Below are 143,862 nucleotides of genomic sequence, written 5' to 3'. Positions count from 1 at the left end.
ATAACACACACAGACGCTCACACACTTTTTCTGAAAGTCTTCAGCAACTTGTGAAGAGGGAGTTGAGGGCGTTGTTTGGCCCCGCTCCCTCGCTGCAAATGGCCCCTGAACCAGTAATGAGGCAGCTTGGTGAATTCAGAGGGAGTTAGCATGTCAAACAGTTAAGTGGTGAGATAACCCCCCCCACCTCCCCCCCTTGCTCCCCTCACGGACTGTAGCTATAACCCCTCCACAGCGTGCTCTTTTGATGTTTTGACTCTTTGAACAGCAGGTTGAGCGATAGCACGGCGGAGCCAGCCACATGTTTAGCGTGAGGTGGTTTTGTGAAGGACAAACAAAATGTCGCAACAGGTCACTACTTTTCCTGTGGTGTGACTGCCCCAGATTCCCTGTCACCAAACACCCTGACCTTGTCACCCTGGCAGAGACGATGGTACACACACACACACACACACACACACACACACACACACACACACACACACACACACTCCTTCACCATGTGTCACAGGGCTAATTGTCAGGAGTCTGGCTGCTGGAGGATACAGCGATTCAAATTTCCATTCCTGAGCCACCATTTGGGTCTAGAATTAGACGCCAGAAAACACAGAGGGCTGCTGGTCACACGGCAGACAACAACACACATCACTGCAGTGCGAAGGAAGATGAGTGCAGGCTAGTGTTGTTTTTTTTTTTTGTTTGGTTTTTTTTTTCTGACGACGACAGGCACCGTCAAGCCGTGGCTGATTTGATTGTGGGAAAGAGGCTTAGGTGGCAGTAATTCCTCAGAGAGAGGGAGGAGGAAAATCTAATTGTTTTTAATTGCACTTGCCGTTCAGTCTCATTAAGGAGTTGTTTTCGTTGGAGGAGGCTGCCAATGTAAGTTTCACTCGTCTTTGTGATATTTCCAAGTTCTTTCTGTCATGTATTCTGGTGTGTTTGTTGTAGCCTGTGTTAGGTGCTTGTAACTGACGTGTGTGTTTTTGCATGAAAGTTTAATCAGTCCCTTGGGAGAATTCTTAGTGTTGTAGTCACAGAGATGACAAACCTCAACTCCCTGTTATAAAATACAGGCAGTCGGGCTCCAGCAGATAGTCGTCAGACGGCTGCAAGCTGGGTTTGGAATTCTGTTATTTCTCCAGCCAACATACGCCTTCTCTTTGCTCCATCTCCTCTCTCTCTCACTCTTTTTCTCTCCGTCACTCCTTATAGGAAACAATTACAGATCTGTTGCAGGGCTTGTGTGGGCGGTTTCTTATTAGCCCTGCACTAAGGATCTTCCCCTCAGTTAGAAGTCCACTTTCCAGCCTTAACAAACTGCCCTCTTTCTTCACTGACTTTGTTCATTTCTTTTTGCTTTCTCTAGATAACTCCCAGCTCAGCCAGGATCAGGGAGCAGGTGTCCCCGAGCAGTTCACTGGCCTCCTGCACGGATCCTCTCCCGTCTTCGACTGCCGTGAGGAGCCCTTCAGGCTTCCAGGTGTTCCGCCACCCAACCAGAGCCAGTCAGAGTCAAAAAAACCTGCCAAAGTAAAAGAGGAAGTATCAGCAGCTGCACCACCGCCTAGCCGTCCCAGTATGGCTGCCATCCTGACAGACTGTGACCCAAAGGCAATTTATGCGACTGTGAACAAGGAGCACAGGGACTCCGGGGCTGGGGCAGTGCCTGGCGTTAGGATGCGCCCTCCAGGGGACCTGAAACTGGCACGCAGCCTCTCCAAGTCTGACTCAGACTTGCTCGTATCGCCTCCTAGTGAGGAGGAGGGAGGACTGGGAAACCGCAGCGAGTCTGTTTCTAACTGTAGCACTGGAAAGAAGAGGCTTGAGAAATCTCCCTCTTTCACCTCAGAATGGGACGAGGTAAGTGTGTGGTCTCACTCTCTCTGGGACATAAAGCACTTTGTTTGTGCGTGTACCTAGTCTTTCACTAAAACCATTTCTTTATTAATTTAGCTACAAGATGTTTCATCCAAATAGCGGGAAAAAAAGGGGATAAAACTTTTGTTACAAACTAAAAAAAACTTGACACTAGGTAGGATCCAAATATACAAAAAAAATGAACCTGAGACACAATCACAAAACATAATGTGAAAATATGTTGAAAGTGTATTTAGTGAGTGTTGTTTCTAAAAGCCATAGGAAGCAAACCATTAATATTCTTTGGAACACACGCACTACAGACCCCTGCAACAATAACACACTAATACACGGACACAGACTGTACCCGAGTACAAATGTTAAATCTCTTATTTTAATAATAGATTAACAGCATGAATCCAAATAGTATATTGTGTAAAATTTCTCCCGTGCGCTTTTTATTTTCTCTAAGCTTCTCCTGTTAGGCCTGAGTCAGCTTGTGTTTATGCTGCAGCGGCGTGAAATTTGTCCACAGCTCCAGCAGCGATGAAAGAAAATGTCAGTGTCACCTGTAAACAGCTCTGTTGACTGTAGTGAGCTTCAGCAACGACTCTGCTCTCGTTCTGTCAACACAAAGCTCACCTGTTGTCCTGAGGGGGACGCCGGGCAATTTGAGCTCTAATTTGTCTTGAACACAGACCCTCAGCAAACATGACGACTGTGTTAGAAGATGTTGTGTTTGCACATGTTGACGAAAGCATTGAGGCTGCTACAGTTCATTAGTTAGGAAATTTATCTGTGTTTCAAAGCCTTCTTTTATAATTCTGTATCGAAAATTTTACTTGGCCTTAAATTGGTGTATTTTTATTTATTCAATCCTGCCTTGTGTTTGTGATCACTGTGGAAATTCATAACTAAATATATATCCCCCACCCCCCTCCATTCAGCACTTTAATGCTTTGTCTGGGACGTAGATAAAGAGCTGAGTAGAGCCGCAGTGAGAGGAGATTAGAGAAGACAAGACGATGGGGATAAAACAGCCGAGAAGCCGAGAGTGTGAGACAAGAGACGGAGATTTGGAAATTGAGATTCAGAGAGAACATACAAGCTGCAGATCTGTCTCACTTCAGCTCCTGCCTCCCTACTCCACTTCCAAAGGCTTCAGCCTCCAACCGGAGTCTCTGCAGGGATGGGCAACGCATCATGCGAACACAACACACAATTCACACCACCTAACAAATATACGATCGTTTCAAGGTGAAAAAAAGTTTGTCTGAAATGATCCCCCTTTCTAGTTTGTTAGATTGTGCTGCTAGAGCCACTTTTTAAACACAATATTAACCTGAATAGACCGTGAATGGACTGTATGTAACAATGAGTGAGCAGGGCTATGTACATTACAAGCCTGAGCAATTAACATAGTTTCCACTTCAGGCTCTTTCACCATTTCCCTACAACAATCCTCTTACTGTTGGCTAGATTAATGATATCCTCTAAGCTTCTCAATTAAGTTTTGACGTAAGCTACAGAGTCTACAGAGTGTATCCACTAGTTGCTCAGTAATTTTCCCCTGTATTGTTTGTATTCCGCTCTATTTCTGTTGTAGATAGCATACATCTTTTTTTCTTTTTTCTTTTTTCACAACTCTCCTACACTGCTGCACTCCACTCCCGGTGCAGTGTAGTCCATGAGAGATAACCTGCAGGCTGTGGCTGTGAGAGAAAACCAGGGGCTCAGATAGCCCTAATGCTTCTCCCTCCACAGTGAGGAGATCGTATTGCCGCCTGGTGTTCCTTTACATGACCCTGTCACTACAGCCTCAGTGACCAGAGTTAATAGGGACTCTGAGGTCAGTATCTTTGCTGCCGTGGATCGTTGTTTGTTATCAGGTGGTCGGAGAGCTGTCCAATTTTCCTCGATCACCTCGCTCACCTTCCCAGTATTAAGAGGTGAGCAGATGAGGGCTGAATTTTAGATGTGATTCTGTGTAGGATGGAATACAAAATATCTCTATAAAGCTGTGATATGTTGTTGACTCGCATCACATCATTATTAGACTTTAATGTGACAGATTTTTTGTGTGTTGTGTTTGGGACAACACAACACACAACTAAACCTGAATATGTGTTATTATTGCAGTGTTTTTCACTGCCATATACTATTTATGGCCTCCTCAGCAGACATTGTCACGTGATTGCTTCTTTAATTGGCTCATTTACTCATCCCTATTGTGAGCCTGTGACGTGTATGTGCTACCATAAACTGAGCCAGATGTTGATGTTGCTGCAGTTGTGTGCTCAGTGATAGAGGTTGTTACCAGTCATACTCCAGCCTACAGCAAGGAGGCTGCAGTTGAAGGGAAGGTCTTAGACTAGCTTTTGTAAGAGGCCCTGCACACCCTCCCCTCTCCATCCGAGTGTTGACAGGACTTTTTCCAGACAGAACAAACATCAGGTCAATTTGTTGTCATGCATAAATGCACCGCAAAGTTCAAAACACTCTTCCAGCCTGGAGGCCAAGCGCAACACCTTGGCAGCATGACTCATTCATTCCTGTGTATAGTCAGTGCAGCCTTGTCTTTGAGATTTTATATCTGTGTGAATCATGAGGAAGATTGTTTGTCCTGCAAACTTCAACGACATAACTTTAGTTTATAGTTTTGTCCAAGTCTGCCAAGGACACATTACCTAGTAGTATCTGAGTAAAGTTCATATCAGATGCTGACCTTCCATAATTCTCTGTATGCAGTCAGTGAATGTCATGGTAAACAATCTAGCTCCATTATATTGTGCAGTACAAAAGCAAACCAGGCTTTGACCCATCTGCTCGATTGGCTTGTAAGAATTTGTCAAACCTACTAAACCAATCTTAATGACATGTCTGCATACAGTAGTGATGTACTTTTATTAAGTATTATGCACAGGTATATATATGTTTTTAAATTGTTGATTGATAAATTGATCTTCAATTTAGTGATTAATTGTTTAGACAAGTCTCACAAATTTATACCCTGAGCAATTCTGGATTTTTGAGGCTGATATTTTGAGTTTAACATCATAATCTTAAAAAAACTCAATTTTTGATACTATTTGTTGTCGCCATTTTTCTGCAATAACCATTCAATCTATTTACATTCTGTAATTGGCTTTCTGTATAGTAGTTTTCTTTGTGTCACCGTGGTCTCCCATTAGCAGCCAGTAGTAATTTTTTCGCATACACACATAACTTCAAACAAACTGTTGATAGGGATCCCATAGATTCGTTTTTGAAAGAGCTGAGACCAAAATACAAAGTAAACAGAACATTTACAGTTAAAAATGTCAGTGTCAGTGCTCTCTGGTGGACAAACTATGGAACACTGTCTTTGTTTCTAAATTACCTCAAACCTAGTTTGTCTATTCTATACTTCAGTTTCTTGTTACTTATTGACAGATATATATGCACAACACCATCCACTATAAGCTGGTGTTGGCTTGATTGATTTCAGCTCTACCACAAGTAGTGACAGATTCCAGTCACCAGTGTGGTCTTACTTAAATATTATTCATTACTAACATCCAAAGGTATTCACAAGGCATCATCCTCCCTCTGCAGAACATTGTGGGTTAATAAAGTCAAAACAAGGGAACATCTTGTGCGCTTGAATCTTTTAATTCCCCTTTCAAACTTTGTAGTCGCAGACAGGGCTGTGTACAGTCTAATTATCCAGTTTAACGAACACCTCACCTCCTCAGACAGCACCTGAGGGCTGCGGCCTCTGAGAGCGTGACAGGATTAAGGCAGCCATGACATTACTTGGTTATTGGAGACTGCTGCTCTTCCCTGTTGCCCGAAGCAACCAGTAATAATCCTGGAGCTCTTCTGTTGTCCTCTCCCCGGTGTTTCTGCGAAGATGAGCTGAATAGGCCGAGCATGAGAATTGATCTGGTTTGTGAAAGAAAAAGGCTGCAGAGGAGGAGACACAACAGAAGGCATCAGTGTCCTCTCGCACAGGCGCGCCCCGGAGAACCAGTTATTGGCTTGGAACTGAAGAGGAGATCATATCAGGGGAAAAGGAGACGCTTCAGTCAGTGGCGTCATTTACTGTATGCACCACACTGGTGTATGTTACTGGTCAGCTTTAAGTTCATCAGAATGCCCGAAGGCGTCTTCGAAATCTTAAAGTAGGCTGCTGGCAAAGAGCACCACAGTCCAACTTTAATTATTCATTCATCCCGTGGAAGTGAATTCTATTTACTCTCCACTCTGCTGGCCACAAAATGATATTGTTTTGTGATTATAATAACAATGCAGCTGACCTTGAAAATGCTACTACAGCATAAAAAGTGAAACACAACTTCTGCTTCTGACGGATCTCAGTTCGGTGCAGGTTGTTGTCCTGCTCCCTGTCACACTGTCTGTACATTGTAATTGTGTGTGAAGCAGCCTGTCAGCTACACCAATAGGTCTCACATTCCAGTAAGGCAGCTTGAATGAGCTTGATATGTATCAGCCCTGAGCTGCAGTATCCAAAATTCAAAACACTGCTGCCTCGAAAAGGATGTTACGAAGAAGCAGGTTGCAGCAGTTAACTCCATCTTTTCTAATGGCAACGGTTGCGTGATTTCCCAAATGAGATTTGACGTTTTTGACAAGGCAATTTCTTTTGTCCAATTTAGGAGCTGTGTTTAATGTTAATGAACCCGGATGCCTACTTCCTCTCACTTGAATAGTGATTCAGATGCCTGGGAGCTTTGTGCTGAAACCAGAAGGCACAAGCCCCCGAATCTTTCTCTCTGTCCTTTCAGGGAAGAAACCTGCATTTGCTTGGAATGGAAATATTCGCAGTGCCGTTGTAAAGTGCATAGCAAATGAGAGGAGTGTGTGGGGAAAGCAGTTAAAGTTTGATTGGGTGTAACCCAGCCTGCACTCTCTTTAATGATGTTGGGAGTGTCCTCTGAAAGTTGAAAACTCCCTGCTCTCCTCGCTCTCTCCGACTTCTCCTCGGCCCGTATGGCTCCATCCACAGTTGTTTGTCTGTGTGGCAGCCATCTTTTTCCGGTCACAACCGACTGCTCTGGACCACTCTACTGAGCTGTGTGACAGCATTTGGCTGAGGGGTCCCAGGACGTTACCAACCACACACACACACACACACACACACACACACACCCCTTTAAGAAACATCTTTTTCTTCTTTTAATCTGGTTTGCTAAATATTCCAGTTCTCACACCCTCCTCCCTTTTCTTCCTAGATGTGTCTTCCTCCACCCCCCTCCCCTCTTTTCTTCGCATGAGCCATACACACCCTCAGATACACTGCCTCTGGTTTCAAGACAAGGAAATTTGACTTGCATGAGGTCTTGGCCTATGCATCTCTCCATTTAAGGAGCTCTGAGTGTGTGTGCATGTGTGTTTTGTGCGGGTGTGTGCTGGTGTGTAAAGCGCATGCTAATGCGGGTTGGTCTTGGTCCTTGGGATCAGACCGAAGATGACAATCCAGGGGGCACATTGTGTGGGCCAGCAAACTGAGCTTCACAGATGGGAGGAGAGAAAGGGAGGCAGAGGGCTGTAGACAGAGACAGAGGGAGAGGGCCGACATCCACAGCCCCACTTCACTTTTTACTTCATTTTCGATTTGCACTCCACGGATCCAGTGGCCACTATGAAACCAGCTTTTGTGAGTATTGATTCCCTTACAGGCAGTACCTCCACTGGAGGCTCATTAATCTTGTCTACCTGCCATGAATGAACTGAATGAGAAAATAATTGATGCTTTCTAGCGTTTTTGTGTGTGTATTATATTTCTCATAAAGCCTGTTGGATTGTTATCTGCGGATTGAAGCTCATTGCTTTATTTGCTGAATACAGCACTATAGAAATGAGGGGGAAAAGTCTGAGTCTCTCCCTGATGTTGTCTTTCTACTTCTGAGTGCGTTCTTTAAAAAGTTAATCCTCTGTGGCATTTTCTGCCACAATTCATGTAGCATTTCTTTGTTCCTTTTTCGCCTTCTTGTGTTGCCATGTTCAGAAACTCATTGTGGATTTGGGGTAGCTTTTACAGAGAAGGCTCACGTAGTATTTGACCTGCTGAGATCAAACTAAACTGTGGGTGTGTGTCACGGCCTGGTGCAGCCAGCAGGGGAAATCTATTCTCTAATCCCCACCAGGGGGAGAACACAGGACAGCCACAGGGGGCTGAGACATGCAGCCACTACTGAAGACTTCCCCGGTTTAGTCACTGGAGAAGAGATGCCCTTTCTATTCTGAGTTGTGCAAAGCATTTCAACTGATTTCACCTCGTTGGAAGATACATATTTCTGCATCCTTTAGGGATGAGCTGACAAAGTTCTGGAGTTGTTTGGAAGAGACGTTGTCCCTAAAAGCACAGCATGACATTGGGCTATTTCAGGAGGATGTTGATGGGACTGCTGACAGTGCTTTGTCCCATCCTGCCACTGAGGTGTTGGCACCCCCTTTAGATGGTGGTGTGTTTGTGTTCCCCTTGATGCCATTCACTAGTCCACAGTTTTAATTCCAACCCTTGTTTTGGTGCCAGCTTGCCAATTTGAAGCGGGTGGTCTGGGCACACTCTCTCTGCAGCAGCCTTTTGTTTCACCCTGCACAGGCTCTGCCAGGCGTGCTTTAGCTCTCCCACTACCCTCCTTTCTGAGCCTCAGTTGTGTATTGTTCAAGATTCTCAAGGCTGTTAATGAAAAAAAATACTCTATGCTTTCAAATGCCAGTAAAACAGCAGTGGGGTAATTCTCCTCCGTGGTCCTGGTGCAGCAGGCCTGCTGTGAGACGCATGATAAATTGGTTCCTGTGTCTTTAATCTCACCCTGACCATCTCTCATCACTGCTAGCTCTTCAGCTGTTGACCTCCACCCTGCTGCTGACTTCTGACCCTCTTCATTGTATTTCCTTGTTCATAGTGAGCCCCTCTCACAATGGATGCTTCTCCATTTCAGGTCTCTGTATTGATTCGATCCTGCAGCACAAAAAAAACATTCCTCCCTCTCTCCTCCATTATTTCTCATGGCACCGAGCTTCTTAGTCCTCGACCATGAAATTCAGAGGCTTTTTCTTGTTGTGGATGTGTTTTACCTTGAGGAAATCACTGGGCCATGTCTCCTGATAAGGATATATTTACCCAGCTCCAACACAATATCACACCTGCCTTTCGCGCTAGCTGCTGCTGAATCTCACTGGACCTAGTTTTCTTTTTTCCGTTCTACTGGACAAGTGAAGCCAACACACAATACAGAGTGCAGCTCTGTGTTTATTGTTATTGCATCCGTGCATATATTTGCATGATGGAGCTCGGTACATGGACCATACCTGCAGTGTGAGCATGTTTAAAATGCAACCAAGTCATTTCTTTCTTCTTCTACGCTGCAGCTCCAGTCATTCAGAAAGGCACCCTGAAGTTTTTGCTGATACAGCAAATTGGGGGACAGATAAAGTACAACCTCTGCTTCAATATTTAAGAGTATGTTGGCATGTCTTATCCTCTGAGAGCCAAAGAAGAGCGAGATCACAGCTCCTTGTTGGTCCCCTTCTGCTCATTGACAGGGGTGTTATCCTCCCTCCAGTACAGACCTCGCTCACTTTATGAGACGAGCCCTGCCCTCGTTACCACAGGAGTTACAACAGCTCTGTGAGTGAGTGTGATTTCACATATTGGACCCCTGATTATTGCCAATGTTCGTCGGCAGCTTTGTAAATGGCTTTGTCCTGCTGAAACCTAGTAATTTATGCTATAATGAGTGCAACGCAGTTTATTATTTATTACAAAAGACATAGCCATGCCTTGCTGGACACACTCACAATAGCCAATGAACACAAAGGAGATTTTTATCTTTCACATCTCTGTTAAAGAAATTTCAGCTCCCCTGTTGCAGTCACTTCAGAGAGATGTCTTTTTATTTGTGCTATTCATCTTGTTTAGGCTGTTAGCACTCTTAAAAGAAAAGACATTACAGAGAAGAAAGAAATGCGCTTACTTGCTCTTTTGCCAAGAGTCAGATGAGATGATCAATGCCACTCTCATACAGTGTATGGTAAATATGAAGCCACAGCCAACAGCTAATTAGCTTAGCGTAGCATAAAGACGGGAAACGGGCAAACAGCTAGACTGGATTTGTCCAAAGCTCACTGATTAACACATTTGATCTCATGTTTTTAATTTGTAGAAAAACGGAAGTGTGGAGATGACAGGGTACTTTTACAGAGGGTTATGTTACCAGACTGTTTCTTGGCCAGTAGCAGTGACTTTCTGGAGTCAACAGTGGTTTCCTTGCAGCCAAGGCACATAACCCCCAGTTAAATTCATGTGTGGTTTTTATACCTCTGTTTTTCTACAGATAAACCAAACGACGTGTAATACCCCCCCCCCTATCTCCAGTCTTTGTGCTAAGATAATCAGCTTCTGGCTGTAGCCTTATTTTTAACGGTTGTGTTGTCAATCTTCTCAACTGTCTTTAAAAAGAAAATTAAAACACGTAGTGCCATAATATTGAATTATTCCTTCAGGGTGAAAAGTCCTACGCCTGCGCAACGAACATTAGCAAACTATTTTTGCTGAATCATCTGGGTCTTTGCTCAGGTAGGGGAAATGCTGCCAGTTCGCCATCAACATTCCTGTTTAATGACTGATGTAGTGAACATTTGGCGCTGATAGATGGAGGTTATTTGTCAAGTCTGTGTGACTAATCTACCATCTGGTTAATATGCAGGATTCTAATCAACAGTATGGAGATGTAACACAGTGCAGATGGACAATGTGATCCTCCTTCTGCCCTTCGTCTCACAACTCTCCCTTCCTCCCTTTCTTTGACAGAAATGAGGTGTTTTTAGGGCTGAGGCTTCATGTTGAATGTGAAAATAACAGAGACACGAGTATAAAAAAAATAATGTGTTGTACTGTTCACTGCAGCTCAGAGTGTGATCTTCAGGTTCCCTGCATGTCTCAGTTTCATTTTTGTCTAATTCTGTGACACTTTAATCATTAAAAACACATTGTCTCTGCACTAGACCCCTGCAGTTCTCCATTTGAAGTAGTGTTCCAGTTACATTTCGTTGAATGTTGTCGGTATCAACTGTGTAGAGGATCTGTGTATAAAACAAAGCCCTGCCAGAGGATAGCTGGCACAGTGTCGGTACAGTAGTTGAACAGAAGGAAGGCAAAACAAAACCCTGGATTCTCTCTCAGCAGACACAGACGACCTCTCCCTCCGCAAAACAACGAAGATCTAATTCCTTTGACAGAGTAAGACGTCTATCTTCATAAAAAAATATCTCCTGGTCCTTCTGGGGGTTTGGTTCTGTCCTCTTCTGGGGCATTCTTTGTAGAGGTAGACGGGATTCTTTCAAGGCTCAGTGAACCTCTTTGGAATGACATAATCTCAGTGATTATTCATTTCTTCTTCTATGCAAGTCTAGAAGCTTTAAAGTACTAATAACTATGCAGTCTGACGGCAGCACATTTAAATAGATGCATCATTCTTCAGAGTGAGATTCCTCTCTCTCTGCTCCTCTGACGGACATTTGTGTTCTAATTACAAACCATTTCACTACTAAACATCCACGTACGGATTGATGATGGGAACCTAACGAATGTAGACTTAGGTCTCCTGATTATATAATCATGCTAATGGGGACTGATAACCTGTCTGGGGGCTTTTAGAGCAGCAGACAGGATTTGGACTCAGTAGCCAGTGGCAAGCCCTTCGCTTTCAGATAAAACATTTCCAAAAAAAGGCACCGAACAGACAAGCTATTCACTCCACTTTATAAAACATGCCCTTATTCACAAAAAGAGTTGGAGTGACAGCACCTGACAGGTGTGACAGCAGCCCTGTCAGTTTCCACCTTTTCATTTTCTGCACTCCCAAAGTCTATGCATGCTCAAGCCTGGACTGGTTGAAAGGCGGGAGCCATGTTTCTGTGCTGTGACAGGTGCAATATCGACTCAATGACCCACTGCTGCTTCAGTGCCCTTATGAATGCGTTATTCTGATTGGGTATGTCCGCATGTGTGCATGTGTATGATGCGTCGATATCAGTGACTGCGCCTGGAGACAACACCCTAGCAATGTTCACATCCATTCTGGAGCGATGCATGAAATTATTGTAAGATAACGTGGGACCTGGGGGCATCTTTTCATATCTTGTCTTGGTTATCGCTCTGCCTTTCTCAGTGTCTGTGTGTTTCACTCTGTGTGCTATGAGCCTCAGTTGCCTTGAAACAATAAGCTAATTGTTACAAGTGTTATTGGAGCAGACATCATGACACAGATAGTTTAACCTGACATGATTTCTGTTTCTTTTTATTTTCGACTGTCACACTTCCTCTCTCAGCTCCCTCTGATTGCCCTGACAAAACTTGTGCTTTGTGATCATTTATGCCAGATTGTGAGACTGGGATGTCTGAGTAAATCAGTATTGTTTTGGCTGCAGGCAGCAGATGAGATGCTGCCGCCTGCAGCCCTGTGCCAGTAACTCGTCCAATATGAGACAATGGAAATGACTGCAATGCTATGGCCATAAATGAGATATAAAGGCAATCAACCATGGTGCAGCTGCTTAAGATGCCCTTCAACATTTTTATTTATGTCCCTTCATAAAACCACTCTGACTGGCTTTTCTTCTGCTGAAGGTACCCTCAACTGTCATTTGCCTTTGCAGAGTGTAGCATTTAATGGTTTATTGTTTGAGGCATGGGGGGGATTTGCTGGTGAGAGGTGGAGGGTAAACTGCGACGGCATCTCCAGGTTCTCATCTCTCTCTCTTCTGTTCCCGTCCTCAGATCGAGAAGATCATGACCCTGATTGGTGCCGGCATCGATTTCTCCAGGGATCAGCAATATGCTACACCAGGTAGAGTATAATCATTATTGCCTTTTCATGCAGTTGAATGTTAATTAGAATTCAACACCTGGAAATTGAGTGTTAATAATCATTATTGAGAATTAATAATCATTATCATGAAAGCTTGAGGTTTGAGGGGGAAACATTTAACTGCTGTTGCATTATCAATCTCTGGGGAATCTTACTGTGAGCCCACCAGGCCTGAACATAAAAAAACCCAAATTGGCTGAACGGTTTCCTCAAAACCTTTAAACAGCCTTTTTTAAGTACATGATAAATGTGGGTTTATTGTCACAGGAACTGCTTTGACAATGGCTGCCTTACTCGTCCTGTTATGGAGCCATAGCTCATGCTTTCATACCAAACCTGCTCAGGTTTTCTTTGTAATCGTCCTCCAAGTTCTTTTATCCATATCAGTGCCCACAAGGGAAATCACACAGGTGCCACTAAAGGATGCATCTGGAAACAAATTGCATTTCAGTTAACAACAGAGAATTGAGGTCAAACGTATAATGCAGGCGGACAGTTGGTCTGTTTTAATAGAGTAGATGAGGAGAGCAGTTGGTATCAACAGCTGCAGAGAAAGGTACACTACCAGTCAAAAGTTTGACAACACCTCAATTTCTGCAGCTGTTACTAAATTTACAGAACTCAGCCTCTCACTGTTTCTGAAACTAAAGCTTAGATAAAATAAGGAATTGCATTTTAAAAACAAAGAATCATGGAACCTTCTTGTTGAACCAGTTGTTGCAGAAGTTCCCATGAATGTGTTGCACTTGTAGGTTGCACTAGGCTGTGCTTTCTCCTCCTGTCCAGTTCAACCAGCTCCATGCGGTTCTAGCTTGTATGACGCTCTGGGTGAACCCCTCCTTCAGTGCCCTCAGGCTATTCACTAGAACTGGTCAAATTTCAATAAAAACTGGAAAAATGGGGGGGGGGGGGGGCTTCTAAAACTTTTGAAAGGTAGTATAAGTTATGCTTTTAAACACCTTTTCTTGCTCTGTGCTTAGAGACAAGAAAACCATGACGTTCGTTTTGTTTGTCTTCATTTTGAGGCACTGGTTGAGGCTGAGCTGTATGACAGGAAACCAGAAGTGCTTTTAAGCCACAGGAGCCAGGTCAGGTCAAGTACTGGTCTCCAAACCTACCTTAAAAGGTACCAAGTGTATTTTTAGTTTTAAGACCAATGTTCCTAAGAGACATAATATAAGATCTAGCCCCTGCAATTTGTATTGTAATGTCGCTGTGTTATGGATTCTGTACCTGCTCTCCCCTTAGTCTTTGGGCCTTTGAAAAGCCTGTCATCAGGGTTGATTGATGGTACCAGGGGACGCTAGCTGTAACCCGAACAATCGACTCCTTCCCTTCAGATTTCCTCTCTCACATTATTCAACATTCCCCTCCAGTTTACACTTTGCCTCAGCCACATTATAATATATTTAAGCAATGCCGCAGATCCACAAGTTGTCCGTCTTCTTATTCTAGCCCTCTTGTTTCTCATGCCCTGCACCGGAGTGAGCTGTTTAAATATTAACCACTACGTATGTCAGGGGATGAGCTCATTTGGCTTTGTAGACTTGAGGAAAGCAGAGACCACTGCAGTAAAGTAGTTAGCGCTCCATCCCTGGCTGTATCTGTCTCCTCTCCTCTGCATATGTGATCCTCAACCTTTTAACCGCCATGCTCACAGCTCCGTCTCCATGAAGACGCTGTCAGGAGGCCGTTCAGGGACTCACTGGAGAAGAGGCTCTCTGTTTGACACACATGTGAGAACCCCCCCACATCCCCCCACCCCCCACCACCCCTGATTCAGTCCAGTGTTTGCCTCTTGTCAGTGTTGACTGGAGAGCTGTGTTGTCACTGGCTGATTGGCTCCGTGCCTGCAGTCCCTTTTACTTTTCTCCCTTTCTCTACTGAGCTACTTCCACATCAGAGGGGAAGAGATGGTGGATGAGCGTGAAGGAACGAGTGTGAGAAAAGAAAAGGCTGGGACACAGAAGATGCAGAAACTCAAGAGCAAATGCGAGTAATGAGGGATGGGGGGGGTTGGGGGGTGAAGGGGCTTTGTGACTGAAACGGTAGCTCACACTGACAAAGAGCACCCACCTGCAGTGTTAGAGAGAGAGAGAGAGAGAGAGAGAGAGAGAGAGAGAGAGAGAGAGGGAGGAGTGGGGAAGCGCATGCAATGAGGAGAGAGAGTACAGGAGGAGAGAGGGATTGCAGGCAGCAGTATTGTGAACAACCAGGACAATAGAAGGACGCCACCTCGGCATCTGTAGGATAAGATGGTCCATTCTTCAGCCCAGGGATGACTCCAGGAGCATTTTGCTTTTCGCTGGACTCACAAACTGTGAGAGAGACACAGTTTTAGCACTCTCTCTCTCTCTTGTCTGTGGAGGAGTTCAATTACTATAGTGCTCTTTGAAGTAGCTGATTGGATCCTAGAGTGGAGTTTTTTTCTTGACACATTTCCGAGCTTCTGGAGTGACCAGAATGGGATTCTTGACATGGAAATCCTCTCAGCAGCAGGACTGGTTTTGTAGCAGGTTGAAGAGATGAGAACACCAACTGCTTTAAAATATGCATTTTACACATTCATTTTATTTTAGGTTCTGATTTCTGCTTGTTATTGTAAGGTGGCAGCTTGGTGATATGTAACTCTTCCCATGGACAGAAAAACTATTTATTCTCTTAACTGTGCTCGAGATTCATCCCTCAAATCAAGAGTTAAAGACAACTGCACCTAACTGAAGTGTTTAATATCTGATTCTTACCATTGTTTTAAAAGTGAGTTAAAACATACAGTAATATGTTCAAACGAGTAGAGGCAACCATCTGTCCCTGTGCAGGTTAGGCTCCGGCTGCTGACAGCCGTCAGGACAGCTTTTATTCATGATCAATCTCAGCTCACTGCAGTCGTGTTAGCCCCTGTGCATTTTCTGCCTGTCCACTGTCATGTTCTCTGGTAGATTCTTGTCCTGTGGATTATAATCTGAGTAGGTTGGGTCTGTGAATCAGGGATGAGACTGTTTGTTAATTAACTGCTTCTGTCCACAAGTTTTCAAAGAACTTTCCACTCAGCTGAAACAAATCCCTTCCCCTGGAAAACCTGTTATGAACTGCTGCTCTGACTCCTGTGAGTTTCTCTTCATGACCAAGCTGGAGCTTAATTAAATCAGCAGCAAGCTTTTATTTTTGGACAGAATATGTTACCTCCTGACGCGAGGTAGCATCGTGTTGATTGTGTGTTTTTTGCCATGTTCCTGGCTGAATATCACAGCTGAGAATTTTGCTGATATTAGCTGGTTGTCAACCAGCTCACATCCCTTTATCATCTCCTTCACCCCTGAGATCAGGGGTCTGTTAATCCATCTTGGGTGACTGTGGTTCGGCCCCCGCTTCCCTGCGGGAGCTGACGCCCTGTCCACAGAGGACACTGTCTCCTCCGCCTTCCTGTTGCTGGTGCGCTCGGCTCTGCTGGCCGAGAATGATGTGGCAATGCCACGTCTCCTCCTCAGAGTGCCGCTGCTACCGGCTGAAAGGTTTCTCCCTCCTGAAGCGCTTTCCCCTGTCGGCAGGTGCTGCAGGCCGGCTGCTGGACCAGCCCGTGGGAGACTGGCTGGAGCACGTGGGGCTGCCGCAGTACGAGAGCAAGCTTCTCCTCAACGGCTTCGACGACCTGCACTACATGGTGAGTTCCTCCCTTCCTTTATATATTGTCTAAATTGATGTTAACTCTCTTGACAGTTGTATCACTTTCTTTTTTGACTTCTCTTCTCACTTTTTTTGGTCTTTTTTTCTCTGGTCTCTTCCACTGCCTCCGCCTACTTAACTCCAGTTTGTGTCTTTGTGCATTAATCCAATTGATGCCATCCTCCATTAGCTGTTACTTGATCCCATTAGCTTCATCTGATGTTCAGCAAGCTTCCACCGCATCATGAGTCTGGCTTGAGTTTCAGTACAGGAACATTTATATCTGGGTGGATAATCTAATATCACACATTACATTACGTTTTTATTAAATTCACAATATTCACTACTTGATTCAGTTACAGAATCTTTCTCATTCTTGTAAGAGGCTTTACGCAGACATGTACTAGATTTACATGTGCATTCAACTAGACAGTTTGCAGTTTGTTAAATGTTTTATTCACAGGAAGTTTGATATCCTTACACATGGCTGTGTGTTGAATCAGGTTTATCCTGCATTCTCAGACTTCCACACAGTCTGTCCTCACTCATGAGGCCGCTGTCGTGGCCTCTCACTCAGTCTGTGAGCCGTCTGCCTGAGCAGCAGCTGATGCTCGGCCAGAATCAAGGAGTGTCTCAGTGAGCAATGGGGTGCTGTTGCCAAGCCGACAACTTTATAGAGCTCACGGTGTGCAACGCCACTATGAGTTGGCTATGTTGCCTTTGTCAGTAATAAGGACTGATGGAGGAGAGAAGGAGGGACCCAGCTGGTCGGCTGAGCCAGTGGCCATGTTGGAAATCTGACAGCCAACTTATGTGTCTAGATGAAAACTCTTCCCTCCTCCATCGAGCCTGTCATACCCCTCTTTAACACATGTCAGGTTTTTATCCTATTCAAACGCCACATTTCATTTGATTTGGTCACGTTTGGTGAGAAAAAGGAAATGAACTCGGCTCTCAGCATTGTAAACAAGTGTCTTCACATGTGCAATAGCATGATTACATGAATCATGAATTACATGAAAGAATTCGATTTTTTTATTATTGTGTTATGTATATATCTACACTCACCCCACGTGGGATTACAAGACACCACATGTTCACATAAGACAGATTCAGGGAGCTTCACGTACTCTACATTGACAAAACTAAGGAAAACCAACTAACAACTTTCTTCACTGTCTTCACAATGAAATTGTCCATCTTACCTTTTCTACCTTTTTGAGACAAAGCTAGAAAACCTCAACAGCCAGTCCAGTTTTTGTCCATCTGTCCACCAGAATATTTCAGGTTCATTACAAAAGAAAAGATCTTTTTAAAAAAAATTGCACCTGTGTTTGCTGCTGTAGCTCTGTTCTGGCTACAGAGCTTAAGGTGGAGATGCTGTGCAACACACAGCAATCTCAGTATTCATCTGGATCGCCTTTTGTCACTGAACCATGACTCCTCTGAAGACGGGATCTAAATACATGAGGACGTACCAAAATACTGATTCAGCTGTCCGTGTATGTTGTCATCCTCCTCTCTTTTTCACAAGCAGTGCTGCTGGAAAGCCAGACATCACACACTTGGCCTCATGACAACATCTGAAACTCTTGCGGTCAAATGTTGATAACTGCAAATTAGCATTCAGTGTAATGACTTGCCTTTGATTGACAAGGCGAACACAGCCCCATTCATGACCTCAGCACTTGGTATGTTACTCCCTGATTGTACAGATGATCAGAAGCAACGTTTCCATCCAGTGTTTGCACATTTGACTTCGCAGGCTGTGGAATCATTAAATCAAAAGCAGCTGCCTCAAAAATGACGACTGACAGCGGCAGTCATAAGATAAACCCAACCCACAGTGAAATTAAATGAATATAGTGTACAGTATATACAGGTGGGTGACAAATACCACTGTTAATCTTCATTCAAACTAATATGAGCTTCCTTTCTCTCTTTCTCTCATTATTATAATGATGGATGATAACAAAGCTAATTTTGTACACCAGAGTGCCACAGGTGACACATGCTTATGTCAGAGTAAAAACTGTAAATTAGGACCTCTTGGTCTCCACAGAGCAGGTCTTTGTCTAACCAAGCTTTAGTTGTTTGCAGGGACCACAGTGTTTCAGCCTGTCATCAATAACAGAAGTAGAAGCCAGAAACATTAATGAACAGTAAAACGTGTGAAGCGAACATTACATGCTCTTGTGTAGCTGTAGGTGCCAAATATGTCTGACTAATTTCAGTGCACAATGATACTTGGATGAATAGTCTTTAATCTACTTTACATAACCTCAGAATTGCCTCTCTCCTTCTCACCCTGGTGTCAACACACATGTTTAAGTCTGTGGTGAAGCCTCTGAAGTTACTCTCTGTGGTTTAATCTCCCGACTGTCTTTTTTAGTCTTTCACACTCTCCTTCCTCAGCCCTGAGTCCTCTTTTCTTTTCTTTTCTTTTTTTTTTTTTTTTTTTTCTCCGAGGCCTTGAGCTGGCGATATTTCTATCTTTAAACACAGCTTACAAACCACCTGGCTTCCTGAAATCGCTGGAGGATTTAGAAAAGTAGCTGTAACCTTTAAACAACGTGTACTTCCCACAGCAAATGTTGACCTTTTAATAATCACAAGTTGGTCTCAGCTAGAAATGAGAATTAGAGTCAATGAAATGAGTCACCCTGTCGTTAAACACAATTTTTCTAATTGTGTTTAATGTGCACTTGTGCATTGGAGTAAATACAGCAGGAACAGGCCATATTTCATTGTTGGCTGTGTGACCAGACAGATATTATTGTCTGATTTTATTAGTAGCCAGCATTAGGTCTGGGTATGTCTGCAACAAATCCACACTCATAATCGCCAGAGTGATGCAGTGCATCAACTCAGAGCCATCTAAAGACATATCACGCTAGCTCATACACACACCTGGATATCGTAGATGTACACCATTTGCAGAGAGTCACGGCTGACTGAAACCTAATTAGGACTCTAATACGACCATTGCATCTCCTCTGTAGCTGAGCTGCTACGTTAGACAAGAAGTTAAATTCATTTGATGGTCGTATCATTTTCATCACCAAATGTAAAAAGTCAGCCTCAATTGAGCAGCACAAATCTGGCCTGCACTGAATTAGTCTTTGAGGAATTGTCTGGTTCCTGTGGGTATAAAAAAACATTGAAAAACATTAGTTGAGAAATGACACGTCTACCATAGCCAGCATGCAGTGAGATCACTAATTAAACAGTGTTTACTTTGCCGGTCAGACTGCTGTGATCTCTGTCTACCCTGCAGGTTCGCTCTAGAAGTGGATCAATAACAGCAGAGATTGTATTGTGTTCAAGCACCGAGGCAGAGACGAGCCTCTTCTGAAACCAATTAGATGCTTTTTATCGACTCATGGAGCAAATGTCCTGATGAAACAAGCTCTTGCGCAGCCACGTTGTTCTCCAGTCCCCGCCGCTCCTGACAGGTAGCGCTTGTTGAGACGAAAACGGCTCCACTCTTCTTCTGAGCACGGCGCCTGGAGGATGTAGAGTCAGCTGTGACATGGGCAGCCAACAGAGCTCCAAGTTAGTTAGTATTCGAGGCAACAGTGTCTCCCAACGCGTCACTTTGTCTGAAGCTGGTGTTCATGGAACCATACAGAGAGGAACAGATTCACTTTAAAGTTCGGGGTCGGTGCAGATGATTCGGTGCATAATAGAAGTAAGAAAGCTGCGCAAAGGTTAGAGAAACCTCAGAACACACGGTATCACAATTCAACTGTGGCTCCCTCCTCATAACTCACCACTTTTTTCTGCCCTCGTTGTTATTTTCTGCCATTAAATAAATGCAAAGTGGTTTATGCTGGAACGAGTCAATGCCACCCAAGCCTGCAGACAAATTGGAGATTCAGTAATGGCTTCATGCATTAGAAGCTCAAAGATTGGGAATGGATTAATTGATTTGTCTGTTGTGCAGATGGTGGTGACATATTGTCATCCACTTGAAAAACATTTGTGCAAGGATTAGATTGAACACACGGTGATTTATTTATTTATTTTTATTGTCTTTGGACATTCTGTCACAGTTTTCTGTGAGTCTCTCCTTACAGGCTTGTGTGTTCTTATGACAGCCTGTTTAGGAGGACAAACTATGACTGTAAGTGCTGCTGGTTAGCTGTCCTTTAGACGGTCAGAATGAGTGAGCCGTGCCCCCGAGCCCCTGGCCTGCATTCAGAGTGCTTTTAAACCAGAGGGACCGCCATGGCTGTTCTCTAGATCCGCCAGGGAGAGTGAGAGAGTGAGAGAGAGCAGTGGCATTTTAATGAGAGGACAGGGGAAGGCAGAGATGGATGGGCCACACAAGCACAGTCACAAACCCACCCAGCTTACACTACTCTAATGTATTATTTTCACCCATGTTGTGCTGAGGTCAGCTCTCTCTACACAAATGTATTCTCACTTTTAGACCTGAGGAAAAAGCAGAACTGCATTAGTCAGAATTTACCCGACAGAGTTGTCAACACCACGTCACACTGTTTGTGTTTTCAGTGTCTTTGTGTGGGGATAAAAGGCTTATCAAGATGTACCAGAGGTGAATGTAATATTTATGTTGTGGGAAATTAGAATTTTATCAACACAGCTGCCTGAATAATCCCTTTCAAACAGCTTTCCCCTCACAAGGGTTCACATCTGAAGTCCATACATTCAGTAGGGTTTGGTTCAGACAGCAAGATGTGAACTGAAACTAACAGTTATTGTCATTATCAATTAATCTGCCTATTATTTTTTCATTTGTTTAATGAATCGTTCATTTTAACTTCCCAGAGCCCACATCATCAGATTATCTGTTTTGCCTGACCAACAGTCCAAAAACAAAAGACGCTAACTAATGGATAAATCTTTGTGATAGTTTCACACAAATCAGCTCAGCTTTCTCAGTTTTTTGTTCTTTGGTTAAATGATTAATATTAATGGTTCATTCTTTGAAATGACAAAAAAAAAAGCCCAAGTTGATGTCTGTAAATTGCTTGTTTTGTCCCAAAAATGTTTAATATCCAAAGTTATTTAAGGAAAAAAAAATGCAAATGTTTTGAATTTATTGCTCGATAAAGGCCAGTTAATCAGTCAATTAATTAAAATTGTTGGTGATTGATTGTTTGTGACTAGTTGATAAATAGACCAATCATTTCAGCACTAATGCACTGATTAATGCACTAATAAAAAACCCCACACCCACGTAGCTTCATTTATTCTGACTGGCTTTTTTCACAAGAAACATTTTGACAAATTACAATATCTGCTGTGAAAAAGAAATATGAGCCATATCTGGTGTTTCCTGGCAACATAAGCCCCATCTTAAATTTCAATTAAGCTCAATAAACACGAAATCTTGGGCGCAACAAAGTGTAAAATATGCACGTACAACAGTCAAAATACATTGGAAACACATTAAAAAAAAGAAATCTGAAATAGCTGCATTAAAACACGTTTTCTTAACCATAAACAGGCAGGAAATGGGAGCAAAGACAGTGCAGCCAGTCTGTTGCAGCTCTGTTTCCCCCCACAGAGTCATTTATCAGTTAATCTCCAGTGGGACAGTAATGCAATGATCCATGCACTGTGAAAGTGCTATTATCCATCCAGCTCCCCAAATAGTTTCAATCCTCAGCTGGAGAGGCAGCAATCAGCATGTTGCTGCTCAGAGATATCAGACTTTAAGTTGTCAGTTTAGCGCGAGGCATTAAAAAGCAAAAGAGGTGCGTCATGATGTCTGTGCTCAAACCTCAGCGCCAACCAATGTGGGTCACCAGCACTTAAGACCGACATAACTTACTCAGAGAGTTCAGGCCCTTTCTTTCTTTCTTTCTTTCTTTCTTTCTTTCTCTTTCTTTCTTTCTTTCTTTCACTTTTTCTTTCTTTTCCTCTCTCTTTCTCTTTCACTCTTTCACTCTTTCTTCTGCTTTCTTTCTTTATCTCTTTCTTAATCTCTTTCTTTCGCTCTTTCTTTCATGCCTTCTTTGATGCTAACTCCTAATCACCCTGAATATTCTCATAGTAAATACTTACACATTACAATATTGTATGAATGGGATGTCAGTGTAAAACTGTATTACTCAGCAAAATTGTGATTAACATTGTGATTCCACAGGCAGCATCACACTGATTAGTCTGCAGCTTTTACTGTTACTGACAGGCTTGTTTACATCTACAGCTTCTGCATGAGAAACAGGCTGTCAGGTGTGTGTGTGTGTGTGTGTGTGTGTGTGTGTGTGTGTGTGTGTGTGTGTGTGTGTGTGTCTGTATGTGTGCAGAGGTGAGCACCACAGGATTGACTTGAGATTCATATTGAAGAGTCAGCCACACGTGGCCTGACCTGTCACAATTTGTTCCTGAGGCAGCAGCTCCCATGTAGCATCACGATACTGTAACAGATGAGATTTAGTTGCTGACCCCCTGTGTAGAAGTAACACAATGAGGATTTATGGCTCCCTGCCCTACAGTCGACAACACACACACTTCATCTGAGGAGTAATGCTTTGTAATAACTCATTTATTTTGACTGTTGGGTCTTAAGGTCAGCTAACAGGACACTGCTAATTAATTACAGTCATTGCAGAAATTGAGACTTTTTTTTACATGTCAGCAGTAGCCTGCAGCTATAGCCAGCTATTGGAGCGCTGGTATTCTACCCCTCCAGCTCATATGGCTGACCACTCTGCAGATCTGACATTGATTTATGGCTGCTGTCTCCATTATCCATTACCTGCCACATAGTCTCAAAGGTGGTGCCTTGCCTAACCAAAGATGGGTCCGACCATCATTCATATGTCCCTCTTGGTCCCCTCCCCCACACACTTACATCTCACTTAAGGGGTTATCGACATGGCTCCCTCACTCCAGTCAGTAGGATGGACCCCAGGAAGAAGGAGTTTGAACATGTCACTCAGGAATAATTGACCTTTTTTTCTGCAATGGTTGCATTGCTTGTGATCAATACTTAGCCTGCAGCATAGGCTCTTCTCTTGGAGGGTTTGTCCAACCTAGATTGACTTGTATTTTAGATTTTCATAGATTATTTGAACATAACATATGTAGAGATTTATCGTTATGACCTGATCCTGTACTGCTGCCTGACTCTCATGCAGTATTTAACATTTTTTACTGTGTTGCAGAAAGGCTTCATCTTTCACAGACACAAGTTCGCAAGTTAATTCACTTCTACTTTAACAAGGATGCTGTTTTTATATATTTTGTTCAACAGGGGAGCAATGTCATGGAGGACCAGGACTTGAGAGAGATTGGGATCACAGACCCAAGCCACAGAAAGAAGATCCTGCATGCAGCACGTTCGTTACCTAAGGTGACAAATCATTGATCACTACTGCAGTGCTTATCTCAGCAGAGTAAGCCCTGATTTGATTTCATGCGTTGCCTCTGATGTTAGATCACAAGATGCTAATCTCCCCTAAATACCAAGGCAGTGATGGAAAGTGACGAAGTACATTTACTCTAGTACTATACTTAAATACAATTTTAAGGTGCTTGTGTTTTAGTATTTGTATTTTTCACTAATTTACACTTTACACTTTGCTTCAAATTTTGTACTTTTTACTCTCCTATATTTATCTAGTAAATATAGTTACAGGTTGCTTTTAAAATTAAGATCTAATATATATTATGTGCTCATAAAATGATATGCATTGGTAAAAGATTAAACCATTAATGTCTTTGTCTTGTAACCCCTTACAAATAACATTGGTATTTGGGCCATATGTCGCATTTCAGATGTACATTAAAGTGGTTTCTCCTTTTAACTTTCCACATGGCCCAAAGAAGTACAATTATACAAAAAAGGAAAACATTAGAGGAAAATACAAAAAAAGAACTTAGTTCTTTCATCAACCCCCTTCTTCTCATGAGGATTAATTGAGGGCATCTGAACGCTGGTTTGGGAGCAACAGGACCTGTATGTAAAGAAGGTGAAACAACCTCTACCTCCAACAGCTACAACAATAAAAAGCTCTTTATGCTGTAACAGATATAACAGATTTGTACTGTTTAGGATTTTGAATGTCGGACTTTTACTTGTAATGGCGTATTTTTCATTATGGTATTAGTGCTTTTACTTATGTAAAAGATCAAACTACTTCTTCACTTTTACTACTACCCACTGCTGCTTCTTCCTCATTGTAGCCAGTTCCTTAATAGTAAGGCAGGAAAATTGGTTAAAAACGCAGCATGTGCAGTGGCACAGCTCTTGGAGCATCAGTGAATGATTTCTTCTCCTGCAGGTGAAAGCGCTGGGCTGTGACGGCAGCAGCTCCCTGTCCTCCTGGCTGGAGAATCTGGGACTGCATGAGTACTTACACAACTTCCTGGCCAGCGGCTACCGCACTCTGGACTGCGTCAAGAACCTGTGGGAACTGGAGATTGTCAACGTGAGTCTTGGTGACGTACAGGGACTGAGGGGAGTATCAGAGGGTGAAATTAGTTTCCCAGAAAATTTGGGATAAGGGACAAGTTTGACAGGTTACTTCAGCTGCACTTTGGGAACCAGGAGACTCAAACAGACGCATTCCAGAGCCTAATCTAAATAAGCCTTCAGGCTTTGTTGTGTTTTCATCCTCTTTGATTTTTAATGTATGTAATGACTGCGGCGCAGAGTTATGTGTATTTTTGTAACCGTCAAATAAATTAATCCATCCACCCATTCATTCATTCAAACTCTGAGGGGGAAAACACAAGACTTTTGTTTTGAATATTGGGGACATGGGTTTCAGTGCTTCAGCTGGTTAAAGGTTTACAGGCCAGAAAACAAACCAGTTACCAGTCATTTAAGGCACTGACACTTTAAAAAGAAATGAACACGTCACTTTTGAACACGTCTTGAGACTTGTACATAATGACAAGATTCTCTAATGGAAACAAAACAAGCTGCTAAAACAAAGATACTTAAGTCAGAGCTCTTCCAAGATGAGACATTTAGAGTCTCATTTATGGTTAAAAGCTTGAATACCTATGTGAAAGTTGTTATGATAAGTTTAGTTGCAATGTCTGGTTTCTCTTGGTTGGCCTCCACTTTTCCAGAACTCCTGCCTCTTCAAGTCCTGCCAACTCCACATTTTCCTCTTTTTTTTTTTTCCAGGTGCTAAAGATCACCCTACTTGGTCACAGGAAACGCATCATTGCTTCTTTAGCAGAGAGACCCTATGAGGAGCCTCCAGTCAAGCCTCCTCGTTTGTCTCAGATCAGGGTGAGAACCTACAGACTCATTTATAACACTCAGTTCGCCCTCCTGTCAGGCTTGGCTCCATTTGTTTTCTACAAAGCATGGTGTTCGTGAAAGATGAAGCACAATCACGGTTATAACGATTATGGGATAACTAACCGTCTTTCTCTCTGCAGTGCCAAGACCTGCCTGGATCCCAGACTTCATCTCCCCTCAGTCAGATGGAGTCCTACACAGGACGCTCAATGGACCCGCTGCTGCCCGTAGGAGAGCCGGGGAGGAAAAAAGTGGCAAATACCGACTACGACGTTACCCAACGACATCGCAGTGAACGACACAGAACTCATGTATGTGTAGATTTGTCTTTATCTCTCACCTCAGCAGTGCATCATGTCCAGGATCTCTATGTAGTGTAGTGATGGTATTGTGCACCTGCCAGACACCTTTGATAATACTACTCTCTATAATAATTCCAGGAACGGTATGAAGAGCGGCATCGAGAGCCTCGTCTGACCTTGCGGCCGCCCAGTCTGGCAGCACCGTACACCCCGGTTCAGAACTGGCATCACCAACCTGAGAAACTCATCTTTGAATCCTGTGCTTACGAAGCCAATGTACATTTCCTCTTTTCTGCTTCTTAAATGATGTTGCTTTCATTCAATATGTACAGCAACACTGAGACTTTCTCTTTCCTTCTCCTGTGTAGTACCTCGGTTCCATGCTCATTAAGGACCTACGGGGTACCGAGTCCACGCAGGATGCTTGTGCCAAAATGCGGGTGTGTAACGAGAGTCTCTTCTCCAGTTTCAGTGAACAAAAACATGACGTTATGTGTACGAATGAGCGGTAAATCACTGTGATCACTCTCTGCCTGCACTGTTCTCTTCTCCTCCAGAGGTCGACAGAACAAATGAGAAAAGTCCCGACCATCGTTCTCTCAATCACCTACAAGGGTGTGAAGTTCATCGATGCAGCCAATAAGGTTAGCCACTGCATCCACACACTGCCCTGCTTGGTTTAACCCTGCACATCTCTCGTGTCATGTTATACATAATTCTGAAACCAGTGCAGATTTACTTCAGTAATACTTAAAGATCATGTTTATGAAAGTGTTAGAGTCTTGTTTTTTGTTTTTTTTTGGATGCGTAGTAGCATCAGGCAAAGGGACTGCTAATGAAAACTAATGAAAAGGTACATGTTGACTGTTGATAAATGAATACTGTCCCTCTTACGCTAAAAACGCTGTTTCCTCTCTGTGATTGTAAACATCAGACTCGTCCATGTTGTTATTTATTTGACATGGATAAAAAAAAAAAGACTTTGAGAATTTGCCTTGGACGCTCAGCCTGCTTTTCCTTTGTATGGCTGCACCTGCCTGCGATTTATGCCCCCAATCTCTCCTCTTTACTGGCGATCTCCTCTGTCAGCTCATATTTCCATGATGCATAGTTGCTGTGACAAAGCTTGATAATCCTTTTGTGTTGTGATAAATTGGTCATTTTCAGTCTGTACAGTCTTGTTACTGAGTCGTACGCTGCCTCTCTTCTCCGTGCAGAACATCATCGCCGAGCACGAGATCCGAAATATCTCATGTGCAGCCCAGGACCCGGAGGACTTGTGTACGTTTGCCTACATCACCAAGGACCTGCAGACCAGCCACCACTACTGCCACGTGTTCAGCACAGTGGACGTGGTAAGGACACACTCACTGCCCTGTCTCCTGTGGTCAGGTGGAAACACACAGCCATGTGAGCTCATTCCGACATGATGTGATGATCGTTGGTGTTAAATTGGGTTTCAACACAAACGAGAAAGATGAAAGTACTGTTGGAGAACTTCTTGAAAACTTTCCGTACAGGTACATTTGGATTCCGCCAGCATCATCATCTGTACTTACACTGAGCAGATGTGACTGGCTGCACAGTCAACACTGTTATCTCCAGACTGCCCTATCTCTTCAAAGTGTCACGCTTCAGTTGGGGTTGATTGCCTCCACGTAGACACAGTGCGACTCCAGCCATGATAACTAGACCTCACTTATCTACCGTGTCCCCCCCACCCCCCAAGAGATGTGATGATAATCCTGCTAATCTGCTTCATAATGCAGCCAGGGTCATTCCAGTCAGTCCTCAGTGTTTCCTCTGGATTACTGTAGTTCTCTGAGCTTTGTGAATTCCTCTGTGGGAGGTTTGAACAAAGCCGTTTGATAACCATCAAAGGCCACAATCAGTTATTTTAAACTGTACTGAGAATACCGCTGCTGTGAGCGTCTGCCAGACACAATCCTCACCTCACAAAGAGCTGGTGTCGTCTGCCTGACACATCAGGGCAGATGACGTGTTTGTGTCGGGGCAGATTCCTGATCGGAGGGTATGCAGATGATTTCAGAGCTCTGTGTTCTGTGTCTGATGAAATGATGCAACATTCCCACCGATATATGGTGGGAGTGCTGCTTTTTTAACTCCCCAAGTAGTGTGAAGTAGTGTGAAGCTTGAATCCTCTGTCTTTAGTCTGTGGTGCTTGTTCATATTTGGAAGCTGTCAGGAAATAACAAAAGGATGCAGCAGTGGATTTAATACTAAACTACAGCAGCTGAATCCAGTTCAGGTACTGAGGGGAACAATACTCCACCGAGATTACTGCCACCTCTCCATGTTACGCAATTTTGTTTTGAAGAAGTTTTAGGGAAGAGAAACTTTGCTCTGATTTTTATTTTTTTTGCTGTCTCACTGCAAACTGAGTGTAGTGTTGTTCCCCTGACAGAAAACAAAACTGTGAGAATCACAGTCCAGACTATTTATGAGGTCTGCCTGCTCTTTCTCTTTCTCCCTCTCTGTGCAGAACTTGACCTATGAGATTATACTAACGCTGGGCCAGGCGTTTGAGGTGGCCTATCAGCTGGCTCTGCAGGCCCAAAGGACCAAACAGCACCAGAACCTCCCAGCGGGACCTTCTTCAGAGGTCACTGAGGGCAAGTCCAGCCGACCTGTACCCAAACCACGAGGCAGCGTGCGGAAGTCGGCGGTGAGTTGGACATCGCACATACTGTAGCACAAGACACCATATGTATACACTACACAACAGGAGGCTTGTTGTCGTAATTTCCCTGCTGATGGGAACTTGGAACTGCAGTAGTGGATGTGACACACAGATCATTGAGGCAATTAAGGTACTTTTAAACTGTTAGCCCCTGATTGCTGCAATTTGCATTAAAATTCATTCATTCTCTTAGTCATAACTCTTCTGAACATGCATAGTTTCTCATTCAGTGGGATTTATACTTTCCAACAAAGTAATTTAGCGATCGTTTTTGTATATACATACATCTATGGTTATACTGCAAATAGGATTTGGTAATAGTTGAGTCAGCATACTTTTAATAGTGCCAATTTACAAAAATGTGAACTATGTGAGCTAAACTGTACTCCTCAGCTAACCAAGGAGGGGTTAAGTGGCAGGGTGCAGTTGTCTCAGTTTGGTCTGAGGGGGGAGACTCAGAACACACCTGAGCTAGTGCTGTTAAAAAAAAACTCCAGCAACACTTCTGATGTAACAACTTTATTGTGAGACTAGTTTTCAGCTCTGTCGGGGAGCATAATCTATCAAATTGTTCATTATACTTTGACCCTTTCAGACTTCTTTCCCTTCTACATGCACCTTGGAAGCACTGAAGGTGAAGCTGTGGCCAGAAAGACTTAATCATATCATGTACCACAGAGTAAAACCTGTGATAATTACGTTTTCATTAAAACATGTATCTAACTTTTTGGAATCAAACCTTCAAAACAAATTAGACAAGTCTTAGGACATTTGTATCAGTTCACAGTGTTTCACATCATTATGATCACAGTGCTGATGTTCATCTGGCCATTAGCATTAGACCATTAAGAAGCGAGCGTGTGCTGAATATGAATGAGGTAACTACACCTCAGGGACCCGTCGCACGTGTCCGTCTGCAGCTTGATGAATTCAGCAGGACCTTATAAGAATGTGATGTTTACTGTCACTGCTTCAGTGTCTGCCTTTGTTTCCCTCCCCTTGGTATTTTAATATGTTCATTTTCAGCCTTTATTTAATAACTAGTAGTTTTGCTGAATACAAAATACACTTTGCCCACTTCACACTTTCACGCCTGTAAGATGCACTCTACAACCAGAGTCTAATCTGCGTTGGCTACAACAGGTCCGACTCCTCCCGTCTCACGCTGCTCAAATCTGTGTCGATTTCTCTCCCTTTAATTCTCTCTCTGCCCCTCCTCCTGTCTGTTTTGTTTGTGCTCTTTCCCTTCTTCTTCTTCTTCTCTCTCTCTCTCTCTCTCTGTCTGACTCTCCTCTCTCCTCCTGGCGGTGTTTATCTCTCCCAGGACTCTCCTCCTCTCGACAGTCGTTGCTGTTACTGTTACACCTGCACCACCCACCGTCCCTCCTTCCTACCGCTGCACTCTGCCAGCCCTGCTGCCCAGGTGCTGCCCTCTCATCCTGTCACATCTCCATCCTCTCACACTTGGCTTCCTGTTTCTGCCTTCCTATTTGTTTCCCCTCTCACTGCCATGAAAACCCCATAATCCTCTGTGTGCCTTTAACCCATTTTTTTTTCTTTGTAAATTCTATTTTATTTTTGCCGTTCATGTATGTTTTACTGTTGTGTGAAAATACAGACACAGGCTACACTACAACTACTGATAAATGCTTTGAATGTTACCTTGACTTGAGGGCCCTCTATTGACAGTTTGGTAGTAAGACAAAAATACACAAAGAAGTTCCTCCAGTGCCTGGTTTTTATTAGTAGAACTATAGATAGAATAACTACAACCTCCTGAAATACTCATGTATAAAAATCCATTCTAAAATTTTATGAGTGTAAATTAAGTCCTAGACAAGGACTAAATTAAAAGTGAGCAGGCTGCTTTCTGCTGATGAGGACCATGTGATATGGCTGAAAGCTCCAGAACAAAGTATTTAATGGAACTTGGGATGTGCATGAGACTGTGATGACATCAAAAGAAAAAGAATATGAGTTCAAACTAGATTTTATGTGAAAATATTTCAAATTGCAAAATGAATTTAATGAACAAATTAACCTGTGTGTACATGTGTAACAAATATGGTTTGAAGTGTAGTGAAGAAAAGTGTACTACTTCACAAACTCAAAAAAAAAACACACCAGTGTGTTTATTAACCAGTGTGTTTATTATATTATTCATATCTTCAATGGAGATTTATATTATTACACCTGTGTTTTACGTAATTGTCATTGTTGACAAAAACATAATGTCACACTTACATCTGTTTAAATGTTTATAAATTGCTGATAAATGCTGTTTGTACTCACAGGGGGACATTGTGGACCAGGAGGGGGATGCTCAGTCCCAGGGCAGCGCTACATGGCTCATGGACCCCAAGGATTCCAAGCGCACTATCAGCACTAAGTATGAGACCACCATATTCTGAGCGGACCCCCCTCTTCCTCCTGACCTCTCAACCTGGGCCTGGTCTCACCCCCTTCCTTCCCCATCCCTCTGTGTGCCTTTCACTGTGATTCTGCCTGCCTCTCTCTCTCTCTCTCTCTCTCTCTCTCTCTCTCTCTCTCTCTCTCTCTCTCTCTCCCTCTCTCTCCCTCTCTCTCTCTCTCTCTCTCTGGGATGGACCCCAGCCCTCCCCCTGTCTCCCTTCAGCCGTCACCAACACAACAACACCCTGCTAGTGCAACCCTTCCACTTTATCTCCCCTCCTCTTGCTGGTATCACTCACACAACCAGCCCGCCACTCACCTTCACTGTTACACTCCTCCTGTGTATGCTTCCTGAACTCTGTGCACAATTTTTCCTTCTTTTTTTTTCCCCAGTCGACATCCTGGTATTTACTCTCTGTGATAAGCTGTTTTTTTCTTGGTGCTTTTCCCGCTCTATTAGGCGATGGCCACTCTGAGGCTTTTCACTCTGATCTTTCAACTCCTGACTCCTCCGAGTGCTGAGAAAATCTCATTTACCACAGCCAGAAGTGACCCACTGCACACATCCTTGTACCTGGCTGGACATGTTTCCTGAGGAAACTGAGAAACTGCTTCTGTAATTCTATGCATCAGTTGGGACTTTAGCAGACTGTTTATGTTCAGTGGGAGACAGGTTGTGGTGTTAAAGAGGTTACACAGGATGAAGTGAGGGGGAGATTTTTCACTGTCAGCGTCTGCTCGAAGCCAAACGAGGCTAAGATCCTAGCACTGTGATAAGGTCCTTTTGGAGTTAATGACGTAAGCATTTCGGGGATTTTTTGGGGAAAACGGGGAACACAACGGGGCACGGAGGCTGACATGGACCTGCATGTTAGTGGTCCTCGCCGCTCCAGAAAATACACAGTCCGGACTGTCTTAAGACCGGCATGCCCTCCTTTGTCTATCAATCAGAGCAGCAGGATTTAAACCTGACGCCTCCTCCGGAGTGAACTAACTATAACTAAGCACTTTTACCAAATCCCCAAGTGTGTAAGAATAAGTGAATCTTCCTCTGTCCTCTTGTCTTTTTTTTCTCTTCTTTTCACAACAAATGCCTTCTGTGTTCATCCTGTCAGCATTGCCTTTTGTTTTGCCAGTCACACCATGTTAATATTTCACTGTTGCCACTGAAAAGAGTTAATCATTGTAAGGAGGGTAATCCGTCACCATTGTGATGTTTGTGTCCATTAGTTCAGTGTTATTTTTCCTTTATTTTAACTTCCCTGCTTTGTGTTCATGTGTCTGTGTCCCCTCCCTATAGCTGAACACTGTGGCCACTCCCAGCCAGTAAGAAAGGACAGGAATGAGCCCCGTTGCATGGTGGGTAGGATGGGTTTTTTTGGGGTTTTTTGGGGTTTTTTTATTGGAAAAGTGACCCACTTCCCATGCAGCAGCAGATCACATCGCCAGTTGGATCGTGCTCGCAGCTCGCCACAGTAAAACACGGGCCCGGAGACAAACAGATGTAAAGCTTTCAACACCACACACTCCATCGGTTCATCTGACCCCACCAACTTCATCACACATACACACACACACACACGCACACACACACACACACACACACACACACACACACACACACACACACAGGCCTCTGTTTAGCTTCCTGTCCATCAGAAAACGATGCTCGTCCCAGCCAGATGTTTTTGTTATGCTCTGTGCATTTTCCTCAGAAATGAATCGTTGGCTCCTAAACAGCCTCCCTCACAGAGAGCACGTGTTTACTCTGTCAGAAGATGTACCTGCAGGTTTCAAATACAGAACCTGTAGGTAAAGTGGAAGAGGCTGAGATGAGGAACATAAATGTTTGGGTTTTTTTTTTTTTTGTTATGATACAAAGGTACAAACTGTCAGTAAGAGACCTCACACTGTAGGTACACACTCCTTCTTGGATGATTTGTCCTGTATCCAAACATTGTAGCGTCTCATGATGACCATCAGCTTCTCATTCACAGTTTACATGTATAGCTGCGATAAATGATGTCATCTAGCATGGGACGAACTCTCTAACCAAACTCAAAGGGCAGAGGAACTGACACTAAAAAGACTGTTTAATAGTGATGTTAACAGGGGGTGGCTTTTATTTGATTTGAAAGTTCTCTCTCTCTCTTTTTTTTTTTTTTTTTTTTTTTTTTTTTGGTATGTTTTAAATGTTTTATAGGGCAATGACGTGTCCTAGTGCAGGAACTGGATCAGGTGTGGTTCTCTGCAGTTCTCTCTCCTTCCCTACTTCTTTGTTCAGTTAATCTAGACAAGATTATTCACCAAACCTGCCATGCAGGCTGGTACGTCTTTAGATTTTAGCTGCAGAACAGAACAATAGGGCGCAGCATGTCTCTCCTAGCTAACTCCCAGTATGTTGACTGTTAATGGTACTTTTTGGTCAGCTGATGTGTATATGGGTACGTAGTTAGGTCATTTTTGATTTAACTGTTGTATATGTGGTACGTTGTCAGGCCAGTACGAAAACTCTATGGTACACTGTCTTCAGCTCGCTGGTGTCGGCACCTTCAGCCATCAGCCTGGTCCCGTTCTGCTTTTGCACATTGCTAAGGATCAGGAGAGATATTCTGGGACTAATCTGATGACAACAATGATGAGAATGATATTGTACATGAATCTAGCGGTCTGTATTTTGATACTTGAATGATTTTTGCTTTTATAGATATCTATATATATATATATATATATATGTATATGTATGTATGTACGTATAATTTTTGACGTTTGTCAAAAGAGAGAAAAGGACTATGTCTTATAAAGTTAAACATATCGTGAATAAATACCCTGTGATTTAAAAGAAAAAAAAAAAGGCTGAGAAAACAATGACTCAGAAGAGGGACCTCACTTCAGAAAAAAAAAAGATTGTAAATAATCTTGGGCTTCCAGTCTTTTTTATGATTATTTTTCATAATTGTACAACTAATAAATGGCGCAATTAGAAATGCTGTCTCTGTCGACTCATTATTTGTCTATTCACTCATATTGTTTAATTTCACCATGGAACTTTTTTGGGAGGGTTTTCCAGCTCTGCCAGAATTGCCCGTCACACTTTGACAACCTACAGTTCTACTGCAGGTGTCACAGCCGAAGCCAGACTGTGCTTAGACGCCTTCAGAGTGGCTCCATTTGTCAGAGGGCAGCCAAGGTCAGTGGATGTGCCAGGATGAAATGTTTGGTCTCCACCCTTCATGTCCATTTCATAAACATGTCGCTGCTGAAGGATGGACGGCTGCTTCTCAGAGCCGGTGCAGGTGCAATGTTTCACAGGAGATAAGAGCACAGAGGTGCAGGCACACAAGCTGACAGTGAAGTATCATCATAGCTTCTCCTGTCAGTCTAAACAAGACACTGCAGTAGGTACAGGCTGCAGTGACGGCAACATTTTAACACAGCAAACCTGATTCTACAGTATATCTCATATTCCAGCACAAACCAAATTACCCAAATGTATTCCTCTGAAGACTTTTAATACAGTTGTGTTTTTACAAACTTAGGTTTTAGCCAAAACTTTGTGTTCAAACCAGCTGTGTTGTATTGACTTTTGTGCTTGTTTACTTGTTTCAGCTGAGAACATTAATTTAGATATTTAACATTTTTCAGATAGTGCACTGACATTGAATTTCATCTTTGTCGGAAGGGAAATGAGTCAACAGGGGAAAAGGAATGCAGCTGTAATTTAAATGCCAATCTAAATCTGTGAAATATGTCGGCGATAACAACTCATCTAATCTCAAAACAATTCTGAAGTTTGGGAATGTATAAATAGATGATAAAATCTTATTTATTTATGACCAACTCCAGTTAACAATTACATATTTTCCTGCTGTCTAATTCTAGAGAGCCTTGGTGATTTGTTTGTGCTGATTTGTTTTATTAAGTGTTTTGATAGTAATACAGTCATGTGGGTAATAGCCAAAAAGTATATTTTACACACTACTGTTATACTGTAAAGGCTTTTTGAAATGTGATGTCACTGGCCAACATTAATAAAACAGTAACTGAGTGACAGATCAGATTATGGAGGTTCCTGTGTAAGAAGTAAACATGAATATACACATCTGCTCATTTTCATAGATATGCAACAGACGTCACAGATGTATGCTGCTGTTCCTGGAAAACAAATTGGCTTGTTGCATACTGATTGTGAGAGTGATATCTGCAGACAGACCTGCTTTGTTCGTAAACTCCAGCATGTACAACCTGACACTGACTCTTCACAGCGTCCAGCCTGTAGACAATGGAAATAATTAAAAAAAACAAGCCCTGTAATATTTCTCTTTAGGCTACACGAGTATAAGCAATGCAATTTTGTGATACCACACTCTAATGAGACAATCCATAATGATTTATAGATTGTAATACATGCTACCATCAACAAGATACTTTTTTGGGTTACTGGGTTGTGGAAATCTCTTCTTATCTTCTGTTTGGTAATAATGCAGATACAATAATATAATGTAATACATTCATAAATATTCATGGGTTTTTCAGTGTCTTTTAAGCCAACAAGTCTGCAGCTTAGTCAACCAGCGTGCAACCAGTGTTCTTACTTTGCAGGTCCGTCAAAGTCACCAGCACAGAGGGACAGAAGTGCTTGGATGGCCCTAATTTCACTAAATACCAACTGATGGGGTTGGCTATAACACTGCTGAAGGGCAGCCAGAGTAAGGATATGGTCTGTTGGCATGGGAGAGAGCAAGGCAGGGAGCAGTATTCAGCTTCAGGTGGTCAAGTCAGAGATGATATTTGAACTGAACCTGGGGATATGAGGTGATGAAAGGCGATTTTGAGCATGGCAGAGAATTTAGGGAATGAAGGGCCTTAACGGCAGGACTTGAAAACCACAATCTGGTAAAGACACCAGGTGGTTGGTGTTGCAGATAAGGAGGCAGGGGAGGAGGCTGACACTGTGGAGGGGCATCAGCCGCAGCTGGTACCTGCTGAAGAAGGGGGAACCCTACCAGCAGCTTGTGGTGGAGGGAAAGGATGGACCACGGCTGGAGTTTGAGTGTGCTAAGAAAGAGGAACTGCACCAATGGCTTCGGGTGAGGAAACGGAAGGGACACCTGCAGGAGATGCTATACTTTGTACTGGAGGATCTGGGCCCTCAGGGAAGGAAGCTGCAGGTTGGAGTGTTTCACCACAGGAGGCTGCGCTGTCAGTTGAGTCACAGCAGGGGTTTTTTTTTCTTACTTCTCCATATATGTACCATAAAAGAATAAACAGATTCCTTTTAGGGCTGTGTCTAAACTATAGACGACACACACTCCCTTTATAGTCTGAGGGTTGCGCCCCTTTGATTGCTGTTATATCATTGGCTCCTCCTTGAAAACGTCACGGTCAGGTGTTGACTGATTGGCCACACACCAACCTGTCCGGAAGCTAATTGGCTCACCTGGCTGCAGTTGTTTCCCACCTGTGGGGACTGTCACTTCTCGTCGTGTAGTTTTACTTTCAAGAGCAGTGCAGCCGCCGGAGGGGAGTGAGAATCTTTTTATTTATTTATTTATTGGGTTTTTTTTTTGTTTGTTTTTTCTTTTAATCCGAGCAGCTGTAACGTTTAGCCGAGACTTCGTTTCTGCGACATCTCCGGGTGAGTTATCAGGAAATCATTCTGCTGGAAGCGAGCGCTTGTTTTTCTCAGTTCATCTCGTGTATACAGAGGAGTGGCAAGTTGTGAGGAAAAAGTTGTTTAGGAACTTACAACCCACAAATCAGTGCTTTTCTGAAAAATATAATCCTTGTTTATACTGGTGTGTGTGTGTGTGTGTGTGTGTGTGTGTGTGTGTGTGTGTGTGTGTGGGTTGAGAGGAGCTGAAAAGAAATGGAGGAACAGGTGATATACTCAGCAAAAGCCTCCTGCCTTTGGTAGAAACATTCCTACAGCGTTATTAATCACTTTTCATGTTGTATGGAGGCCAGTGATTCTTTTCAGAGATGACACACTGATCACAAGTGTTTAATTTCTCCATGTTGGGTGGCCTAGTGAGGAGACAATGAGGCAGGAAAAGGTACAAATATTTGCACGTAACTGTCAATAATATTCATTTCAGTGGGAGAAGCTGCCAAGGTAAACATTAATGAAATATCTCTATTCACTGCAGCAGGTTGAGAGTTGCTCAACCTGGTGTTCAACATGAACTTTTGTTTACTGTTAATCATTAAACCAGTTCTCTGACTGGCTGCCCTTGAACACATACCTCACATTTTTTGGACCCCCTCTTTACTAACACACTGTAATTTGTCACTATAGGCTGTAAATGACGGCCCCTGGGTTCGTAATGACGCTGGCTCACAAACTGTGCAGCTGTTCTCACAGTAAACACATTAAAGACATGGAGTGGACCCTTCCCTTAACAGTTAATACAATTTATCTGCTGAGTTACAATTCAAGTGGAACGCCCAATCACATCAGGGCGCCCAGCTGAATTTATGGGTTGTCTTTAAAGACATGGAAGCAAGCAAAGTGACATTCCTGTCACTATTAAATCCTCCTGACTCAGCTGTGGGTGTAGTGAGATTTCCCGCTGCTGCCCTGCTGGTTTGTTGTCTTGTTCAGGTTTGAGAGGTGTTGGCTGCTGAAGTTTGGACATTTCTCTCGCGCTCTGCTGATCTGAGCGGCCTAATGGGAGGTAACAGTAATTAGCAGCTATCAAAGCTTTGTATGAGAGGCCCATAGTTGCTTTGTCAAACAGCTTTTGTTGCCAGAAAACACATATGAATGCGGGTGTTGGAGATCAGGTTTTTCCCCAATTGTCCTTGCCATGTCTTCATGTCAACAGGCCAGAATATCAGTGCTCCTCACCACTTCGCTAGATTCACCAGCGTATGGATCAGACCCCAACATATATCTGAGGAAAACTGCAAAAAATCTCCTTACTAACTTGAGTCTTTAAACTCCTATTGTCTTAAAAATCTGCCAATGAAATGAATCTTTCATAATCCACCAATCACTCTGCATTCAGTTTATTTCAAGAATTTCTAAGATCAGGTTTTATTCTTCTTCATTCTTGAGCAGCTTCAACCTTTCATCTTCTTCCTTGCTTCAACACACATGCGCTTTTATTTAGGAAATTCAAGTTGAAATTCTCCCTGCGTCTGTTGCTTGTTTTAAGAAAATGAGGATTTCAGGGATTGACTGCAGACAGAAATGACTTGATAACACAAATAAGCACTTGATTTTTTTTTTTTTTTTTTCCCAGATTTTGATTTTTTTTTCCCCTTGACAAACACTGGACCTCTTCAGGACTCTAGAAATCTGTCTAATGAAACAATCTGTTCATAACTTACACATCTCTAAACTTAAACATTTGATAACTACTAGAATGGATCAACAAAACAAAGGAAAGTCGGATTTTTGTCAAGTTTATCCATGATTATGATGGCAGTAAGGTGGGGGATGTCCTCTTCATGCAAAGCGCATGTTTGATAAAATCAAGACCATCAGCAGGATTTCACATCTTGAATTAAAAGCTTTAAAGTGCATGAATTATTTGAATTTTTTCATACTTTATTTATCCAGTGAACTTATTTCCAAAAGCCTTTTTCAAAGTCCCCTCTCCATTCTGCCAGGAATAGATTATGTACAACATTATGAACATTATGTATTGATTCATTTTTGGCCTAAAAGCAGCTATATTTAGTCTACAAATATTTGAATCAGCCTCTAAAATGTCCACCATATGCTATTGTTTTTAAGCTGTGGAGTGTAAATTCCTCGGGTCAGTCAACCCCCGAAATTTCCAGAGAAAAATATTGCCGATGTGACCTCAGTGGTCGCTACAGCTCTGAATAACACTTGTGTTTTGTATTTTGTTTTGTCCTCTTTATGTTGCATTTTTAAAATGACTGATTGAACTCTCACCCTCTTTAAGCTGCTGTCCATGCAGTTCATTGCAAGAAACATCAGAGGCTGCTCCCATTTTTATAGAAACACTTACTGTTTCACACATACTTGAAGTCCGAACTGTGCGGTGCTGCCAGAGAGAGACTTTATGGGGACTGAGTGTCTGTGCCTGGGTCATCCTCAGAGGAACCTCATGCACCAGTAATTATTACAAGGACTCACAGCTTTTGTGCAGTATCAGGGCTTAGCAACCTCGTGTCATTTTGGCGGCTAATTCTCAGACAGGGACACTGACTCATAGAGGGAAAGTTAAATTCTGTTGCTTTTATATGTTTCATCAAACGTTCTCTGAGATAAGAGAACAATAAAGTTAGCTCTGCTCTGCTACCACGAACACACCTGAACCTGACTGTGCAGCTGCGTCTACGTGATGAATAGATGTGTAACAGGCTGCAAAGCTTTTGTATTTGAATACAGTGGCTTGCATTCGTGTGACCTAGTTAACCAAAATCCACAACAGAGTTTGAACTCGAGTTGATCAAGTATTATCCCCCCATGCTTCAAACATTGTTTGTTGGTGGTATTTGCTTCTGGCACGTACTAATACACTGTAAGTTCTTGAAAGGGAAAGTAAGGAGGTAAGAACTTTGCTTTAAGTGGCCTTTTTTAAAAGGTCTTGTGAATTCATTTCCTGCCCTATTTGTTTCTAAATCGTCCTTCTTTTAGTGAGGATTTTGAAAATCCCCATCCTTCTATCCCTTTAGCAGATGAGGAGCCAGTAATAATCCCTTCAGTTTTTTTGGCTTGCATGCTTTCCTCAGGCCTAACACAAGATAATAGGTAGGAAACACAAGTAAGCAGTGTAGTGCTGCAACAAAACACGGCGCAGGAGCTCTCTGGGACTATGTCGTGCATTTTTTTTCCTGAATCAGTGTGACTGGAATACTGTCTAATATAATCTACTATAATTAATGCTTAAAGCTTCATTATGTAGCTTCTGATTGTATGTAGAGCAATACCTAAGAAATGTGATGCAACATATTCTTCTCTTGTGTAATAATTCAAAAAGCAGCCATTGATGTAATAAGCCATTAACCCAATATCAATAATATTGTAATTTAGTTCATGTCCTGGTAGGAAAATATATTAGGGCTGCAACTAATGATTATTTTTATTACCCATTAACCTGCTGATTACTTTCTCAGTTAATCACTTTGCTAAATACTTCATCTACTATCACAAAGGAGAAGGAAAAGCAATAGTTTTGAGTCTGTTTTTGGTTAATTGATTATCAAAATAGTTGTTTAACTTATAGTTTCAGCTAAAATGTTACATATTATAATATATTAGTTTTCTAGAAACAGATGAAGGTAGGATATTAAATATTCAGCTGATAATCCTTCATTCCGGTCATGAACTGATGTGTAGCACCTAAGAAAGGGATCAATATGTATGACATTACAATACAATACAATTACATTGTATGAGATATTATAATTGTATTCACAAACATCCATCTTCATGTTGATCTATGAATTTATTTGAATCCAGGCCACGTTTAATGTGTAAATAAAATGTTCACTAATTCATCCATTCATTAATTTAATGATGCAATTATCATAACTGGTTATATTCAATAGATCACAGGGACTGACATTTGGCATCTCAAACGCCTCTTGTTGCGTTAATAGGAGAGTTATTACATTATGAGGGTCATTTAACTGTGAGCTTTAATTTATGGCATTAATTTGTCACACTAATGGAAAGATTTGACACTAATAGTTTTTGCTGTTTTGTTTATTGACTAATTTTGTGACCTGTTTTTGCCTCAGACTACGGCTTCATCTCCTCTTTACCTGTTGTAAGAAGTTTGTCTTTGTATCATCATTTGATAAATTGTGCAAAGTGAAATAAATAAAATTTGTAGTAACTATGCCACATGTGAAAATTTCACCTGATTCCAGTTTGGTCTTTTCACCCAGTTCTTACATTTTCTCCTTGACCTTTCAGAATCTTCCTCACAGTGACTCTTGGTGAGATTTACACAGTTAAAAGAGGACCGTGAGGCCCAAGTCCTGCTCTCATCCTCTTCCTCATGCAATGCCGAAGAGTGACACGTGGCCAGGCGGCGTTGCCATGGAATCCTTGAGCAATATGGACAGTGCTGGGAGCTGCGACAGTGTAATCAGCATGAACTCTGGCTGTGTGAGTGCTGCCGGGGTTCTCCTCATTTCAGTTATCTGTCCCACTGTTGTATTACACAACGATTTGACACACTTTACCATCACACTACTTCCCTCTGGCCATTATTATTAAACTTGACATTTGACAGAGCTTCTCTCCTTGGTTGGAACGGGGAAAACAAAGAACTGAGATTTGTGCATCAGGTTATAATGACGTGCGCGTGGGCATTTACAATCGCTATGAAACGGTTAAATGGGAGATGATTTGAGGAAGTGAATCTGTTTGAGGTGAATTGCTCTCATGTTTGTTTAGAGGGAGGCCTTCAAGGGGTTCCAGCGAGAGTTGAGTGCTTTTTTAGAGATGACCAGAGGGGACAAGAGCTCAAGCTGTTCACAGGCACCTGTAGTCATCTGAAATCAGTTCTTCTGACAGGCCAATTTAGAACAAAGGAGTCAGGACCAGGATGGGACAGGTGTAATTAGTCATTCCTTTCCAGTTGTTTGAACACTAAACAGTGTTGACCTATCGCTCCTGTTGTCTCTCATGGCCATGTTTAGGGTTGGATGGAGGACAGAGGTTGCTGAAGAGCTGAGAAATTCTGTCAAAATGCACTTGTTTTTAAATATGTAATATATTTCCGAGTGTCTTATTTTGTGTGCAGAGTGAAGACAGTATGGAGCACTTATCTGCGGAAGAGAGGGCTTGTCTCATGTATCTGGAGGAAACCATTGAGGCGCTGGAGGTGCAGGAGGACAGCGGCTTATCCAATGATGAACCAGATACTGGCTTAGAGACAGAAAAAATGGGTCAGCCTAAAGTAGAAGGTATGCTCATTTATTATTCTGTTCTTCATGTTCTCTTAGTTGGTTGTCTCATGCCTGCATACTTACTTTAATTACTGTGCTTTCCTTTTTGTTTGTTTGTTTTTTTTTTTGTTTTTTAGACATTTCCAGTTTCAAGTTGGATGAGTTTGGGAGAGCTGAGCATCATGATCTGAATGAAACCTCTGAACCACAGTCCTTTCCTGTTTCACCAGCCAACACGAAAGGTCTCATCTCACCATCACTGAATCCCATGACTCAACCCAAACCTCCTGAATCGGAGTCAGTCATTGATTGTAAAATCCCTCCATCAGCCACTCAGACTCGGGTGCTGTGTATATCTACGGATGGAGATGGTAAGCCTAAGATTGTCACGAGTACCGGGCTTTGCCCAGGTCAGTCCACTAAGGCCTCTGAAATAGATCTGGGTGTGATCCCCCCTCCCTCAGACTTCATGGACAAACCATACCCTCATGCACATCCAAAAGAAGTCCAAACCAATCCTCCAGCTGCAGGGGTGTCCCGTAATAAGCCAGGAGCAACTATTGACTTGGAGCAGCTACGTCAGAGAGCCTCGAAAAGATCTTCAGTGAGCTCCTCTATCACCCAGGAAACTCCAAACATGCCCCCACCTGAAGTGTCCCCCATTCTGAGTCCACCAGCCATCGCCTCTGGCCACCAGATGAACCCTCCTCCCGAGGCTGCTGCGCCCAGAAGTCCACCCGCTGTGGCCCCTAAGCCCAAGAAGCTTCCTCCCAACATTATTCTGAAGTCACACAAGGCATCAACGGATGGCAACTCGGGACATTCAGTCTCCACTAGCAGTGACCGGGTGTTGTTGGACCCTCAGAGGGTCCGCATTGAGGCTCTCCGAAAGCTTGGCCTGCTAAAAAGCGATGAGGCAGATTCAGGTCCTGTGAGCCCAAAACTTTCTCCCAAAACTAGAAGATCATGGGGAGCTCCTCCTTCTCCAGTCAGCCCAGCAGCTCCACATACACCTCCCTTGACACCATCCAACACATGTGTCAGCAGCCCACCTCCTGCCTCTGTCCCTCTACAGTCTCCTGCTGCTGTGACACCATCAGCTGATTCTCCAGTTACTGATATTCTCCCAGCACCTGCTGCTTTCAGTGACTTTGTGGAGCCCCTTCCGTCAGATAATGAACTGTCAGCTGTCAGAGATCTTTCAGAGGCCAAAGTCAGTGCACAGGTGAATACGCGTCCTCTTACCCCTCCTACCCTGACCAAGAAGTTAACCCCACCCAAGATGGTAGGTATCAAATCAGCCACCCTGGAGCGCTCTGGACTGGGCCTAAGCAGCTATATGGCAAGTCAAGACTCCAGTGAGGCCGGTCAGGGTGTTGGTGGCGAGCAGAGCCCCAGCCAGCTGCGTAACAATCGGCCACGCCCCGCCTCTCTGGGGAGCAGGAAGGAGTTTTCAAGTGCTCAGGGAGAGGGTTTGCAGCCGGGACGTGCCAAGAGCCAGGTGCCGAACTCAAGGAGGTCCATGCCTGCCCACACCGCACTCCAGCACTCTGGAGACTCTCAGAAGCTGCCTCGATCACAAGGCATCAGTGTGCTGATCTGCCCTCGTGCAGAAAATGAAGAGGACCGCCGCGAGGCCCTGAAGAAGCTGGGGCTGCTGAGGGACTAATGCATCGCCACCACATCTTACATTGCACCTAACTGCTACAGACTCCCTTCAGACGCTATATTTGATTCACAATTGATGAAGGCCTTACCAAACCTTTCGGGAAGCAGCTTAACCACATATTTATGCATGTTCCATTTTACTGATTTAAGCTATTATAACCAGAGACTGCCTCACATGATTTGAATAGTGTCACGCCCACACTTTCATCTACTTGTTACTGATATTGTACAGTCATATGTACAGTGTTTTTTTTTTTCCTCATTCAACTGCTAATCAAGGACTTTTTGGATATTCCTGACTCTCTCGCTGTTGCTCTGTTTTTTGTAAATTAAATACTGTTACTTGTAAGAGGCAATGACGAGTTATTTTGTCACTATAAGGGTATGATATAGGTATGAACCTTCTACCATGACTGTCCGCTTTCACAGGTTGTTCTGTATTACAGTCACACTATTGTGAGACTGGTTCCCCTCTTACTTCTCCTTTTATAAACTATGAAAGGTTACTGGTTATACTTTCACTTCCTAAAATCCCCTGGAATGTTTAGTCTGGCTTTGTTGACCACAAGAATTTTTTTTTTTTTTTTTTTTGAGCAAACAGGCAACTATTCAAATGTATTAAGAACTGCACTGAACCTATTTGTTCAGGGGAGTTTGGTTCATAATGTAAGGCTGTTGATTTAATGCATTAAAATGTAGACAGCATGTGGCACATTGCTAGAACATACCATCCTGACACTCAAAGCAAATAGTCGGTTGCCACTAGGTGATAAGAATCTGAAACATGTGGATTGCATGGCTGAACAGTGACACACGTCAAAACACACAAGTTTGTTGCATAGCAGCAATGTGTAGTGTCTGTATAGGTCTGTCAGTTGTACATGAGCTGATCAACAAGTGTTATTATGAGAATTGTTATAATTTTTGGAGCATATACTGTCCCGATTTTTTTGCCCAGAAGTCATAAATGTCCTTTATGTGCATTTGTAATACGTTGCATGCCTCATGTATCATGTCAAATCGCATATTGAGGCACCAGTTTTCTGGCTCCGCTTCAGCTTCACCCTTTATCTGATGTGATGGTGAGAGAACTGGTGCAACCTGTTTTCTCACCTACTGGTTGAACCTTTATGGAACACCTTTGTTGCTCATGATGGCACATTTATGAGCTGACGGGCTGTCTGAAAAAAATGATCACTACTGCAGGCATTTAGAGACAAATAGGTTTGCTCTTTCCTGTAATTTGCTGTTAAGGTCACCTACTGCTGTGAAAATGAAGCTCGATTTGAAAGATATTTCTCTGAGGTATTTACACCAGGTTGCTGAACTCTAGAGCTTGAAGAGAACACAGCACACATTTTCCATTTTTTGACTAAAGCTTAATTTTCTAGACAATATTTGGAAGACTGCCACATTCAAAAGTTATAAGAATTTAGCTGGTAGAGCAGCATATTAACCATTACTCTTTTATTGTTCAGTTAGATCTACTCATAGGTGTGTCGTTTCAAAATGACTACTTCAGTGCCAGGCACTACATCATGTGTCACCATTGTGATTCTGCCCTGCCCTGCACACCTTTTTTAATTTCGCCTTTTTGTTGTCTAGATCACAGCTAAGATTTCCTCTCAGGATGCATTTTCATCCATTATCTAATTTGCATCTAAGTTTATATTTAAGAGTATTTTCATATGCTTTTGTGGATATTTGTACACATACTTTTCCTATGAAATTAAACCCCTGAGGGCTATCTGTCAGAGGCAAAAACAAGAGCCAAGTGGAAAAAAGAATTTGAATGTTTTGAATACTTCAGTTAAAAGACAAAGCACATGTATACGTTTTGATAAAGACTAATTAGATCACTGTACTCTCAAGACAACAAAAGCTATTATCAGAATAAGAATCACTGGTGTGTTGCATTATTATGAGTTTATCTTATAGTGAAAACACTTTTTACAGTAAAGCCAGGAAAAGAGGAAGCAGCTTCGTGGTGTCAAATCAACATAGGCTGCTTTGTGCTGTTCTCTGGCATGTTGGTATGTGAGCTATCTTTTCTTTCCACCTGCTCTGTCTGTTGTTCTGGTGCCAGAAGACCTGAATGACAAGGACTCAGTGACAGCTCCTGCCACTTTCACTGTTAATCCTGGTAGGCATTGTAGATCAGCTGCTATGAATAACATACCATAGCAGTCTGCATACTCTCCCCAGTTCCCTGCATTCATTTCCCTGCAAGACGTAAGATGGGATCTAAGATGAAGAAAGCCTTAAAATAATCAACTTTATGACAAATGAGGTTTATTAAGTAGAGAATTTGGCTTGTTCATAGCTTTATAAAAAAATTGTAGATGCAGTGTGCCCCCGTTTATCACTCTACAGCAGAGATATGTGCTGTAGAGATATTCACCCTGAGAAGCGTGTCCCCAGGGGGCGCAGGAGAGTGGAAGTGGGGAGGCAAAGATGTCTGCTCAGGTGAGGCCAGAGGAACAGGACAAGGGGAAGTTATGTTAATTTGGCGCGTTGTTTTGGCCTGTTTAGCATCAATCTGGTCAGCAGCTGAAGCAGCAGCAGCAGTGGCTGTGCTGCACAACTAATGGAGACAATTAAGGTTTTTTTTTTGTGTGTGTTTGTTTTGTTTTTTTAACCGAGTTCACCTCTTTCTCAGAGTTATAACTCGGTCCAGTCACAGACGTGATATTTACATACACATATTTTAGAGTCAGTTGGATTTACACTTCCCAACGATATCTTTAACTGCGTTGCCCAATAAACGTCCATAAATCTGCTCAGAAACCAAAGAAAAACAAGCAAACTCCCGAACTCGCCTGAGAATCATCACGTTTTAAAGTTTGCTTCAGTATCAGAATAATCCAGTAATATTTTACTGAACGTATATTGATACATTGTAAACACGATATGCTAATATTTAATTCGGCATACTTCTAATGGTGTCAATTTACCAAAATGTAAACAAATACAGGGAAAAAAAAAAAAAAAAAAAACAGGGCTCAAATTGTAGTACAAATTGTCTAGTTAAGTTCCTGTTTACGACCCTGATATTATGGGAACTATAGTTCTACAACTTTTTATCAAAGAAATAGAAGTAAAACAAAGAATGATAATTAGTTACATACTACCTAAGTTACCTAAATTGTGTTTTTACTATCAATATTTTTTTGAGTTTACTCAGGCTTGTGCTGACTTCCATAGTTTCATTCATGCACTTAACATGTTGAAAACCTCTGCTCCACAGAAACAGCTCTGCCACTAGAGGGCAGTCCAGATTGATGTTTGTGTACCACTGCTCCCACTAATGCTGAGAGCAGACTGTGACTGATGTGCAGGGTTTAAGATTGTGCATACAAATGCACATTTTTCGCATCACATGTTTTACACAGAGAAAAGTGATGAATTTAAACACACTTCTACTGCATATTACAACTCACTTGAATCCAAAAATAGCAGAACGTGGTTATGATACATTTTTCTGCGTGCCAGAGAGCTAGTGTTGTAACTAACAGATGTCTTTTGTTTGCATATTCTTTATGTTTTTTTGATGAGTTCTAATCCTTTAAAGATGATTCATTCTGAAACTCTTATTTTTTATCACTCTCATTTATGAATCATATGAGGTCATAACAGTTGTTTTTAAAAGGCATAAATGAGGATTAGGCTGCCATTTGCTGTAGATTTTCTGAGGTTTACATCCACTAATTCATAATAAACAGTAATAGTAATAAATAATAATAGTAACAGTAATATAATAATTTTTATTATCATCCACACAAAAGCTGGGGAAGAGCATCAAGACAGTTTGCTTTAAATTCAGCCAAAGGGAAATGAGTTTGCATCAGTGAGTCCTTTACTGCCAAAAATGCTAAACAAAAGAATCCAAATCAATGACTTTAACTCAGTTTCCATTTTATTTGCCTGATATTTCCAAATGTTTTTGAAGCTCGGCCATTCAAAATGTGGAAAGATTTTGGGGATTTTGCCTTTGTAATAATGAAATAAAGAAATTTGGTTGACTAATTAAAATGAATTTGGTTCAGCTGTTGATCCATGAAATGTCTCATAAAATTGACGTTTGTATGGGAAACAGGACTTGCTGCTTTCAGAGTGAATAAGTAATAATTTAGAGGTTTTTTTGTACTTCTTATGAGGTCAGAATAGGCTTGAACCAGCATGACTCTGAGAACTCAGCTTGGTCCTGAGCTACAGTTTTTATCTTTCCAAACAAAATCGCTTTGTCTTGTTCCTTCCAGAGGAAATGATTCAGGTCAGAGTATTAGCAAAGAATGTAAGAACTCAATGTGGGCGATTTGCTGGAAGGTTTTACTCATAACAGCGTCACAATGACCCTTAAGCATAATCGTCATTGGTTTGAATGTGATCTGAAATTTGGTTTTTCAGTCCCAAAATATTTCAGGTTTTGTCATATTTGGTATTTGAAAACACACATATATATGAACCTTGACAAAGCTCCTGGGAGACACTCCCTAGGGTTAGCAGTAAGAGCAGGTAGGCGTTGCTGCTGCACTATCAGGCTAGACAGTGAGCTCATGGGACTTCCCCACCGTCCCGGTCCTGTCCTGTGCTTACCTACTTACATACTGTCTGTCTGAAAGAGGCCGCCGAAAGCCTCGTCCCTTTCTCCAGATATGAGTTGATCATAGAGGATTAGTGGAGACAAAGTGGCACAGAGCCACTGCTGAGTGTGCTGGGGTTTAAGCATGCCCGGCCCAGTTCTGAGTCATCAAAAAGGTTTATTTAAAATATACGGGTATTATCTCTCTCCTCTGTGTGGGTGTGTGTGCTGGCGTGTGTGCGCACAAGTACTGTTATACAATTTTTGTTGTATGATGGTGATTGATACTTTGAATGATACAGGCTCATCAGAAAGGATTAAACTTAGGATCTTAACAGGACAATGTCTGACTCTCTGTCTTAGTTGATCTTGATGGGTCCATTTGATTGCAGGTGTGCACACACGCTCACACACACACACACACACACACACACACACACACACCCACCAGATGCGGTATGTGCACAGGCCTGTATCCCCTCCAGCACCCGCACGCTCACTCATGCAGCTAACAAGCTTGTCGGTATCTTGTCTACCTCCCTGGCTGCAGCATAAAGACTCAGGTAATATGACTAGGACTCAATGAAAACAGTCCCTCATAACCCAGAGCCTGACGGTGCTTTGGTCATAACACTCATGGGAAGGTTTCATCTCATGTGACATTTCCAGTGGTGCGATGTTACAAATGCAACACAACTTAAATGTGCTTGTTCTACAGGAGTTGTTTTCATCCATGATGCTGCAAAAGTCATCTTTGACAGGCATGAATGAGTCTTTAAGTTAGAGAGAGTGGCTGTGTGTGACACCTCTGTTTCGTCCGACCTGATAACTGTAATTCCTTTTTCCCTCTCCCTCTCCTGCTTTCTGTTAGTGCCAGTGACTGAGGCTGTGGTCAGGAGGCATTCCTGGGGCAAACCCACAGTGTTCGCTGGGATGCCTGTACTAAAGTGTGGAACTCGGAAAGCCACTCTGCTCCCCTGTGGTGCTGGCATGGTGAGTACCAAGAGATCCTGCTGGGCCTGCGGTGGTGTTGGTAACCTCGCATAGGAAGCCCCTGCAGAGAGGAGAAAGAAGGGAAGAAAGGGGAAAAGGTTCTGAGCTGTAAGTCTTGGCATTTTCACACATAAATCTTTCAGACAATTGGGGAGCATAAAAGTCAAACTGGAAGAAAGTAAATGAGGAGCTGAGGTGATGTGTCCCTGTGTATGACCATCTGGAAGAGAACATTAGGCTCTCTCCAGGGCTTCTAACTCTTCACTTCATTAGCATGCAGTATAGTACAGTGCTGGCTCTCGCAGACACCTCCCAACATGCATCCATCTTGCATTTATCTTACTGCAACAGCTGTTGGGGCATTGTCTGACTTTGATTTTTCAGAGTCAAAATTGCAAGCAGGTAGTGACAACACTGTCTGAAACAATGGTCTGAAAAGATTTGTTGCCTTCTGATTTCTCAGAAGTGGAAAATTTTGAGTTTCCAAACAACCATTGGTGGAGATAGAACAGTTATAGCAGTTGTTAAATGTGGTGTATTTCTGACGTGCATCGTACATTTTTCATAAAGGTCCAGATGGTGCCGTGTTTCGACTCCTTAAAAAGAAAAAGCTACAAACTGATATTGCCTTCAAATTCAGAAAAATCCAAAATCCATTCATTCTATGCAGATCAAGTAACGGCAGCTAGTGGTCAGCGACTCTGCAGCAAATCTCACCAACACATTGCCTCACTCTCCGTGTGAAGGGGCATAATACAGTTTCATTTGACTTATGGTCTGTGAAAGATCCTCGCTGCTCTGTCGACACCTTCCATACTCTCCCGCTCCTCTTTGTGTAGCCCAAGTCCTTTTTCATGACGAGCATCATAAATTAAACATAGCCTAGGCTTCCCCTGTGTGTCTGTCGGTGAAAAAATAGCTTGGTTTGGTGCACGGTGTGATGCCCGTGCAAAGCCCTTTGTCGTTAACGACGTGTTGCCATGAAAAGTGCACTCATCCTCCAGTGTGACTTGTACTCAGGCTCTGTGGCAACCGTGTTCTGACTTTCTCAAACTCCCCGAGTGACTCTGAGCTCATTTGGTTATACAAGTGCTCACAATTACCCAGAGATTTGGACACAGGGACATGGGATATTTCCATATCCCTGACGGATGTTGTTTTAATTACACTGAACTGCTTGACTTAGTACTGTGGATTTACATGTTTTTTCTTCTTCCGTGGATGCAAAGGGGGATTCTCGGAAGGTTATTCTTTTGTACTGAATCTTTTATTTATTGAAGCCCCTGGTCTCTGGCAAAACATGTGGTAGCATGGGAAACCATATTGAATAACACAGTGTATGAGATATTTGCCTTTGGATCTAAGGCAGTTAGAATTTGACACATAATCTTAAAACCACAGGTAATGACAAAACTCTGATAAGGTGCAAGATAATGAAAAATAATCCTCTCCCCTCCCTCTGTCATCAGCCAATTCATGTTGTGTGTGTGTGGTTCACATTCTGTGCATCGTCTGAAGAAAGACGAGTTGTTATCTCCAATCAGCCTCATTGTGAGACCCTAATTATATTTGATTGAGAAAAAAAATTACACATGGGAGCAGGCGTGATAATTATAGTGCGGAATCTGCCCGTACGTTGAAATAGAAACATAAATGCATCAACAGAGCTGATTAAGTTAGGTGATAATACAGGAGATAGCAGGTGTGGGACTACAGATGCTATTCCTCTGCTGGGTGCTCCCTGAAAAACAAATGCCAGTGATGGTGAAATGTGGCGCGGTACCTCAGTGGGTTGCGCTCCTGGTAATGTTAGAGAGGTTTGCTTTGATTCATGTAACTCCCCAAGTCTCATTCCTCTTCAGGTCTTGGGGGTAATGGTGTGCACACAGGGCCTCGTGATCGGTGATTTTCAGGAATGGCTGATGGTGCCAGAGTGAAAACTTTAACCCTATTCATCTTCAAAACTGTTTGCATGCTTTATTTGGTTTAAGGAAATATTAGCATGAATTTTTTTTTTACAACATGCTTAAAAAAATATGGGAGTGAATCTTATTATGACTGATTTCTGACACCAAGCAAGGTTTTAGTTATTCAACGCCAGGAGCAAAAATCAGTGAGGGAAATGTGTCAGTTGAGCTGAATCTCCTGCAGGGATGTTGGTCATAGTTTTGGAACCAGATGACACAAATGATCATTTGCATTGTTTTTGCTTCTGCCAGATGATTATTATATAAAGCTTTCATCAGTGTTCCTGTAAACAATTACTGATTGTTCGTTATCATACCTGAGGAACTGTTTCATTTTTGAACAGCTGGTGTAGTTTATTCATCCAACATAATAACTTAGACTTTTAATAAGAAAGAAGATTCCTTCATATGCATAGGCTATTTTTATACAAGTCACACGTTCATTAGGATTTCAGTTCTTCATGCAGAGCCAGCTCCAGTTAGAACAGGAATATGAAATTGCTCAGGGCCCTCAATTGACCTTGGAATAGGAACGATATGCAGGGAAATCATTTGATGTATAAAATTAAAAAACTGTAGGTTTTCATTTTCCATTTTCAAATACGTTTTGCAATTTAGTTCTTAACTGAACTTTTAACTTCACCCGGTGAGCTGGTATTGGGCAGGTGGGATGAAGGTTATTTCATCTCATTTTTCCACCAAATTAAATAGTTTAGTACAAAAAAAAAGGTCTGTGTCTTGATTTGACTTTTTTATTGTTGACTAACTGCTTTATTGACAACATTAATCATCCATCCGTGAGATGTAGTGACATCAGTGCTGCATCCATGACCCCATGAAAACAGGCGTTTATTGGTCTGTTAGTTGGACGATGAGCTTTTACACAGTCTGCTGGAGTAAGAGCAAAATGCAATCTCAAAGCGATTACTCTTCCCATCTGAGACATTTATAAATCCATCCGCCCTCTTGCCCCCCTCCCAGCCATTGCTTTTACCCACGCCGACGTGAAGGGCCACTTTTTAAAAAAATAAAATTTGGCCGCAGGTGGCACCGGCCAGGTGAGCGCATGAGCCGGGCCCGGTGGTTTCCCGGTGGCACCTTTAGTCCCAGCGGCACCTGTGTGTGTGTGTGTGAATTCCTGCACAACAACGACAACAAAAGAAGAAGAAGAAGAAGAAGAAGAAGAAGAAGAAGGTCGCGGGAGCCAGTGAGAGCAGAGAGGGAGCCGCGGAGGAGTCCGGAGCGCAGCGCGGACGCTGCTTCCTCTTCTCTCCTCCCCCTTCAGACCCCGCCGCTCCACACCATCTCTCTCTCTCTCTCTCTCTCTCTCTCTCTCATCCCCCCCCCCCCCTCTCTCCCTTTCTTAAATTGACATTGGTCTGGCTCGAAACATGATAACAAAAACGCCTGCCTCCGCTCCGCGTTGTCGGGCTATCCTCAACCCCGATCACTTGAATCTCAAATAAGCAGGAGGCAAAGAGGAAAAGGGATCGCACAGGATCCTGTCAGCGGGTGCTCAGAGGGAATAACAAGAGAGCTTTATACCACACACACACACACCCTTGTATGTGCTCTTGCGCATCGCAGATCTTAGAAAGTGCTGGTGTTCAACTACAGTGAAAGTTAACATGTATATGCACGCTTTGATACGCGCAAGCCTTGGATTTGTAGGTTTCTGCTTGGTCGTCTTTGTCCAACAGTCAGCTTCAGGAAGTAAAACCACTCAAGGTAAGTTTTCACCTCCAAATAGCTTTGATTTTACTCATCGTGGCTGGGAATGTGCCGGTTTTTGCTTGACTGCTCGGTGCCTCATTAATAGATTTAATGGAGGCGTTTGTAAAGGATACAGTTAGCCTATAAAGACTGAGATCAGTTGGTCAATGGGTGGATTTGAATTCATGTGTTTTACAAGAAGTTATGAGCAGAGTATTTTTGAAATGTAGAAGGTAAGGGTGAAGTTTTTAGCGACTTGGTCCATCAATTATTCTTTGTTTAATTCAATCAGACGCCTTCTCTTGATTCAGTGCCTAATTTTGCTATCTTTTAATTGCTGTTTCCTCAAGTCAGTGTGCTCAGTTCCTTTATATTTCCTCAGACTTGCCAAGACAGAAGAGAAAGGAAACGTAATGAGGCTTAAATTAAGTTTCACTGAGAGCTTGCTGTTGTCAGAAAAAAAAGCAGTTGTCTTTGATCTTCAAACAGCATCTGCAGTGTGAACAGTTATGTTTCATAGCTAATCCTGCAGGTAATTGTAGTGAGACTACCGGGAGGCATTTGTTACAGTCCAGACAAGTATTTGACACCAGCCTGTAACACACACACGGAGGAGTCTGTGTCTGTCAGACACTGCAGCTACAGTACCGTCCAGCCCTGCTGGCTGCCCTCTTGCTCCCTTGTCTTGTGAGAAATTATTCAGACCAGACAAGGGCAGCCTGAATCAAAAACTGAGGCACCTTACAGGAACAAGACAGACACGGTGTGTTATGCACTCCATTTCTGATCCACTCATTCTTCTCCTCCAGGTTTTCATCACTTAATTTTCCCACAATACAAAATGCCAAGCCAGAGCTGCCAGAAGTATTTGCATGCAAAGACACATCATGGTTTCTGTGCGAGTGTTGATTGTGGTTGGTGATGTTTTGCACACACAAAAAGACATCTCTCGGGCGGTCGACAAGGCAAAAAGAGAAAGGGGGTGGGTGACTATTTTGCATCCTGGGTGGTCTGCCCCCACTTGTGGGAAAACTCAATATTTACATTTTGCAATTAGAACTACTTTTTTCTCACTTTATTTTCCACAACATCGATTACACACTTCCTTGTAGTGTGGAATGCTTCTGTATGAGAGTCGCTCTGCAGTGGCATGCACCTGTTTGTTGGTCACACAGTCAAACGCTGGACGGCCACCACTTGATAGGCTTCTCCTCCAGTTCCTGTTTATCAGTGCAAGACAAGCAGCCTTGCAGTGACATATTATCTGTGTTTGGTTCCGATGTTATTTGTGAGCATATTTTGTGCCTAACTGAAAATAAATATAGTGTTTGATGTCGGTGGCAAGTCTGTGGCACTGACAAGTCTGCAAGCTGGGAACAATTTTGAAAAATGCAGAAACAGAGCGATGAACAGCGACTAGAAAAAAAAAAAAAAAAGCTGCACAATTTGTCAGCTCAATATTTATTCAACGCAGATGTTGCAGACAAGAGTCTTTGTCTTTCATCAATGTCAGTCTAATCATGGCACTGAGTTTCAGGCATCAGTCATTACTATAGAAAAAAAAAAGTGAAAGAGCAGTGGAATGAGGGAGGGAAGGTTTTAGGATGTGGTGGAGAGAATGACAAAGAAGGGAAAAATGAGAGCGGGGAAACAGCAGAGATTAAGGGTGCAGAGACAGACAGTGAGAGAGGAGGTTTCTTAGCGAGCGAGCAGCAACAAGCGAGAAAAAGAGAAGGAAAGGAAAGAGGGGAGCCGTAGACGTCATGGCAAATCACTCTCCCTCGAACACAGTCAGGAGCTCTTCGCTAATGCAGTGGCACCAAGGCAACGGTTGGTGTGGGGCTGACATGCTGCCGTGGCTGGCTGTGTTGGTGTAACCTCTGCTCCGGGGCCTGGGGGTCTAAAGACGGAGGGCTGCCTGAGCAGGGAGGAAGGCCAGATCCAGGCCTGGGCACACTGTGGGAACCAAGCAGCCCTGGCAATATGAGGCCCAAGTGACGGGGAGGCTTACCTAGAGATGCTGCCTGCGTCTCCACTGTGAGCGAGATGGAAGGGAAGAAGAAATCCCCCTTCCACCCACCCCCAACACCCACTCACCCCTTTCCTTTTTCACCCAACTCTTGCTTTGTTTGCTTTGTCCCCGCTTCCTTTCCTTTGCACTTAATGAAGTAGCTCTGCTATTTCTCTGTCAGCCATAACCAACGACTGCATTACACCCACTGTGTCAGAAAGCTCCCTGTCAGCCAATGTGCTATTTATATTTTTGCGACATTAAAGATGTGCACAGCTCCCCTCTGCCCCCTTCACCACTTTCTGCAGTCCTCTCCAGCCCACTTTTGTTACTTGATAGAAGACTGGATATGCTGCAGGTCTGTGTGAGCACACAAAGGTCAGTGTATGTGTGCGCATAATTGGGACAATGAGAGAATGTATAGGCTGTGTCGGTGGTAATTTGGACAGTCCTTTGAAACTGTATGTGAAGCCGCATAAAAGAACCATTTAAATGGGTCTTTTTATTTCTGTCTATCCCTTTGGCCTTGAACTTATGAGTGCTTGCTGTTTAGCAGAAAGAAGAAGGGGGAAAAAAAAAAAGACTGACAGGCACTATCCTCTGTGAAAATGGCCAGTCATCTCACTTTAACATTTTGACACCACTTTCATCACCTTCACTCTCATCTCTCAGGCTGTGTGGTTTCAGCGTTGCCCCTGAGTCCTGACAAGCTCCTGCATTGGTATTTGTCAAGCTGCTGTACTTAACCCCTCAGAGGCTGGATGTACTTCAACACAAGCAGACGCAAAAGCCCCTATTTATCTGCCAAGGTTACAAATCCCAATTTTTGTCCCACGAATGGAAGATGTATTCAGGTCAACCAGGAAAAAAGACAACTTCTGTCTTCCTCATCGGGATGTTCGGTGACTTTGAGAAGTTAAGGACATTGTGGATCAGGATATGAGCTCTTAACCTGCAAATGTTTTTTTTTTCCTTTAACAAAAGTACCCTCTGTGATAAGAGCCGAGCTTGTCTCAGTTTGTCTTTTCCGTCTCTGCGGCAGGCATGCAGTGTCAGCTAGTTGTGTACTCGTCATGATCAGAGTGTCTGAGGCAGGTCGCGCCTCGGGCTAGCCCTCGGTCACCAGTTGATGAGTGGGTGGAGGGGATCAATCCGGCTTCACTTTACCACTCAGCAGACGCACTCAGAAAGCATCTGCCTGACAAGTGCTGCTCCACAACCACTGTACATGTTGTTACAGAGCAGCCGAGAGGGCAGAGAGATTATTATCTTGGCATTACTTGAGTGGTGAAAACACTTGATAACAATTCTGTCCAAGAGCAATGTGGTATGAATCACGAAAATGACTTTGATCTGTGGGTGTGTTGTGAGGACAAATGAATGTGGATGACTGCGATGAGTGATTTTAGACTGGATATTAATGACTGCACTTAGCTCCATTATAGATGGAGAATCCTTTAAAAACAGGATGGCTCCAGCTTATTGTGTGTGCCTATTTTTTTTTTATTATTATTTTTTTTTTATTCCATGGCTTTAGTGTGGCCAAGCTGCAGCTTTATACAAACACTTCAGTTCATTTGTAGGGCAGGCAGGCTGCAGCTACATACAGATTGAGCACCGTGTTTACAGGCGCATGTAAAGTTAAAACTGTCTGGTACAAGCTGTGACCCAAGGCGATTCAGTGGGCCTTCGTTCTGGACAGTTGCTCACTTTCATCCTGGCCTCTGGAATGTATAACCAAGACATTTTCCTCTCTGCAACAGAGTGTCAAAGATTCTGGCCTTAAAAAAAAAAATCTGACTTCCCACTCAAGGTTTCGAAAACAAGAATTTCAATAAGTGCACTTTCCAAATGATTGTTTGGAAAATTGCAAGGTTAGAGGATAAAGTTTTACTGCCACATTTCCATTTATCAGCATCACAGAAAAGGTTTCCTGCATAAATGTAAAGGAATAGGCTAGTTCAACATGTTGGAAAATAAACTTATTTACTTTCTAGTGGAGAGTTAGATGAGACTGACACCACTTTCAGTTAAACTCAAGGCTACAGATAGCAGCTGGTTAGCTTAGCTTAGCACAAAGACTGGAAAAAGGGGTTATCAGCTAGCCTGATTCTGTCAGATGGCTACAAAAACTGCCTATCAGCACCTATAAAGCTCACTAATTAAAATATAACATTTTGTTTGTTTAATACAACCAGTAATTTCCTAGGGTCTCCGCTGGTTGCCTGGCAACAGCTGGAAGCCAAGAAATAGTGAAACAAAGACCCCTGACTCATCAAAGTGTTGTTTTTACCTTTTGGTTTTTGTACAGATTAAACAAACAAGTTATAACAAGTTACCTGGTGAGTTTTAGAGGCGCTACCACTGACTTTATCCATGTGTCATGGCAGAAAGGTGCCTGTACTGGACAAAGTGCTGTTTCAGATGCTTTTATATCCTGCCAGCAATAAAATTCCAAGTGGAAAAAAGTAATGTCTTGGCATGAAAGTGGTCAAATTTTAGGATTTTAAATGTGGCATAAAATGTTGGCTAGCAGTATTATGCTTTAAAAACAAAACAAAAACATAAGTGAAACTCTGACATATGCCCAAGCTACATCAGTAAGAGGTGAACCTATTAATTACTGCAGCCGTTGTCGGAGCCCTGTTTATCTCCTAAGTGCTCTTAAGTAAGTAGAGATAGAACAAAAGATTTACTGTAATTTCTCTAAAACGGGACCAAATGGCTAAACTATGCCCAGATCTTAATGGAATAGTTCGACAGATAGTTAGATGAGAAGATCAGTACCAATCTCAAGACGTTTGTTTGGTAAGTATGAAACTACAGGAAATATCTGGTTAGCTTAGCTTAGCATCAAGACTGAACACTGGGGGAAACAGTGAGCCAACAATTCACCTACCAGCATCTCTAAAGCTCTGTTATATCTTCTTTGTTGAATCTGTAAAAAAAAACATGCAAGACCGTAAAAGCAACAGCTTGTGGTTTTAGTGGGGTTTCTGTGTGGTTCTATTTTTCTGCTGGCCAAGACACAGTCTTGCACTTAATTAACCCCTTGTAAAACCACAAAACTTTGTTTTTACACATTGGTTTTTGTACAGATTAAACACACAAGATATCACGTGTTAATTTGTGAGCTTTAGAGATGCTTGTAAGTGGATTTTGTTACATTCAGATTCCAGGTACCTGTTTCCCCCTATTTCCAGTATTCATGCTAAGCTAAGCCTTTTTCATCCAACTCTCCAACAGAAAATGGATAAGTGTATTAACCAAAATGTCAAACTTTTCTTTTAATAGCTCCTGGAAAAGGTCCGTGTTTCAGTATATACTGTGTGTGTACGTTTGTGTGTTTGCGGTCGGAGTTTGATCATTTCTTCTTTTCCTTCATCACCTGTATGCATATCCTGAATTTGGACCATTACACTGGCTTACATTTTTAAGCTTTTTATTTTTAGGATTTTTAATACAGTATGAATGTTAGGTCCCAGCCAAACAAGACCTTAACCTGTGGGCATTGCAGATTCCCTGTCGCTCCTCCGGGGACCACATCAGCTGCTGCGATCCCTGTGTCATGGTACCTTTTTTCTTCTTTCCTCGAGCAGAAATTCACTTTATCAGCAGCAAGCGAGGCCCTTGTGACCACCATTTGTCACCTCATTTAGTATGGTTGCAGGGCTGACAAAGCTGTAGATTTCAGTGTAACAGAGGATGGGGAAAAATGTAATTTAAATCACCCAACTTTCCTGAGAACACCAGGACAGCTGCTTTGTATGCTGCACCAGTGTCCAGTAAAGAGCATTCGAACGCTCACACTCAGGAGAAAGGACTGCAGAGCTTGTATGCAGTTTGTTTATTTATCAAGGCTTTAATCTGAACAATATGTTCCAAATGAGGCCTGTGATGCTTCTCTCAACTGTGGCATTGTGGTTAAAATTAGAAAACTCTCTCTCCGGGTTCCATCTTTTCCTTCTCTTTCCCTCTCACCCTGTCAGTGGCCTTTGTTCTCTGTGCAGATGCGGCGCTGTGCTGACAACATCCCTGTTGGTTTCGGGGGAGGATGGAGTCAGTGTCGACGGCACTCTGACCCCACAGTCTTGTGCTCACCTCTAGAGCCCCCCTCACAAGCACTGATGGCTGGCTGAGGAACCAAAGTGCTGTCCCACAGCTGGCTGCAGTGGCTCTTAGATCATTAATCCTCTAACCCCCCACCACAGAGCCTACATTTGTTTTTCTGTTCCATTACTCACTGATTGGGGAGAGTGTGATTCAGGAGAAGATATCAGTGGGACTGTCACCTCAGTCTCTGTATTTTTTTAGGCCCATGACTAACTCTACACTATCGTTCCTCCTCTTTCACCCTCTTCCCTGCTCCCTCCTGTGACCCCTTGGCTGAATAATGGAGCTGCGTCTCTCTTTGAGAGTTTGGGGGGGTCAGCGAGGGACATCATTAGGCTGGTCTGCGGTGGTCAGCGTTGTCGGAGGGGGGTTGGGGGTCAGAGAGAGCCTTGTTTACAGACTGCGTGTGTTTACATTCCTGATGGTGAGCGCCAGCTTTAGAGACTGCTGGAAGTGAAAGGAAATGCTCTTATTCTGCTTAGTAATGGAAAAATCCAACCCAATACATCAAGGAATCCAGATGAAAAAAAGGCAAGTTATTTATGTGGTGGGCTCTGGCCAATGCATTCTGGGTAGAAAGAGGGATGACTTCACTGATGAATTTTAGACTTCCTCAATGGACAGAGGCATGGGGAAAACCATATGACCCTCTGCAGTGTTTAATCACCTCTGGTGAACTCCAGACATTTATATTTATTGCAGACTGTGATAGCTTATTGTGCTGATTAATGGCAAGTACTGTTCATGTCTCTTTTGTATTAAATCGTTACAACTATCCATCATCCGGGCATTTATGGGCTGCAACTAACAATAATTTTCATTATCGATTACTCCACGGATTATTTTCTTATTTCCTATAAAATGGCAGCAAATAGAAAGAGAGCCCACATCCTGAAATATCTTGTTTTGTTTGACCACCAGTCCAAAAACCCAAAGATATTCATTTTACAATCATAGATTCTGGTATTTTTCCCAAGAAAATGACTCAAAATGATGGTATAATCATCTGATTAATTTTGTTGATTGACTAATCAATTATTCAACTAATCATTGCAACTTTACAGGCATTCGGTCCTTTTAGTGTTATTTTCTGTAATGATCACAACACCTGATATACTGTAGTATTATATGGTTGGCATGTCATTCACAGGTTTGCATTGGGTACTTCCATTGCCCAGGTGTGTGAAACATTGCAAGGATTTTGCAGATTGCATTTTTTTCATGTTGCTTTATACTGATGAGAGCATGGAAAATGGAATTTCAAATGTAATAGGATCCATCCACTGGTGGAAATGTGAGAATAAGAACATTTGCCTGAGCCTTTTAACTTTTATGATAAAAAATGTCAACACAATTATTTTTTTGTAATTATATAAGCCTATTTGGAGCTGGCAGACATGACACTGATTAACTGCAGGGCACACTTTGAATTCAAATCTTGGCTGTGATGATACAAAACCAAGTTTTTGGGGAAAATACGCAGCAGGTAGACCAAGGAGTGAATATGGCAGAGTGTAATGTCCACTGTGACTGCATAACATTTATTGTAGTTTTCAGTAATAATAATAATAAAAATAATCATAATCACAATAATTGTAATGGCATAGCTGAAACAACAACTATTTATTTGGCATCAAAAACATTGTGAGGCTTTTGCTAGTTGGATAAAACAGGAAGTATAATGGCTCTTATTTTTACCATTTTAGTTTTTATATATTATGTTTTATTTCATAGATGAAAGGACTCATTGAGAAAATTATAGATACATTATTCAATAATGAAGACAATCATTAGTTGCAGCACTGTATCCAACAGTTAACAGCTGATTCACTCTCATCATTCCGTCTCACATTGTCTGCTATGACAATATTTGTAAATCTTTCAGCTGAGTGCAGGTCACCTGGCACAATCTTGATAATTTTGTGTTTACTGTGGAAAATCAATTGAACCAATTTGACCTTTGCCTCCATATTTGAAGGCAAACCTTTCCAGATTTGATATTTTCTGCTGCGGTTGTCCCCTTACTTAGTCCGGTTGAAATACAGTACAAACAATACTTGACACAGCGTTTAACACTTGTTATGTCAGTTTCAATGAAATGTTTGTGTGAAGTGATTGTGCTGTCTCTCAGCATTTAAATGAAGCGTATGTCCAGTCACTTCCAGCCCACTGCACTTCACTTTTTTGAGCTTTAGTAGTTAATGCCTGCTTCACTGCTTACACAGAGAACCATTCACTTTATACCTCAGTTTGACAGGAAACATCCAAAAATATCACACTTGTGCTGTAATTGCTACGTTGCCATCTTTATAGTTGGTACTGTATCTGGCTAAAGCAACCACCAATGAATGTAATTGCTGTGTGCAGAGGGGAGAGTGTCATGTCAGTTAGCTCTGGTTGTATAAATATAAGGTACACAGCTGGACTAAGTGCCACCCTTCCCACATATAAAATATGCAGCACGAGGCCAAGAAGTCATTAACAGTGAAGGACACATGCCAAGAAGGATGAAAACTGCTTTGAAAGGTACAAACGAATCGCTTGTCACTTTGGCTCCTAATGGGAAATGGTTACACGTTATCCTCAATTATTCAGAGTGGTATGAATTAGACCTCCGACACTTAAGAGTGTGTCAGCCTCCCTGTGCTCTCTTAGTATTACTCTATGATTCAGTTAATTACTGTAATAAGTGTTTTCCTTCTGGAGGTGGTCCGGAGGTCTGAGTCATAGTCTATTAAGGCCACACATGCTAAAGGAAAGGCACAGAACCAGATGCTTGGTCTATGATCAAAATCACGGAGAATGGCCATTATTTATTTATTCGCAGAGCTTGAGCCTGAGCTACCTCTAGAGATGTTTTATAAATGACATGTGGTGAGTCCACTTGCTCTTTACTCTGCAGTCTCCGGGCTCATCACTGTCACTGTTGATGGGAAGCACACACATTATAAGAGGCTCACGCAGGAGTTAACAGATTGATGAAGTGGATACCAAGATCTTGTATGTGTTGGCTCGAGTTAGTCGAGCTCTTGTAATAAGGATATCCCAAATACACATCCATTATATATCAGTTTTGGCGTAATACAGAAGCAGACAGTTGTAGAATAAAAGATTGAAGGAGTGCATTATTATTTTGGACTGAAGAAGCTCAGCAAAATCTTGGAAGCTTTAGAAAACAGTACAGTAGGTAAATATTTTGTGATTGCCTGTTTAATTTACCCTTAATAGTTAACAATTTCCCCTTTTGATCGACAGAAAATCAAAAAGGTAAATAATAAATATTTAGATTATATAACTTTATTGATCCTCAGAGGAGAAACGAGTTCAGTGACCCTTTGTGTGGACCAAAACATAAAGTTTGGTTGAATATAGACAGGGCTTTGGCACTGGTTTTAATTAAAATGAAGTGGTGAATGACTGAACAAATGAAAACTTTATTGTGCCTTAGAGAATTTATTTTGCACACGGAAACTTATTATTGCAGGTTGAATCAGAGCTTTAGTAATGCAGTCTCATAATGCTGTAAGTGAGGGAAACAAAGGAATTTTAAATTCCAGTGATTTAGTGAGTTCTACAAAATTGGTGGACTCAACAGAAAACTTGCAGCACAGGTTGGATCAAACTTCTAAAACACTGAATCCTACAATACCCATAATGCAATTTAGTATCATCTTTCATTCGACCCTCCCTGCCTCCTCAGCGACTACTTCTTTCAGAACCCACAGCACCAGTTTGTAATGTAGGCCAAGCCAAGATGACCCTGATTACATCAGTATGACATCATCAGGGTTCAGTTTTTTTCACATTTTGAAAAACCTTTTTTTACAGACTGAGTAGTAATCTTTGTGAAACTGAACTTCATGTATAATAATGCACCTTTAAGTACTGTAAGAACACAACAAAGTTCAGTCATTACTGTCATTATTTCATATAACTAATAGGCATAAACTAGACAATGACATAAAGTAAAGGTAAAGTTATAGATTTGACACAGTTAATGTCTTTGGGCTTGTTCACATAATATTGCTCTCCTGAAGCTCAGCTTGCATGTTTCTGTTCATTTTCCCGTCGCCCTCAGATCTATCTGAGGCTTCATGGTTGGTGGACATAAGCAGGGAGGGACCCAGGGTTTTGAAGTTGTGATCACAGTTTTTGAAAGCACAGCATCAGTCAGTGGTCATGATTCCTAAACATTTAGAGTGTGTGAAGGATGAGTGTAAATATCCCGAATGGAAGCAGTTGATATTTTTATTCACAACTTTTTAGAGCCTTGCTGGACAGCCAACACTGTGTCCCTTCATTAGGGGATCTGGGCAGGAGAGGGGGTGAGATGCTAAATTTTGTGTTAATGTTGACGTCTGCATTTCATCAAAACCGCTTTTTTTTGGGGGGGTTGGCTGGTCTCATCTCACGCCCTGCAAAACTTCAATATCCACGACATTTTCACAGTGTGCTGTGATAATGTTGCGACACCCGGCCACAGTTCCTGTCCTCTCCACAACCTCGTCCTGGCTTCCTCTCAGACCCCTAGATTAAAGGAATGACTCACATCACATTACATTAGTTTGCACTATAAACAGCACTGGATGTACACACATGCAGTTTGCTAATTTTAATGTGACGTGTTTTATACAGCTTTAAAAAAAAATCTTTTCTGATTCAAGCATATTGTGCTTATTCATGCTTATTGTTTAAGTGTCACTGTGCACAATGATGTGCATGTGCAAAACTCTGCACTAGACAGCTGTTTTCACATTCATCTGCTGAAAGAGGGGAAGTTTCTCTGTGCCCACCTCAAATGTGACTTTGCAGTGTGCACATGCGAGTATGACTGTGTAACATCAGTATGCAACTTACAGAAATGTGACGTTGAGGTTTTGAAATCAATGATGTTCATGAGGGAGGAAGAGTAAATGCATTTCTGTGCTGTAGTTCATAGAAACACAGGAAGAGATCTTTCTTTTCACATTTCCATTATCTGTTACATTAAACAGAATTTGCGGTGCTTCCAACATCCCCAAATAATACAAAGGAAGTTTGTCACATTTCCTGACAACAAATGGAAGTTGTTTGAGTTGAACATTGTATGGACCATTTACAACAAAAATACAAAAGAAGTGTTACTGTTTGGATTCATACAGTATAGCTACTTATACTGTACTGCTCTGTACCGAAAGTAATTATCCTGACCTTAACCCCATCCTGCTCAACCGCAACCCTAAGTATAGTGTAAGTGTGGTTCTAAGATGGATAATTACAAAACTTGTTCCTTTGTAATTATACATAGTATGACAAACACTGTGATCCCGAGAACACCTTTTTATGGATTTGAACCCAGCACCCTTCCTCATCTACCACACGGGGGTCGTGAAAATGAGAGATTTCTTCTGAAAATGCTTTTGTCAAGAAAGAGCGTTTTGTCTGTAATGCGTAACCGCAAGTGTTCAAATGCTGCACCCAGTCATTCTGACAGGAAAACGCAGCTGAATATTTTACTGCTCTCACCGACTGAATGCATCACTTGGTCCATATTTTTGACAATTATTTCGGAGTTGGCTGCAGGCGGTGCGAGTAAAGCTACACCTATGGGTGTCCCAGCTCCACTCAAGTCTATTTCTGTATCTGAGGGAGAGGTGATGGGCAGGAGGGGGTGGGTTGGGGCAAAGCAAACAGCAAGGGTCTCAACACTCAAAGTAAACATTACCCTATGTTTGAACTACACACCTTCTCCCACACACTCGCGCTCTCCCCTCTGAGTCTTATTCCTGCAAACACCCCCTCGAGCTGGCCCAGCTAAATACACTGCTTATCCCAGGGCCTTCCAATAAATCAGGGAGGAAAGCACCTCTGACAAGGTCTCACCTCCACAGCCAGCAGCCCTTAGCTGGCAGCTCTGACTTACATGTGGGGACTGCTTTGGAATAAATGGACGAATGGCTTTTCAGAGTAACTTTCCTAATCACCACCTCTGAGGATATAAAGAAGTTTTATCCAGCAAATTTAATACAATTATAATAAATCCCATTTATATGTCCACTTAGGCCTGGATCCCTCCAACCTCCGGCCTCCAAAAATGAAAAGCTTGCTTTGCTAAGGCAAGAACATGCAACAACTCATTGAGGGATTTAGATGTTTGACACACTGCAGAATTGAAAGCTTTATTGAGCATACAATAGAGCATGATGGAAATGCTTCATTACTGTGCGATTTGCTTTCAACCAACAAAATCATTGACTTCAATAGTCAATATTCCAAGAATGTTAGTGGGTAGTGAGACTCAAGCTATTTGTGGCTTTAATATGATCAAGTGCATGACCAGAGGAGAGCCACAGCAGCAGAAATATTCAAAATGACACAGTCCCCACAGGACACTGTTTAAACATCTGAGCATTGCCCAACATCTTTCTTCTTTGGATTTGTTGTTTTGACTCTGTTTATTCATCCTTGTCTCAAAGCGCCGGCTTCATCCTCCACTGCCTTAACTTGTTCCCAACAACTGTGATTCCTCAGCACAAAAGAATGAAAGAAACTCTCAATGAAAAACACAATCTTTTCATCTCGGGCATGAGTCAATTACTAGGGCAGAATTACTGAAAATGCTGCATAATTTTTGTCTCGAGCTCACAGACGAGCGTCCTCTGGACTGAAGCGAAGGGTCTATTAATTCTGACATGTTTATTTCCATGGCAAAGGCAGTTTGGGTTTTCAACAAGACCAGTGCGTTTAGCTTTTGTTGTCCAAGTGTCCATTGGAACACTCCCAGTGAGTTTTATGGGTGGATTTTTTAAACAGTGCTTTGACAGACATGGATGATTATAGTTTGTGGGCAGGATTTCTCATTTATATTTATTTTATTTTGTGGCACTCACACCAAAGGCGATGGGAAAGTGGATGTCTTATGAGCTCATTTGACATTAGTGTCTATTGTTTGTCTGTTTGTGTCCCGTTAATCTCTGGATCCTGGTAAATAGGTTTCTCACTGTAGGCAAACAGTTTGCCCTGGCTGTTCATATGTTGATATTTATTGTTAGTGAAGTGTTATATAGTGAGATATATATATATATATATATATATATATATATATATATATATATATATATATAAAATATAAGTGCTATAACTGTGCGATGCTACAGACGTTAAGTTGTAAGTAATACTTGCACAAAGATGCAGTTGTAGTTAATTCAACTGCCAAAGGAAACTTTTGAGGAGGGAGCAGCTTTTGCACAGTAAGTCACATAATGTCACCGGTTTAGATGGTTTTACCAAACATAGAGGCTGTTTTGTTTGTTTTGCAAGCCGAAATGCACAGCAAGCTGCTCCCAGTCATCATTTTTACTGATGCTATTATGTATCATAGCATGGCAGTTACTAACATTAGAGACGCTTACAGCTCAATATCTAGACCTGTGCTTCTGCACTCAACAATGGCCTGAAGCAACAACAGCATCAACCTGTTTTAGATGCAAATTTGACTGAATAAAAAACTAAAAAAAAATAGATAAGTGACAATTTTTCTGCATCACACACACACACACACACACACACACACACACACACACACATACATACATACATACATACATACATACATACATACATACATACATACATACATACATACATACATACATACATACATATCACATCTATAAGATTAAACTGATGTGCTCACACAGTTGATGTGTTATGCTGTTAATCTTTGAAACGTGATTGCAGTTTCCAACTTCAGGCGTGTTTGAAAAATGGGAGAGTGTGAGCCTAAGAGTGTGTGTGTGTGTGTGTGTGTGTGTGTGTGTGTGTGTTTGTGTGGGTCTCAAAGTAAAAGTGCGAGAGTTGACAACCTTGCAGACTGGAAAGATAAAGTGAACTGATGCTCCAGATGGAAACATTAATAACAAGATGAAAAGAGGGATTCTTTGAGTTTCTGTCATAATGAATATTAATTACCACGGAGACTTGGCACAAAGAAACCTGACAATAAGACAGATATTTTGTTGTGATTAATACGTCCTCTATTGAAAAACACTTCCTCACACGGCGTGTCTTGCTCTTATTCTGGAAGACGGACTGTAAGGAGAAAGGACTCAGACTGTTCCTCAGGTGAATTCATATTGTTCTCACATAATATAAATCAATAGAAGGTTTGAGGAGCTCCTGCATCCCTGAATGGCTTTGTGATCTCCTGACTTTTCCTCTTGTGCCACCATCAATTTGACATTTTTGTTTTTTTTAATGAAATGTTTGGAAAACTATTGGATGGATTAACATGAAATGTGGGGCATACATTCAGGTTGAATTGTGATGATACTGGTCATTCCTTAACCTTTTATCTAGTGCCATCATCAGGTCAAAAAGTGTTGTTTTAATTAGCAAACGTTAGCATGCTAACATGCTAAACTAAATGGTGAACATTGTATAATGTACACATGCTGTAGATCCAGAGAGCTGAGCTGTGAGGTCACATCAGGGCTAACAGTTCTTCTACTTGCTTCTATGAATTAATGCAGTTTCCCATTCAGCATTTTTGTCATCTGTTTTTTTTGAAATAGCATCTTCCTGGTGTTTTACTTTCCATATTCTAAGAAAAACTGGCCTTTATTGGGTACTCAAATCATAATATTTACCAACACTGTATCCTGTAGTTTTTCCAGCTTTTTAGTTGTACTTCCTGCTGTCTAAAAACTTTTATTAAGAGATCTGAATACAGCCTTGCCACTCAGCCTCGCTGCCAGTTTGTCCCAGTGGCCACTCAGTGTGTTGCAACAAAAATGATTTTCACTGTAGACCACCATTATAAAAGAGACGTCAGCAAAACAGTTCACAAGATACCTCCAACTGCAAACAAGGTCAATTATTGCCCTTTGTATTCAGAATTTTTAATCTATTAAACATTTGTCTTTGTAAAACTTGCTTAGAAGCTCGAACAGTGATTTTTTATGTGCATGTAGTGGGCCACACAACACAAAGCAAACAAGCCAGAAAGTAATTTCCATTCATGTGAGTGGGCAGCACCTTTGAGTGTGTTATCCAGTTCTTATAATACATCCATGTAGTGGAACTTGGTTTACAGTATTCATTGTACTCCCTCTCCCCTCTTTTGTTAACCTGTGATGGCCAAGGGCTTATGGGAAATGATATTTGGCAGAGGCTGTTAAAAATACAGGTACTGAATTGTCAGTTTTAAGAGTTACTGCTGAGTTACGACATATTGTTTGGTAAGGCAGAACTTGATGTTCCAGTTTCACTTCAGCTCTCTGTTGTCATTGTGAGCATGTTAGCGTTCAAATGGTAAAATTTAGCTCAGAGCACCTCTGTGTCTCACAGAGCCGGTGGCATGGCTACAGGCTGTCAGTCTTATCAAACCTAACCTTGATTCAGTTTAATGGTTTTCATACAGTCATCAGGTACCACTCAAACATCTGCAAACTTTTTGTTGAACTCTCATCATAGCAGGATGAGTTTGCGTACACGTCCCTCCAACTAAAGTCTGAGCTTTGTGTTCTTCCTGGAGGAATACCAGCATTAATAAACTGCTATTGTGATGTTTCCACAATGTCTGCCTGAGGATGTTGTCATGGGTGTATTAGATTCAGTTTTGTGATACAAACTTTCCACAGAGTTTTGTCAATGCTGCACTGTCATTGTCCTCCTTTCCACAGAAGACCGCATGTCCTCCAGGAACAGGCAGATATAGGCAATATGCTAAGCTCAGGGGTTTAGGTTGCAGGTCATTTCCCAGTGGGATCAGCCGGCTCCTGCAGAGGGTTTGTGATAAGACTGGATACTGGAAGCTATGTAAACCTTGTTAAGCTGCCCTGCCCCTGTGTGCAGGGGGGTAATCCTAAACACCTGGGCTAGTTAACTGGGATTTGGTGGGATTAGGGGCTCCATGAGGCAAACCTGATCATACTTCTGGTTAAATCCATTTCCATTCTTATCTTTTCACATTCTCTCCTTTATAATTCAAACTCAGTGCAGCAGTTACACAACAGTTACATTTTTATACTGCGCTATTTTATCTCTGCCCACATCAGATATTCAGGGTGAGAAGTGCTAGCTAGGTGTAAGTCAGTTTGGTTAGTCTGGGATTTGACCTTTCTCTTTGATTGTTCATTACATTTTGAAAACTGACTTTATCCCAATGAGTGCTGCTAGTGAAGAGGCATTTTCATAGTTTTATTGGTTTGATTTGAGCCATGCTAACAACATGGCTTTAGGGATGACAATGTCAGTCTGTTAGTTGGTCCCCCACTTTGCTCCAGACTGGAATATCTCAACAAATGTTTGATGAATTACTGTACCATGAAATTTTGTGCAGATCTTCGTGATGTCGAGGATGAAACCTATTGCCTTTAGTGATCCCCTGACTTTTCCTGTAGCGCCACACTAAGATTTACAATTTTGTTTTATTGAAATGTCTCAGCAGACATTTCATGGATTGCCATGACATTCAATACTAACATTTATGTTCCCCTTAGTAAGAATTGTCTTGAATTGACTTCTAGTTCCACTATCAAAATTTCAATTTGTCCAATACATTTTGACCATATGCTTTCAAAATGAATGACTTAAAATTAATCAGCTTCAGTTGTACTTTGTGTTTAGTGCAAATTTTATTATGTTGTAATCTTGTTTTTTTCATTTTAGACCAGTGCAGACTGTGAGTCAAATGTCAGCTTTCTGTTTCAGTTTTCAGACTTGATTGTTTTTCATTATTATTATTATTTTTTGGGGGGCAGTTTTGCATTTATTCATTTAATCAAGTGGAGAGATGATGGGAAATGAAGGGACAGAGAGAAAGCATCCAACAAAGGTGCCCGAATAGACACAAACCAGACACACTGTGTTTTTTCCTTTATTGTTTTAATAATTGTTTATTTATGTGTTATTCAGCTCATAGATATTTCTTTTTTAATAAAAAAAAGTATTTTTTTAAGAGCCAGATGTTCAGTTGATCAGTTAAAGGTCATTGCAGCACAATCAGATAGTTGGTATTTACTAGTGATTACAAATAAGAGGCTGTTAATCATCTGGGAGCAAATGTTTTTGAAAATGGCACCAATTTAACTCAAATTAAACTCAAAATTATGGCAATATAAATTTTTATATGAATTATTACTTTTGTCTTTTTCTGTGTCTTTGTATTTGGTCTTTTACTCAGAGTGGTTAAATGTTAGCACAATCAGTTACATGATGTTTGACGTTCAGAAAATCAGCTATTATTTGGGGTATGAACATGACACTGGTATCAAGACATTTCAGCTCCATCAACTAACCACCCCCCTCCCTCCTCTTTCCTCCTTTCTAGATGTGGACGAGTGTGCAGAGGCGCTTGACAACTGCAGCATCGATGCCATCTGCCAGAACACCCTGAAGTCATACAAATGTATCTGCAAGTCGGGCTATAAAGGGGATGGCAAACATTGTGAAGGTAAAAGTCTGATTGGATTAATGCGCTCATTTTCACCTGTGGTTGGAGGCACAGACTTCTGTTCCCTTCTGTGGGAGCATGAGCAGGATTTTTACAGTACACTGAAGTAAAAGCCACATTTCTCATGTTGATTTGCCATATCTTGCTGAATGTAAGCCCCTGGGCCAGTGACAGGCTTGATAAGAGCTTCTGTCTCACTCAACATAACTCATTAGCTTTAAGACTCTCCTGAAGAGGGAGGAGAGATGAGAGCGAGTGGCGGACAGAGAGAGGGGAGAGCCAGGTGCAGAGTGCTCCTTTGTGACAAGATGAAATGAAGCAGTAAATTTCCTGCACATGTTAGAGGAGAGAATGAAGATAGCGGCTGAAACGGCAGTCAGAGGCCCTGCCAAGCAGTCAGGGATATTTCCACAGCCAGAGGCAGGCCTCGTAGACTGTCAGACAAAGTCTGTTTTTCTAGCCTTTTTTGCCCAAAGCCTCCGGATCATTATATCCCACAATTTTTATTAGTATTATTACAAAACCATATTTCACAATGTCATTTCTTTCCTTACTATTATTATTCTTTCATTTACTTGACTGAGTGTTTTTCATGGCCTTCTGCCTGTAGGTTATAAAAAGTTTGCTTTATTGAATCTGTTGTAAAATATGTGCAAGGTTGGGTTTCCGTTGAACTGAAGGTCAGCTGATGACTCTTCAAGGCTGATATGCTTGTTTCAAGAAAACTGATAAAATCAGAAATAAATACAAAAGTGTTTAAGTAAGTGATGGTCAGATTTGAGGAGCATGCTGTCTCACTGTCTGTTTAAATTAGCCAAGCAACAAAAAGTTCTGTGTGCACCAGGCTGACACATTTATGTGGAAAAGCAGAACACATGAAGAAAATGAAAAAAGAAAATGTTCTCATGTTACCAAGTTGTGTAGAGCTGTCATGCTTCACCAAGCTTCATGAATGTACAGTCTGTGGTTCAGATTAGAGTTTTAGGTTTTAGTGATTGATCTAATATAAAGGCTCTGTTCAGTGTAGCCTGTAGCTGTTGCCATTATCTGTGTGTATGAGTGGAAGCATGATGCTTCTTGATTTATCCTCCACTGTTCAGGTCTTGATTTGTGAAGGTAAGTTTTTCTGAGGGGCTTCAACCTGAAAAATATAATGATAAATCAAAACAGGATTTTTGAAGGTAATTTGGTTTTCTCTATATTATTTCATTTTAATGACTTCATGAATTTGATTTTGAATTTACTCCTGCCCTTTCCAATTGCCAGTATGGAAAAATACTGGAAAAATACTGGCTTTTATTATTATTGGTTTATCATTTTTAAAACATGTGTTATTTATTAATGCTTCACAAGTGAGTGATGTGATTTTTAGGGAGGGTGGGGTTACTTTCTTACTTTGGCTTCTTTACAAAAACTATTGATTCTCAACTTTTGTGATGCAGTTTAAACAACAGGAACAACAAGAATAATGATCGAAATGAGCCCATTTTGTTTTTCTTACTATTAACATCAAATACATTTCAGCTTTAGAATTAAATTCATGATTCAGTTTTTTGATGTTGACTCAAAGACAAATCTACATCTAGTCAATTTAAAGGATCAAAACTTTGGAGTTGACTCATTATGATGAGACAAGCATTGAATAAAAATGCTTTTGGAGGAGAATCACTTTTACAGTAACATGTGGTAGGGTGTTTTTCAGGTTTAGAGTGGAATAGGAAAGTGATGAGTGATTGTGTGCTGTGATCGGAGACTGACAGATATGTGTGGGAAGCAGAGAGCAGAGAGTGTTTCTTTGTTGCAGTCCCATCCCTCTGCTGTCAAGTCCAATTAAGCCCTGAGTGAGGCAGCCTCAAAGAGGAGCTGAACATCCAGGATCATCGGCCCTAAATGGGCCAGTAAGTGCTGAGTGGAAGTGCGCTGTGTTCTCAATCCACCTTGCTTAGGTCTCCTCAGTATGGGGCCCTCAACCATCATCATAACCATAACAGACAACTCCACTCAGTCTGTCATGCCAATCTGCAGTCTCTCTTCATCTTTCTGCCTCTGCTCTCTCATTCATCTGTCACCTTTCTTCAGTTTTAGCCACCAGGACTGATGAGCTTCAGGGTTAGATTGATTCATCTGTCTGATGGCCAGGGCTTGCCTTTTTATTAAGCACTGGCTGCCACTCAGTCTGTAACGTCCGTGATGTCAATAATATCAGTACTAATTTAATGGAAATTCCTTTCTGATGACATACATATGTGAAGTAGTAAAATTTTCCCCACCAAATATCTTTCCTTTTTACCTTTAATTGTCCCTGAATGTGATTTGTAAAAATGATTGTATTATTTTATTTCAACACTGACTTTATTCTCTGCGTCATGGTAGGTGCTGGACAAATAAAATGCTGTTTCAGATGCTTTTATATCCTGCCAGTAAAACTCCAAAGGCAAAAAGCAACGTATTGGCATGAAAGTGGTCAAATGTTAGGATTTTAAATGTGGCATAAAATGTTGGCTATCAGTATTATGCTTTGAACACAAAACGATATCAGTGAAGCTCTGGCTTATGCCCAAGCTACATCAGTAAGAGGTGAACCTACTAATTACCACAGCTGTTGTCAGATCCCTGTTTACCTCTAAGTGCTCTTACGGGACTATAGATGCAACAAAACGGATTTAATTTCTCTAAAAAATTGCACTAAAGGGCTTAATTATGCTCAGATTTTAATGGAATAGTTCGACACTTCAGGAAAGGCACCTATTTGCTTTATTTTTGAGAGTTAAAAGAGAAGAGCAGTACCACTCTGAAGACTGAATGGTAAATATGACATTACAGCGAGCATACTGTTAGCCTAGCTTAGTATCAAGGCTGGGAAATGGTGAAATGGTGAGCCGTAAATTCATCTAACACAAACAACACAAAAAAAACTAGTATAAAAAACAGCTAACACAAAAAAGTAGTGAAAGCGCCAACCTGTGGTTTTAGGGAGGTTTAGCTGTGGAACTTCCTGGGAGCTGTTCTCTAGCTCCCGGCCAAGACACAGTCCTGCACTTAATCCCCTGTAAAACTACAGGATCCTGTTTTTTAATTTTGGTTTTTGTATGGATAAGACGAGATATGACGTGTTAATCTGTGAACTTTCATAATTAACAGACTCATATGATAGTGTGGTATCAATCTTCACATCTGACTCTTTGCAAGAACAAATAAATGCATTTCCCAAAAATCTACAAGCTATTCCTCTAAGACTGCTCCTACTACCTAAGTCCTAAAACTGCATCTCGATGGTTACAAGTTGTTGAAGTAGCCGTTAACATCCTCGTGTATCGTCTCTGCAGATGTCGATGAGTGTGCAACTGAATACAACGGCGGCTGTGTCCACGAGTGCATTAACATCCCAGGAAATTACAGGTGCACATGCTACGATGGCTTCCGCTTGGCACATGACGGCCACAATTGTCTAGGTGAGTATGTGATGTGTGTGTGTGTGTGTGCGTGTGCATGCATCTGGGTTAATTATACAGGAAAATGTCATTTAAAGGCTTTTTGTCAGGAGAACACATACATTAAAATGCGTGTGTCAAAAACTCAAACTCAGACTGAAATAACCCATGTGGTTGCATAAATTTTTCTCTCCACATGTCTCACGTCACATCATGGATGGTAATATATGTTTCGGGGCTGAATTGAGCTCTTATTAGGCTGCTGCATCAGATATTAGCTATTTCCTCGTTTCACAGGTAGTCTCCAAATGTGTTTTCATAAAAGGAAATAGGAGAGCTTTTTTGTAATGAGTCTGAGGAAAAGGGGTGAATTTATGAAGAGCTTGACCCTGAGCTGGGAGCTCGGAGTGAGCCATCAGCCGACGGTACTTTCCCATGGTTTAATATTTCACCAGTGTGCCATTCATATTAACCTCGCAGAGAACATATTACACTTAAAAGCTTATGAAATGAAGGGAAAAAAAACAGTGCTCTTCCTGCTGTTGGGAGTTGCTAAACACAGGCATCATCCACCCCCACCCCCACCCCCACCACCCTGTTCTGTCTTCCTATCTTGCACCGTCTCCCCCATCCACCCACCTCAAATTCCTTTTGTTTTGTTATGAAACCCCCAAGTCAGAGCTCATGCTGCTCCTCAGAAATCGTCTCCCTCTTTTTACAACCCCAGCATGATGCATTTCACTTGATACTGAAATCCAGCTCACCCTGGTAGCTGTTCTGAGTTTGTCATAGAGGAAAGGAACAGGCGGCTTGCTACAGCAGGTATCACATTCATGTGAAGTGATGACAGAAAAACTTATCGCCACTTAGCAACAATTCACTTTGTAAAGACCTTTACATGCGGGCACACAAGGCAACACAGTCATATCAGTCCCACATTTACTTGATGAACTGCTTGTAATGCTGGGATTAAGGTGCAGTGGAATGGAAAACACTCCCATCTTCAGATCGATAATAAACCTGTTCTGACTTGACGATGTCCCCGTATCTCGGATTCTCTTTCTTTCACTCTTGCTGTATTTCTGTCTCCTTCCCTTCTTCCCTTTCCTTCACTCTCTGTTTCATCCTTGCTCTCACTCTCTCGCATCAGTGTAAAACAGGGCTATTTTCCGAGCCATTTAGCAACAGCGTTCACTTGTGCGTGGATCATTTGCTTTACCCTGGATCAGCTCCTGCCTTGCGTGCAGGTGTGTAATCGCAATATATATTTGTGTGGCTGCTGCTGTTGCATCCATCGATCCCTTTGATATAATCTGTCATAGTGAAACACACACAATCAAGCATGGAGAGAGCTTTTTCTTCTTCTGCCATGTTTTATTTCTGACGGCTAATGACCTGTATGCAAGAGAGCAGATCTATCTCAGAAGTTCTCTTATATTCCTGAACAGATATCCATCCAATTAATTATTAAATGAGTAAATATTTTTTTTTAAATCTCAGCACGGCAGACAGGGCATAATGACGCACTAAATGGTATATATATGCAGCTGTCAAGTACAAATCCAACTACTGCCTTGAGACCCTGCTCAGTCCTGCTAATGGAATAATCCTCAGCACAAACACAAGAGAGGAAGAGGCAGAGCCAAGGTTTCATGTTAAGGCCCCAGCTTCCTCTTCCAGGTTTAAGCTCCTTTTTGGCCCCTGAGAAAAGATTATTCCCCTTGGTCCTGGAGTAGAGAGCCAAAGAGGCTGGTTCCCAGACAAGGTCAGACCTTCAGAACCCTTATAGACCAGATGTGCCCAAGGCAGCGGAAGAGGGGAGACATTCACCTGATCCTCAGAAGTTCATGATGAGTTTAGATTCTGAGATCTTTAAGGTGCTTCTCTTTGGTTTTACCCCATGTTGTTTCTCCACAAAGCTCCAGTTCTTTTATTTTTATCTCCTCTTGCTTTCATGCTAACATTGCAGTATAAATTCCCAATGTGTGACATAACTTCCTGGTCTCCCCCCTCTTGAGGCTTTTCTTTAGCCAGTAGGAACCCATGTTGGGTGACTGTCAGCTCAGGGACTCGAGTTAGGCCAGCGCACATGCATCCCTGACGATGTCGTCTTTGTTTGCTCGCTGTTGCACGTGCCACACGCCTCCTTGTAATTGGATGCATTGGCAGCATAATGACATTGGGCGGTGGCAGAAGGCGGCAGAGCGTGAAGCAGAACGCTGCCTCGCGCGCCTCACCGGGGACGCTCTGGTTTCTGAGGTCTCCCATGTCTGCCCTAAATCCCACAATGATGTCAGGGAGTCAGCAAGGTGGAAGCAATGCAATATCACAGCACACTGCTCCTGTCTGTGCGGAGTGAGATGTCACTCACTGTTTAATTTATCTCACAGGGAGCTATTGTACCCTCACAAACCTCACGCTGAAGAGAAGAAGTGAAGCATATAAGAACTTGATTACGTCTTTTATAGCTTTCATTACTATCATCTCGTAGAGGTGAGGGAGGGATGGTACTTAATTGCCACACCTCTTTCATGGAGAGGCTGTAAAGGATTTTTCAAGTCTTAGGAAAAACAGAGGAATCAATGTCAATTTAATCCAAAGCACACATCCTCTTTACAATGAAAACCAGATGCAGGAAGGCTATTAGTTCCCCACTGTAGCACCACCGTCCCCACATTTATGACCTATGTGTTTTGGTTGAGGTCCGACAGAAACCCAAATACCCTCTTATCATTGCTAGTTTTCTTAAATTCTCTAAAGTATCTTAATATCATAAGCATCTGCACAAACATTCCCAGTCCTTATAACCACAAATCACAACATTTCACTTCTATCTGGAGCGAAAAGACACAGAAAAATATTTCTTATGCTCCCACAAAGTGGAAATGCCACAATCTTAATGTAACTCAGTGGAGGAAACAAAGGCAAGCATGAAATGGACATTACAGATGTTCCACAGAGTGCCAGCATGCTGTAGTAGATAATCTTTTGTCATGGCATTGTTTGCTTGTGTTACATCACTCATTCATCACATGTTGCTCCCTATTGCCAGAGAACTGATTTGGGGCTCCACACACTCCACACACACACAAGCTTAACAGACCATGTTCCTTTGATTTCTATTGACCAACACTGATTTAGTTTGTATTGATTCAGCAGAGCTCAATTCCCTGTGCAATTTATAGGGAAATGAATGCCCTTTTACTTTAACCTTCCCCAAAGACGTAACATGATCTATAATACGAAAGCAATGTCATTTCAGCTTTGAAATGGGCTTTTGAGGAACAGCTTTGAAGTAGCAACTAAGAAAAGGTCACATCATTTAATGCTGTTTTGTTAATGGCTGTAATTGTACAGTAATGTTTGAGAGTGTCCCTCAGAACGTCTGACAGAAAAGCTTTATCTATTATCTACCATAAAGTCTCTTAGTTGTCGCCTGTTGGAGCCTGCATCACTGCTCTTGTAGTCCTTTGGGGTCATGTTGCAAGGTTGGCTAATCAAACGGGAGGTTTCAGACTGATGTATTATTGACCAGGTTCTGATGGGAAAAAGCAGTCATCAAAGAGCGTCACGCTGATATGCTCTGCAGCCTTTTAAATGCATTCCTTTTAAGTGCATTGGCTGCTCTTCCAAGGCAGTGGTGATAACCTCCGTGCCCCTCACTTCAAGAGAAAATGTTTGATTCTAGCTTGGATGATGTGCCTTAAACTACCACCTTTTAACTCCTGAATATGTAGGATTTAGTCAGGGCAATGATGATCTGGTTAACTCCTCTCCCATTATACCCAGAGGGGTTCAGGATAGTACAGACACTGCTGGGGCTTAGCCTTAACCCTCCTCACTTCCCTGCTGCAGATGCAAATACCCGGCTCTTTCCTCGGTGAGCAGTCACCTTGCTTTTGTTGTGACACGCATGGATCGGGTTTGGGCACGAGAGAGTCTCTCCACAGTTCAGAGGAGAGGAGCTGGAGTGATGAGTTTCAAGGCGGATTTGAGATCGGTGCATTAGCTGACTCCTGAAGACTATATCAACACACCCTAGCTCTCTCTCTCGCTTCTCTCAGGATTGTTCAGTCCCATGCACCATGAAATGAACAATTCCAGCTGAGCCCACTGGCAGTGCTTTGGGGAAACTCAGGCCTGAGATTGGGTTTAGGGATGTAAGCATGCAGCATACTGGGAGCCGTCAGACGTCAGCGCAGGGCCTCTTGTCTCCTTGGCATAAGACTGTCCACCCAAACACTTATCCTGGGGTTTTGTTTTTAAAATACTTCCAGACTTGTTTTGGAGGAACCAGTAAGCATGATCTTAGCTCATAGTTTTTCATTTAGGAAAGAACTCAGCGAGAGATTGGACGTGGAGTCTAAGTCTGTGCTTATTTACCAAAATTGTTACCTGGGAGACGAGCCCAAAGGCGAGAAAGTCTGAGTTCAATCAAAGCTGTTTTCGTTTTGTTTATGTTATAGCCTAAAAATCAAACCTCACTGCTGATTTAACAGTGAAATGCTACAGTAAACACAGATTTTATTCATATTTGCTTTGCAGATATGAATCAGATAGCTGCATTAGACACAGTGGTTCAGGCAGACAGGAAACACTGGAAGTAATAAATTGTTCACAGCTAAATACTAGTATTAATGCCTCAGCTTTCAGCTTGCGACAGTCACTCACTCTCGTACACATGGTTTAAGAGAGTGTGTGTTCTGCAGATGAAAGTCCAGGACATCTTACAACATATCAATTTATACAAGCTCAGCTGATACGCTGAATGTTTGTTAACACAAAGCTGGTTTCAGCGTCCATGCACTCTGGGGCAGTTGTTCTCCCAGGCCAGGTTCAAACCTGGCACTGTGCTCACTGTTCAGTCAAGTGGCTGAAGAAATACACTGTCATTGAACTTCAGAAGCTCCAGAGAGAAAGAGGAAGTCCTGTAATCCTCTTTAAAATAAGAAAGTTTGTTTTAATTGAAGCTGGCTGTGTGTGTGCCACTCCTTCCTCAGTGATGCTCAGTAAAGCCAAGCTGCTGCCTGTTCATCTACCAGAGCAGCGTGGCCGGCCCCTGCAGTCCCCCAGCTGTTTTGCTGCCTGTCCCTGCACATGGCTCCTATTTGCTGCCTTATTAAAGAGTGTGCGCCTCCTCAACTCCTGTAAATGAAATGCCCAAAGAGGCCAGAGTCCGTCCACTCACCTCTTTGTCTCTGGTCTGTCTAGACAACAGAGACAGTTCTGTCTGATCTAGAGAGAAGTCAAGCAGTGGGATGGATGCATGGACAGCTTTGATGACAGATAGCAGGAGGTTTTCATTCCTTCCTGAAAAAAAAAACTCTGGGCCAATAAATGCACCTAAAGTTACTCAACCTTTTTTTTTTTTTTTTTTTTTTTTTTTTTTTTAAAGGAGAGCAGTTGAGCGTTTCTCCAAAATAAGTGTTCAGGAGTTTCTGTAAGGCAACCACCATGTTTACATGGCTCTAAAGCTCTGCGCAAGGCCAAATGTTATATATACAGTCAAGGCTATCTGAGAAACCAGCGGACATGGCCTCTGCAAACACAACCAATCTCTTAATCTCTCTCCGTTTGAACCTTCCTTTTTCCTTCGTCTCCTCGAGTAAAGCAGGGATAGAGCAAAGACATGTCTCATTTTTCAGAAGTGAGGCAGCCTTTTTAACTTGATTAAGACATTTTTTTTCCATCCTCTCAAGAGAATTTTTAAAAAATGTTTTAAGTCCAAATAACATGAGCACTTCTCCTGGCCATGCCAGAACCCCTTTCCGCTTGGAAATATTTGCTTTGGACGCCAGCCTTGCCCAGCACACAACACAGGCAATTATGGGAGCTATTTAAACAGGAGAGATCTACTGACAGGCGACGCCTCATTTGAAGGGATGAAGGAATCAGGAAATGAAACCTTCATTGATGCGCTGAGGGTATGGAAAGAGAATTCCCTGAGGTACTCTGAAGCGGGTTGCATATCTCATGGGTATTTTGTGCATTTGCATTGAGGACAGTTGTATTTGTGTAGTTTTTACATGTTTGAATTTTTGGGGTGTGTGTGTGAAAGAGGGGGAGAGGGAGACTTTATGCATATGTGAGGATGTTTTCCCATATATGTTGTGGAGTTTTGTTTTTTTTGGTGCCTGCTAACAGTTTATCTGCAAAGGTGCAGCTGTAGGTTGCTGGCAGCTTTCATCAGCTCAAAGGTCTCCTCTCTGTTGCTGCCACTTTCGTGATAGAGAGATGAGACCATGAGGTCAACCCAAAAGCAGCCACACAGTTGAATGAAAGCTTGACCAGCAATTTTTTTCTAAACTGTCTTTCATTTACTGTGACTTAAAGTCTAAATGCTAACTTTGACATTTTTTGTTCTATGTGCGCTGCTTCAAGTGGCTGCAGAGTGATGCCTTACCCAGTCGACCTCAACTGACACGACACATTGTTTTTCGAGGGAAGAGACAGTTTTGCAAATGGAATGTGAGAACAGGAGAGAGGACTTGGCAAGCTGACGAGGGTCATGACTGCTACCTGCCAGTGACCTACTTATCAGTCGCACAAGTTTCTGTCTAATCAGGTGCCACTTTGCAAGCCCAGTATGTGTGTATTTGGGCATTTGGTGAATCCACCTCTGTCTGAATTTCTGTGTGGAAAAAGAAGAAAGAAGAGGACAGAGCGAAGTGAAACTTCTAACTTTGCCGGGCTGAGAATTCCCCAGAAAGGAAACTTAATCTAGAGGCCTTCTCAGACTGGACAAATAGACAGTAAATTAGTTTCGCATGACAGTTTATTAAAAAAAAAAGGCTTGTGTATACAGCAGATTATTGATGCATCGAGCAGAGGGATGGATAAGGTTCCAGTGTGGTCAGTTGTGAAGGACAGAGCCCAGGTCTCCGGGGGAAGAGGGAAGGGAAGCCACAGTGCACAGTCACGCACATGGGAGGCTGGGGCCGCTAAGCTCTGCAGCATGGCATGGAAGCAGCAGAAAAATGACAAGGTCATTCATTTTGAAAATAAACACTTATATCAAAAGATTAATCAGTGTATTTGCTTCTTTTATGGAGTTGGAAAGAGAAACGTTTTGTGTCATCAGGAGAGAACACCTGGAAGTGCACAATTCATTATCAGTGCAAATGAAGTCAGCGACTGTCATATGTGGTCAGTTTCTCCTTCTTTCCCTGTGGCAGAACGAGGCCTCAGGCGACACCTTTGTAAATGCTCCGTGTTTGTATGTAGTTAAGGTGGATTCCTACGGTTACCCCAACCCGATACTCTCTCCTCTTGCCCTCTCCACTTCTCCCCTCCTTCCTTCATCCTCCTTCCTCCCTCTCCCTGCATTCCTCCCGTCATGGGGCTGACAGACACTCGTCATCAGCAGGTACTCTGACCCAGGTGGATCAGGTTTCCCACTTGCCAGGGGATTGTGCTGCATGCGCGTTTTTATGGCTTAGTGCTGCACATTTGGAGGTTTTCAGTGCAACTCTGCTGTGCTGCCATGTCTGATAACCATTAAGACAGACATGGCCAGCTTAAGACAAACTCCTCTGGCTTTTCATAATATCCAAACACTTTTCTTGTGCCTTGTGTTTTCTGGTAGTATGACTTCATCAAACCACAACCTCTATTTTATCTACTAAATGGTGGACATGAGTAGCGTGAAAATCATGTTAAAAATAATTTTACCGTGGAATTAATTTTGAAAAAAATCATAATTTTTTTTTATGCCAGGAGCGAAGTATGAGAGTTATTTCAGTTTTCAGTCAGATAGAAGAAAAATTGGTGGAGCCAATTTTTATTTATATATTAATATGAATTCAATTTCAAATAAGCTTTTTGCACAAAGTGAATAGAGCAAGTTTATAGCCATGCTAGCGACGTATCTTGGGATGGTGAGGTTTGTCAGTTGGTCCAGCACTTGTCCAGACTGAAATAGCTCCACAATAATAAGATGGAGGGCCATGAAATCCCCAAAGGATGAATCTTAATGACTTTGGTGATCCTCTGACTTTTCCTTCCAGCGCCACAATGAGGTTGACATTTGTGGTTATGAGTCAAATGTCTCAACAACTATTTGATGGATTGCTGTGAAATATAGTCATGTCCACCACAGGAGGAATTTCAGAAACTTTTATGACCCTCTCACTTCCCACATAGTGCTGTCATCAGGTCAAGATTTAAATATGTCCAATACTTTCTTGCCTGCTATGCTAACAATGTTTCCATCAGCCTCAGCTGTACTTTGCACTTAATGCTAATTAGCAAATACTAACATGGTCACACAATAAACGAGATGGTGAACATGGGAAACATTACACCTGCTAAACATCAACACATTAGCATTATTAATTGTGAGGTTATTTTAGCATATAGCTGAGAGTATCGCTGTGCAGTCTCACAGAGCTGCTAGCATGGCTTCAGACTCTGACTGTTGTTTAAGAGATATATCATCAAAAATCAATGAAAAATACCATGTTCAATTGTGTGCTATTGGTTCAGAAACTTTTACTCTAAGTTTTCTAGACCTAATCACTTTTACTGTACTTAGCAGGTTACCTGTTACTGAAGTAATTCTACTCCTAAATGTATAGAAAATACAGTAGAGAGTTTGCATTCCTATAATCCACACCTGATTCTGATGTACAGCTACTTATGCATTAAATGGGTCATGATTTGATTGCAGTCAACCCTCAGACTTCAGACTAACAGTAATCCGTGTAGCATTTTTTCTGTCTTGAAGTGATCTCATTAATTTTGAATTTGTGTGTCTATCTCCTGGCAGATGTGGATGAGTGCTCAGAGGGCAACGGCGGGTGCCAACAGATTTGTGTCAACATGATGGGCAGCTACGAGTGCCGCTGCAGAGAAGGATTCCTTCTGAGTGACAACCAGCATACCTGTATCCAAAGGCCTAAAGGTTAATAACACACACACACACACACACACACACACACACACACGCACACACACACACACACACACACACTTGCACTTATGGAACTTATGGTAAAGAGCAGGATGTTGTTAAGAGGTGGTGATTTTGACTTTAGGTTGGATTTTTTGGGATTGGGCTGAAACTCATTATTTTTTTAAATAAAATCTGGATGTTCAGGTCCAGGCATTTTTTGAATAATATGATGAGTTAGTGCAGATTTACACTCAGAGTGGGATTGGCCCTAACAGGCCTTAATGAAAGGTGACTGAAGGTAAGTGTCTCCAGACTGAAGGGAATAAAAAGAAGAACAGGGATAAATCTCTTTTTGTTTTCCACCCACCCTTTCAAATTGAACCAATCTAGAGCTTGGCAGCATTTTAAGGTATCGTGGTATGAGAGTGGCCTGCGGGGGACTATGAGCAGAGAAAACAATTAAAGGTGTAGCCTTGGGCAGACACACCTCTTGTTTTTAGAGCATTCCTGTGGGATGGGGACGTGACAAGAGAAAGTACAGAGCCAACCTGCTCTGAGCCTTACTCATCAGAGACAGGAGCACTGCAGACATACATACATTCATAACGTCATAGCTGTATTTAAATTTTGCATACTGCCTTGTAGCAATGGCTGTTTCTTACAAGTATATAAAACAGCAGCACAGTGGTTTAGGATCTGACAAATCCACTCTAGTTTTTTTTAATGGCACAGAAGGATATATTTATGTCACAAAAAAGATCAGTTTCTCATGTTCTTGTATCAGAAAATAACGGGAAGGGGAAAAGCATTTTTCTGTACATGGTTTCACAACCTACTCTGCCTCTGTGCTTTGTTCAGTAGATTTCTACGTTGGTGAAAAGCAACAACAGAGAAAATGAACAGCTGCTATCACTATCACAAAGCACATTTATTCAAGGAGTAATTATCCAGCTGTCCTCAGATTCCTCAGCTCCGACAGTTCGGACTGGGTCTGGGTTGCAGATCTTTTGGTTCCTGGGGGCCCTGACACCCAGAATCCATGTGTGTCTCTTCATCCCTTCACTGCTTGTCTCCCCTCTGTCTTTTGTAAGATAACTGCTCATGCTGGGAGTCATTAGACCATGATGTTCCTGAGTCCCCTGGATGGTGAACTGAGGATGTTGGAAGTCTGGTTTATGAGATCAGTCTGGCCTAGTGAACTGTCAATGTTTACATTTCATAAACGCAGTGTTATTTGAGTAGACTGAAAAGCTGGATCATGTGTTTCAAAGCGCCACAACTATATCAGTGGTGTCAGAGGCAGACTGTGAGCACCAGTCCAGCCTCTCACCAAACTCCCCCTGTCTCTCTCTCACGTCCTCTCTCTTCCTTTCTTGATAAATGCCCTCAGTTCCTGTTAATCTTCCATTTTCATATTAATTTAGTCTTTATTGGCTCCAGATGAGACTGATTCGCATCAAGAGATTAAAGCAGTCATCAATCTATAAACTTCCTTCACTCATCAGATGGCTGCCCTGTCATTGTATCATTATTTTTGAAAGGCTAACCGACAGAACAACCACTCATCTGCTTATTATTACTGCTCTTATTACAGCGTGTGTCGAGAGTTAAATGGAAGTGGTGAGGAAGTGGCTTTGCCAGGTTATTGGACAATAAGCCCACAGAATTGTTTGCAAACATCACTCCCCTCGCTGACTGAAAAATTATGCACAAATGGCTCAGAGGAAGAAAAAAAAAATCATTGAGAAAATTAAAACTGATCCAATCTCCCAGCCAAGTCACTTTAAATGCAACCCTCCATTCATTCTGCCAGGTCTCTTCTTAAAGAGCAAAGCCTGGGGTTCAGTTTGCTCATGAGCTTTATTGTTCTCATTAAAAAGACATCAGCTTTCCATTTCTTTCATTAATGGGTCAGGTGTTCCCTGGGCAACTTCTGTGAGTCTTCCTGGGGACAGTGGAGAGCTGGTCACTGCAGTGCCTGGCGCTACCAGTCTGTTTCCCCTGCTGGTAGGAAGCCCTTGTTAGCAGTGAGCCTGTGCCAATTAGGCAGCAGGGGTCTGCCAGCCTCTCAGCTAATGACAAGGCTGCTGCTGGCCTGTCTCTTATTAGACCTGCCCCTGCCCCCCTGAACAGGAATAACTACGGCCAAATGAAGGCTCCATCGTCTAGCTGGCCAAAATGTAACAGTTCATTTATTCTACCCAAACATTTCTTCCAGTCAAGAAATAAAGCCTTTGAAAGGCCAGCCAAGGTGCTTAGTGGTTGATAGGAATGCCATTTAGGTCAAGAAGGGTTCCACTGCTTTGCGTTTGATTTATTGTCTCTTTTATATAGGAGGATAACAGAGACGTATGTGTGTGAGACGGGATCCAGCACATTGGAATTCAGGAATTTCAGGCTCAGTCAACCCACACGTCCATAATTTTGGTCCTCTACATTTCTGAATATCCGGTAGGGCAATTACCTTAAGTGTGCACTGACGGCCTGTTACGTAAGTCACGTATACTAACTTAGGTAGTCTTCAGCTCAAACGACACCAAACGTAATTATGTAATTTGAAAGTCGAATCATGAGCTGTGTAGAATTCGTTGAGAGACAGGACAGCTGAACGCGAACGCAGCACAAGGTAAAGAAAAGATGGAACTTTTAATGAGAAGTTGAGTCACCTGGATCAGGCCTCCCGTCATATCTGCCAGTCAATATGGTACAAGTGTTGTGTGGCATTATAAGGAAAGCTGTGGATATAAGCAAGGAGTCTGAAAGTTCACACTGGTCTGTTGATTACATAACAGTCTCATTGCAGGGAAAACTTTGATTACATGAGCCCTGAGGCCTCACTATCACCTTTCACTGCTGGCATAAATCTGTTTATAGACCACTGCACTCAAGTCTCCAGAGCGCACAATCACAAACCAGCAAATGTAAATTAGGTAAAGGAGTCGAGATAGAAGCAAGTTTATCATGCAAAATACATCTTACATTATTTTATTGAATAGGATTAAAGGGGAACAAGCATCAGTGCTGGAGTGCTCAGTGTGGAGTGAAAATGATTAATCTATCAGTCAATCAAGAGAAAGTTAATCAGCAACTATGGATAATCTTGAAAATCAATCAATCACTCTGTTTTCAGCTTCTCAAATGTGAGGATTTGCAGATTTTCTTCCTCATGTATATTCATTAACTGAATATCTGTGACTTTGGGGCCGTTGGTTGAACAAAACAAGCTACCTGAATGTGTCATTGAGAAACTGGTCAATAAAAGATAATCATTAGTAGCAGTTCCAGTTGAGTGAGGGCCATTACACCACAATATGTTCAAATTGATGTTCAAATCATTTCACTTATATTTCCCATTAACTTTGCCATATTAGAAAGAATAAAGTAATGTAACATCTTCCTCTAAAAATTGGCCTTTATCAGCCACCTGGCTGAGGATGTAAGTGGAGCTCTTTTCAGTATAGTAGGCCTTGTCTTTCCAGGAAATGTTTACTTTGTCAATGAAAACCTCTTCCTGTGTTTACAACTTTCATTAGCCTCCCTTAGGGGTTGTTACCCCTTGTACAGCTAATATCTTCTCTGTCTCTTTCAATCTCGCTTTCTCAAATTCAGCTGAACACAGTGGACATGATGGACATAATCATATACACACACAGACTCGCACACACACACAACTCAATAATTTTCAACTTAATCCTGCTGGAGGCACATTCAGACACGTTCTGTTATGACATTTAGATGTGGACCGTGGCGCATCGACATCAGGATGCCGGCTAGAGCTGCAGCAGTGCAAGGAATTTTCCAATAAATGTGATCAAATCCATAATAAATGGCCGCATCACAATCTCAGTTAGTTTTGCTGTGTAGCCATGACATTCCTTCTGTATGAAATCAGGCGCAGGGTCACTGAACCCTGTTTTATTGTTGTTGTTTTTTTCCCCTTATCACGAATGGATAAAATAACCTACTTTCTTACAGTGTAATATCCATTTAGCAGACTGTTACACATTTTAGTTTCATGAAGTCATGCACTGCTCAAGGGCCAGTTTCCATCATTCCAATGATTCAGTGTTTAATATTGCAGAGTCAAATATATAACTATTTGTGTTTGTATGCATGTTCTTGTCCTGTGCTGTGTGGTTTTCCCACTGTGCAGGAGCTGACCTGGTTCTTACATGTTCCCCTTGGTGGGTCTCAGCAGGCCTGCCTGCCTGCCTGTCTGTGCATTGGCCACAGAACTGTTTTTACAAGTGCAGAAGTCGCTGCTCCATTGCTCTGCAGCCCAACCGTATAACCAGGCTCTTTTCCTATTCTAGGGAAGCAGAGCGAAAGGAACGCCTCGTGCTTCCATTGCTACCTATTAAGTCTCTCCTGCACGTCCAGCAGCAGAGACGAAGACATACAGGACACGTTCATGTCCCTCTTGTCTTTCTCTGTCCACCCCTCGTCTGTCCTCTTCTTTCTTCCTCTGTCTCTTTCCTACTTCATCTCCCCTCATCTTCCCTCTTCGTCCAGACTTTCACAGGCCCCATGCCCCCACCCCCCCACCCCCCCACTCCCACCCTTAAACAAATATACATCAGTGGCTTGGGCTTTAGCAAATGTTGGCTGCCTTGCCACTGAATTCTCCGTACCTCATTTGAGATGGGCATCCCTTTTGCTCATGGGTTTGTTGAAGGCCATCTCTAAGCTGGCCAGCCCAGCATGCTGCTGCGGACTGCCTGAGTGCCAGTGGGGTTTTTCCACTAACACTTGGCTGTTATGGCTTTAACCAGAGGGCCAGACTGACTTCTGCAGAGACAGACGCCTTCTTCAGTCGCCTCTCCCTTTTGATTTTGGAAAGAATGCGGCTCTGTAATAACATACTCTATCTCCTATCTTTTGTATCTCTATATTAAAGAAAGCTTGCAGCCTGGATGTGCTCTGCTGTTGCTGTGTTGTCTGTTCTGTTGGGAGGAGGATGCCTGCTTCCTTTGGGACTGCACAGTGAGGTGACCTTGATAGAATAAGAGGAGGAGTGAAGGGGAGAGTGGCAATGTGCCCAGCAGGTGCTGTACGACTGTCGGTGACACAGATGGGCAGATGTTTAGCAATGCGCATGCAACATGCATAATACATTATGGAAATAAACCTGTGTCAATGCAGACATTAATATATACATTAATGCAAGTATGCATACATGCCCGCACACACACAGTGTCCACAATGCACAAATTTGTATACCATTGCCACTACATAAGAGCCTTTCATGGGCATATCCACTGTATTCTTGTCAAGTGCAGACTTAAAGTGTATCACTTTAACTGTATCCCAGGTAGAGTTTGGATGGAACACGGCACATCAATGTTTGTGGCTTGTTTCAGCACAATAAACTAATAAAAGTGGTACATTAAGCACTTTTGCTGTGACATGTATCTGTCCAGATTGCTCTGTGCTGTCTTTTCCATTCTCTGGTTGTTTATGCTTTCACTGGCTCCTCTCTGAAAAAAAGGAGTGAAATGAGCAGCCTCAACAAGGCCTCCGGGAGCTGGAGAAAATCAGTGCTCACACAACAGACCAAACAGTAGCACTTGGGAGTTGGCGGGGAAGAGTTACTCCCTTGACCGGCTGGCTGCCCCGTTGCTCTGCCTGACCATCTGCGTTGCAGCTCAGCCCAACCCAATCCGGTTCAGCTCCTTTCCCATTCTCCTTTCCATGCGCTGACATTTTTATCCTCCTATTAAAACTTTTAAGGGCCCATTATCTAAGAGGAAGGAATGTTGCTTTAATAGTGTGGTGGCTCCATGCTTAGGCCCCTTCTTTTCAGTTTGTAACCAACCGGCACTAGCTAGCTGCTTAATGTTCTCCAGCCAGCGTCAAGCAAAGAGGGGACTGTCTCCCCTCCGAGACGTATGACAGCATCTCAGCCTGGACCATGAGCCCTCTTTTCACTGCCCCAAGCACTCAGAACAGACTATAAACCCTTGGCATGCCTTGCACTACTTCAGCCCCATTGTTTCAGTCTCTCCACTTCATGGTTCTCAGGTTTAAGAGAGCTCAAAGCGCTGTGGTGAAGAACTTGTGGCCTCCGTGGATCTTTTGTTTGAGGATCACAGGCGTCGGCATCTTAGCCGGAGCACCCATGTTAACTTTTCTTCTTTTGCACAGTTCCTCCTGTCATGTTAAAACCTATACCCCACTATTGAAAGTTTACTGTTTGAGGTAAAACCTGCCAACCAAAAATACAGAGTGAAGTCTTACAGCCGGTAGCTCCTGCGCACAACAGGTGGTCTAGGAGAATCATTTCTTATACAACTGTTTTACTGTGTCCGAACATAGTATGTTTTCAGGAGATTTTTGCAGTGTAGTAAGAGCTGGTCTGTTTTTTAGAGAGCTGGAGAAACAACCTGTGCATTCGTGGCTTGCAATCTTTGGGTTTGAAATTACAAGCCGCTGCCTTAAATAGTGATTTCAGCTCCAATCAGTCTCTCCATGAAGCTATCCATTTAGACTAACCTGCCCACAGGAGTTACCATCATCAGTAAATCCTTATGTTCCTTTGTTTTTTTTCTGTTGTCCTGACCTGCTGCTTTTCAGTGCAATGTGACCTGCACTTAATGCCATGTCCTGCAGGCACTGAGGCTGATCCCACATATTAAGTTGAAGTTCCACTGACTCAGAGACAGACACAACAAATTGATTCTGCTTCGAGAGATTGAGGAAACAACTTACAGCGGTCACTTTATCCCCAGAGGATCATGCTGTTGTTTCTTTAGGTAAGAATAGGAAAAGTAAGCACTGGAAGTGTATCTGCCCCTGTGCCATATTCTTAAAGGCCCAATCAGCTTCTTACTATGAGTGAAGGGGGTCCAACATGAACACACTGTTTTCTGCCAAACTTAGAACAGTTTTTGTCATTTCACATGAGATATTTCCATCATTTCTTTTCTTTTTTCTCTGTGTTCCTTTCTCTGATTTTAAATGGGCAGGGCTCAGTTAGACAAAGGTGGTGACACATACTTCCTCACACCAATCAGGATTCAGCAACATTTGAAACCTGATGATGGTGATTTGGTTGTTTGGCCACTGTCAATCAAAGCTCATTCTCCTCTGTTTCCAGTCTTCATGCCAAGCTAAGCTAACTGGCTGCTTGTTGTGGCTTCATGTTCAGTGCACAGACATCAGATTGGCATTCTTCTAATCTAACTCATCATATTTCCCCAAAATCAATCTATTCTATTATGTTAACACACATACCATTAGCTACAGTGTACAAGATTTATTGACTTCACCTTTTAGTGTTGTGCACAGAGGTCACGACCTGTCCTGGGAGGATAAAGTTGTGGCTGCTTCACAGAGGGAACACTCCCAATTGTTTTCTTGGTAAATTGCACTTTTCCCTTTTTACCACAAGTGCAGTAGTTTTGATGACGACCGTCCACGTGGAGCTGTGTGAAAACCTATATCCAGTTCATCCCTCGGTAGCTATTTGAAATGACTCCTTCTCAATCCCAAGTCTTCGGACTCTATTTCCTGTCCAGCTCTCTGCCTATAAAGTGGTCTGTGATAGTTTTTATTAGTTTCTACATATAGAGTTATGTTTTATGGGTCAGCAGATTGCTCTAGTGGATCGTGGCATATATGATCTTGTTTTTTTTTTCTCCACCTCCTTATGAATGGATGTTTTTCTTTCTGCTTCCCACCATTTAGTAATGATAAAAACTGAAGGCCTTTGGCAGCCAGTTAGAGGGAACTGCACGCAGTGGATGATAGCTGGGCTGGGCCTGGAGAAAAGGGCCATTGTGTCAACACTTGGGCTTTTATTGGTCCTCAGAGAGATGAAGGCCCAGGTTCTGGCCCCAGCTCGACATGTTATTGATGGATGGGTCTGTAGCATTCAGCTAGAGGGGCTGTATAAAAATGAAGGTGGAGTGCAGTGAGTTCTGGGATGCATAATACAACTTTCGTAAGTAATCTTTAGTCCATTGGGGTTATGTAGTTAGAAATTCAATCCTCTGTTACATTCATAGATGTCTGTTTCTTGTGCTGGCCTCAGAAAGACAAAGAAAAAAGGCACCACTGAATTCCACATCCTATTTGAATATCCACGTGGCTCGCTGTGAAATTTGCAGCACTTTAAAGCAGCTGCTCTGTTGATGCTCATTCATGGTCACTTCACTCAGCTGCGCCTTGCCTTTTTCCTTTCACCTTCAGAGCTGAAGCGCCAGCCCAGCATTTGTGTTGCAGGGAAGGCAGCTGCTGCTGCAGTTAGTGTCTGATGGCTCAGAGCGGCAACAGCTCAGGCAGGGGAAGTGAGAGAAGATTGTATGACCTTGTGACACTTGTGAAAGTGATGGAAAGTATTTAATTAACCAAGAGGTCAGAATTGTCTGTCACACTCGCATCAGCTCCTTGAAGTATAAAGACACTCAAAATAGATTCCTGACATCAGCCATGAGTGGAAATACATACAACGGCAGGTTGAGTTTTTGGCAAAACATGTGGAAAACAAGAGGGCATAATTAACGGAGATTATGGTGGCAGGAGTTAAAATACAAAAAAAAGTAATTAAGGATAGAATGATGTAAAAACTTGTTTCTGTCAAGCTGAAATTGTTTCTCAGTGTAGCCCTCGAGGCAACTACATAGAAACTGTATGACAGCACACAGTTGTCAAGACTGGTACACTACATCTGGACTTTAGAGAAGAAGCAAGCACGAGGATAGATGAGCTTTATTAGGTGCTGACACTTCCAAACACATATGCAGATTCTTAAATTTATAGCCAAAAAGTTGGCTAATTAAGAAAGTTAGACCTCCAAGCACCCTTCAGTGCGATCGCAGATTTAATGAGACATTAATGGAGATGTCTTCTTGCACATTGCCTCCCTGTTCACCAGAAGAGAAGGAAAAGAGATCTGTTTGGTTTTTAATGAGCCGGAGAGCTGGGGTTTGTCACTGCATCTGTAGCAGTGGCAGGGTTTCACAATGAATAAGTCAAATATCAGTCTCCCTCCATGGAGGCAGCAGGATTATTACAGTACAGAGCAAGGCAGAGGGAGCACTGCGTCCGTTTGTGTTATAATTCATGACACGAGGGTCTCGAGTCAAATGCATGCTGGGAGGTTGTTGTACCTCTTCATCAAGCATTTATACACCACAGGAATTATGCATCTTTCTGAGCCATGTTTAGTAAAGTTTTGAATAATTGATTTTTTTCAGCAACACCTAGAATCACATTCTTGCAGAATTTCTTGATGACTCAAGAAAAGACATCCCTCTTTCAGTGCAATCCCTCTTAACCTCAGTCTCAGCAGGGAGAATTTAAACAAGGAGTTAATTTTTTTTCAGTGTTTTCTTTTCTTTATGGGGGATTACCTCAATTAAAATCTACAGGATCAGCTCCTGCTGGGAGTTTTATCCTTTCTGCAGGCAGCCTCTTTTTTATAGGCTGAAATGAGCGAACATGTTCCAACAAGTGCTTGAATCTTTGTAAAGGGGTACCGGGCATGTCAGTCACCAGCAGTAGGCATGTATGTGACTGAGGGTCAGAATGCATGACAGGCATTTTTACTCCTCCTGCCAGCTCTGTAATATCTAATTTAAAACCCAACTCTTTACTTTACTCTTTGTGTTTTTTTTTTTCAAGAAAAGCTTCAGTAAACTTTGCGGCAGGCATGAGATAAACTCTCTCTCCTGTTCTCGCTGTTTCCTTCACAGTGCAAGGAGAGGGCACAAAGGAGGGACCCACCTGCATGGACAAGAATCATGGCTGTGCACACATCTGCAGGGAAACACAGAAGGGTGGCATCTCCTGCGAGTGCCGACCTGGATTCCAGCTCACCCGTAACATGAAGGACTGCAAATGTAAGTCACCTCAACCTCAAGGACAGTACACACACACACAAATACACAGAGGGAGGATTTATAGGTTCCTCATGAAAAGGTGATTGGGGTTGGAAACCTGCCGATGATGGATAATTACACTCATTCCATAAATGCCTTCCAACAGATTTGAAGTAGGCTACTGACATTTACGTTACATTACTAAGCCGTGACTAATCTTCTGAAAAGTCCTCTTAAAGAAAAACATGTTTATCAAATAAGAAGCGATCATTTACACAACCAGGGCAAGTGTGGAGGTTACTCGAAGGGGACTGCTCTGATGGACAGCGCACACTTCCTGTTGCTGTGCAACGGAGATCATCCTGTCAGAGCTGGGGCCAGGGCTGATGGGGGATTTGTCTGTGTTTGGATAAGGATTGGAGAAGTGTTATTCTATAGTTTTTCTGTGACAGCCCAGGAAAAGGGCAAAAGGCGCTGGGATGGTAGGGTGCAGACAGGATGGCGGTGGAAGGCTCGTGCTCTTTTTCACTCTGTCATCACAGGTGTGTTTAAAGTGCCAAGGTTAATGCTTCCCTCGCCCGCCAGCATATCAATGTATTTGCACTTAAAGGATTGCAAAGACTCACACATGAACATGCAGACTTAGACCAGAAATTGCACTCTTCAGAGTGACTTACAATGAGTGAGTAGATTCAGCCTCTTGCTCAAGGCCACCTCATCGACTGTTGGAGAGTTTAAAGATATGACCCCTCAAGTCCTCCGTAACTGCAGTATGATTCTTCATTCACAAGGATAAAAAGATTTATCATAGGGAGTAATGCATAATTAAAGCCGTGACATTGATTAATGTAACATAGATTCACTACTTGAGGTGGTTAATATCATGGCATGCCCTTCTTTATATTATGGTTCACAGATTAACCTTAATCCAAGACCTGTTGCACACAATGTTTAATAAGCAATGAAAATGTCTGGAGGTCTAATTGTTTTGAACAGTTTTTAAGTCTAAACAATAATTTCGCTGACACTGGTGTGAATCTACAGTAATCTGAGGCAGTGTTCAGCATGTCTTCTCCATATTGATTAGGTGTTGACGCAGAGTTGTGATTGGGTTAATCCAATCAATTGAGGAACTCAAATGGACACTATGTCTCATTGAAGCCCTCTGAAGGACGACTGAATTGTCTGAATTGAGCCTGCAGTGTTTACGTCACAGAGCCGACGACCCACAAAAAGAGTGTGTATTATCTTCAGATTCCAGCTGGTCACCTTTGATAGTTATCTCTCTAGCCTCTCTCTGTACCCATTTCCTGTCATCTCTCTGCTGCCCACTTTCAAATAAAAGGCATAAATGCACAAGAAGTACTCTCAAAAGTGTTATTATTTTGCTGCATGTACAGTTTATATTATTTATGTGTCCTTTGATAGTGACGTGTAACTATGGTAATGGGGGTTGCCAGCACATCTGCGAGGAGACAGATCACGGGCCCAAGTGTTCGTGCCACATGAAGTTCGTCCTCCACAGCGATGGAAAGACTTGTGTAGGTGAGTCATCTCACCCCGATACCACCAGCAAGGGCAAGAAATAAAATGGCTTTTGAATGTAGACGTGAAATGATTAACTCAGCACCAGATTTCCAACAGCAAATTTAATTAACTCTGAAATGAGGTTTGTAGTGATAAAAATGCAAGTTGAAAAACAGGCCTCGTTACAGTAGCTGTACGCCTGAGCCTTTTCTCTTGATCTGTGACATACAAGGACAAAAGGCTACCACCCACTGTGCTTTCCCCTCTGCTGCTGCTGCTGCTCCAGTAACCTCTCAGTCACTACATCTGCTTTGGCTTTTCTTCCTCCTCCTCTTGGTGCAACAGCTCTCCCTTTCCCTGTTTCTCAGTCAGCTACATGCAGTCAGATGCACACCTTCTATTAGCCCTCGGGTCAATTCCTCCACTGCTTCCCATTGGGGATTAACTCACACACCTGCCCTAACCTTCCAATGGCATTTATCAGTGTTTGCCTCAGTTGACTTAAGTTGAGTAAAAATCATTCAGCTACTCGGGCATATTGAATTGCTCTGAAGGGCAGTTTTCCATCAAATGAGACCTGGAGGCTCGGAGGGGGTCGATGCACAGGTCTCAGTAAATGTGTACGGATTGCGTTTAGCTATGCAGAATTGCAGCCCTTTAATTTATCCACCATTAATAGTGTCATTAGTAGTTTCTATTTACAGCACAAACCCATTTAAACCAATTTAGCCAGTACTGTGCAGTGTTATAAAGCTGGGTTTGCAATGCAAACTTCAGTGAGTTGGGTAGTACATATTTTCATTGTCAGGAAGACAAACATAGTAATAGAATTAGAAGCTACGCCTGCAGAGCAGACGGGTGAGGCGGTCGCTTGGTTTTGGTGGCTGTTAACTTTGAGAGTTTGGTTTGGGCAGTGGCTGATTAGCTCAGTGTTTCTGGATCCCCTTTATTACCACAGCCCTGATGAGAGCCAGACCTATGTCAAGGTCTGGTCAGCCAACCTGTCATTATTGCCGTACCCTGCTAGGCCAGGGGGACGCCACAAAGTTGACCGCATCCAAATTATATGTCTTAGCCCGTCTTATTCTCAAGGCAGAGCAAATGTACATTTGGTGTGCCAGATTAGGAAGTAGTCAGCCAGTTAAAATCTCTGATTTCCCCCACAGAGTCTGGGGTTACAGTGGTGAAGGGAGGGGGGGGGCTGCTCTGCAGTCAACATGGGGCGCTCCATCTCCCAGACACCCTATTAGCTAATAAAACCTTAATAAAACAAACAAGCTGCCAAATGAACCACTGATGGCAGCGTGAGTGACAAGAACATTGGAAGACCTTCAGTAAGGCACCACTACTGTGCACTAGGACTGTAACTCTGAGGGGTTCCCACCATTTAATTAAAAAAAAAAAAACTATTCAAAAGCAATGTCTGCGGAAAACTGTTGTTTTTATGTAGCTAACACTTCAAAAGCTGCATGGGATGATGCCCCTGTGGGGAGGGGAGGGCTGCATAGGTTTACACAGATATTTCAAGTTGCTGCACCAGAACAAGCTTAACCCTGTAGAAAAAAAATATTTCTTTTGATAGATATGACCTGTTACAAAATGAAACCACTACCTCTGCTTTGAAGTAAGAAATCTTTATTTATTCCAAGGCTTAAAACAAATACTCTCCCTTGGAGCTAAGAAATCATATTATAATCCTGAATTAAGTCTGAAATAGTCTTAAATGCCACAAACAAGATGAAAATGGCTTGCTGGGGTTGTTGTAGTTTTACGTGCTGTCTGTATAGAACGTAGTGATTATAACCCCTGAGCCACCGTAATCGGAAATAGTACCGATGTATAGAGTGTGGAGGGTATCCATAGCAACCAGACAAAGTGAAAATACCTTTCTGTTAAGCCTCACTATTGATTTAGAAACCTTTATGATTCATTGAGTCGCTGCATACCTCTTCCAAAAGGAACATAGCACATGATTACAAAACAGCTTTTGGCTTGTCAGTGGCTTTGTCATTACTCTGGCGGGCTCTTTCAGTATGCTGTAGCTTCACTGTTCAATTCATCTTGTGGGGTGTTTCATATGCATTCTGCAGCATTTTCATTCATTTTGTGGTGTCTCCTCATGCGGGCTTGTTCATGCATTTTGTAATAATACACCATACGCTGCTCTGGTTGGAAGTGTTGCTTCTTTATCCTTCCTATTTCACCTGTGTTGATACTGTGCAAACTGTAGGTGAGAATGTTAATGTCAGGATGGCACACATAGACTGGTCTCTCTCTCAAACTTACACACATTGTCTGAGATATTTGTTCAATTACCCACTCAAACTTTAAAAGTCAGATTTTTGATTTAAACAGTCCTAAAAAAATATCAGGTTCATTTTTGTATATAATGTCTGTGTATCAAGTCAGTTAAGATATCAGGAAGGAGAAGCCATCATGTGGAAGCATTCATGCTGTTAGCACAGCAAATCATAAACATTCACAAATAGCAGGCAGATGCCGACATGCTCAGGAGTTCAATCATCTGAAGAGTTGGCCACACTAGGCTAGGCACACACACACACACACACACACACACACACACACAGACAGAGAGCAAGGGATGCATTTTATAGTACAAACAGAAAGCTATACAAACAACCACACAAACATACAATACATATCCAGTATGCATGCATCACATGCATGTAAACACATGTAGTCTACATGCATATGCCCATAACATAAACACACTGCTCTCATTTCGGGTGGTCTCTGCATTCACGCTGGTGTATTCAGAGTTATCTCCCAGTGCTCCCTGTCCTCTAACTGCTGTGAATCATTGTCTCTGGATGCTGCATGCTGGGACTGGGACATGTTGGCAGTCGGTGTAAACTGTGCATGCTTTGTGGTGTTGAGTATCCACATGTACCTCCTCATCTGGCACCCCAAAAGAGCTCTGGTCTGTGGACCAGTGAGCATATGCGTGAATTTCAATGTTTGAAAGTGAATTTTATTTTGAAACTGAAATTGTGCAGGATGGACGCATAAACAAGAAAGTTCTTGCTGCAATTTTAAAGACCATCAGATTTTGTCAATGTGCTTTTATATCCAAATCCATCACCCCAGCTTCATCCTGGGTGCATGTACATGATCTACATACTAAATGTGTGCCTGTGGTAGAGTGTGAAGGTAAAGCTAGATATATATCCAGTGGGCTCACTGGGAAAATCTGGTTTGTAGAATTTTTTGAATTCAAAGCCTTTCAATTAAAAGTCACAATCTGATATAAATTACAGTTTGAAAAAACAAAAAGAAACTATTGCTTTCTGCAATAGTTTTAAGTGACACATAAATTACAAATTATAAATTAAATTACTGTCTGGGCCACAGACAGCGTGTAGATAGTTGATATAACATCCTAACAACATCAGCTCTGAAAGGATCTGACCATAAACAATATCATAAAGCACAGACATGAATCTGTCTGCCCCTGTCTCTCAGCTTGCAGCACTAACCACCGCTCACTCTGTCTGTCCAGGCTCGCAGTGCTCATACTAACTAGCGAAAGCCTCATCTCACATACAAACAACAGCACTGTACTTTGTCTGCACCGTGTGGGATCTTTGTTTGCATGGCTGCATGTCGAGAGGTAACACTTTTGCCTTGAAATGTCACCCTCTTCATTTAAGATGAGGATCTGTCATCATCAGTTTGTTGTTAGCATTTGAAAAATAATCACTGCTGTTTGCTCAGTTGTTACCAGTGAGAGGGTGTTTTTTTTTTTTGTTTTTTTTTTTTTGCAAAAACATAATGTCATTCTCTCATGTCATTATATTATCACCTCCTGTGCGCATAAATGGACGTTAATGTGTTTCATTCAGGAGAGATGATTGCCTCACATTGATGCTATCCACCTTACTCTTAGCCTCATGATACCTTGCATGAATTATGGGCTCAACTTCAAGTTATTCTTGTCACTGAGCCTGTGTCTGTGAGGGAGCAGTATACTACAGATGACTTCTTTTTTTTTCTTGAGGCTTTTTGGGAGATAAATGATGTTGGAACACAACCTGTCACACAATAAATGGGATGATGGGATCATAGCTCTGCTGTGTACTACTGAGCAATAGGAGGACAACCTGAACAAGTGGCATGGGATAGCAGTAACAAACTAAGTTAGCTTATCGTTTGTTTAAATTTTAGTTCACGGACAAGTTGTGGTGTTAGTGGCTGCACCGACAGTCAAGCTAAACTACAGTTGTGGCTTGAACAACTGAAAATGAAAAGGGATTATTCCCGTTCAATAAAATTCACTCAATAAAACGAGTCCAACTTTTTTGCTAGAGGAGTACTGATAAGCCTCTGAGCTTTTCAGATTGTTCATCGATGCACTGTCAGTTGCAACAGAATCAATAAAGTAGCGAAATATGCTACTGTATATGGTCAAAGCCACTTCTTCAGGCCGTGCTTCCAGCCCTCAGTAGTAGAAGGCAGAGGCATGATCACATTATCCCATGGAAAGACACCAGTGGTGTACAACAAACTCCCACTGACGCTGCTTCAGTGAAAGGAAAAACCAGAAGTCATGCTCATAATTCATGCAAAATATCATGGGTTGGAGCAAGGTCAGATTAGTTCTTGTCACATGCTCATGATTTACATAACATGCGAATGCTGCGTGGTTCAAGTGTATGGAGAACTAAAGTGGTGTTTTTACACTGTGTGCGTGTGTGTGGGTGTGCGCGTGCATGCAGGGGAGAGGAGTGTCCAGTCCCCGGCAGCCCCACAGCTGTTCCCCAATGGTAAATATGTGTTCCTCTGACTCCTCTCTCTGGGGTCTGTGGGTGTGGGGAGTAGAGGAAGCTAACCTAGCAGACACTGATCACGGCCTTCCCCTTCCCACAGGGGCATCATCCTTCTGACCCTTGACCTCTGATCCCCCCCCTCTACCCCCTACCTTCCTCTTCCTTCTGTGAATGCCCTCTCAATAACAACCACTGCCTGTGTCAAACCACACCTTTTCAAAACACAGCTGCATACAGGGAGCCCCTGAGCAGCATTATCAGCATTATATAAAGGGATAGAGATATACTGTATCTAATATTGACAAGATCTAATTTGTCAAAGTCATTTCCCAAAATACAAGTACATTTACTCAAATACTGTACTTCAGTACATTTTTGAGGTAGCAATATTTGAGACTATTCTATTCTTCTACTCTACTAAAATGCAGAGGTAATTACCTCACATGAGATACTTTTCAGATTAAGATTTTGCTATTAAAAAAAAAACCTATGATAAACTTATAAAACACAATATATTATCAAAGATTAAATCCATGGTTCCCAACGTTTTGACACCTTACAATTAAGCAGTGTGTATTTGGAGCTGCTCCACCAAAGAGACATTTCCCTTCTGAACCTCTCCAATGGTTTCATTTAAATAACTGATTCAGGCTCAGAGAAGCAAAATGATTCATTATTTTACCAAAAATATAAAATCATTTTTTACCCTAACCCATTAATCATCTCACATCCCCTCAGATTTATCATGTGACCTTTTGGAGGGGCCTGACCCCCAGGGTTGCAACCTTTCATCACTACAACAGCAAATGCTGCTTAAACACTGATGCAACAGTATTAATAATATAATCCTATCATATATATTAATAGATCAGTTACAGGGGCTGTTTTTATACAGACCAGGCACTTTTACTTTTGATGCTTTAGAAAGCATTTGGTTGATAATAATATACAGGAGTATGATGAAAAATTTTAACTTGAATCCACTTGTTTTTTACTTAAGCAAAGGATCTCACCAGTTTTTCCACCACTGTAGTGTGATTGATCTGCTGAATATGTATGATGTCAAAAGCCCATCATACTGTCAATTTAACTGTGATGGTTTTTGAGAGGCAGACCAAAGGCTTTGGTTTTATTTGTGTTTTGATACAAGTGAAATGAGCGAAATGAAGCTTGCACTGTTTCAAACACTCGGCCACAGTGTTCCTAAACTCCATCATCATGGACTATTAACTTTGGTGAGGAAGCCAATAATGTGTCCATGATTCAGCAGCAGTTCATACAAAAGATAAAACACAGAATCCCTCTCAACTTGTTCTTTCATACACTTGTAATCTTGTGCCCTAAAATGGTGAAAATAATCAGTTGCAGGAAATAAATCGATGTCATTCCAGTCCAGTTTATTTTTCTGTTTTGTTGCCAAAAGTAATTTGTTTCACTACATTTGCAGTAAAATGAACAATGGAGCAGATGTGGGGGGTGGGGGGCGAGTATTGAAACTTTGCATTTGATTATATCACTAATGCAGTTCAGCCCAATTATCAGGATGAGCTTTGTTTTAATAGCTATGGCAAAGATGCCAGGAAAAATAAACTCATAAATCTGTGTGGATGTATCAAACCTTGATACATCAAAGAGATTTACGAGTTAATTATACCATGTAAGAAACTGAGGGAGGAGGCTTGTTCTCAGAGGAGTAGCCTGTTCAAGGTAAGAAGCAAAAACAATAGTGTTTTTAAGTAACTTGTTGTTACAACTGTATCTACATGAACACTGAGTTCCCCACATGCAACAATATAAAAGTCTGACCTATTTCAGGGTTTTGTGCCCTAGTTTCTGTTTTTTTTTCTTCTAAGAAATAGAAACATTAAGAGCGAGAGGCATATTTTGCCTCCTGTTGTATCGGGTTTGTCTCCTGATTTCCTGTGTTACTGTACCCTGCTGAAACCAGTGTGTGAGAACATTAGCAGACTATTCTCCATGGTTTTAAATGTCTTATTGTGTGGTGCATGTTATTGAGAGAGCATTCACCTCAGAGCTTTAGTCAGGTTTTTGTCTAATAACCCCTGCACCTTCTGTGTAACTTTACTCCAGCTGCATGTTTGCTGTTTGGTCAAGGAAACACAGCATTTTCTCTTCAAAAAAAAATCCCCCAAAAAACGATCTTTTTCACTAACGTGATTTATTCTCAGTGACCAACACTCAGGGAAATGTTGTCTTGTGCCTTCGTGTGAATTCTGTCCTCTCACCCTCTGACGTATTTCGTTTGCGGTCATCATAAATGGCTGCTGACAAGTTGCACCGAGGTTGCTTGTCAACAGATCTGAAGTAAGTCAAGACGCGGTGCAGCTTTAAATCCTGTGGCTTCTGTAAAATGATGATGTACACTGTCTGAACCTCTCTGTTTGAAACATATACTGTACAGGCTTAGCATTAGACCCAACACCCTGCACATCACACTGGAGAATATTTACAAAAGTCTGCCCACCGTTACTGTAATTGCAGAGCCCGACCTGGTGCACTGTAGATGTGGCTGGTGTGCATCCAAAACACACAAACCCACACACATACCAGAGCGTGTGTCTCTCCCCTGTCTTCACAAACCATAATGTCAGAAATATTTCTTTGCTCTCTTAATACATGATCATTACAGTTTGGTGAGATGGCTGCCTGACTAAGTGGTTTGGAGGCATGTCCTGACACTGTCTTATCGTCTCGTCTGCCAACTGTCTCTGCTCACACTTTGCAATTATGTGAACCCACAGTGCCATACTGTCAAGCCTGGGTTGGGACTGAGGTATTAACTCACTGAACCCCCCGTTCAGTACTGCTCTGTAAGCAGATTGATCCATCTTGAGTGTAGAAAATCTTGCAAGGATGTGTTTGGTGTCCAACTTTTGAAAGAAAATATAGCACAATCATCCTAATACCAGTGAAAATTTGAATCTGTGTCCCTTGAAACACGACAACCAGTGCCAAAGCATCATGTCAGCCTGAAAACATTTGGTCATTTAAATGGAGGCTGACTTTTAAAGAAAAGGTCTTTGTAAAGTGCTGGAGCATCAGCGAAAGAAAGAAAAACAAAATGACTTAGGTTATCCAGGAAAATTGTCGCACAAATCATCATCAATCACCAACATATACAAACACAGATACACTGTATCGACAACCACAAGTCTGTTACTGGAGGTCACAAATACTGCTGACTGTCATCCAAGCTAAGATGACCTTCGTAGCAACATTTATGATGTCGACTCAGTTATTTATTTTTTTTATTTAAAGCCTGTGTGTTTATATTTGCTCGAAATTTATCCCACGTTCAGCCTGTAGCAACAACACACACTGAACTGTTTGGAGCTGTTGTCTATGAAACAGCTATGAAACATTACGTTACATCACTGTAAGCACCTGTTTTCCTTTGATACATAATTCCAATCTACAGCTGAGTTTTTTTATTTGAGGGAAAGAGCTTTAGAAAGTTTCATTATGGCTGCTGCAGGCAGTGCAGTTTTAGATTTAAGTGAAGGGGATTAGGTGTTTCCCCAAAGGGATCCTCGCTCTCTCTTTTAAAAAAAAAAAAAAAAAAAAATAGTGCAGCTGAATTTCCTCTTTAGTGCCACGTGTGAGCTGCTATCTCCTTGCCAGTGTGAGGTCTTAGGCTAACCCAACTGTGCTGGCTCCTTTTTAGACGAGCTGCCACCCATTAGACACAAGTGAGGAACTGGGCGGATGACCATTTGCCTTACAGCAAGTTAAAGTGATTGTTTCAGGACACAAATAGTTTTTTTTGTTTTTTTTTTATTAGTTTTTTTGTTCTTAAATGTGTAATTTGTTCTATAAAGCTGGCAAATCTATTAGGGCAGACATCGTTCTCTCTTATATGAGAATGAATTTCTCCTGTGCTGTTGCTTAAAATGAAAGTCTCTGTGAAATTTGTCACTGTCTAGAGAAGAGACCTCCGCCATCCTATCTGAACTGACTACCTCCCTTTTTTCAAATCAGTTGAGCCAACACAGGGGCCAGGTAGCTGAAATTGCTTTTTTATCCCCAAAATGCCTGGAAGGTTTTGTCAAAACCAGGAAAAAGTGGTGGTTTTTGTCTGCATCTGTCTGGAAGTCAAACCTGTACCCTCATGATGGAGGGGAGACAGATGTCCTACAGTACTGAGGACTTTTGGAGGTTGTAATTCACCTTGACCAAAGAGAAGCAAACATGCACACACTTACTGTACGTGCTTTTACACACACATAGAGAAAACATAGTAGTAAAGCGCTATATTTGGCTGTGTTATAATATTTCTGTCTCCTGTCATTATTCTGTTCCCTCACCGTTAATCTCATTCAGCTGCTGCATTTATTACTCTCTTTTCTATCTTTATTCCTCACTACCACTGAACACCTGAAATCCTGCTGTGCTTCTTATTTTTGTCTCCTGTTTGACACAAAAAAGGAATGCTGTATATAATAGTGTGTCTTCTAATTTTTACTATTATACCAGTATGCATGTAAGCTGTTTCAGCGGGGAGAAATAACTAGGTCAAGACAGCATCTACAGCATATTTTTCCAGGGGTTTGTCTGACTGTGAGTGCTTGTTTCCCTGCAGAGACCTGTGCAGTGAACAATGGCGGCTGTGATAGCACATGTCATGATTCAGTGACAGGAGTCCGCTGCAGCTGTCCTGTTGGCTTCACTCTGCAGCCGGACCGCAAGACCTGCAAAGGTAAAGCATCACCCACGGTTCCAGGCAGCGTTCAACCTGCACGTGTTCAGCTGTCACCAGATTTATCTCTGGCTTGTTGTGTTGCCAGGCACCCTGGAGCTTCTTTCTTCAATTGGAGCTCGCAAGTATTATTATCAAGAATTTATGCTGTTGCCACCCTCCATATGAGCCTCTTCGCCAACCTTTTAGTTTGATTTTCTCTTTATAGAGTACATGATCATTGTTTTGAACCCACAAGCACTATCCAGTGTCAGTTCCACCAATCTCACCCTACTTTCTGCTTTTCAGCAGCATAATCTGAGTAATAATTTTGTTATGCCGCTGGTTTTCTTGACAGTTTTTCCACCGCATCGCCATCTTCTTCCTTTCTTAGTGTTGGCAGAGAATCCTCAACTCAAGTAAACCTGTATATTCAACTGTCTACAGCAAGTTTTTTTTTATATTATGACTCATAAAAATAATTCCAAACTTTGCTGAGAATTATATTAGGTGACTGGGGAAAAAAAGACACTGCTGACATTCATGGAGTGGATGACTTTGGAGAGATTGAGGACAATCTGTCTTCAGAAGAGCTGGAATAGAAATCTGTGTGCTTTCTACAGCTCGTAATGTTACACTAACAGCTCTGATAAAAGTGTATTGGCCTATATTGGTTTGGTTTAAGAGGAGAGAAGAGGAAAACAAATCCTGGCAGTACTGGCACCAGACGACAGCGGCTCGCTTCAGGCCAGACACTTCTGAAGAGCTGAGACAAAGATGGAAAGGAAGGGATTATTTTATTCCATTTCTGATGCATTTATTTCAACCAGATGATGAAGACTCCCGCAAGAGACAGATGCCTCATTTGTGACGATGATTCAGACTTAATTAGATCTGCTTCCAAACCTACCAAAGCAGAGCACCATCAAATGCAGGGATGAACATATGATATACCGATTGGGTACTGGCTACAGAAGTAAAGAGCGCAGTAATCGGAAGGAGATGGACAATGATGATTTAGAGGTCTTACTGCTATGAGGCTTTATTATGTGAGAGCTGCAGCCCATTACAGTTACACGCAAGCTGATTTTTTGCCCTTTTGAGGTCCAGTAAGGAAATCCCATTTCCAGTTTCTGAGAGACTGTCACTCCAGGACAGCCAAACACGTAATCGTCCTATTTTGGATTATTCTGCACTATTAGCCCAACTGTCTTTGTTCTTATTCTTCCGTCTCTCTGTTCAGATTTAACAAGTTTTTCTGAACTTTTGTTAAAGGTGCTATAATCAGTATTTAACAATTAACAATGGATAAAAAGACTACTTTAGGGTTGCTCTCAGAGAATTATCCCTCAGGTCAGCAGCTCCCCTCAGTCCTATGCAGCGTTTCAATTGATTTTTGTGGTTTTGTGCTGACTTTACGCTGCCATCACAGCACCAAAGTTGGCAACTAGCTGGAGCATTTCGCAGCTAAAGAGCCAGGTACTTCCCTCAGGAGTTGGTGGAGACCAAAAACAGAGCTGAAAGGACAATTGACCAAAAACATGAGTACAAATTAATGCTAATGTTGCTCTGTATCTGCTGGACGTGTGAACAGGCAGCTGTTTGCTTACAAGTTCTCTATACCCAAGGTGATGTATAAATGTTTAACTCGACTTCAACTCGACAAAAAAGTACTGCAGGTTCCAGTTTCATTTCTCTCTCCTGTTTTTATTTGTGGTGTCTAATTTGTTGTGTCCATTCTTCTTGATGATTCTCTGTTCACAGACATTGACGAGTGCCGTCTGAACAATGGGGGGTGTGATCATGTGTGTCGAAACACAGTGGGCAGCTTTGAGTGCAGCTGCAAGAAAGGCTACAAGCTGCTGACCAATGAGAGAACTTGTCAAGGTAGGTAGCACATCAGACGATGTTTTGCCTCCTAAATAAAGCTAATTTTTCTGTGGATTACTACCTCAAAGCACAACCCTGAGCACCTTCTGTTAGGCAGAGCCCCCTTAAAGCAGAGTATGGATTTTAATACAGAATGGAAAACCAAAAATGTCTTCCTAGTGGCACAAAAATATGCTCCCCACTGGACTGCGGAGAAGCTATACCAGGCCTCTCTGGCTTGTTTGTCTGTTATATTTGGTGGCAGCCATCACTCAGCAGGAGCTGGGGGGACTAGCTGCAGAACAAATAAAGACTTTGCCATGGCCGAACACAGGTGTGAGGAATTAAAGCTCCCGACTCTAAAACCTCTGGTTTTTGAAAGAATCAAGCCACTACAGAAACATCTGGTGAAAGAAGACCAGCAGACTAGAACTGCGGAGCCGAGCTCAGTCTCCCCCCGGGTGGAAAAACAGATGACATGCTATTTTTTTATTCTCTTTTCTTTATTGATGTGGTCAGTCAATATCCAGCGTGCTACACATCAATGTCATGCGATGGGTTTTGAATCGCTGAACTGAATTACACCACTCTGTACACAATACACAAACATCCTATGTGGTCAATGAAAACATTACTATGTCACTGTGCTTTGCAACCACTTTCTTGTCACTTTGAGTCTATTCTTGCTGAGATGCGTTTTTCTCAGTATTTTGAGCCAAACAATTCAAAGTTTATTTTGCTAAATTAACGTAGATAACTGACAAAATCTGCTGTGTGCATGTGGGAATGTAAATCACAGCTTGTTTTCTGTGGCACTATGCCTTAAGCAACTCAGCCATGTGGTGTTTGGGTGCACAGGGGCAACTTTGGAACAGTGTTGTCCTTGTTTGGCGTTGTGTGTTTTGTCTGGAGAGAAGGGCTGTGATAAAGCTCACCTCCTTTTGAGTGAGGTGCTGCCAGGCTCACATACTCTACACCACTGAGTCACCTGTCTGCTCCTTATCCTTTCCTCTCATTCCTGTCATTTTTCTCACCTATGGAATGAGAGTCGGGTAAAATAAGAGCAGAATGCCTCTCAGTAGAGGTTGAACTTTATCTTAATAAAACTCTGCTGATTGGTGTTGCTGCTCCTGTGATTCCTGGTGTTTTTATGGTTGATGTTAGTATGCAAATCTGTAATTAAAGTGGTGATCCTGGGATTTAGTATTTCACTTTCATGAAGTTGGGAGAATCACAAGAGACAGACAAGGCAGACAAAAAAATCAAAGCAGCAGAAACTGAAATATCCTGACTTTTAATTCCTAGTATAAGGCAAACTCAAAAAAACACTGATTTTCCATTATGTAACAATGAATTTACAAACAACAAGGCGAAAAACCATGATATTAAAGATCAACAGCATGCGTCTGAGTAGTAAAAAAAATAAAAAATTCATTTAATTCAGTTAATACTTTTTACAACAAATTCTGGTTGTATTGTAAATCCCTGAAATGTTTCAAATTTGAAAATCTGCAAAAGAACAGTGGAGATGTGTAAAACTGTGTAAATTAATAGAGCTTCCATGTAATAACCCTTAATTTAAATTAATTAATTTTTTAATTTTCTATTTATCTCTAAGTATATTGTTTATTTATAGTGTTTATAATTTATGTTTTTAAATTTAATGATTTTGATTTTGGATAGTGTCTTTTATATGACCCTCACTGTCTGGTAAATGCCCATATCTTTATAACCCAGAATTTCTCTTTATTAATTGAATTCTCCCAGCCCAATTTCATATAACCCTGATGACATCAGCATGACATTATCAGGGTTATTTCCTTGGTGTGACTGCAGAGCCACAGAGGACATTATACAACTTACACTTTCATGTGTAAAATCTGTGTAATATATTTTCATTTTCTCAGACATAACTGTGTATTTCATAGGTTTTATATCAACAAAACAAAATATAATAACCCCATATTGCATCTCACTTAGGAGCATAAATCCAGGACAGGCAGATGAAGAAGATTAAGTGCACCTGCGGTAATTGCACAACCATCGTACTGTAGTTTTATTAACAGATGCTGGTTGTTGGTGGTGTGACACTTAAAGAGATGTTCGCTGTCTCCATGAGGTGTTGAGATGTGTAAACTGAACTCTGGGTTTATCTTGGTTTAAACAGTCATGGTGTTTCCCTGCTGTCAGTGGACCATGGCCCATAAATCAGGATGGGACATGTCTGCTGAGCCCCTGTCAGCATTCCTCCACCATCAACACCCTCCAAAGTCTCCTTCTCATCTCCTTCTCACTCCTAATCCATATGAGGGCACTCAGGGAGATGTGCATCAGACCTCATGTTTTCTTCTGAGGGAACATCTATGATAAGGCTCTTATCTGTTCTGTATAAACAACAGTGACCTTTTCTTAATTTCAGTCAACCTCATTTACCTCCCTAGATTTTTATTTTGGGTGGAGATTAAAGTGATGAACTGAGAGAGAGAAAAGATTAAATAATTGATGGAAACTCTGATTTGTGATTTCCATCTTAGTCTTTCAGTCTTTAGGCAGTGGTAGGCAGCAATATGACTGTTCTCACTTAATCTTTCCATCGTCCCTAGCACGTACATCACCTCATGATGCAGTCCTGCCTACCCACTGCATACTTCACCTTAGATGCTTGGTAAATAAGGGTTGTAGGAGTCCCAGATGTCTTCACACATCCACTCTGCAGCGTGGTGCAACAGAAAACGATATAATGATAAGTTGCAGATCAACTTCTGGCGTCACTTAGTGCAACATTTTTTGAGGATAAACTCGGCCACCACGCCTAATTCCCAGAGAGTCTTAAACTTAAACTTAAAAGTGCACCGAGTATAGTTTATACATAATTTGCAGAAAGCGATCGCTTTTGCAGTTCCTTGTACAGCATGTGCCAGCTCAGGCTGCTCTCGATTCCTGCTGAGAATCTCCTGGGGGCAACATTGGGGACAAATAGCACCGGCTGTAAGAGTTTGCTCCTGTTAATGTTGTGCATTTTATGTTTTTTTTTTATTTTTTTTGTGGTCACTTTTGACCTCTCTGTATTGAACCAGTGCATCAGGTTCAGACATTTCAAGATGATTTTATGTGTTGATTTTTTTTTTTTTTTTTTTTGTAAGAGGGGATCTATTGGTCTGGATGAGGTGTAGTTGTGTGCGTCAATGAAACATTCTGAGGTTTTTCAAACTTTTAAACATCCACTTGTGGATCCCCTCCAAAGCTTGTGCACTCTTTTGTAAACTGATCGCTTAATAAGCTTTCAATCTCAGCACTTTTTCATCTTTTTTGTTGCTTTGCCAAGCATTAACCTCAATGACTGTCTTTACTGTCTTTACTGAGGAGTTTAGCTGCACTGTCTATGAAGGATTATCCCTAGTATGAATATGGGCATGCAAGATTTGTGCAGACATTTATCAGTCTGTCTTCTTGGTATCTTCAAGGTAACCCATTATTTGACTGAACTCCTGTAATTGCTGTGAAATACCTGTGTCATCTGTTTGATGGTGGCTGGCGCTGCCTCATAACCCAGAGGAGCTTCAGCTGTAGTGGATGAAAGCATGATATTCCTGGGAAAATCCTCAGAACCTTTTTTTTTTTTTTAAATTAGCCAATTAGACATCTAGCACAGTTGTAGCACATCCCCATTTTCTCCCAGCATGTGTTGCCTGGGCTTGACACAGATTATTACTGACATTAAAGGAAACTTTGATCGCGATAAAACCAAATGTCATCCATCTCCTGTAGCTTCATGTATCAATGGACTTTGAGCCCATGCCATTTAAGCAACTTATCAGGATGCACATGTAAGAGAGCAGAGAAGCTCGAAAAGATAAGACAGGCCACTGACAGGCGGGATGGAGCTGTTGCAATGTGGATCTGCAGGTGTGACGAGGCTGACAGGGTCAGAGGGACCGGAGACTCAAAACAGGTTTTCTTCTTATCTGCATTCACACTACCAACAAATTTATCTAATTAATACAATGATTGTTGTTTTTAAAATTATTTTTCAATGCATGATATAAAAATGGTCTCAGAATAAAAGAGTGAGAAGTCAGATTGTGGAGTTTCCAACAATCCTGCATCATTTATAGTATGGTTAAGAGGAGAGAAGGGAAAGTGATTCTGTGAAGGGAGAAAAAAAACGAACCGTCAGCTCCTATTATCAGGTGAGGAGCAGACTTTCACTCCTGCTGCGGCCCTTTATTATTTCAAAAATACTTTCAAAAGTTCATTTTAGTGCATCAAAATGGAAAACTGTGTGACTGCAGAAGGTCAACCACTATACCAAGCAGCAAACGGAAGACGTCTTCTTTTCAGGAGATGCTTTTGTTGTTGTTGTTGTTGTTGTTGTTGTTGTTGTGACGTGTGATTTGACCCATTGCAATTCATGACAAACAATGAATGCAACACAAAAGATGAAAACAAGAAATTATGCCATGATTGGACGGGGTAGTCTTGTTTGAAAATTGAAAGATCTTTCTTGTAATTTGTTGAACTATTTGAGAAGTTTCTAACCGCATGTCTTTCTATCTGTACAGACATTGACGAATGCTCTTTTGACCGGGCCTGTGACCACTTTTGTGTCAACTCTGCTGGCAGTTTCCAGTGTCTTTGTCATAAAGGCTACGTCCTCTACGGCCTGGCACACTGCGGAGGTGAGCCAGCACCCCCCATCCCCACCCACACACACACACACACACACACACCTTGTCTGTTGATGTAAATCTCCTGTCCATCACTCCTCTGGTGTGGGATGCACTCACTCTGCATCCCACACCTCTTTGCTAGCCCTAAAATAGATTATTGCTGTTAATTTGACTGACAGCTCACATAAAAGAGTTTTAACTGATAAATTAAAGCATTGTACATATTTGAGATACAGTTTGGTGCCATATTAAAGTATAAACCAACATGTAGTCTTAGTAAGGTGTTGGACCACCATGTGCCAGCTTCAGTGCTTGTGTCAGGGTTATTTAGTTACTTTTTCATTTCACAGCATCAGCAGGTCAATTTCTCCAGTCCTTTGGTTTATGTCCAAATACCTGTCACGACATTCCCATCAGGCTCAGCTGAGTTTTATTATTGTTATTATTATTATTATTATTATTATTATTGTTATTATTGAGAAAATCAAGTGATTCTTTACAAAGTTATATTAATTCTGAATTGTTTAATTGAGGAAACTAACAAACCAACCGTATTGTTTGCCCAGTTTTCCCAGTCAGTGTTGTTGTCAATTGTCATCAACATGGAAGAGATCCTGCACGCATCTGCATTCTTGTAGAAAAACGAAATGTAACTAAATGCTCACTCTGATGGATTGCTTATCTCAAGCCAGTTTTAAGTCTGGTGGATTTTCAAATGCACTGAAATGAGCTGAAACAGGTGGCTGCCTCGGAGGCAGGAAATCAATCTGAGAACTTACGCTACACTTGGCACTAATGTAAGGTGTAGACGATTTGTGCTGTAGTTAATGGACTAAAACATGAAAAACCACAGCTATGGTCCTTCAAGGTGCAGTATGACCATGTCCATCAAGCATTAGCAGGTACCTACTGTACTCTGGCCTGGAACAGATATCAGAAACAGCCTTTGGTGTCAGAAGGAGATGTGTGGGGGCGCGTCAGATGTGCCTGGCAGGCAGCAAGAGGCCCGCCAGAGCACATCAGGATGTTGCGGCGGCCCTTTGATGGAGTGTATATCACCAGTTACAATCTGCTGCTGTCTCCAGCACCTCAGGGCCTCACAGTAGTTGTGGGAGAGACAGAGGGAGACAGCATATGCACTTGAAATACATAACTTTGCAGTGATTTGCTCTGTGTTTTTTTTTTTTTCTTGGTCTGTAGTTTGACAGGTCTACTGATCAGGAATGTTGCAATAGAATGCAGAAGCAGGAATGTTGCTGAGACTAGAGAGCGGTAAAGTGTAGATGTATGGGATGTTTCCTGTCTGTATCATTACTCTCACAATCTAATAAAGGTAACAGCGCCTTTGAAAAACGTCTAGTAGGGTCATAGGAGCCGTTCCACAATAGGCAGCCATATTAGCTGTCAGTTCTGGGAATAAAAGCACCAGAATTGGATTTGTGAGGCTTTTACTCACATGATGGACTGTGATCAGGCTACCACACTGAACTGCTGTGAGGAGAAGATGGTCAGGCGTAAATGACTCTCTATACCATTGTTGAGCGAGCCAGTGATGAATGATTTCCCCACGCTTTTCATCGGCGCTGTCGGAAATGTTAGATAACCCTAGAGATTAATGGCGTTCCCTGTTGTACTTTCTTCACTCCTGGCCATAACCAAGGTTACGTTGTTCCCTGTGTGGTTTATCAGCCAAAATATAGCTGTCAAACAGGCCAGAGAGCTGTGTTCAGTGTTTAACAATAGACTCACCCTAAACAAACCCAATTAGGTCAGTGACCTGCTGTCAAGCATTGTGCCGAGGCCCGTCAACATTCCTCCCAAGTGAGAGTATATCCAGCCATTCTCCCTCTCAGCTAACAAAACAATCTGCACATTTTTTGCTTATCTGGTAAGGAAATAGACTCAGAGCAGTTGCGACTAAATACTTTGTAAGTATTTTTGTATTTACATCACTTGAGCCAGCCAGCACTGACCTCAACAGAATTATGTGTGCATACATCGAAGAGAAAGAGTGGAGTCGGACCCACAGAGTTTAAGTTGATATCGGAACAAATTCAATTGAAATAATAAAATACAGAAAACACTGCCTAGATTTGCCTCGGACTAAAAGTTCCACTTGAAAACTCACATTACAATGTTGTTTGGACTGCAAGCTGCTGATGCTGATGAATAAGCACACAAAATTGATAAAAATTTAAAGATGGCAACATTTCCATGAACTCCCCAACCCGCCCTGAAATGTCTCTCCATGACACAAAGCAGTTGTTAAGATAAAATGTCAAATTGTCTTTTTTTTTATTGTCTGCTTTTCTTTCTTGGCTCTTCCCTGCTCTCTTCTGTAAGAGCAGAGGAAGAAAAAGACCAAAGAGACCTGGAGAAAGGTCAGAATACATCTACTCAGCCACCTTTTAAGTATGGGAGGAACAAAGAAGTTAGAAACAACAGTTGCTGGCACATGAGCTCGGCCTCCATCAGATATTCATTAGACTTCTTTGTCCTTTAAATTGTGTGCTTTGATGCGGAGGATAAGCAGCGCGTCTCTCACAACATTTCCAAGCAGCTCCGGCTAGTCATCGGCAGAGCGCTGCTGATGAAGTCATCATCTTCTTCTGGGAGTGCAGAGGCGCACAGACTGTTTTTATTCAGGGTGAATAATTGAATGAGACAAGGGAGAGCATTTCATATCAGCAGGCCAGATCATCAATCACTGTCATTATCTCTGCCTCGTCCCCGCCGTCTCCGCCACTTGTCCGTGGCCCGGCGCATCCTCAGCCCCACTCACTAGACTAATTTTGTGTCTGGCGTCAATAGCAAGCCAGTCTGCATCTGGATCCCGGATGCTTTTAGCTGTTTGAGCTCGGCATGTGTTTGAAAAGGTGATTATAATTTATTGCTTACCACAAGGCTTCCTAACCGAAGAGCAGAGGAGTTTTGACCATGAAATTGAGTGTGGCGACATCAAAACGAGGAATCACTTCTGTTTACATGCAAACACATTAATCTTCCCAGAATGTGACTCTCTGACAGGATGAAGTGAACTGACCTCACAGGAACTCCTCATTCACAGCTGCACTGTTTCTCAATCAAGTCTGTTTCTCTTTTATTTTATTCAACAAAATGAACTCCAGATTGTTTTGGACACAGCCTTTCTCAGTGTTTCTGATGTCATCCTTTTTCTTTCTCTCTCTCTCTCATATTTTAGATTCATTGTGTGCAACTAATCATTTTATGCATATACACTAAATGTTGATATGTAAACGAATGTGTTTACAGATATTGATGAATGCAGTATAAATCGTGGGGGCTGTAAATATGGCTGCGTCAACAGTCTGGGGAGCTACGAGTGTACCTGTCCACCAGGGTTCAAGCTGCACTGGAACAGGAAAGACTGTATTGGTATGTAGCAGCACTGCCCCCCTGTGGCGGACACATTGAGTCGCACTCAGAGCACATCACTCCTCACACCAGTGTCTGGGTGATTTCTCTGGCTCTCTGTCAGCTTTTTTTTTGTCAACGGCGGGTTTTATTTTCTCTCAGAGCTCGTGAAATGTCCTCCTGGACTGATTGCACCAAAAGCCACTCTGACCTGCAGCAAGACGGGCAAGAAAGAGAGCTGCTCTCTTACCTGTGCCTCTAAAGCTCACTATCTGGCAGGTATGTCCCCCGCAACGTGTGCGCGGTCATAAAACACAACACGGTTGTCATTTAAACTCAAAATGATAAACATTTTACAAACTTATTTTATTTTGGCGTGACCTTTTTTGCAGAGTCTGACAACAGCTACTCAGTCAGTTGTGGTATCCCCATCCTCAGAGGAAAGTCCCCTTCCAGGCTCAACTCCAGCAGCAGTCAGAGCTGCATAGGTTCGCTGCCCTCCAGATTCTCATGAACACGTTTCAGCAACACAATCTGTCAGTCATGACAGCACACACAGTTTGTATTTGTCAGTGTGCTCCTACCCACTGTGGCTGTGTTTGTCTGTAGAGACTTTGGCCCCTCCAGTGAAGCAGACGGCTTCTTTCAAGATTAAAAACGCCAAATGTCACCTGCACCCTAAACTGACTGGCAGGACGGAGGACAGGGGACGGACACTAGGACCAGGTCAGTCGCTATCTGCGTGTGCTGCTGTGTACATGTGCTGTTATTCATGGAGATTTAAAGAGATGTATGATTTGGAGCTGAAACAGTCAGTTGATTAATCAGTTAGGTGATAATGGATTTCAATCTTTTTCCAAATAAAGATTTCTAACATTCATTGGTGTGAGCATTTGCTGTTGCTCTTAACTGATTATTAATGAGCATTTTCCACCATTTTTCTGACATTTTATGGACAAGACAATTAGTCGATCAATGAAGAAAAAAATCAATAGATGAATCAGTAATGAAAACAATCATTAGTAGCAGCCCTAATATAACTAGTAATGATCTGTGTGCTACCCTTGAGCCACACCTCCCAAGAAATTATAGACTAACTCTCAAATATTAATGAACATTTCTTGTTTGTACCCATATACAGGTTTATCTTACACAGTATTGCCTCACAGTCTGTGTGATATCATGTGTCTACAGGAGGGGGGCAGCCCTGCAGCAACTGCCTTGTAACATTTGTCAATCTCAAATGTGACTCCTCCAAGAAAGCTAAAGGGCGGCGTGCTCGCAACCCTTCTAACAAAGAGGTAACACGCATCACTTTGGAGCTAGAAGCTGAGGTCAAACCTGGAGACACTACAGGTCAGTCATCTCGTCTGCACAATCACTTCATGTTTTCTGCTTCCTTGTTTTATTGCCCACTCAAGGCCATAATTATAATTTAATTACTGTTTTTATTTATTTACCCATAACCAGGCAGTTGCAATCTGAGCTGCCTGAGACAGCGCATGGAGAAGCAGGTGAAGACGTACATCAAGGCTCTGAAGAAGTCCATCAACCAGGAGCGCTTCCTGATCCGAGTCGCTGGTTTGGAATACGAGGTGGCACAAAAACTTCCCCAGGCTGCTCCCGTTCAGGAGAACTGTGGACCGGGCTGGGAGAGGGACAGTGGGAGATGTGGTAAGAGCAGAGAGCTGGACCAGGACCGTCAGATGAGCTGTTTCACTCTCTGATGTCCAAATATGTTAAATATGAGAATTATAACAACAATGACAGACTCAGAATTTAACCTCATATCAAACCATATTCTGTCATAATCTGCAATACAGTGTCTTGTGAGGTGAAGTGTACGGTCAGTGTTCACTTCATTAATTACACCCATAGAGTCTAATGCAATCCAAGACAGCTGTTCTGCCATAAAATCTATTTTCATACCAAACGTGTTTGGCTTTTATGGACACTTTGTTAGAACCATTCATTAAATTATACAGTGTGTGTTGGCAGTGAGGTCATAGCTAGTTGCACATTTGAAACACCTCTTAATAAAACACACAACACCACCTTCAACTATGACCTCAGTAATAAACATTAACTAATTTTACACATTAAGATTACACATTAGGATCATCATAAAGATAGATGATCAGAATTGACAATCTTGAAGTTAGAGGTTTGCAATGTATGTTTTATTAACTGATTTAAGTCATGTGTGTCATCTCTGACTGGAGCCGTTTTGGATATTCTCTCAGTCAGATGCTTGCCGGGGTCTTACTACCACGGTGAGCAGGAGCGCTGTGTCCAGTGTCCGCCCGGCACTTTCCAGGAGAAGGAGGGGCAGCTGGCCTGTGACCTCTGCCCTGGCAGTGATGGCCACGGGCCTGTTGGAGCACGAAACATCTCCTCCTGTGCAGGTAGCCTGGTTCAAAGTCCCAGAGGCAGTATGAAATATGTACGCATATGTGAAGGGCCGCTGTCCTTACTGAACCTGCTCTCTGTGTTCTTCAAATCAAATCCAGGCCAGTGTCCAACAGGGTCCTTCTCCAGCGATGGATTCAAACCATGTCAGCCGTGCCCCCAGGGAACCTACCAGCCAGATTTGGGACGGACCCTGTGCTTCCCCTGTGGGGGGGGACTGAGCACCAAGCGGGAGGGTGCCAGCTCCTTCCACGACTGTGAAGTCAAAGGTCAGCTTTTTCTCCTTTTTGTACAGGCAGGAAAATATGCTTGAATAATCTCCACTACTAACATGTGTTTTCAATTTTACCATGCAGTTCAGTGTTCTCCAGGTCATTACTATAACACCACAGTACACCGCTGTATCCGCTGCCCAGTGGGGACCTATCAGACTGAGTTTAGACAGAACTACTGTATTTCCTGCCCTGGGAACACCACCACTGATTTTGATGGTGCCACAAGCGTCTCTCAGTGCAAGAGTGAGTCTGAAAGTGACTGTTTTGTGTTGTGTCAGATTTTTTAAACATGAGCTGGAATCTAATTTGTTTTGATTCTGTATGTCTAGATAGGCAATGTGGTGGCGAGATGGGCGAGTTCATGGGTTATATTGAGTCACCTAACTATCCCGGTAATTACCCTGCTAATGTGGAGTGTATTTGGAACATCAACCCACCCAGCAAGCGCAAGATCCTAATCGTGGTGCCGGAGATTTTCCTGCCCTCAGAGGATGAATGTGGAGATGTGTTGGTTATGAGGAAGAACTGTGAGTGCCTCTGTTTCCGGTTGTTGTTTTAATGGAATTTATTGTTTATATATATGTAATTGCACCATACAAGGAACAGTTCTGAAAACCTGTTTAGTCATTGTTGTCCTTTCTGTGCCCCTCCAAGGGTCAGCCACATCCATCACCACCTATGAGACATGCCAGACGTACGAGCGGCCTATTGCCTTCACAGCTCGCTCCAGACGTCTCTGGATTAATTTCAAGTCCAATGAGGCCAACAGCGCCAGGGGCTTCCAGATCCCATATGTTACTTATGATGGTATGTAACATGCAAAGTTTTTTTACTGTTTTTTTTTTTTTGTTTGTTTTATAAATTCAGATTTGGCAAACTAAGAAACTCTGTGACTCAGTTTATTATCTCCATAAAGTGCAACTACGTAACTTTTGAATGACAAAATAAGACAGTCTTCCTGTTACAAATGAAAAGTTGAAATCATAAGAAATGAAATGCACCCGTTCTCAATTCAGCACCCACAGGGGTTTTCCCTCTGCAGAATTACTTGGTCTGGTTTGATCAACATCTTATGGTGGGTAATGATAGCCAACAACAGCAAACTAGATATAGCTCTGCAAATGATATTACTGAGTCATTTTGCTCCACTTGTGCTACTGTGAAAGTAACACACACTGCTTACATCACATAGCAGCTTGTCATTTCACACGTGCACACAAGATTTCACTGGTTTCATTAAACAAGTACGTTTGACCAAAATAATCTTAAGCTTAGCTAAAGGTCGAGTTACAAGCTTTTTCCAGAGCTCTCAATCACATCTCATTGCGGAGCCTCTGGAAAAAGCTCATTTAAGCAAACTCAATTCATCTGCTGAGGAAGAGTGTGAGATGGTTATAAGCTCCAGGAAAGTTAAGTAAGTTTCCAAGGTCATGAATGCATGTTCCACACTCAAGAATTTATTCATTTAAGCAAATGATTGCAGATAACAAAAAGAAAAGACCACAAAAAGAAAACAAACAGATTTTTTTACTGATCTTTAATGAGGCAGATGCAAGCCATGCGGATACTTTTGATTTTATTTTCCCAGATTTTGAGATTTTTATCTCTGAGGTTTCTGCCTCCACCACAACACAGTGCAGGAGAATATAATTTGTTGTGCTGTATGTATGGTTGGTCTATGATTAAAGCTGATACTAATATCAATATTTTTTTAAAACGGGCAATATCAGCATATTTGCTGATAGTCTTTTTCATTCATGCATAATATAAAAAAAAACAAACATTTTTGATGAGCCTTCTTTTTTGTTTTATTAGTTGTTGAGAAAGACATGTACCCAGCAAACAACCTGTCAGTGCTCTCTGGTGGACAGTCTAAGCAGTGACACAGTCTCTCAATAATGCCAAACATATCTTTGGCATTTCTGTACTGCAGTTTGTGGTTACTTATTGGCAGAGATGTAGACCAATACCAATATCACTGCAACAAGCTAATATTAGTTCAGCTCTATTCACAAAATTGAAAAAGCCTCTTTATCTTTCCCAGTTACTTATATAATCCACAGTCAATTTTCATTGGCCTTTTTAGGGCAGCTGCTTTCTACCAAAAAATAAATAAATAAATAAATAAATAGTTTTCATCATCAAGCAATCTGCTGCTTTTTCTTGATTTATTGCTTGGTGTATAAAATGTCAGAAAATAATGGTAAAGTCACATCACAATATTTTCATCCCAACTGCTGCTGATAATGAAAGAAAAAAGAAAAAGAAAGCAAAATGGATAAATGGTTCTAATTTTCCAAGTGAAACCTGGATAAATAAACTATCTGCATTGCTAGAAGTACCACAAGGAGTATGTGAGGACTTTTTAAAATAATATTTTATATTTTATTTTATATAATATGGGTGAAGTAACTCTTTATTGTTACAGTTAGATATCTGTTAACATTAAATGGCCTGACACGTCTCGTTAAGTGACAGTTAACTGAGTCAAAGGGAGTTTCCAATGTGTGGATTTGTTTTGTGTTTTTTGGGCACGCCTTTTTATTATGTTATTTTACCAACTAGGCCTGTTTTGGATATGTATGACATGTTTTGCAGTATGTCATTTGGTGACTAGTAACTGTGTCCTGTGTTATGTCCCGTGTGTTTATGTGTTCAGAGGACTATGAACAGCTCGTAGAGGACATAGTGCGAGATGGAAGACTCTACGCCTCCGAAAACCATCAAGAAATCCTCAAGGTTAGCAGTCTTCCTTCTTCTTACTCTATTGCTTATTGTTGGTACAGCAAAGGGGTGACTCAGTGAAGCAATAAGCTATAGATGAAAAGGTATTGTTGGGCCAAACACAACTGTTGCTAACACATTAGTACTTGTATGAGTCAGAAGGTACATTAACATTGAAAAGATTTGTTAATGTCGTCATATGGTAGGTGTGTAATTGATTGCGTAATTGCTTCAAATGTGAAATGTAAATCAGGCAATTGCAGCAGTTAGTGTTTCAGTGTAGAGTTGACACATGGTTTTGTTTTTCCCCACAGGATAAAAAACTGATTAAGACTCTTTTTGATGTGCTGGCTCACCCAAACAACTACTTTAAGTACACCACTCGGGAGTCCAACGAGATGCTGCCCCGCTCCTTCATACGTCTCATAAGCAGCAAAGTCTCAGCTTTTCTGCGACCATACAAGTAAAAGGTCACACAGCTGCTGACGCACCGGATCGCGAGCCCCCGACATCCCCCTCTGCCTTACAGGCCTCATCCCGCAACTCTCACAGGGCTTAGAAAAAACACAAAACATACTTCCATGTTTACCCTCTCTTATTTTCCATAGGCTTTGACAATAAACACTATGCAGACCTGAAAAATACTGAACATTATTTGTGTTTTAGGTTTTTTGTCAGTTTCCATACAGCGCAGGTCTGCAGTCCCGAGCTCAAACATTTAGTGGGGATGTAGAGTATGTGAGTGGGTTTGGTTTCTATTGTGTTGTGCAACAAAACCATACACACACAAAAAACAAAACAAAAAAAAAAATCAACAAAACAATAGAAACGCCCACTTCAGACAGGAGTGGCGTTTTGTGTGCGCGGTTTGAGCTTGATGGAGCTTGTTATTGAATTTGCTTAAATGAGCGGTCTGAGTTCGAGCTCCAACCCCTACCATTAAGTATGACTGTAAGTGTTGTTTAAGTGTTGTGTAACCCTGGCTCCATCTTCAGTGTCTGTGTGCTGTCCTCGAGGAGGAGCAGTTGTTAAAATCATGTCGCAGCTGCGTCCCGGGTCATTTAAAAAGCCTTACTATGTTTGAGCTCTTAGAGCGATTTCCAAGAGTTTTACTGTTAAAACAGTTTATCTATGTTTTGTTCCGTCTGTCTAGACTGTACTAGCATTTTTCCAACCTTGAGATAATTTCTGTTGCTCCTTTTCATGCCAACTTAAAGCAGATACAAAAAGGTGGTTGATCAATCCAGGAACACAGTGAACATTGGGAGATGAATAACAAGCAAATATTTGTGAGAGCCACAGAAATGAGATAATGTGATGTCTAGTGGAACATGTCTCGGTGAGAGAGAGAGAATGTCTTTGAGGGACATTATGTTTGCTGCTTCTTTTAAAAAGGTCACTTTAATTCTTCAATCTCATATTGTCTTTCTGATGTACTCTACACACTAATAGTCTATAGGTTTAAAACAAAAGAAAGCTCAGAATCTGAAATATTTTAGTTCTTACACACAGTAAGTTGATAATCTCACATTGCCTGTCTGTGGACTACCAGTTTTATCATGTTTTTATTTCAATCTTGTAAATAATGAAAATAAATTAGACGAGGGTTGAATTCTTTAATCCTATTTTTTTTTTTTTTTTTTTTTTTTTAAACGCAGGACCCCCAAAATCACTCTCTGCCCTTGTTGTTCCACCCGTCTCAAATCCAAAGACACCCTCCAAACACCCCACAAACATTTTGTTCTGTCCCAATGAAGACAGCTCTTCCAAAGACCGTCCAAAAAAGGCGGGTCAAGTTGTTGTTTTTTTTTGTTTTGCGATTTAGACCCATCCTACCCTTTTATTACAAAGTGCAATGAATGAAAATAACACACCTTAAACTTGGTTACGCCCCATTGTGACCCACACAAAGGTTGTGAAATGTGTTTTGGGCTGCAGTCTCTTTGAGACTCATTGTATGAAATATTTATCCATCACTGTGAGCAGAAGATGTTTAGGTTTAAACATGTAACTACTCTATTGAGAAATACAAAAAATATAAGTCTATTAAAATGTGATAAAAACCAGTATTTGGTTTGTTTAAAAAAAATAAAATAAAATTTTTAAAAAAGTTATTAAATCAACCAAAACAGGGTAAAAATTATTTGTTTAGTAAAAAAATCAAAAATATAACTTTTCTTCAAGTTGGGATCTGCAAAATGGTTAAGGAATAGTTTGACACGTTGGAAAATACTTGTTTACTCATTGCCTAGACTGAGATGAGAAGATTAAAGAGTGGAAACGGCTAGCCTGGCTCTGTCCAAAAGGTAAAATCTGTCCAACACGTCACTAAAGTTTACTGAAACATTGTCTTATTTAACTGGTCCAGAGTGTAAAAAAAAAAAAAAAAAACAAGACAGTGGTTTTTGGGGTATATGTCTGACTATTTCTTGATGGGGTGCAGTCACGTCAATAAAGTTAGTAAGCAAATTTCCCAAAATGTCAGAACTATTCCATAAAGGTCATTATCACCATGGTCAGTGGGCAAGTGACAATGATAACCCCCACCCCTTAACTTGCATATTCAACCCTCGAAATTAAATTGAGTCAATGCTTACTCTCCATTATATAATGAATATTTCTGGGAGGATTTGTTTGTCCCCTCTCATGTAAATAAAAATAAAGTGGGATGGTACAACTCATCATGTACCATCCAGTATCCAAGTACCTGAGCTTTAGGATGACAAAGGGAACTTGACCACATTGTCAAAGTTGAGGGCAATGCTGGGCCACGCCATGAAGAACTCATGTCAGCTCTCTACACATCTCACTTAAATGCAAACAGTCAGATTTTCTACATTTATCTCTCCATGTACACGCCATCACGCAGCATCCCAGTGTGCTCACTCGGCCCACATGCCCTCATTCCCCCACGCCCCCAAAATCAGCTTCTTTCCTGCAACCTGATAAGTTTTGGTTTTTTTTGTTGTTTGGTTTTTTTTTTTTTTTTTTTTTTTTTTTTTTTTAAATTGTTGCCTTTTAACGAGAGTTTGCTATGATGTATCATAGAGTTGATAATGATATTTGCACTTGAATTGTTATTGCTCATGTAAAGAAATGTCTGGATTTTGTATTGTCTTTTTAAATGAATGGAATTGGTGTTCTTATTTTCTTGTAGCTTGTTTGTTCATGAAATGTTCACTCACCGTTTAGTCTATAGAGATGATACACAAAGTAACATTATCAACTGTAAAAGGAAAAAAAAAAAAAAAAAAAAAAAAAAAAAGATGTAGAGGTGAATGAAACAAGTTTGTACTTGTTACTGCCCAAAACTTATCGAAATAAACATACTGTACTTCAGCTTCATTTCAAAAAAATTTTAATGTCTGTATAATAAGTTCATACAATTTATCAGCAAATATGAAAATATATATTAGTGCATTATTGAAATGTTGATTTTAAAAAAAGAAAAAAAAAAAGAAAAAAAAAAAAGCAGCATTTCTTTTAGGGGGAAGACGATGTTAGCTTATCTTGAGATTATTTTCATCATCCACCGACTGCTGTTGAATGGTTTAAGCAGGTTGTTAGCTTATTAGCGCCCCAAATGGTGTCGAACTGAAAGAAAAAGAAGAAGAAAAAAAAAAAAAAAAGGCAATCATGATTTTATTCTTGTAAAATTGAAAGCAAAACTATAACCTCAAATGCAACAAAGAGTGGTTTACTTACATGTGCGTCTACATTTGGGGAGGGAAGGGGACCACTGTCCATCATTATCACAGGTTATGACGTTTGGGCCAGTCATGGTGTAGCCTGGCTTACACATGATTGATATCGTCTCCCTGTATTCATACAGCCTTTTGCGGACTCCCATCCAGTAGCCGTGGGCCACTTTTGGAGATCGACATGTCATTTCTACGAGAAGGAGGAACTCAATTTTTATTCTGTTCATGATATTAAAAAAAAAAAAAAAAAAAAGTGCAGTTGTCTCATGATTGCTTTGTCACTGATAATGTCTACAACCTTCACATTTGGGAGGAGGTGCGCTCCATGTCCCATCCTTGTTACAGTAGATCTCCCTTTGTCCAATAAGGGTTCCCACGCGACACTGATAGCGAATCACAGCTCTGTATGTGTAAGTTTCCTGAAGGCCTTGCACCTTAGCATTTGCCACTTCTGGGGGCTCTTCACACACCATCACTGGAAGACATACAAGAGTTTTAAAACGGCTAAGGAGAACCTGGAAATTTAAAATCTTCCTGACCAATGTTTTGTGTCTTCGCTGCACCTTCACAAACAGGAATGCGACCATCCCAGCCGGAAGCGCCGCAGTTTCTGGTTGCCCGTCCTACAAGACTGTACCTGATGACAGGATGTATAGAAAGTAAAATTTTCAGTGAGAGTACAGAAGAATGCAATCGTTAAATATACTGTATGTGTGGAAACAGCATTGTCTTACCCCTCGTCACAGACAGCTGTCGCAGTGTCTCCAAATTCAGCTCCAGTGTATATAAACTCGCCATTTAGAATCTCTCCTGCAGAACCACATGGCTTTCCTTTTGAGAATGGAGAAGGAAAAAAAAATATAAAAATTTAGCAGGACATTATGAATTTGAAAGATTCTGTGTTTTTATAATTATGTCTACAGTGCAAGCATCAGAGGAAAATGTACATTTAAAAAAAAAAAAAACAACAACGTTTCATAGTGTAAAATAGGGTTTTAGATTTTCCACCATTCAGGCAGACATTGGTTTCCTTTTCTTTCATCACACTATGCAAGTTTGAGATGTCAAGCTAATCAACATTGTTTATTAAACCAGTTTTGTTTATATTAAAAAAAAAAAAAAAAAAAAAACCCAGGCAAGACATTATGAACAGATTATTGTCAAAACAAAAACACCTGTAGGGGAGATACACTGTATATTTTTACTTTTGGTAAAATAAAGCTTTTGTAATGTTGTCAACACAGCTATTTAACCGCACCTTCATGCCACAATGATGCAAGTTTGAGAAAAGCAGACATTATTTTCATGGTGCTAGATGAGGTAATAGAAGTGTCCTTGAGTCATTGTTTATAATGTGTGAAAAGATAAAGTTCCTGCATAGAGTAGCAAAAAAAGTACTTTAAGAAAATCTTCAACACTACTGCATCCTTTACAGAATGGGTCAACATAAAATGCAAAATCCTTTAAAAGAATAATGGTCTGGTGACTGAAGTCAGATTTAAGAATCAGTCTTCTCTGGTGATAACAATATTACTGCAGTTCTGCAGATACTGTGCATGACCAAACATAAGCTGCTCAGTAATATACTAGAACATTTATAAATCTTTACACCAAGGCTCAACTTGAAGGTCTTAAAAAAGTTCTTACGTGCACATATCAGGTACAGCGGTGTCCACTTTCCATCCTTGCACATGCGGTATCTGCTGCCGCCTGCTTGAACGTATCCAACATTACACACATAATGGACTCTGTCACCGGAAGCAAAAGATGTCTTTGTGATGTACTTGTCAGCAAGGTTGGTGTTCCTGATGATCTGAGGGACACCACATCCACCTGTTGGAGAGTTGTGTTTCAATACACAAATGTCTTTTTACCATCTTCTTTCATTGAACTGAGATGGTGATCATATGTTGTACTGCCAAAAGCTGCCCAATGGGGTACCCAGTAGAAATACAAACTCACCTTTTGTGTGGGATGACTGTCCATTGCCGGATGGCTGTGCAGGCTGTCCATTGATGGATGGCTGTTCAGTTTTCTCCTCAGGTGAAGGCAGACACTGAGGGGGCTGAGGCTGCCACTGGCCATCAGGGCCACAAGTGACCTGCTGAGCTCCATCCAGCTGGAACCCCTGACTGCAGGTGAAGGTCACACTGTCTCCGACCCGGTACACAGAAGCATCTCCACCACTCTTGACAGAGTTGGCCACTGCAGGGTTGGAGCAGGTGGTCTCTCCCTCTGATGAGGGAAAATAGACTCACTTACTAACATGACTTTTTTCCTCTCAAATAATGGGCACTGCCTCATGGCCAGTGGAGGAGAATGAATAGATCATTTTACAAGGAGCAATAAAAAAAAATAAATAAATAAATAAAAAAAAACCCCACAATGTAAAAATACTGCATTACAAGTAAAAGTCCGGCATCAAAGTCTTAACTACTATCAGCTAAATGTACGAAGGTATCAAGTCTTTTTTTTTTGATAAGTGTGCGCTTAAACAGGTCAGGAGAATTCTCTATAATCCATCCCATATTCTGTACTTTCACTATGAGCTGTTACCATCAGGCAGAAGTCACTGAGCTCAGTGGTGCTGGTGGATCTGTTAAAGAACTCATTTGTGCCTGTATCACAATTTTAAAAACAGCAGCTTAAAATAAGCAGGTTACAGAGGCTGTGCTGCGGCACGAAACCACAAACTGATTGATGCCTCAGAGTAGTTATCTATTGTGTTATGATCACCACCACCATCATCATCATCATCATACTGTGTGTGCTCTAGTGTCTTCTGTTTGCTAGTGTTGAGTGCCACACATGCTGAAAGGTCCAAGTATCTATGTATACAAGTAAGGATCAATCTAGAAAAGTGGGTCCTGTAAATGTTAAAGTGGGATGTAACTAACACTCGCCACTGAAATTTAAGATCAGTGTCAGAGAGCGCATAAGTGAAATATCGGTGTTACAGTACAGCACACAGCTCTGCTGGGGCTGTTCTGGGAGCATCTGAAACTCACAACCCTGCTTGGAGGAAAGTGTGCTACTAGGTAGGTTTAGCTCTGGACGCCTGACAGAATCCCAGAACATGACTTGTCCCATTTTCATTTAGATCCATATTATGACATAGGTACAACTTCACACTGAACAACTCAATATTTATTTTCTCAACTTATTGACGTGGTGGAAAATATGGTCAAATGCATTATGGGATTAACCAAAATAATGTAATTGTGCGTCACATTTATGAAATGCTTGCTCAATTCTTAAAGACGCAACTCCGCCCACTTCAAATCACCTTTCTTTCTGAAGTACTGCCAACCGCAGTGAGCAAAGAATGTGACTGGGTTCCAGATCATAAACCTGTAAGAATGCGCTAATGTTATATTGCTCACCTTCACAGGTGGGGAATTCACCAGTCCAACCAGACTTCTTGCATATCAGATAGCTGGGTCCTTTCAGAGTATATCTGTCAACATGGAGAGATACTGTGCAGTCAGACAAATTCTGTATTATTCTGACCAGGTTTTTACATGAGCTTCAGGTACAACTTACCCCTCGTTGCATACAGCATAAACTTTCTCCCCGAGGTACGAGTTCCCTTCATAGTTTAACTGCCCATTTGGCAGATCCCCAGCATAGCCACATGATTTCTCTGGGGGGAGATCAGAAATGGAATGAAGGCTGAAATCTGAGTTTCCAGATGGAAGAAAATAAAGTTACCTCGGTTTTACCAAGTTGCAAAACAACCCACATAATCCGCTTCAAATCCTACTAACCAACCCTCAGTGAGTTTTCTACAGTTCTTTAGAGATGTATTATTTATAAAAATAACACTGGAATGGCAATATGCTATGGGTGAGGGGGTCATACAACTGCCATACCAGAGGGTTAGGGCTAAATATTTTATATGATGGGTTGAAGTGGGATCTACAGAGACAAGTATTGGAATTAGAACAGGTACCTGGTGGTGATTAAAAATCACCCATCTGAATCAGCAGAGTAGACTGTTACTGCTGTAGATCCACTTTACCAAAACACTATATAGGAAAATATGTTTATTGGAAAAAGGAAAAACACTATTGCAAACAGCCTACATCCTCAATTAACGATGGGACAAATCCCACTGATAACGGAATACATATTTCCTTATTTACGTCAAGATTCTGGGAAAACCCAACATGTCCAGGAAATGAAGGAGGTCTGCACTTTCCCTTCACAGCATGAGGAATTAAAACTGGTTCTGTCGTCAAACATCATGCAGTCGTGAGTTAGCTGAACACAGTCATGTTAGTCAGCATCAGTGGTTGGTCTGTATTCACCTTTCACTCTGTGCGTCTGCGCCTTAACTCGCACATGACATCACAACCATCACTGTCAAATAGAGAATTATTGTATTTTATTGAGACAAAGCACAACACAATTTAAAAAAAAAAAAAAAAAAAAGAAAGCTGCACAGGAACTTCAGCCACTGTGCTGGATTACCACAGAGGTTTGCAGAGGCTGACTCTAACCTCGCTGAATCAGTCATCTATATGGACAGTATGCATTTGTAAATACCGGCTTGACTTACATGGAAAACTATATTTAACCGTCTCTTTTCCCTGTCATTGCCCAGGAAGAGGGACAACCAAGTGTCAGGTACTTACTTTCGCACTTCAGAGTCAGTTTGGTCCATTCCCCCCGAACACACTGCACAGCCAGGCTGCCTCTGGATGGAGCGAAGTCCTCAGCGCAGTTATAATAAACCTTCTCCCCGTTGCTGAACCTCTGTCTCCCGGAAAATTTCTTCACCAGTTCGGTGTGTTGATATTCCAGCGGTGCTGAACATTCATCTCGTACTTGAGCTATTTAATGTGATTTTTTTTTTTTTTTTGGAAAGATCAACCAGCATCAGTTAAAATACCAAAAACAATCGCAATCTACGACATTCGTGTGGATTTTCTTTGTTTCATTTACCTGAAGCAAGTACAGCAAAGCATACGGGCAGAATGCTCCACCCGACAGTCATCACGTCTGTCGTCTGGGCCGGTCAGTGCGGAAACAGCGCAGAAGCGGATCAGGCTCCAAGTGGCAACAGGAGGCGCAAATCAAGCAATTTATAGAGGAGGAGGAGTGTCGCTGAAAGGGGGCAGCCCAGCTGATGGAAATAACTCTTATCAGGGACAATAAAATTAAGAGGACAACATGGAAGGTAGAGGGACATAGACCACACAGAAAAGAAAGCAAAAAAAAACTGGGCATCAGAACTGAAGAATGACGTTACGTTGGTTAACAAGCAGTGATGTAGGTACTGCTGTGAAAAATATATATATTTTAACTTAACTGAGAAAAAAAAACAACAACTTTATCTTACGTGGAGACTAAAAGCACTTCTAATAAAGCTAAACCACGTCCATGTGTAGAGCATCACTTCCCAGTGAACTACTGCAGTCCGTGTTTCAGAGTTTGAGGCTTCAGCAGTCTGGGCTGAACAAATCAAGGTGCTATCTTTCAAAGTTAGAGCCTCTGGTACAAAATGTCCTTCTTTTTATCGATGCCCTTCCTCTGCGGCTCAGCCCCCGAAACACTGACCAAAAAAGGGAATTTTGGGACAAAAATGACTTTAACTTTGAGAGAGCCCACTTGACTTGATAAATCCACACTGTTGAACTTTCAGACTGCTGAACCTTAGAATGTATTTTTGCATGAAACAAAGGCTGTGGATTTTGCTCCATGAGGAGTGTGGTGGGAGGGGGTGTTTTGGTGAGCAGGAGGAAAGAGGAAAGCAGAAAAAAAAAAAGCTTGGACACATGTGAACTCCCTCTAAGGGAACAAAACTCGCATCAGGTTTCAACCCCAGTGCATTTTTACTGTTAATTGGCGGCAAGTAGACAATATTTTTTTGTTTGCTTAAGCCTTTAGACTAATAAACAGTACCATTAATAATCCTGAATTACAAACAAGGCATTAAAGGCTTGAATACATGTTTGAACACAGATGGATTTCAGACAGAAATTTAATTGCATTGTCACTTGGTATAAACATTTTTTTTTTTGGCCTCCATCATCAAAGTCTTTTATATCTGGTTGTTTTAATCCACAAAGCGGTAGTCCACACAATCTACGCAAAGTGGTTGGATTTCCTGTGGTCAGAATATTGCCAACATGATTTTGAGCCACTGTGGTTGTGACTCTGCACCCAGGCAGCCCTTGAGGAAGTAGTAGTAGTTTAAGGAACAGAATACCCACAGGTACAAAGTCATACTTAGAAGAAAAAGTGGAACATCTGTAATCGATGTGGAATATTAGCCACTAAATGTAAAAAATAGCAAAGAATTGTGGCTTTCGTGGCATTCAATTCTGAATGTGTTACATTATACAATATTTCTCAGTTGCCTTTATGTATGTTAACATGCTAAAGTTTTGACCTGAAACAAGCTGACATGACTGCTCACAACTCATAGACATATGTAATCTGTGACAAGAGGTCGCATGAAGACACTGCTTCGTCTTTAAGGGACATGAACCAAAAAGGTTGAGTACCATTGTTTTGAATTTAAGAAACTTAACCTATAAAGTATCTGAGTTAGATCACTTGAAAAATCAGCCAGCAATCAGCCTTGCCTCTTTCAAATTAGTCAAATTAGACAGATAAGATAGACATTCTATCCTGTCTGTCTAAAAAAATGTAAGTTTGTAGTCAGGAGCTTCTTCTAAAAATAAGATATAAGTAGTTTGCTTCATCGAACTGTTATGAATCTATGAAAGAAACAGAGACGCCCAGATTGGCAGGGTTGTTGGTTGGAAAAAATTGATAATTCCCAAGGAATCTCAGATGACTGTGGGAAGAACCTTGGAGTTTCTTGGTATTATTCACATGAAGCACAATCCCATCTCTTCTAATTATGAACTAGAAAATATGTGGAAAAGAGATCATTTCTTCTATGAACAAGGTGTTAGAAATACATTATGTATGTATTTATGTATTTAACAGTGAAAACATAAGAGGTTGTGGTTTTCACCTTACTATGATTACTGGTTGTAGAGTAACTTTACATCATTGGAAATCCTCCAAATGGTCTACTCTCAAAGCATGGATTGAATGAATGTGTAAAATGGCTTCATATGACCAGGTTACACACAGTGTGTCTGGGAGAGAAGGTCTTTGTAAAGGAGTACGAGGCCCATTCCTTCCTCCCAGTTTGAGATATTGATGAAAAATGGTACAGCTGAGATTCGTATATATTGTACACAGTGCACACCACTATCACTTCCCATGGATGTTGTATCTGATCGCTTCTCCGATTCATCTAGAGTCTATGTTGTGACACAATCTGGTGACATTGTGAGGTTATTATCAGACTTTTTTTTAAATGCTGCTGTTCTGCTTTTGTTTTGATTTGCTTTGTCTTTTAGCCACAGACCTCGCTGTGACCCAAATCTTCAAGGCCTGATTAGCACCATGATGCACTTTCAATGTAATTGTAATCCAGTTTAAATATTGTTTACTAAAGTATATAAGCACAGAAGGTGTGTCAGTGTCTGTGTATCTCTGATTAAATAGCATTTTTACAATTGAAACTAAGAATGACTAATGTGTTGGCGTGTGTCTTTTCCTGGATTTGTTAAGTATCCATAGACGTTTCTTGTCGTCTGCCTGGAAGTTAATCAGACATTTTTAATCGGAATCGACTCATTCAAGGATCATTTCAGGCGTCAAAGCAACATGAAGATTAAGTTCTCTGAAATACAACACATTATTTGATCGTTTCCTCTTCCTCTGCCTCCGTTTCCCTGATGACTAATTCAGAAACCGTGACATAATAAACATTCAGTGAATGTAGTGAAATCACAACATCTTATTCAGAGCTTTATATGATTCTCAGAGCGTTTTGTTTCTTGTACACAACGGGAGTGACTCAGTGATAATAACTGTATGTCGGTGCTGGATCAGTTCTAACATGACCATCACAGAGCCTCTTGTCATTCCAGAGAACCGTTGCACGAGTTGCATCATTTATTTGTCACAATGTCAGACCATCTGTTTTCCTGATCATTTACAGATGGACAATATTATTCTGATAACACCACACCTCACCAAAACATCGTATTCACAAATTTAGATTTGACGATATGGAAACATTTGTGTCATACACTCTGAGAATTCGCTCTGTGTTTTGGATCCCTGTGACGCAAGTCAGTCTGGCTCTTTAAGGACGAGGGACATGTGTTTAGTAGACAGAAAGGAGACTCCCAGTGAGCTCACACAAACGCACACAAACGCACACACACACACACACACACACACACACACACACACTTCACCAGAAAAATACTCTGGACAAAACAAAACTCCATGTAAAAATAGCATGAATTTAACTTAATTTAATGAAAGATGTACATAACAGTGTGCAATAACATTAAAGCTTTTTTTTCTGAGACATCCAAATGTATTGCCAATCCTTCAATTCAGCTGAGACATAATTTTGCATATCATGTACAGTATCTTAATTACTACTGTCACAGCCTTGCAGTCCTTCAAATAAAGGCACTTTTACAAATGATTGATTTTAAGATCAGGAATAAAAATCATCTCAGTGGATGTCATCCATATGGATACTATCAAGGCAGTAGTTAACATACAGTATCTTTATCAGAAGTACACAACCAATTAGCTTTTCCCTATGAAGAAACTAAACAGCATTAAAGCTCAGCAAAATATCCAGCGTTGATCACTTTGTGTTTGAAATATTTTTGCATCAATCGTGTGGAGTTCAAATGTGATCGGCTTTGCATTTTCACAGTGAGAGGCTGGATATATTCAGGCTAGTTAGTTGAGCAGGTGGCAACATACATAAAAAGGCCTCATTTAAGAGAAGAATGGAATAATTGTCACAGAGGAAAAGCACAGACGTCGTAGCTGCTGTACCTTTTATAGTGCTACGAAAAAAAGTTTCATTACTTTTTATAGCTTGTGTCTGCCCACAGCAAATTTAAATTAATATTCAATATGCTTAAATGACACTTACGAATAAAATTACTACTACATCTTCATTTCACCAGAGGAGGAATGCACATTACCTGGGAATGTTAAAATAAGTAATTAAGAGAAAGAATCTGAGGACAAATTAAGGCTGTATACAGTATCGCTTCCCTCTAGAGAAGCGCTCTGAACTGAAGGCAGTAGCTTCCACTGAGGTATATGATTCACAATCGACACTTTCTACATCTAAAACAGCATAATATGGCGAATGTGCTACTGTAGGAACTAATATACGAGTTTTCTGAGTCACTACAAATCTTTACATTATATATCTGAGGTGGATCACAGCCCGGTTTTCAAGGCTGTTGTGCAAAGGCATTGAGTTTATGTATGTACTGTATGTGCACACACATTGTGACACACATATTGCCTATCCAACATAAACTGAACAGACAACAGATATTGGGTTATACAGACTCGGTGCATGATACAGTGCTGAAGTATGTGATGGCTGAACCCGGCTGCAATTTTCACTGCGGGTCGTCAGGACTGGTGATACATCCAGGTGGAGAAAAGCCTGGGGTAGATGGAAAAATCAAGGTGTAAGGTATGTGTGGTAGAGAAAACAGATGTTCCACATGACAGATGAGAGGAAAGGGCAGTAGATACCTTATTTTGTGCTCATCTAACTCCGGACACAGTCGTCTGAGTCTGCTGCGCTGAAACCGTTCAGAGTGTCCTGTAAAACGCAAAGGAAAAGCAGAAAGAGTTAGAGGCATTCATGAAAAAACGAGACCAAAAAAGGAATGAGACATTTGTTTTGATTGGCACTGACTGATCCTGAGCCAACATTAAAATGTGTGCTCACTAGCCAAAGTAAAGCAACTCCCTTTCTGTCTGTTCCCAGTTTTTGATGTACAAAAAAATTTGACAAGGGTCACTTTGTGGGCAACAACATAGGAAAACAAACATGGAAAAAACTACAGGAGCCATCCCTTCACAGCCTGGATGTTTATAAAGGCCACTACTGTTTGTTGTAAACACCCAGATACATGGAAAACAGAACATCATTGGGTTTTTGTAAGTGAGCTCTGGAGTAACATACTGTATAGAGCCCTGAAGGAAACAAAAAGCAGAAAAAGGGGAATCAGACGAGTCAAAGAAATAACCAAGTACATCAGTTAATAATATAGCTGGTTAACCCCTGATGTTGCTAAACAAAAAGACACATGGACGTACATGGACGTCCCACCGCGTTATCACTAGCATGAGGAAAAAGGGAACTGTTACTTGTGAAAAATAGTGAATACACAAATGATTAAATGTGGGCCAAGACGTAACAAGTGGGAAAACTAAGGTGCTGAAAGATAAAATGAATAGAAGCAGAAGAGTAAAAAAAATTCTAAACAAAAAAGTGTTTTGCTTTTTTTTGTTTTGCTGATTGGAGGTTAAAAAGAAAAATAGAAAAAAAAAACTTTTGAACATATCTTTTGAATAAATTGTGATTATTTAAATAGCTGAATTGTTTGTTGATGTATTCAGTTATCTTTCTGCCTTTTACTGCCTTTTGTTGGTTTCTGAGCTCCATATGAACTTTCCATATGTTGTTAACAGAATTTAATTTCCTTTTGTTCATTGGTTCTTTACAATGTTTTTAAACCTCTTTTATTTATATTCACAACACTGACCTCACTTTGTAGCAACTCTGCCCCCTCTGACACCTCAGAGAACTGCATGCTGGGTAAAGTTGGAGCCTGGGACATGCGGGCCTGTGGAGGATTGCCCACGCTGTAAAGACGAGGACGTTTAATCTGATCTTGGCTGGACAGCGGAGTGAAGCTGTTCCTTCTGAGGACAGCTGGAGGCACATCTGCTTGGCCTTTATTCTGATGAGTGAAGAAGAGACAGATAAGTTGGATGTGGTACTAATTAAATCTCCCCATGGTCTGGACTCACTGTGTCCCGTGTAAATGATTGCGAGGAGGCAAAGAAAGAGAAACAGCAGCTGAGACAAACAGCCCTAAATAGAGAAGCCACAGTTATATTGGTCTCACCAGACAGGATATCTTCCCCCCAGTTAACAAGGGGTTTCTCAGTAAATGTGTTTATGTGTTAACACCCACCCTGACTTGAGGTTGAAACTCTCGGTAATTAAAAGTAAGTAGGTAAAACTATAGAACAAATGTGGAGCTGAGTCATTAGGGAATCAAGACAGGGCGCAGTTCTTCAGTCTTGGGTCCAGATGTAGGCACCACCTTGATGCATGTCATTTCCCCACATATGGACACTTGTAAAAACAGATCATGTGGTCAGAGTTTGTGCACCTAATGTAGCATAGTTTTGTAGCATAGCAATTCGAGGATGACATGATGAAGGTGAAGTTGGATTTCTGATAACTAGAATTACCGCCTCGCGGTTGTATGCCTCTGCGACTCAGAGAAGTTTCAGATTACATCCCTGTTTTTCCAGTTAGCCAGTCATATAATTATAACTTAAAAAAATAAATAAATAAATAAAAAATTGCTGTGTCAAACCTTGTGTAATGGCTAAAAAGCATTTTGTGAGGTCACACTGACCTTTACCTTCGACCACCAAAATCTAATCAGTTCGTCCACGTGGACATTTGTGCCAAGTTTGAAGGGATTCCCTTGAGGGGTTCTCGATCAAAATCTTCCAACATGCAATTTATAAAAGTGTAAAAACGTACTTATGTATCAGATGAAAAGAATGGGCATACACTGAGTTTCAGCTGAGGCATCTGGGCCTGGGATGCTTTAGAAAAGACTGGATATCTCGCCCCTGAAAGCCAAAACATCAGCATGTAATTTTGGTTTGAATGTGTAAATAAAGCCGTGGTTTGACTGTTGAGGTTAAACTGCTTCTTCAAGCTGAATGCGCTGAATACATGCACTGCAGTGAACTAGGTGGACAGGGTCAACTCCAGAGAAAACAGGCTGCATGTGCGTGACACAAAATATTAAAAAGAAGCTTACTAATGGCCTGTCCCTGTGAGTGTTGACAGCTTCAACCTGCAGATCAAACATGTCCACTTTACAACCTAGAAGAGAAGGACAGGAGAAAAATGCGTCACACGTGCGTCAGAAAAATTTTGCTTTACTTATGAACAATGAAGTAACTTACCATAAGCCACAGGGGTGAGTTTTAGGATGGTGTGCAGTGGACACTTCAAGTAGGGTAGGTCATCTGCGCCAACAAAAATGAAAATGACTTGTGAGACTTCCTGTGCTGTGGTTATAACATTAAAGGGGAGGATTTTCCCTTTGGGTTTTGGATGACAGTCTGGAAAGCTGTGGACCTGGTGCTGTGCTTTATAAAAAGGTACAGTACAAGTTGCTATGTTACGTCTGCAGCGCTACATGTCCCGTAGGAGGATGCAGTGGATAAAATGCCAGTCAGGGCTGCACCCACAATGGTTGCCTTAGCTTTTACACAGATGCTGCAACAGTGACCACATCTGCTGCTGACTAACGTCTGTCCGAGGACTATATATGGATTTGACTTTGAGCATATTTTTCCACTCTAACCATGTGGTTATTACCAGAGTGCACACATTTATACATTTTATTTTGTGTATTTTATTTGTACGCAGTGTCCACTATTAGTTTTACAATCTAGTCAAAATTGCTGTCGTTATTGTCTTTATTTTATATTTTCTTTTACACTACACTCCCATAGCTACATATCTAAACGACACAATACTTGTTCTGTCATGAAAAATATATGACTGGACCTTATGTTACTCTCGACATGGGGAGTCTGCAATTGTCAAATGGTTTTACATGTTGTTGCTGTTGTTTATACTATAAACATTGTTTTGTTTATTTGGAAAAAATAAAATAAAATCTAACATTCACTGCAGAATCTGAAGACTCAACATTAGTCCAGCAGCAAAGCATCCCACAGATTCTTATAATGTACAGTACTTTTGGCACTTTAAGGTTTAATCAATAATGTAGTATTGATAATTAAAGGCAGTGTGATGAATTGAAAATGTTGTGACTTCACTACCCCCTTGTGGTGGAAAAAAAATCCAATTCAAGTGACAGTTAAAATAAATAATGACTTCCTGTTCCATCACTGTGCAATTTTCAGAAATATTTGCAGCCATTATTCTGTCATGTTTCAAAATGTTAATCTATTTTATTGTACCTACACATAAGTCACTCACTACTGTACTTAGAGATCTAATTTCTGAGAGGGTCTATTCTGAATGGGTCTCTGTGGTGGTTGGGAGCTTGGAGCAGACCAGGACCTGGTGGGGAGATAAGAACACCCAGCCAACAATCTTCCAGCCTAGCCTAATCCTGTTTTAAGTGTTACGGATATATGGACTTACAAAGCAAGGTCGGATAACGCCTGTAAAATTAAAAACCAACCAGTTAGTTCCATAGAAACACAAAATTTTGTGTGTTCATTTTGTAATAAGCTGGTGCTGGTTGTGCATAAGTGAATTAAGATATGATTATAGTTTGTGCAGTCATGAATTGAAAATGTGCAGGAATTAACTGAACTGTTATTAACTTTTTACAAAATGCCAGTACCTCGCCTCATTCAGGTGCAGCTCTCGCACTGTCAACTCTAAAGAGTACAGTGTTAGCACATGAAATGGGAAAAACTTTTTTCAAGGTCACAAAATGCCCAACTGTTGTTGGGCTACATGTGATACTCTCCACCGCTCCAACAAAAACAGACACGCCCACTAAAAGCTGCACTCTACCAGTAGTCTTTTACTGCACATCCACTAACTGGACTTTTTACGTGCAGTTATCTTTGTATCATAAAGACAGGTGTTTTCCTGTCTCATCAAGGTGTTAACTTGGTAAACTTGCCCTCAGATCTTCTTAAATGTCTCTTCAGCGTATCTCTAACATGATCAACAATCAGTATCAATGTTTTACAACACTCTGGAATAATATGACCTTGAATTACCTTATGAAGCTGTTTTGCCATTGTTGAAGCACTGTTTCACTTCAGTAAATTAATTATATAAGTTTTAAATGCATTATAAAAACTGTTGTTGGCAGAGGAATGAACAGTATATTTATAATGAAAGCCACTGTCTTAGCATGTATGTTTCTGTTCATGCACCTAACCTGCACTCTTATCGAGGAAGTAGGCGAGCAAGCAGCGCATGACAGCCTGATGACAGATGACCAGAACGTTGCCCTGTCGCTCCAGCTCCATGATAACTGGCTCCAGCCGCTGAACCAAGTCCTGGTAGGACTAGAAAGAGAGGAAAGGTACAATATTTACAATAGTCCAGTGCACCTCCAGAGCAGCTGGAGGTGCAGCTTTCCACTGCTGGAGACAGCTCTTGGCAAGTAAAGCTATTAAGTTTGACGCTGAATTCCACATTTCTTCTAGACTGCTAAGTAAACAGCTAATGTTCCTAACGTTTGCTAGGTAACAATAGCACACCTAAAAAATAGCTCCTGTAATACCATTGCTCATCACCTGTGATGTGAAAGCATCACATTTCCACATAATTAAAGAAATAAAAAGTTTGGGTCCGATCATTAAACCCAGCTCTGACTCAGGGGGCAGCCGTAGTCTTTTGTCATCAATTTATAATGAGAAAAAAAAAAAAACCTAACAGACCTAAACTCAGTGAAGACGCACATCACACTTACACTGCCGACAACACCAATCATTCACCATCATTTTAGTAAAATAAAAGGGAGAGCTCTTACCTCTCCTCCTGGGTAGCGGTAGTGATATTTGTCCTGATCCCTCATGGCAAACTCCTCTGGGTATGTTTCCTCAATCGTCTTATATGTCATCTCTTCACACACTCCCTGAAACATAAAGAAATAAAAACATTGAAAACTTATGACAGGCTCTCACAGTATGTCTGCCACTGCTGTGGTAAGGGGAGGACATACAGCATCTATTTCATTCAGGATCTTCCACTGCTCGTAGGGAACTCCCAGTTCCTCTGCTGTCTGAATGGTGCGTCTCAGCTGGCTGGTCCAAACCTTCAGGTCTGACAGATGGTGCTCTTCAACAAAACCCTTGAGAGCTGCTGCAAACTGATAAAGAAACAGAGAAAGAGTCGTTCATGCTGGAGACCTGACATCATAACACAAAACAGAAGTTACGCAGCGAATGAAATGAAGTAATTCTTGCCATAATGGCCCTAATCCTGAATTGTAGCTGCAAGACTTTGTTGATTTATGCTAGAAAATGTGCATCTGCAAAGTGTTACCTGAACGTTGATATATATTTCATGACTTGGCAAAATGATTTCAATTTGTCAAAGCTTGTAGAGTTGTTGTTTATGAATGAGCTTTAGATGTGCTGGTAGGTGGATTTTTTAAGCTTTGGACTGAGCCATGTTCAGATATGTTGTTAAGTTAAGATAAGCTCCTCCCTATAGCTTCATATTGCATATTACTTCATATAGACAAATATGAGAGTGGTATTAATTTTTTCATCTGACACAAGTGCATTTCCCAAAATGTTGAACAATTCCTTTAAGATGTAATAAGAAACATAATAGCAAGAGGATATGTTAAAGCACCTGTTTCCCCCTCTCTGACAGCTCAGCGTCTCCCCCGATGCGTCCCTCCACATTGTGATGGCTCTCTCCATGCCGACAGAGGTAGATGGAGTGGGAGTGCACGTGGATGTTCATGAGGTAGTAGACTATTTTACTCTGGATGTAGTCCTGCACCCTGTTGACCAGGAAACGACGGCCAACATTTATGACCTGGATGAAGGACAGGCTCCTGTAGGTCAGAGAGAAAAGAGGACAACCACACATACATGACTGAGGTTGACATGACTGAAGACATTTAAAAACAAGGCTAACACAAACACAAGGGTAAGGGAGGTATATCTTGTAATTTTGGTGTAGTCTAAATATCCTGATGTTTCATCTATCACATGCTTCAGAGCATTCTGTGTCAGAAGTCCTTTAACAGCAACAAGGTCCAAGATAATCAACAACTATTCCTCCTCTCTACAATCAAAGGTTAAAAGTTAAGTGTCTACCCAGTCTCAGATGGGTTACTCTATTTATGGAAATACATGTATGTTGCGTAATTGATTGTAATAAAGAAATCAAACAATATGCTGGAGGAAATGTGGACAAATTGGGGATCATGCACAGATCTTTTGGGACCGTCCAATAATTCAAGCATTCTTGAAAGATGTTAAAAAAGAAATTGATAACATTTTAAAAGTGAACGTCCCCTTTCAATCATTGCTATTTTTGTTGGGAGCTGATCCTAAAAGGGATACATGATGTAAATCAGAGATATACTCTATGGATACTTATCCTGCCAAGAAAATGATTACACGGAAAATGACCTGGAAAGATGCAAAACCACTAACCACAACTCAGTGGGTGCAGGGACTGAAGCAGGTCTGTATAATGGAACGAATGACAGCGAGTCGGCAACTGAAAATGTATGCTTTTATTCAAAGGTGGACGTGTGTCGTGTCTGACACACCTAACTGAGTGAGATGGATTGTTGTAACAAAATGATATTGTAAGAACATCAACAAAAATGTCATTGTTATATTCCTCTATAATGTATACTGCCATGCTGCAAATGCCTCCCTTTAAGAATATATATCTCTGTTTACTTATTTTTATTTAATTTGTGTTATTTATTATTTTATTTCTATCATTTATTCATTTTGTATATATGTATGTATGTATGTATGTATGTATGTATGTATGTATTTTTTAAATAAGAGTAAGCAGTTCTTTTTTTATGTAATATAATGGATAAAAAGTTAATAAAAAGTTTAAAAAACCCCAAAAAATCCCCTCCTAAAGTTGAGTTTATGACCACTGAATCATTTGTTTTCCTGGAACAAGATGAGCTAAATTTCTGATAAGAGGTTTAATGACTACCACATTTGGATTCACTGTATATCAGCTCCACAAATCAAAAGTTATAAACAGTAGAGAAAAATCATCCGTATCAAAAATGAACTCGTGTTTCCACCTGCAGGACAATTCCTGCAAGTGCATCTTCTTGCCAACACAAGAGAACAACTTGGAAACAGTTATGTGTGAATGACGTTTGTTTAGACTGGATTAGTGGTGAGGAAAATACACATAAAATACACAAAGAAACGCAACTGGAAACGTGCTTCACAAAACAATGTCTTACTTGTCGTGTTCGTCTGGATCCAAAGGTTGATAGGTCACTTTGTAACATTCTATTCTCTTCAGAAAATCCTCCATGACGCTTTCTCTGTTCCTCTCAGGGTAATCTGGACTGGACACCTTCACATCCTTTGTGAAAGAGACATTTGCAGCAATAACTCAATATGACTTTTAACAATTCTGCAACAAAAGTGGGCTCATAATTAAACATATAAGCATAAATGTATCATTTACCAGAATATTTGTAGCGATGACATCTGGATCGTCACATATCGATTCTACAAAAAACACCTAACAAAAAACAGTGAGCAGTTCATAAACAGTGTAAAAAATAAAATATCTGCACAGTGATTGAGCTGAAATCATTAAATCGTCAATGTAATTCTGACCTTGTATGCATTGCCTTTTGCAAATTGAAGGATGAGTTCCCTCCTCTCTCTGGTGGTGTTGGTGGCATCAAAAACCTGACAGACAATGAGAGATAATGAGGCCAAATTACACATAACATTTATTAACAGAGAATACAAAAATGCTGTTCAGTTATGTGTGTACTTACAGCGATCTGGCCTCCTTCCTCATTCAGATATAGCTTGACATCCTCCAGTGCCACCAGAGCACACTTCCTGTTGAAACACAATTAGAAAACTAATCAGGACGTCAAAGTGGTTAGCTATTATCTTCAGCACACAATGTGCTGGAATATTGTTTTTAGCCACGTTTGTTCAACAAAAGAAGCATTTGCACGGCTGGCCTACATGAAAACTAAGCAGGTGTTCAGTGGTGGAAGAGGAATCAGTCTATTGCACCAGAGGAGATTAAGATAAAAATGAACTCTCTCACTTACTTTCTAATTTCCATTGCTTCTGTGTTGTCATGTCTGAAAAAGTCATAGGATTTGTACGACTTCACTGCTTCTCTCCTATAAACTCCAAGGTTAAATACTGCAAGAGAACCACGGGAGAGAGTCAGAGAAAGACATGCAAAGTGAAAGGGATTGCTGTACTGCATGTGCTCTGTCAAGGCTGTGACCTTTATCTAAACTGTGGCTGCCAAAAGCGTTTTCCTGCATTCCATTTATATGACAACTACAAACAGAAGCAGCTGATAGGTTGCACTGATAATAATTTCAACGACAAATTAACACAGCATTGCCTCAAGCACAAGATTTTCACTAAAGCAATGTCTCTTGAGTACAGTTTTCCTGCAGGTATAATGCCAAGGCTCCTCCCTGTTTTTACCTGCAGATGCATGTTTGCACTGAATACAATGGCCTCGTCCAAATAATAACAAAGTACTTCCTTTTTACAATCAGATATTTCACAGGGCTCACAAAGGCACTAGGTTCAATATTAACTAGTTTTTTTTCCTGCTGGTTCTATTTCCTGTTGACAGGTCAAATGTTACAACATGCATAAAGCTCAACACTTCTGGTCTGTACTGACCCTTAGTCGGCACTCCAATCCAGTTGAGGTAGCGTGTCAGCTTTTTGGCCATGTAGGTTTTCCCCCTTGCAGGCAACCCAATCATCACTATCACAGTTGGAGAATTGGTCATATAGGAGGCCCAAGCTGTAGTATGCATAAGGGTGCACAAAGACACACACACACACACACACACAGACCAAGCAGAGATTTAAGTTATTAAGCATTTTTGCTATTAACATTTAACCAAACTTAGATCCTATTTGCGCTGAAAGGTCAGATATGCATAATGTTTAGAAAAACATTCAAACACATTCAAACATATGCTGACATTAAGGATTGAGAGAGATGAGAAATAATCCAGCGTCACGCTCAGTTTAACATTTCCATAATACCACTGCCATCTTTGGGCTGCTGGATAATGTTTCTCAAAGTCCTGCTGCTTAGCAACCAAGTTTAGTGATCTGGTGTTACCTTTCTGGCTACAACATGGAATGGAAAATATTCGAACTATTTTTTTTTCTCATTTTTTCTTTCAGTGTCTGTGACAGACCAGCCTCAGCTCAGGGAAGCAAATCTGTCAAAACAAAGACCTGGCAAGACCCGACTTGACTTGAGATTCAGCTAAAAGCTGCTACTTTGAGACCCAGCAGACAGGGACATTTTTGCATTCAAGACATAGTTTGGCAAAATGATTCCACATTTCTGATTAAAAGATTCCTTGAAGTCTGACTCTGAAGTTAAAACTAAACTGAGCTAAGTGACATTTCTGCCGGCTGACTCAGACTGTTGACCTCGCCACTTAGAATATGACTCTGCTTCAAAAGTGCGTGGTAGTACCTGCCTGTGCAAACACACACATACACACAAACACACACACACACACACCTAATAATGGCAGAAGGTGCGTCAAAGTTGACATTTAACAATCAGTGCCTGTTGAAACCTTATCTCTTTAATAAGGGCCAATGGGGTAGCAAATGTAATTAAAAGAGCCATTACAGCACCATGTTACTGTATCATGTAATAATGTTACAGTGAAGGTGCACAGATTTCAATCATTAACACAGAGCAGGTTAGTGCCTCAGACAATGGGTCAGCAGTTCACCTTCATTGCACATTGAGGAAAAACAAACCACTCACAGCACTTCTTCTCATTGGCCCTGAAGTCCGTCCTTTTGGCCTCCACCGAGCCGTCCGAAGCAGCTGCAAGTTTTTGCTGCCTGGCAGCCATGACGGCCCTGATCTGTGTCCTGCTGTCCTGTCCTGTCCTGTCCTGTCCTCCGGCGGTCTGGGGAGTGCAAGCTATGGTCACTGGTAAGATGAGGTCAGCATCTCTCTGGAGAGGACAGGACTTTGTTGTATCATATCAAACACTGTTTCATGGTACAGCCGATCAGAACAGTGAGCATATAGTCAGATGCAATGTCAGATTTTAAGATGCTGAATTCATACAACGAAAACAGAAACTGGTAGAGTCAATTAGTACAGGAGATAAAAGTATCCGAATATTTTATAAGCTCACCATGAGCTCACCAGTTCTTCAATTATTCAGTCGTCAATCCTTCAATATACAGACCCATTCGCAATTACCCATTTTGATAACTCTTACAAAATCATAAGGTTTGCAGGTGAGAGCTTTGCAGATGTGAAACACTGCCTGCCTTATTCCATTTATATCAGGCATGTACATTATCAATCCATCTGTTCATTATTTTCTTAAATAACTGATCAATCATTTGGTCCATAAAATGTCAGGCTCAGCCCAAAGCCCAAATATTCAGTTTAAGACTCTAACTAATGATTATAACTACTGTTATTGTTATTGTTATTGATTAATATGGCTATGATCTCCTTGATTACTTGAGCTGCAAGTTTTCACCTTTGAGAAGCTGGAGCCATAAAATGTTTTGCACGTTTGCTTGAAAAACGACTGAAATGGTTAATTGATAGGAGTGGTGAGTTTAGAGGGAATTTTTTAATTTCACTTTCACTGGAAAAAAAAAAAAAAAAAAAATAGAAATATGATGATGATGTGATTTTTACATGTGGAGAATATGATTTGTAAACCGAACAGCTTCATTTACAATTACAATCACTGATTCCACCCGATCCGCTTACAAAAGTCACGAATCCCAACGCTAGTTAAGTATAATTAGGTCAAAGCTATAAACTAATGGACATGTCTGACGTGAGGGAAACCTGTCGCCATCGTGTGTTAATATTAACTCGGAGCAGAAGCTGTCATCCTGTCACACTCAGCTGAGCCGCGGCCGGTGCATGAGTGGCCTGCAAAGTTGATCATTTCTGCTATCAGGAAAGCAAATGCGGTTCAGAAAGGAAAGAAAACGTTCAAGCAAAGCCTAAACTGTGTACCCTTACCACACAGAGGGCGGGTGCTGGTGCAGGAGATGCTCGTCTTCCCCTTTGTTTCCGCTGCGCTGCTTGTCATCAGTCCGCCTGCACCGCCGCCGGAGCCTTCCTCTTCTTCTTCTTCCTCTTCTTCTTCTTCTCGGGATGTTTTAGCTCCACCTCCCCGGACTCCGATGCTGCCGGAAGTTCACCGATGTCAAGTTTACAGAAAACAACTTTAACTTCCGGTTTTATTTTTCCGAAGTAAAATCTTTTAAATCTCGCATCCTGCGGAATATTTTGGAAACCCCTATTTTGTGTCTCATTGTGGTCATTTTGGAGGTCTTTGTGGTGGTTTTACTCCTCTATAATATATGTTTGTGTGTCTTTGGCCATTGTGTCTG

General features: G+C 41.6%; 5 protein-coding genes across 16 annotated transcripts in view; 3 read left to right on the top strand and 2 right to left on the bottom strand.

The window, feature by feature from the left end:
* Positions 1-34,037, top strand: part of LOC139620867 (ankyrin repeat and SAM domain-containing protein 1A-like) — a 61,963-nt gene extending 27,926 nt beyond the window's left edge. For 3 of the 8 annotated variants that reach the window (XM_071476839.1, XM_071476836.1, XM_071476833.1), the window contains 14 exons: positions 1,367-1,860; positions 11,051-11,107; positions 12,647-12,716; positions 16,286-16,398; positions 23,632-23,730; positions 24,662-24,808; positions 25,516-25,623; positions 25,776-25,946; positions 26,076-26,213; positions 26,306-26,377; positions 26,495-26,581; positions 27,155-27,292; positions 28,441-28,623; positions 30,933-34,037. In XM_071476839.1, coding sequence (XP_071332940.1) covers positions 1,367-1,860; positions 11,051-11,107; positions 12,647-12,716; positions 16,286-16,398; positions 23,632-23,730; positions 24,662-24,808; positions 25,516-25,623; positions 25,776-25,946; positions 26,076-26,213; positions 26,306-26,377; positions 26,495-26,581; positions 27,155-27,292; positions 28,441-28,623; positions 30,933-31,049 — 1,994 coding nt within the window. In that variant the 3' untranslated portion in view covers positions 31,050-34,037. Of the gene's footprint in view, positions 1-633; positions 880-1,366; positions 1,861-11,050; positions 11,108-12,646; positions 12,717-16,285; positions 16,399-23,631; positions 23,731-24,661; positions 24,809-25,515; positions 25,624-25,775; positions 25,947-26,075; positions 26,214-26,305; positions 26,378-26,494; positions 26,582-27,154; positions 27,293-28,440; positions 28,624-30,932 lie in introns of those variants that run through there. The other 5 variants (XM_071476837.1, XM_071476835.1, XM_071476840.1 and 2 more) reach the window with 5 other exon arrangements.
* A 2,447-nt stretch (positions 34,038-36,484) lies between these two features.
* Positions 36,485-43,950, top strand: LOC139620865 (specifically androgen-regulated gene protein). Of its 2 annotated transcripts, XM_071476829.1 has the most exons (4): positions 36,486-36,688; positions 40,952-41,146; positions 41,787-41,949; positions 42,069-43,950. In XM_071476829.1, the coding sequence occupies exons 2-4, from the start codon at positions 41,042-41,044 to the stop codon at positions 43,598-43,600; spliced, it is 1,800 nt and encodes a 599-aa protein (XP_071332930.1). In that variant the 5' UTR covers positions 36,486-36,688; positions 40,952-41,041; the 3' UTR covers positions 43,601-43,950. The 2 variants fall into 2 exon arrangements, with proteins under 2 accessions (XP_071332931.1, XP_071332930.1); XM_071476830.1 differs by lacking the exon at positions 40,952-41,146 and having other exon boundaries at positions 36,485-36,688.
* Positions 43,951-52,504: 8,554 nt separating this feature from the next.
* On the top strand, positions 52,505-122,225 carry scube3 (signal peptide, CUB domain, EGF-like 3). 2 transcript variants are annotated; one of them, XM_071476822.1, is made up of 23 exons: positions 52,505-52,869; positions 70,290-70,412; positions 73,739-73,864; positions 82,611-82,745; positions 92,432-92,578; positions 93,986-94,102; positions 98,821-98,868; positions 103,472-103,588; positions 105,332-105,454; positions 109,999-110,115; positions 113,380-113,502; positions 113,644-113,760; positions 113,874-113,969; positions 114,091-114,207; positions 114,676-114,837; positions 114,952-115,155; positions 115,725-115,886; positions 115,992-116,159; positions 116,247-116,408; positions 116,495-116,692; positions 116,820-116,972; positions 118,825-118,904; positions 119,204-122,225. In XM_071476822.1, the coding sequence occupies exons 1-23, from the start codon at positions 52,770-52,772 to the stop codon at positions 119,354-119,356; spliced, it is 3,048 nt and encodes a 1,015-aa protein (XP_071332923.1). In that variant the 5' UTR covers positions 52,505-52,769; the 3' UTR covers positions 119,357-122,225. The 2 variants fall into 2 exon arrangements, with proteins under 2 accessions (XP_071332923.1, XP_071332924.1); XM_071476823.1 differs by lacking the exon at positions 98,821-98,868.
* A 108-nt stretch (positions 122,226-122,333) lies between these two features.
* Positions 122,334-127,697, bottom strand: LOC139620864 (complement receptor type 1-like). Its single transcript, XM_071476828.1, has 11 exons — positions 127,538-127,697; positions 127,228-127,425; positions 126,134-126,233; positions 125,974-126,047; positions 124,553-124,825; positions 124,238-124,423; positions 123,325-123,421; positions 123,154-123,227; positions 122,889-123,065; positions 122,595-122,780; positions 122,334-122,483 (listed from the first exon to the last, which is right to left on the bottom strand). Exons 1-11 carry the CDS (start codon positions 127,587-127,589, stop codon positions 122,461-122,463), a joined length of 1,440 nt encoding a protein of 479 aa, XP_071332929.1. The 5' UTR covers positions 127,590-127,697; the 3' UTR covers positions 122,334-122,460.
* Positions 127,698-130,929: 3,232 nt separating this feature from the next.
* pfkfb2a (6-phosphofructo-2-kinase/fructose-2,6-biphosphatase 2a) lies at positions 130,930-143,640 on the bottom strand. Of its 3 annotated transcripts, none has more exons than XM_071476824.1 (17): positions 143,489-143,640; positions 142,250-142,445; positions 141,128-141,253; positions 140,530-140,626; positions 140,242-140,308; positions 140,075-140,149; positions 139,920-139,976; positions 139,690-139,814; positions 138,084-138,291; positions 137,446-137,592; positions 137,254-137,358; positions 136,657-136,786; positions 134,684-134,746; positions 134,536-134,600; positions 133,231-133,428; positions 132,212-132,281; positions 130,930-132,119 (listed from the first exon to the last, which is right to left on the bottom strand). In XM_071476824.1, the coding sequence occupies exons 2-16, from the start codon at positions 142,338-142,340 to the stop codon at positions 132,228-132,230; spliced, it is 1,608 nt and encodes a 535-aa protein (XP_071332925.1). In that variant the 5' UTR covers positions 142,341-142,445; positions 143,489-143,640; the 3' UTR covers positions 130,930-132,119; positions 132,212-132,227. The 3 variants fall into 3 exon arrangements, with proteins under 3 accessions (XP_071332925.1, XP_071332927.1, XP_071332926.1); XM_071476826.1 differs by having other exon boundaries at positions 142,250-142,397; positions 143,489-143,632; XM_071476825.1 differs by having other exon boundaries at positions 143,483-143,627.
* Between the last annotated feature and the right edge of the window lie 222 nt (positions 143,641-143,862).

The sequence above is a fragment of the Trachinotus anak genome, unplaced genomic scaffold (genome assembly GCF_046630095.1).
Source record: "Trachinotus anak isolate AG129_WGS33_773 ecotype Australia unplaced genomic scaffold, CSIRO_AGI_Tana_v1 ptg000004l, whole genome shotgun sequence".
Classification (NCBI taxonomy): Eukaryota; Metazoa; Chordata; class Actinopteri; order Carangiformes; family Carangidae; genus Trachinotus; species Trachinotus anak.
The sequence above is the reverse complement of the archived record's forward strand: the minus strand, read 5'-3'. Positions and strand labels throughout refer to the sequence as shown.

What these genes read in the sequence shown, in the direction of transcription:
- LOC139620865 (XM_071476829.1), top strand. Translation starts at nt 41,042, where the DNA reads ATGCCGAAGAGTGACACGTGGCCAGGCGGCGTTGCCATGGAATCCTTG. An exon ending in TCAGCATGAACTCTGGCTGT is followed by an intron (nt 41,147 to 41,786) that starts GTGAGTGCTGCC and finishes TTTTGTGTGCAG; the next exon opens with AGTGAAGACAGTATGGAGCA. An exon ending in GGGTCAGCCTAAAGTAGAAG is followed by an intron (nt 41,950 to 42,068) that starts GTATGCTCATTT and finishes TTTGTTTTTTAG; the next exon opens with ACATTTCCAGTTTCAAGTTG.
- scube3 (XM_071476822.1), top strand. Translation starts at nt 52,770, where the DNA reads ATGTATATGCACGCTTTGATACGCGCAAGCCTTGGATTTGTAGGTTTC. An exon ending in CCCACAGCTGTTCCCCAATG is followed by an intron (nt 98,869 to 103,471) that starts GTAAATATGTGT and finishes GTTTCCCTGCAG; the next exon opens with AGACCTGTGCAGTGAACAAT. An exon ending in CAGCAGTCAGAGCTGCATAG is followed by an intron (nt 113,970 to 114,090) that starts GTTCGCTGCCCT and finishes GTTTGTCTGTAG; the next exon opens with AGACTTTGGCCCCTCCAGTG.
- LOC139620864 (XM_071476828.1), bottom strand. Translation starts at nt 127,589, where the DNA reads ATGACTGTCGGGTGGAGCATTCTGCCCGTATGCTTTGCTGTACTTGCT. An exon ending in TATGCTGTATGCAACGAGGG is followed by an intron (nt 126,048 to 126,133) that starts GTAAGTTGTACC and finishes CCATGTTGACAG; the next exon opens with ATATACTCTGAAAGGACCCA. An exon ending in CCCCAAATGTAGACGCACAT is followed by an intron (nt 122,484 to 122,594) that starts GTAAGTAAACCA and finishes TTTTTCTTTCAG; the next exon opens with TTCGACACCATTTGGGGCGC.
- pfkfb2a (XM_071476824.1), bottom strand. Translation starts at nt 142,340, where the DNA reads ATGGCTGCCAGGCAGCAAAAACTTGCAGCTGCTTCGGACGGCTCGGTG. An exon ending in TCATCGCTACAAATATTCTG is followed by an intron (nt 139,815 to 139,919) that starts GTAAATGATACA and finishes TCTTTCACAAAG; the next exon opens with GATGTGAAGGTGTCCAGTCC. An exon ending in ACTCACCCCTGTGGCTTATG is followed by an intron (nt 134,601 to 134,683) that starts GTAAGTTACTTC and finishes CTTCTCTTCTAG; the next exon opens with GTTGTAAAGTGGACATGTTT.